Source organism: Cryptomeria japonica, chromosome 5 (genome assembly GCF_030272615.1).
Source record: "Cryptomeria japonica chromosome 5, Sugi_1.0, whole genome shotgun sequence".
Taxonomy (NCBI): Eukaryota; Viridiplantae; Streptophyta; class Pinopsida; order Cupressales; family Cupressaceae; genus Cryptomeria; species Cryptomeria japonica.
The window spans coordinates 702,297,636-702,441,814 of record NC_081409.1 but is presented as its reverse complement, the minus strand read 5'-3'; the positions used below and the strand labels follow the sequence as shown (position 1 = coordinate 702,441,814).

At 34.5% G+C, this 144,179-nt stretch overlaps 1 protein-coding gene across 2 annotated transcripts; it reads right to left on the bottom strand.

Annotated features, from left to right (window-relative positions):
- Positions 1 to 65,271: 65,271 nt before the first annotated feature.
- LOC131070649 (nuclear transport factor 2) lies at positions 65,272 to 67,986 on the bottom strand. 2 transcript variants are annotated; one of them, XM_058006231.2, is made up of 9 exons: positions 67,883 to 67,986; positions 67,647 to 67,784; positions 67,206 to 67,515; positions 66,595 to 66,830; positions 66,401 to 66,473; positions 66,157 to 66,278; positions 65,991 to 66,056; positions 65,739 to 65,805; positions 65,272 to 65,649 (listed from the first exon to the last, which is right to left on the bottom strand). In XM_058006231.2, exons 1-9 carry the CDS (start codon positions 67,913 to 67,915, stop codon positions 65,585 to 65,587), a joined length of 1,110 nt encoding a protein of 369 aa, XP_057862214.2. In that variant the 5' UTR covers positions 67,916 to 67,986; the 3' UTR covers positions 65,272 to 65,584. The 2 variants fall into 2 exon arrangements, with proteins under 2 accessions (XP_057862214.2, XP_057862215.2); XM_058006232.2 differs by having other exon boundaries at positions 65,272 to 65,637.
- Between the last annotated feature and the right edge of the window lie 76,193 nt (positions 67,987 to 144,179).

Genomic DNA, 144,179 nt, shown 5'->3' with positions numbered 1-144,179 from the left:
CCAGTTCTTCACTACAATCTTCACTGCAATCTTGTGTGGCTCTTCTCTGTGAGTTCAGTCACCACCGGTGTACTCCTCTATCAGACTTGATGGTAGGCTATCGGTTGTCTCACTCTTGCCAATTGAACTCTTCTAACTGGTTCCCTCTCACACTCTGTCTCTTCTCTGATTGTCATTTAGAACTTGACTGATTAGCCTTCTTCACTGGTCTCACTCTCTCATGTAGTAGCAGCATCAATCCACTTCACTCATAAATCGGCATACTTATACTTGACTTTTCCCGCCATGACTGACATTCAAACATCTGGCATGCTAGGGTTCCTTCATTGACCCCGAGGAAAACCAAATACAATCAAATCTCCTTCTAAAGATCGACCACCTACAATGAATCAATCAAACTCTACCAATCCCACTGCATCTAGAACACATTTGCCATATTTAGCAAACATGACACCTCTTTCGATCTTCACATGTCAAACACGTATGAAGCGATCACACAGATAGCCTCACCTACCCTGATCAACACCTAGATACTCGGCCTCGATCATGAAGCCACTAAATCATATTTTTATCCTCTGATCAGTCTCGAGCTGCACTCTTCTGCTCTCGACCTGTGAAACATGCTATTGACATTAATATTGACCAATCACTGCCTACCTCACGAAGAACCCTTCACTGACCACTATATGCATGACACTTCAACTCCACGTTGCCCCTTTGTCAGCATCCACCTTTTCTATGTCTTCTATGTCAGTCCAGACAAGATCACTTACCAACCACACAACCGGGTTCATCTACCATTTCACAAAATTTATCAGTTATACCCTAACCGGTCTGTCTTGACCCTTGCACTTTGCTTCTCTTCCAGTGGAACATCTAAACCGATCAGCACTCTTGCCAACTTTCCTCATGCACACCTTCAATAGATGGGATCCTTTTGCATTTGCACTTTGTTAGCTTACCGGTTGACATCTCTATCAGCAGTATCTTCTACATATATACAGGTAAGATACCAAGCACACCGGTGGCACCATACTTCATCTTCATTCTGGCAACATTCTCTATCTGAAGTTGTTCCAAATTTTCCTTCTTCATCATCATTTGATTGGTTCTCCTATTAACTAGTTTGTCAAAGTGACAAACATATCTTTCCTTCTCTGTACCGACAACATATCATGTCTACCCGACTGATCCGGTGCATATCTCTGATCTCATGCACCTAAGGCAACATGGTGTTTCACCGATTAATCCGATGTGAGGGTACAATTACCTACCTTCTACTCTTCTATCTTATCTCAGAGAACTATGATGCATTCCATGCATAATAGGAGATAAGCTCTGCTTACCTATAGGAGTGGATCCTTGTCATCTGCATCCAATATTGCACTAATATGGCTTCCCTGTTTGAGCAAGCATATCTTCAAATAGGCACATATAATCTGGTTGGGCACACTCACTGTCAGACTTCTCTTCACCCCATGAAATCTTCTTCATTTTGTGACTGTATCTTTATCCAGTGGGAGTCCTTTTGTTTCACAACAAAACGTCCAACAATATACTGGTCGCCTGCACATACTTGCCCTCTAGTGTTGTTGTGATTTTTATAACATTATGTCTCTTCATCACAATCAACATCCCAACATCTTTCTCTTCTGTTGGTTGGCAACAATGCATGGCCAACATGTCACTTACCAGTCTTATACCATATCGGTCTCCAGTCCATGTCTTCAACACAAGTCAACACTTAACTTCTGTACCGGTGACTCTAATGATCATTATGTTGAATGACACTCTCTTCCTTACTAGTGACTTGCTAAGCTAGGTGACATCAAATACATCACATTTGGTATGCATCAATGACAGTACTGCACATACATCTCCCATATTTGTTGCCATCGTATACCGGTTGACATCAATGAGAATACAATGCCAAAAAAAAATTTCTTTCTCAATTTAAAAATTGAGTTACCTGAGTTATAATGCAATATATGACCAAAAACAACTCTTTTACAGATTATAATATTTAGTCAATGATACAACAAATTGGAAAACTTCCCTAGGCATCCCCTATAAACTATTTCAACAACTTTTTGAATATTAACAACATGTTTTTAAGACATAAATGACATGTTCTTGTCTTAGTTTGTTGGGTCAAAGTTGTCCTTAGGTGACTAGCCAACTTGTGTCTTTTTGCTCCTTAGAATGCTTCATGATGTTGGTGATTGAAGAATCCTTGTGAACACTTGGATCTCATCAAATTATTCTCTTTGTAAGGCTCCTAGATGCTTGAAAATAACCCAAATCACTTTAAACTACCTCATATATTCTCTCAACTACTATCCAAGTCACCTAAGTGTCCCTATACACTTGGAGAGCGTTATGACTATCCATTTAACTTTCAAACTATTGCAAACTCTCTAAAACTAGTTTATAGGACATGAGGGAGAGAGTTTAAAATGGCTGGAGGCCTCTTAGGGAATATGAGAGATTTTAGGTATTTTGAAATGTTTCATTCATTGAGGCTTCCTTTCCTTCATGTTTTCACCATCTACAAGACTATAATATGTATTTACTTATATCATATTCTTTCTCATTATATTCTTTTAATCCACCACCAGGCCCTTGCTCCATCATAAGGTGTTATATGTTTTTTTTTTTATGTTTAGGTCTTTGTGTGATACATTTTATAGACTCCTTTTTATTCTTCTACAACCTTTCTCATATCTATTCTCATGCTTTCTGAACTTGTCTTTTATTTCATCTAGAATATCAATGTTATACTCTACTGGGCTTATCATATTATAAGATACTTTTTCTCATATGAATAACCCTTATGATATCAATGGTACCAATTTCATCTATGTATGTTAGGGACAACACATATTGATGTCCATAATCCTTATTCTCCATAAGGTCTTTCATATATCGATGACCTATCCCTTGAATCTTCCTTGCCATGCATTATTCCTCTCAACCTTAAGTTATGTCTTAGTTGTTTTGCCATCTTAACATGACTGTGTTTGTATGATTGACTCTTTACACTCATTTTGACTATGTCTTTAAACTTATAGAAGCCCTTAGGTCCTTAGTATAACCTTCCCCTTAAAACTTCCTTATTACTGTCTTATTGATTGTAACGTGTGAAACTTCAAGATTGATCCTTTTTTATATGAATCTTATTGTAATTATTAGGTCTTTGTTGTAGCTTTAATTAGCCTAAATAAAATAGGTCATGAAGTGTATATGGCCCCCACTGCACATGGCTCTAGATGCTTGTCTAATATCTTTGATATTAGGTAATCATCATTAAATTAATATGTCTAATGCTTGACTGAGAATATGGCCATCACTTAACAAGCTTGCAAAATGAGGAGACACAACTAGACTTCAAATAGATACATCAAGACAAGATAATCGAATTTCAATTATCAAAATTTAGTGAGTTCACTTCTTTGAATTTGGTTTAATGTTGCATGGATTCTCACGTCCACAAGCATAAATCTAAATTAAATAAACTATAAATAATTGTAGACTTTAAAAATTCTATGTAGAAAATATTTCTATTTTAAATACATTAGAGAATCAATTCATAACATTTTTAATCGTAAATTTCATCATCAATATTCAAACTAAACAAATTTTTTTTATAAATTATATTATTTTTTATTACTTTAGAAGGGAAGGAGCCTTGAACCCTTACAAAACAACAAAACTAGAGAACAATCAAATAGCCACCGACATTAGATAGCCAGACACCTAAAAAGCACAGAAACAACTCTCAAAAGTAGTAAAAAACAAGCATACCCACATAGCTAAACATAATAAACCTATCAAGTCTCCTTCTATTAAGATTAAAACTACTAGCATATAACTTTAAAGAGTCCATAATAGTATCAGAGTACTTAATCAAAAAATAAACACCCAAAATAAGGCATGCATGCCTAATTAAACATATGTCCCTAGTAATTGAGCAGAAAATAACACTTATATAAACTAGAACAAAAACTATCACTAACAACATTTAGAATTGAAATAATCTAAAAAGGCACCAACCCAACTACATCCTAGTCATCCTCAATAAGATTCCAATTCCGCACATGATGCTACATCTACACCTGGCATATCTTAGGCCACATCATGTCCTCTTTCTACTCCTCTTACAAGTTGTCATCCCCCTTCATTTTTTTTGCTTTTTTCTTCATCCTGCTTTGTCCTGAGATGAACCCCATGGTTGCTTTCCACATGACCCCATCAGTAATAGCACATAGGTAATTTATGGCTTCCCCCATTAGCTAATATCCCTTCCTATATTCCTCCACCTTTTATTCAAGGTTCATGACCTTAACCTAAAGGTCAATTATTTGATTTTGCTGCATTTTGGCACTAAAATTTTCCTTATTATTAGGAGAGTCTTGAGGACAAGGCACCATTTCGTCATCTTCAAAATAATTTTGAGGCAAGGATTTTTATTCTGAGTCAACCTTGTCCTCTTGAGAATGACTCGGGCTCTCTGATTCCTCTTTACTATCATCCCCTTTTCCCTCCCCTTCCACCTAAAATTCCTCATCCTTCAAACCCTAACTAGAGGAGCCATCATCTTCACTAGGGGTAAAAACCTCTATCACAATAGGGGACACCTCTTTGGTTTCAATTTTCTCTTTATTATCTTTGGGAAGAGGGTGAGCCAACTTTCTTTTCCCAAAGATTCCCTCATGCTTCTCCTTTTGATATAGGGGTGAGTGCACCAAGATGGGGGACCAAAAAGGAGCCAAAAATTTTTTTGGCCCCCATTAAGCCATTTGGCTCATGCCAAATAAGGTGTGCACCCTATTTGGCATGTGCCAAATAAGCTTGGGGTGCTGAACCTAAGGTTTGGGCATGCCAAATAGGGCGCACACCAAATGCATTTGCATTTTGACAAGTGCATTTTCAATTTGGAAATTACAATTTATCCTTCTCTTCCAGCTTAGTTCTCTCCGAATATATACATAAAATATAACATTTAAATTTAAGTCACATTTATATTTCTTATACTTTAAGTTATATTCTATGTATATATTATCATGATATTTGAGAGTGGTTCCAGATCTCTAGGAGTTATAATGAAGATTCTAGTTTTTAGAGTATTCAAATAAATTTCAGACAGTCAAATTTCAGTAATCAACATTCTCTCTCTCTTGTCTCTCCTTCTCTTTCCCTATATTCCCCTCATCTCTCTCTTCCTCAATCCCCCTCTCTCTCAGGTATCTACCTCTCTTTCTATCCCTCCCTCTCTTACACTTGGGATTTCTCTCCCTCTAGTCTCTCCCTCAACCTCTACCTTCCTTCCTCTCTCTCTTTCTCACTCTCCCCCTCTCATTGATTGATGTAAATAAAGGTAAATAATAGGGAGAGAGAGAGAGAGAGAGAGAGAGAGAGAGATGGAAAGAAAGGAAAATACCAAGGATAGAGAGAGAGAGTCGAAGTGAAAGAGAGAGGGAGGGAGGAAGGAATAGGTTGAGGGAGGGACCTAAGAGAGAGAGATATATAAATTTAGAGAGATGGAGGGAGGAAGCGAGTGGTTTATGGAAAGAGGGATATATCAGAGAGAGAGGGAGAGATCCAAGGGAGAGAGAGATTAACTGAGAGAGGGGGGAGGGGTTGAGGAAAACAAAGAGCCTAGGTGAGAGAGATGGAGGGAGGGAGGTAGGGGTTGATGTAAAGAGACAGAGAGACCTAAGAGAGAGAGTGAGGGAAAGAGAGAGAAAGGAAGGTGGTTTGATGAAAAGAGAGGGACATACCAAAGAGAGAGCCCAAGTAAGAGAGAGAGAGAGAGAGAGGGAGGAATGTGGGGGTTGTGAGAGAGAGAGAGAGAGCAAGACCAATTGAGAGAGATGGAGGTAGGAAGGGGGCCCAGATACATAAGAGAGATAGAGAGACATAGGGAGAGACTTGAGAGAGAAAGAGGGAAAGAGAGAGGGAAGGAGAGAGAGACTTTACAGAGAATGAGAGTTAGAGCCAAAGAGAGAGAGATGTGAGAGAGAAAGAGAAAGGGAAGGGGAGGGAGAGAATGGACAAAATGGGACAGAGAAACCTAAGAGAGAGAGAAGCAAAGGGATGGGGAAGGGGAGGAAGAGAGCGAAAGAGAGACATAGGGAGATACTTGAGAGGGAAAGAGAGAGGGAGACAGAGGCAAAGGGAGGGGTAATGGGAGGGAGAGAGAGATAGAGAGAGACTTGAGAGGGAAAGAGGGAAAGAGAGATGGTGAGGGAGAGAGGGAAAAATGGAAAGAGAGAGAGACTTGAGAGATAAAGAGAAAGGGATGGGGAGGGAGAGAGGGAAAGAATGGGATAAAGACACTTGAGAGAGGGAGTGGGGGATATATAGAGAGATCTGAGAGGTAGATGGAGGGATTTTGAGAGAGAGAGAGAGAGAGAGAGAGAGAGAGAGATGGATGGAGAGGGAGAGAGGGAAAGAATGGGATAGACATACTTGAGAGAGGGGGAGAGAGAAAGAGGGAGTGGGGGAGATATAGAGAGACTTGAGAGGTGGATGGAGGAATTGTGTGTGTGTATGTGAGAGAGAGAGAGAGGGGGGGGGAAGGGGAGGGAGAGAGAGAGGAGAGAAAGATAGACATAGGGACAGGATTGAGAGGGAAAGAGGGAAAGAGAGAGGGAGAGAGGAAAGGAGAGAGAGACTTTAAAGAGAAAGAGAGTTAGAGGCAAAGAGAGAGAGATGTGAGAGAGAGAGAGAGAAAGGGAGGGGGGGGAGAGAATAGAAAAAATAGGACAAAGACACCTAAGAGAGAGAGATGAAAAGGGAGGGGGAAGGGGAGGAAGAGAGGGAAAGTGAGAAAGAGAATGGGATAGACACACTTGAGAGAGGGGGAGAGAGAAAGAGGGAGTGGGGGAGATATAGAGAGACTTGAGAGGTGGATGGAGGAATTGTGTGTGAGAGAGAGACTTGCGCGCGCGCGAGAGAGAGAGAGAGAGAGAGAGAGAGAGAGAGAGAGAGAGAGAGAGAGAGAGAGAGAGAGAGAGAGATAGAGAGAGAGAGAGAGAGAGAGAGAGAGAGAGAGAGAGAGAGAGAGAGAGAGAGAGAGAGAGAGATAGACATACGGATATACTTGAGAGGGAAAGAGTGAAAGAGAGAGGGAGAGAGGAAAGGAGAGAGAGACTTTAGAGAGAAAGAGAGTCAGAGTCAAAGAGAGAGAGAGAGAGATGTGAGAGAGAAAGAGAAAGGGAGGGGGGGAGAGAATAGAAAAATGGGACAAAGACACCTAAGAGAGAGAGATGCAAAGGGAAGGGCAAGGGGAGGGAGAGAGGGAAAGAGAGAAAGAGAGGAATAGGGAGATATTTGAGAGGGAAAGAGAGAGGGAGAGAGGGGTAAAGCGAGGGGGACGGGGAGGGAGAGAAAAGGAGATAAAGAGAGAGATAGAGAGAGACTTGAGAGGTAAAGAGGGAAAGAGAGATGGTGAGAGGGGGAGAGGGAAAAAGGGAAAGATAGGGAGAGAGCAATGTGGAGAGAAAGAGAGAGAGAGACTTGAGAGATAAAGAGAAAGGGATGGGGAGGGAGAGAGGGGGACAGAGAGGGAGTGGGGGAGATATAATCTGAGAGGTGGATGTAGGGATTTTGAGAGAGAGAGAGAGAGAGGGGGGAGAGAATGGACAAAATGGGACAGAGACACTTGAGAGAGAGAGAGAGTGGGGGGGAAGGGGACGGAGATAGGGAAAGAGAGAAAGAGAGACATAGAGAGGGAAAGAGGGGGAGAGAGAGAGAGAGAGAGAGAGAGAGAGAGAGAGAGAGAGATATTCACACTTGAGAGAGGGGGGAGAGAAGGAGGGAGTGGGGGAGATATTGAAAGACTTGAGAGGTGGATGGAAGAATTGTGAGAGAGATAGAGACTTGAGAGAGAGAGAGAGGGGGGGACGGGAGGGAGAGAAAGAGGGGGGGATGGGAGGGAGAGAGAGAGGGGGGACAGGATGGAGAGAGAGAGGAGAGATAAACATAGGGAGAGACTTGAGAGGGAAAGAGAGAGGGAGAGAGGGAAGGAGAGAGAGACTTTAGAGAGAAAGAGAGTTAGATTCAAAGAGAGAGAGATGTGAGAGAAAAAGAGAAAGGGAAGGGGAGGGAGAGAATGGAGAAAATGGGACAAAGACACCTAAGAGAGAGAGATGCAAAGGGAGAGGGAAGGGGAGGGAGAGAGGGAAAGAGAGAAATAGATACATAGGGAGAGACTCGAGAGGGAAAGAGAGAGGGAGAGAGGGGTAAAGGGAGGGGGAAGGAGAGGGAGAGAGAAAAAGAGAGAAAGAGAGAGATAAAGAGATACTCGAGAAAGAAAGAGGGAAAGAGAGATGGTGGGAGGAAGCGAGGGAAAAGGGGAAAAAGGGGGAGTGAGAAATGTGGAGGGAAAGAGAGAGAGACTTGAGAAATAAAGAGAAAGGGATGGAGAGGGAGAGAGGGAAAGAATTGGATAAAGACACTTGAGAGAGGGAGTGGGGGATATATAGAGAGATCTAAGAGGTGGATGGAGAGAGAGAGAGAGAGAGAGAGAGGGGGGGGGGGGGTGGGGTGGAAGGGGAGGGAGAGAGGGAAAGAGAGAAATAGAGACAAAGGGAGAGACTTGAGATGCAAAGAGGAAAAGAGAGAGGGTGATAGGGAGAGAGGGAGAGAGGGAAAGAGAGAGAGAGACTTGTGAGACAAAGAGAGTTAGAGGCTAAGAGAGAGAGATGTGAGAGAGAAAGAGAAAGGGAGGGAGAGTAGAGAATGGACAAAATGGGACAAACAAACCTAAGAGAGAGAGAGAGAGATAGGGAGGAAGAGAGGGAAAGAATGTAATAAAGACACCTAAGAGAGGGCAAGAGAGAGGGAGTGGGAGATATATAGAGAGACCTAGGAGGTGGATGCAGGGATTGTGTGTGTGTGTGTGTGTGTGTGTGTGTGAGAGAGAGAGAGAGAGAGAAAGAGAGAGAGAGAGAGAGAGAGAGAGGTGGAGGGAGGGATGGTGAGAGAGAGAGAGAAAGAGAGAGTGATAGATAGAGAGAGCTTGAGTGAGAGGGAGGAAGGGATGGAAGGATAGCAAGAGACTAGAGAGAGAGGTGAAGAGGGGGGGAGAGGAAGAAAGAGAGATGATGATGAGAAAGGGAGAGGGAGAGGGGGAGGAGAGAGGGAGAGAATGGTAGAGAGATACACCTGAAAGAGGAGGAGAGTGAGATAGAGAGATAGAGGCTGAGAGGGAGAGATACAAGAGATAAAGAATGGGAGAGAAAGAGAGATAGACAGAGAGTCAGAGAGAGAGAATTGGACGGAGAGAGGGAAAGAGAGATGCTTAAAGAAAAAGAGAAAGTTAGGGGGAGGGAGAGAGGGAGGGAGAGGGAGAGGAGAGAATGAGAGAGATATATAGTTGAGAGAGGAGGAGGATGAGATAGAGAGATAGAGGCTGAGAGGGAGGGAGACTTAAAAGAGAAAGAATGGCGGAGAGAGAGAGAGAGAAAGAGAGTTAGAGAGAGAAATAGAGAGAGAGAGAGAGGGAATGAGATGAATAGAGGAAATTTAAAGTTAGAGGAAAAGAGAGAAAGAATGGAAGAGAGAGACACTTGAGAGAGGAGAGAGAAATAGAGAGATAAAGGTGAGGGAGAGAGACTTGAGAGAAAGAGAAAGGGAGTGAGAGGGGGAGTGAAAGAGAGATAGAGGGAAATAAAGAGAGACTTGAGAGAAGAAGAGAAGGGGAGGGGGAGGGAGAAGGAGACAATGGGAGAGAGAGAGGCCTAAGAGAGGGGGAGTGAGTGATAGATAGAGATACTTGAGAGAGGGAGAGAAAGAGAGATATCAAGTGAAAGAGGGAAAGAGAGGAATAGACCAAAGAGAGAGAGAGTGGGTGAGGCATATGGGAAAGAGAGGGAGAGATACCTGAGAGGGAAGGAAATAGAGAGGGAGATACCTAAGAGAGAGAAAGGAAAGGTTTAGGAAGAGAGAGAGGGGATGCAGGGAAGAGACTACATAGATAATGCTGATATGAGTATGCTGATTACTGAAATTTGACTATCTGAAATTTATATGAATACTTTAAAAATTAGAATCTGCATTATAGCTCCCAGAGATCTGGAAGCATTCTCAAATATCCTGACAATATATATATAAAATATAACTTAAAGTATAACTCACATTTCTATTTTTTATACTTAAATGTTATATTTTATGTATATATTTAGAGAGAGAAAACTTTGTGCTTTCAAAGATGAAAAAATTGCATGAAATACATTTGGCGTGCACCTTATATTGCGCATGCCAAATTTGGCGTGAATTTTTTTATTTGGCGCATGCCAAACGTGTTTCCCTGGAAAATACCAAGAGAAAGGCTTGGACACCCTTCTCAATCCTAAGACGTGTTTTCTAGCAAATATTGAGAATTTTCTTTTTTCTTCATGCTCTCCATCAAGTTTAAACGTGTTTCAATGCAATTAAAAAAAACACCATACAATCATCAAGCTCTCTTAGCTATCCAACCATATAATTATTTTCAAATTTCGATAATGTTAATGTCTTCATCCAAAATTCCTTATGTTAGTGTGTCCGATTTTTGTTAAAAACCAAAATGTCGTATTTTGGCCATAGATTTTTACTCATTTATCGAATTTTGAAAAAAATGCATTTTTAGAAACTAGACTCCATTCTACACAATTTTAAAAAAAAATCTGATTTTTAATTAGTTTTCACCAATTTTGGGGGGGAGCATGCTCAAATTTCTGTGTTTTAGGATGTGTCCACTTTAGAATTTCGTAAAAAAATCAAATATTCATAAAAACTTAATCGAAAAAATTTGGCATAAACTTCAATGTGTTAGCTACTTTCTCACAGGAGCGATTTGCAAAATTCTAAAAAAAATTGATGCTTTTGGGGCACCATGTTTCATGCTATGTTATTTTTTTCTAAAAAAACAAGACCAATAAATGTGGTACCCCCTTTTTTAAATCCTTAATCTACTCTATTTTTAAAAAAAATGGTAGTTTAGAAAGTAGATTTAGAGCACTTCAACTTTTTTTCTTGTTGCATCTTCAAATTTTGAGTGCACCTATCTTCAATTTCTTGTCGAATTTCAGACTTTGCTATTTTTAGAAAAAAGTGGCATCTTAAGACCCCTTTTTGGTCCCCCATCTTTGTGCACTTACCCATATGTCCTCTTCTTCTGCCTCATAATCATGTAGGTCTAAGTCAATTGTTATCTGCTTCTTGTTGGAATCCTTTTCAATCTTTCTAGCCTTTGGAGGCTATTTTTAGGAGTTGCAACTTTTCTTTTTTAAGGATTAGTTTTGAGCAAGGCAATTTTTCAAGGCTTCAGATTCTAACTCAACAATAGGACTTTTTCCTTTAGCCTTGGCAACATGGGTATTCTAATTTGAAGGAAAAGGGTTAGTTTTAGTGAGCTCAATTTTCACAAATGACCATTGGGCCTCATTTATTTTGCTCAAAATTCCTAGGGAGGGTTAGCAAATGACTTCTATTGTGGCAGCGATCAAACATATACTTATAAAGGGCATAAATAAGCCCTTGTGGAATGGCAGGGTAGCACCCTTCAAAATGCTAATAGGAATCAAATTAAATAGATAATATGGAAAATTAATTCCATCTCCATGCCTTATGTGAATAAGGATGGAGAAATGGTAGCCATGCATTGTAGTGTAACGACCCTCTTTGTCACACCCCATTGTGATATTACTATTTACTTTTACTTGTTTTAGTTAAAATGCTTTATCGCATGAATATGTTTTGAATATAAATGTATTTTTGATTATGAATCAATTGAATGATTATGAAATCAATATGATATTTTGATATGAAATATATGATTAATATATGTACGTATATTTTAATAACAACTGACTACTATTGTGATGTGCTAAGTTGGATGCAATAAATTAACAAGCCTCCAGATGGGACTAATAGTATCACTCAGGAGAGGAATTTGATTTGGTAATCTTAATATATGTGCTTTGTTGAGCTATCACACACTCACAAACTAGTTGTTCAAGTTGAGTTCGATTAGTTGGGTTAGTGGTAAGATACCTTTTGTATTTTGAGTAATGTTTAGTAGGGTTTGTTTATCCTTGCTTGAAATATTGGATTGAATCTCTTTGATAGGTTTTAATCCTTGTATGTTCATATCTATCTAGATATTAATCAATATATATATATATATATATATATATATATATATATATAAAATTAATATGTGTATACATATATATCAACCAACCAATAAATATATAACTACTATTTGATTATTAATTATATCAGCCTTCTTACAATCTATCCCTCATGAATAGTCAAACAACACATAGTGGTGAGGTGGTCGACATGTATAAGGGGGCGACCACCATAAAAGTGGCGCACCCTATTCTTAAGGAAGGGCATGAGTATGATACCGCCACCCCACCATGTGGGAAGTGGGATTAACCAAGCACAATTGTGTCAAAGGATAAAGCATTGGTTATTGTGAGGGGAGCGCTTAGAATATGGTAAGCGCTAAATATTAATATGCCAAGTGCTAGTTCCGACTCCCTTTAATAAGGGATGAATTTAGAATTATGGGGAGGTCGCTAGACCCATTCAAATGGGAAGTGAACCAAGTGTTAACGACACCCTATAATAAGGGAATGGTAATGTGAACTAGTCAACTAGGCATTGACCTAGTTATTAAGGAAAACACTTTTATTCCTAGTGGTTTTTAGAGAGAGAATCCTATTTATTTAGGTAAGTAATAAATATGGTTAATCATCATATTTTACTTAGTAAAGGATGATACATGATAATATTTGAAAGGACTGTTATGTGTCGACTTTGTGATTAGTAGGGAAGCCACATAGTCTTAGTGGTGGTGATAAGAGGGAGATTGGTGGCAATTCTTAGAACTTAATTATAGCATTAAGCCTCTCGTACTTATGTATAAATAGAGGAGTTCTCTTGTAGAATAAGAATTCCATCTCATTTCCTCACATCTCATCTTTTCCTTTCCATAATTATTTGTCATTTTTCTTATTGTTCTTATTTATATTGTTTTTCAATGAGAGAGGAAAATAGTTCATTGTTTTGACAGAATAGGATGGTTGCTATTATCGAAGGCTTGGGAATTTCTAAGCTAGTGAAATAGTGGTGAAGCTAGAATCATTGGAGGGAGGAATTGATAGTGCATAATATCTATATTACAACCATGAGGATTCTTCGTTTCTTTTATATTGATATGTTATTTATAGATTAATATGTTGCATAGGCTTAATTCAAGCAATGATAGAAATTGTGTTAGTTAAAGTGCATGTATTCTTGAATGATAGGAACTTATAATGAATAGATTCATGTATGTGATTGGTAAGTTAGAATTATTCTATGTTGTGATTCTTAGTTAATAGGAATGATTGAGTTGGTAAATCCTGGGGTCAAGACAATCCGGGGATGGGAATAACCTAGACCACCATTATATTATTAACTCATGGGGAAAATATGGGTTTAGTAAAATGGTCAGTTTACCAAATAGAAAAATGAAGTGGGTGGACATACGACTCTCACTCAAAGTAATACGTGATGAATTCTTTTCTTTGGCCAAAGTAATGTAGGTTGCCTCTATCTACATTGTTAGTTCATTGTGATCTAGGTTAACATACCAGGCATGGAAAACTGTACATGTAGCTTGTAGCCAATGTATGATATCTCTAGTTATGTAGGACACAACAATATGCTCATAAGGCTATATTATTGTAAGGTTACCAAAACAAACTCTTCGTTTAAGGGTTAGGTCGCTTCAGTTAGAAGAGGCACAAGGGGCTATAAAGTCTTGGTTGGGTGGAAAAGTGCTTGAGTTATGTTCTTCCTCATGTAGATGGTGGCTAATATTTGAGGATGAATGTCAAGAAGGACATCTGGACCACTTTGTTTGACTTATGTTTTCATTAAGCTCCTAGAAGCTTATATTTACATTCAAATATTTATAAAGTAAATGGAAGTTTGAAAAGGATAATGTAAATGCATCTATATGTTTATGAATATGATGTTGTATATGTTTCATGATGAAATAAAAATTGAAAAGAGATTTATTTCAAATCTGCATCTTGTTTTGAAAGGAAAAAGGAAATTTTTTACTTGTATTTTGGCAATGTATTTCTTTTACTTGTGGGTTAAAACTTACTAAATCGAAAGGGTGATATTTTGGGAATGTTACACTCTAAAGTAAAGTATTTTATAACAAAATAACTAGAAATAGCACAGGGTTTAGGGAGGACCGAGCAATTATACCCATTCTACACCACCATTGTCCTTTTGCCTTTCTTGAAAAATTTCTTCAAATAGTTCTTGTAGTCACTTGAGATCTTTTTCTCAACCTTCTTCCCCTTGTTCCTCAAGTCACCTTCACAATTAACTCTGGTGAGACAACAAAGGAGATGGTACCAATTGAAACTGCACCATTCTACTAGGAGTTGCAGAATCTCGACGAGAGCCCTTTGTTGTAGCCTTTCATGGTGAAGAAAAAGGACGTCATCCCAACTTTGGAGAAAAGGTCCTACACTTCATTTGTTTGGAGTTATTTGCAAATTTTTGGCTTTGATTTCTTCAATGGACCCCCCATGTCATAAAACAGAAACACAATAACTTGGTAAAAGATCTGAAAGCAACACAGACAATACTCACAATTTATATCATTAACCCCACCAAATAAAGAATAGTTGCCAAAAAAGAAATTTTTAAAATGACCTTCATTGCTTCACACATAAGTGAAAAGACATCTTACATCATGAAAAAACTTTCCAAGAAGCAAGATACAACCATCACCTTTCCATCTAATTATCTATCCATCCTTAGTAATTAATATGAAGTGGCAATAAGATTACTCTCTACCGTTGACAATGTCAATAAAATTAAATTCTTTCGTTCCACCATAATTCCTAATAGGACTCCAACATGACACCTACCTTAACAACCAAGTTAAAATCTAGCTCATCTTTCTAGTTTGAATTCAAAAATATTTGGCACCAATTCTTATAAAATTTAAAAATAAAACAACAAAATCACTTGTCATTAATACCTATACAGGAACTAGAGTTGGTCAACTATGACTTAATCCTTTCCTTAGCCAAATTTTTTTTTAGCTTGATTGGCCTTTGTAGGAAATTGAAAGCCAAATTTTTTTTAGCTTGATTGGCCTTTGTAGGAAATTGAAAAACTACATCCATTGTGATTTAATCCTTCATTGGCAACTTCATCAACCACACTATTCCCCTTTGAAAATATATTGGATTTTGATTTGGGGAAAGAAGCCCATCAAGTTTTTTCTTTCTTCCACAACATTTTTTATTTCCCAAGAGATATTTATCTTTCTGTTTAGGCAGTCCACAATAAGTTTAGAGTTCCCTTCCAAGATAACATTTCGATAATTTAAATGATAGTATGGTTGTTTCCTTCTTTGAAAATCATTTAAGGGTTTCCCTTAAAAAAACCATCAAAGTTGCATTTAATAAATATTTAATTTTATTACAATATCATTATACAATAAAAAATATATTAAAGAGATAAAAAACTCGACTAACTTTAATTTTTTTGGGGACACAGTAGGGGGCCCCATCCCCATTACATATCTTTGAATAATAATAATAATAATTATTATTATTATTATGTTTGATTAGATTGACCCCAAGACCTTCCCCATCCTATGGAAGGCCGAGAGTCACAGCTTAGAATTCCACTTTAGATATCCCTATTGGGAATTGAACTTGGGTCTCCACAGTGAGAACCCGGTGTTTTAACCAGTTAAGCTCAACCCCTTGGAGAACTCGACTACCTTTATTACTATGAATATCTATGTTGCATTATTCTAGGAGATTTATCTTCTTATAACATAACTTGTTCGTAGGGAATAGATCTCATAAATATAATTATTTTATCTTTACAACTTATTATACCTCCATATTTTAATTTGTGGCCATGAGAATATCAAAATTCCTTACATAATAGGTGAAGCTTAATATCCTTATTAAGGAAGTGGATCGCAGTAATTGATTTGACTTAATAATTATAAATGATTATGATCGACTACACTTAGTAGTTAGAGTATTGAATTTTATGTTAACATTTTAGAGTTTGAAATTTATTTGTATATTTAATTTCAATCTTTAATTAAATGATAAAGATGCATTTTTGAATTATTAACACACTTTAAAATTGAAAAGATCATTTTTATTTTAAAAAATATAAAATTTAAATTATATTAATATAAAATTTAGTATTGTAACTTATAAATAATATGTATATAAATTCAGTCAGACTTTCAACCAGCAGAGGCATTAAGCCCACGGTCAAATTTGGCACAATCCTTGTCTAATCTGAGACGGAGCCTCGCAGACCAAAAGACCCATTGACTATTCAATCAATTTGAATGGGAAAATTTCTTTTGATGAATTCTTCCTTAACATTTTCTAAGCGTTAAAATTTTATTGCCATTTCTTATGGTTGAAAGATTCAACGGGAACTCCATTGTTTATGAAAACAATTTCTGTGGGTATATTCAACAAACTTATATCCAAGGCATCGAAAAGCCTTCAAGCCGACATTGACAAAGAAAAAGTAAGCGAATCTGGTAAAATTTTATTAGCTGATGCTTCCTATTATGGAAAAATTGATGAACACAAACATGCTAAATATTTGAAGAAGATGGAAAATTATATACTCACATCTCCATCCACTAGTATGGAGAAGAACCCACCTTCAGAAATCTTGGTCTCCTCCACCAGCCCTTCACAAACATTTGGGGATGTTTTTCCACAGGTAGCTTCTATGGATTTTCATGGTTGTGACTTCCATTTCAATAGAGAATAGAATAGAATACTCTGACTCTCTGTGTTATGAAACAAATTGCAGGTCTTCCCAATCAAAGGGAGAAGAAAATCAAGGACAAGGAAAGGCTGAGGGGAAACAGAAACATTGGATGAATTATTTTCACAGGTACAGGTCTAGAAAACTTTTACTTGACTCTTTTATATTTCAAAATGCTAGGTGGACTGTCGGATCAATTCTTGAGCAATTTAAGTGATAAGAAATGATCAGCAGTTGGGTTCCATGGTTAATGATTCCTTCCCTTTCAGTTGTCTAAAGTTAATCTAAGACGTAAAAGGGAAGAAAAATGATGGCATATAATGAATCTAAATTAAGTTGAACAGGTCTTCTAAACAAGAGGAGGAGGGAGAAGAGGAAGAAGAGGAGGGAGGGGGGAGGGATGGGGGAGAGGGAGAGGAAGATGAAGAGGAAGAAGAGGGGGAAAGAAATCAGGTTTCGATTTTCTAGAAATATTGATGGAAAATATAAGAGACTAAAAAATTATTTAGTATTTGAATCTATTATTTCTTTTGTATCTATTATTTGTGTTCTTGAAAGAGGGGTCACAAGTTCAAATCCCAAGGAAGTAAGGTATGTATGTGTCATTTGTAGTAGAGTTAGGTGCCTCCCACAAGGAGTATAGGGTAGTCCCAAATTGCTATAAGTCATTTGTAGATGGCCTGACATTGTGGATTATAAAATAATTTTTCTTTCCTATTACAATGTAATTCTAATTTCAATGTTAAAGATGTTCTAACCAAATGTATTTATATTATTGAAGATGTTTGAACTAAATGTGTTTTTGCCAAGGTTTAAAGAGCATTTCATAAATTTTAATATAAATATTGTTGTATTTGAATTAGGAAAACTCTTAAACTTTTGTGTCATTATATGGTCTTAAATCAATCCAAGACCATGTGTATTTGAACAAGTTTGGCTCTTTTATAGAATTTTGTATAGAGGTGAAAATTATAGAATCTAAATTGCTCACAAGAAATGTCTTTAAGTATAGATCTTCAAGTCAAAATGGTTCTTAACCTTCAAAATATCAAAATAATCAATTTTCAAAAGATAATGAAAGGATACAACCACCTAAAGGGGCATATACTGTGACAAGCATTTCTATTTTGAGTTTTGTCAAGTATTGAAAAGTTCTATAGAGAATTATTGTGGTGGACACATCAAGTATTATAACATGACATATATTGCACACCTTGTGCCATGTTGTCTTATGAATATTCAACTAAATAAACCATTGTTATCTTTAGAATAAGTAGAATTTCCTAACTTCACTTATTTCTCATTGTTCTAATTTTTTTTGTAAAATTGATAATCCCCTATTTTGGAGCTACTTTTTGCTTGTCAAAGAAGCTACACATTTTATATTTTCCTCCACTTTGTATGTTTTAATGGAGAGTTCGTACTAAAGGATACACTTACATAATGACACCTTGTATGCACTTTAATTATGCACACCCTCTTTTATATTATTTGATGCTTAATTATTTACATAATTTACATTTTATGAGTGTTACATAATCTAAGATACATGATCATACTAGACTTCACATGTTACCCACAATGAATTCGAAATATAATGAAAGCAATTTATATGCAGATGTCAATTCCCCATTTAGTGTTTAATGCATTTCCTAAAGGGTTATTATATGTTGTATTATGCAAGGACATGCATATTGTGATTCTTTACATACTAGTGTTTCATCATCAAGGTTCCTTCGAGGTTACTAGTGCTTATTTTCTTTCTCACTAGAATGAAGGGAAAGTGAGAAAGAAGGGAAAGAAAAGGCCAAAAATTGGTCATCTAACTGTCACATCCCAAACACTAAATCCTAAAGAATTGTAGACTTGGATATTAAAGCCATGGGTATGGAATCCATGATAAGAAATGAGTATGCTAGACAATGTATTTAATGAGGAATGGACAACAATTGACGAAGATTGCATCGTGCCATTAATAAGGTATGGCACCTTCGCCCTCCCTCATATTGTTTGCAATTTCTATTTGAAAGGGAGGATGTAAGGTAAATTTTGGATAATTTAAGAAATAAAATTTTGGAGGAAAAGGCTTCAAAAAAATAAACTTTCAGAAAAAATGCAATGAGTAGGGTGCAACGATCTTCCACAACCATTGTCACCACCCACCTTCTCTGCATTAGAAAAGGAGCTAAATTTAAATAATCTCTTTGAAAGATAGTCAAGAGGATGGTAAAAGGTGTAGGGGCAAGAAAATTCAAGAGAAGTTGAGCAACAAAGATGTCTACAACTGAGGTTGTTCAAAGGAAGAAAACCTTTCAAAATGCAAACATTATAGGAGAATGGAGTGAGGGAGAAATGAAAGACGATGATGGTAACATAGGCATTTAGAAGAGACGCGAGGAGGAAAATGTGAGAAGGAAGGGAGCTCATCAAATGTTGTAGTTGCAACTACTCTGGCAAATATGCATACAAAATATGGAAGCATAGGCAACATGTGCAAACTACAATGTGTATACACCTAAAAATGGTTTGAATATAATTAATTAAATAAGCAATTATTTAATTAATCCCCCTTCCCAATTGAATTGAATACACTAGCAATTTGATTGAATTTTCCCCATTCATCTACTTATTACTAAATCTAAGGATTTATTTAATAAGTTCATTTCAATAGTCCCCTTTGATTAATTAATTAATCCTCCCCCCATTTAATTCATTTCTTATAAACCCCTAATTAATTAAAACAAATCAATTTATGAGTTGTTGAAAGTTAATTAACACTTTCCTATTATTTGAATTTTTAAATTCAAATTCCCCACATGCCTCCTAAATTCTAACCGCCTAACCTAAACACCCCCTAACCTAACCCATTCCACCTAATCCTGGGTTTAGCTAACCCTATCCTATCTTGCACATCCAAACTGCCCTATCCTAACCTCCTATGGATTGGATATTCTCCCCTTGAGACACATGGCACTTAGGCCACATGTCTCATCCCTTGGACACTTTCCCTCTCATGAGCAAGGCTCCTTGACACTTGTCACCACAGAGATGACAAGTGTCCTTCCCTCCAACCTCTTCTCCAATATCCTCCAATTTGATCCTTGATATCTTGAGAATCAATCTTGACCGTTGATTCCTACCACCTCACCCCTGCCCTTGGAAATCTTATAAATATCCCCTATTTTGCAGCACAAAGGATCCCATATTGCATATCATTTAAGCATTTTTATTATAGGCATATCATTTCTAGCATTCTAGTTTAGCATTGTTATTATAGGCAATTGCATCTTAGATCTAGCTTAATTTCATCATATTCTAGTATAATTGTTGAATCATATAGCATAATCAATCTCTTTTTCTAGCTTAATTGCATCATAACCTAGATTAATCATGCATATCATTAGCTTAATTAGCTTCTTAGATCAATCTAGCATAATCATACACTCATCTAGCTTGCATATCATATCCTTTTAAATTCTCCATCTAGGTGTAGTCAAGTCATTGGGATTGCTCATCCAGATCTGAGAGAAAATCCACACTCGCATCTCTTAGGAGGTGATAGGTCGCTTTGCCATGGTTTATATTTCATTTGATTTCAATTTGCTAACCATGCTTGTAAGGATCTATTGAGTGTTTGTGTTGCATCTACAGGTACCCTACTTCACACGCACGACATTTTGGTGCCTACTATGGGGCCAAAAATCTAATTTCTTGGCCTCTTTCATCATCAAGTATTCAATCTCATTGGTTTCTAACTGGGCCTGCTTCAGAATCTCATACAAGTACCTTAGAGTACCGTACAAGTTTCTTTGTGTACTCGTACGAGTATGTGAGATAACTTGTACTAGAAGGTGAGAAAACTTCTACAAGTTTCTGATTCTGTGTTTTCAAAATAGTTTGCATTTTAAGGGTTTTTGTTCTTGAAATTTTATATTACTAATGCTAACCCTTGCCCGATTTTGAGTTTTCTAGCAGCCTAACTGATTTTTGTAGGACGATTGTCAAAGATTACGCATGCCAAAGGAATTCAATTCATCAAAACAACATGATTACTAACATATTGGTTTTGCAGATTGCCTAAGGAACTCAACCAAACTTTGTGTCTTCTTAAAGTTTTCTAGGCACACTTAATTTGCTAATGGTAAATGAACATCTTGTTTTCTATGCTTGAGAAGTTGCCTAAAAGGTAGGAGAGTATGCTCTTGTCCATTTGGACAATCATAAATTCTGACACTTGAAGCGCTTCTATGCTTGAGATTTGAATACCTTTAGCGGACCTGTCATAGTGGGAAAAAGTAATCACCCCATGAGAACGACCCAAGTGAGTACAGCTAGACCTAAGCTTTCCAACTCACTCTAAAAAATAGGCCTCTCGGGATTAAAGTCTCGGAGGATGGGATTATTTGAGTTTTCTCTTTTGAGATCTCTCATATCTTACATTTAGTAGGGCCTCATGGTCTCAATCACGCTTGCATGAATACTTCTTGTTTCAGTACCTTGTTGGGCTATAGGCCTCAATCGTGCTTGAGCGACTGCAAGGGGTAATTCCAATCAGAAATCCTTACTACTAGCCTTAAGATAGAAGCTACTCAATTCACCTCCGAGAGGGGGATAATCTTTGTGCAAGAGAGATAGTAACTATACCAAGACACATGCCATATCGTGCCCCCATTAGCATTTGGAGTTGGATAATACGATGTTGAGAATCCATTGCGTGAGATTCAATGGTCGTATTCTGATTAGCTATTGGGTGTGTACCTAAATTTGTAAGAAAAGGTTTTCTCTATAAGCCAACTTCCTTAGGATTTTGCATGTTGTGCTTGAGGTCACTTATCATATCACATGTTTCTCATGTTTTCATTCCTGAAATAGAAACTCTGACATCTACAAACTGGAAAACAGAATCAAAACATCAAACTTCATTGATCAAAAATCTATCAAAGTCAAAATTGTGTCTCTACTCTGTCCTTAGTCGTATGAGCTCTCTAGTTGGTCGTACGAGAAAGCTATTTTATCCTCCTGTTCTGTGTTAATTTTCATATGAGGCAGATCACCAAAGGTTCTTTGTCATCAGTTTGTCATATGGTATTACCTAAATTGTCATACGAGAAAGCTAGTTTATTGTCCTGTTCAGGTTAAATTGTCACACAAGTCATATTAGTAGGAGATTTTTGTTATTATTTATTGTCTGGTTTTATGGGAAGTGTCATACAAGATTATGCCTTTGTCGTATGTGTCTATCTAAATTGTCATCTGGGACTGTGTAAACTGTCGTGCAAATTTGTGTCTCTGTCAGTCTAAAGTTGTCTTACTGCATGTCTTTTTTAGATCTGTCATCTTTGCTTGGTCAATTTACTGTGAGCATAAATACCTGATATTTGTCATTTTGTGCTTAGGTTGTCTTCTTGGTTTGCTTGATCAAGTTATCTTCTTGTCAAATCAGATTCTAGAACTAGACACCCCAAGATTTTCAAGTATTCATCCTCAATAAGTTCAAGATCTAACATCGCAAAGTACATCATCACCTCTTTGTTAAATTGATCACTCAAAACATAGTTTCTCATTAGGATCTATCATCTTTTATCATGAAACTACAACATTTGGTCAAGACAACCTTGTCCCACATGGTAGGATATATTGTTCCTATTGGACTTGGTTTTATCAAAATCATCATCATTGCACTTCAAAAATGAAGATCGAAAAAACTTACAAACTTCCAAATACCTGAATTATTTTTTCATGTCATAACACTCTATCATATCTATGTTGACAGTTGGTCACTTATCGAAATACATCTTAGACAATTGAATCATTCCATAATATTCAACACACGTGTATGCCCGTTTTAACTAGAGCGCAAAGACAAAAGACCGCAGAAACGGAAATAGAAACATTTGAAATGAAAGAAGATTATAGGGACATGGAAAAAAAAAGAGAAATACAAGAAGAAGACATAAAAGAACAACATATCAAAGAAATCAAACAAGATCCTAAATTCGATAAATTTATGGAGAAAATATTGGAGGGAGAAAAAGAAATATTTCCTAATGTTAGCAAAATTTGGTGCTACACTCCCCCAAGATTTTGATATGAGAAAATTAGGACAAAAGAGAAGTGACCCTTTCCATGATAACGAACAACATGAGGAGATTTCCGGTCACAAAAAGGACAATGCATCAATCCCTAATAACACAAGAACTAGTGAAGAAACTTCCGTTCCCAAAAGGGATGATGTAGAAATACTCAACAAGGCTAAATCTAATGAGGACACAAGAAAGAGTCAAGATGATATAAGAAGAGATCAAGATCATACTAGAACACAAACTCATGGTTATACAAGAACAAATCATGTTGATAATCCTATCACAACTATTACACAACAAATACAAATGCTACAAACACAGATTCAAGATATGCAGAGAGGAACTATTAGAAGATACTCACTTCAATAGATCTGTCCTTACCCCTTCAGTAGAAATATAAATATGATACCATTTCCTACAGGTTGTGAAACTCCTAGATATGATAAATATAATGGAAGCATTGATCCCTAGGATCATATATGAGAGTTTTGCACAATGAGTATGGAGTTTGCACATGAAGATACATACCTTATGAGATTATTTCCAAAGAGCTTAAGTGGACTAGCTATGGAATGGTTCTCCAAACTTCCACCGGGAATTAGATCATTCACAGAATTGGTGGATTTTGTTTGTTTCACAATACTCTTACAACATACAAAATGAGATCACAATGCTAGACCTATGTAATACTAAACAAAAGAGTGGAGAACCTTTCATGACGTTTCTACAGAGATGGAGACAGTTAGCTTCATGATATCCTCGTACGATGCCAAAATATGAGAAAATAGAAATATTCATCGACAACCTAAACGATCAAATGAGTTATAATTTGAAAAATACAATGTCATCAAAATTTTGAAAAAATGATTGATAACGGAATAAGAATGTAAGAAGCTATGGTAAAGAAGGGTGAATTGAAGCTATGCAAAGAAGGGGTTCATCCTCCTAACAACAATCCCAACAACAAGAATTACAAGCCAAAATTTTGGAATAGAAATCGAAATGTTGTTAATGATGGGATATTGGATAATAAAAATTTAAAACTAAAGCAATTTGTTTTCAATTTATCCAGTCACTCAACAGCAGCTCAACAAAAAACAACTTTCAGCAATTTCTTTCAAAGGAAATTTACAAACATTGGTGAATCACTTGGGTCTACATTAAAGACGCTTCTCAGAAACAAGTTGATTACTTTGCCAGAAGGAAGAAACTACAAACCTCAAGTGAAACCCTCTTGGTAGAACAACAAACATTATTGCGATTTTCATTGAAATAAGGGACACCACATGGATAATTGTCAGCGATTGAAACATGTCATCCAAGATTTGATTGATAATGGAGTGATAAATGTGGATGGACATATGACAAACGAATCTCATACAACTTTCAAAACTCTACTTCCAAACTATGAGAAGGGTGAATCATCAAAAACACATAATGGTAAAGGTAAAGAAAAGGTGAACTATACTCATGAATATGAAAATATGGTAAATGTGATTGTGGTTAAAGAAAAACAACATCAAGAACCTGCTCATGTTGTCACAAGAAGCAAAGATAAAGTTATTTTTTCAGCTCCTACAACATACATATCATCCGCTGCAAAATAATACAATCTAGTGGATCAACTACAGAAAACTCCTGCACAAATATCCATCTTAGAACTTTTAAAGCTTTCACCTGCACACAAATAAATTCTTGAAAGAGCATTAGTAGATACAACAATGTCCAAATATCTTGATATATATCAATTCCAAACCATGGTGGGAATCTCACAACCCCTCACTTCTTATCATTCACCAAAGAAGATGACATTTTCTTGCAACATCCCCATAATGCTCCCCTACATATTGAAGTCCTCATTCATAAGATGCATGTTAAATGTGTCCTAATTGATGGGGGATTTGGCTTAAACATTTTCTCATTTATTCTTGTCCATGCTTTAGGTTATTATGAAGAGGCAGTTGACCCCGAAAAAAAGATAACAATCAAATTATATGATAAAGAAGAGTGTTCCTGTAAAGGAATTGTGATATTACCCATCAGAGTGGGACCTTTGCAGAAAGATACAACATGCCAAGTCCTAGAATTGGATTTATCATACAACATACTCTTGGGAAGACCCTGGATACATGACATACAAGCTATTCCATCAACATATCATCAGTGCCTGAAATTTCCCTACAATGGGCAGGAAATCACGATCTCAACAAATTGAAATCCATTTCAGTACTGTAGTAATCTAAAACCATCTCAAGAGGTCATTGTTCCTTATAATAGGGAGGCATCATCTTCAAACACACAATCCAAAGATCATTCATTTGCTTCAAGTATGGAAAAAAATGCAGCTAAGAGATCAAGGGAACGAAGAATATTCACTATCACAAATACCACTTTCTCCTAAATTCTATGAAAAACCATCAAACTCTAAACAACAACCAACTGTGAAGCATCTTCCAAAATTTCATGGAACATTTGTTAGTGCTAGAACCTTATCAGAGGAAACAAAAGACAAAGATGTGCTACAATGGCTATACAAGGATGAAGAAGTCCAACAAAAGATCAACAATATCAGAATACCCACTAAAAAACATGGAAAAGGATTCAACATTCTTGAGAAAATGGGATACACTGGAACAAGTCCCGTCGGAAAAAGAAAAGAAGGTACCTCGGAACATATCCAACCTCATACTCAGCAAGCTACAAACAAATAAGGCTTAGGGTATGGACAAATTAATCCTCAAGACGACACATCTTCTATCTCACAACAAGATGAATATGAAAACAAATAAGAAGAACTTTCCATTGAAAGGGAAGAAACATTTCCCAGACAACAAGCACAAACAAACATGAAATGGAAAAAGAAGCAAGCTTCTAATCAACAGGAAAAACAAACTAAAGGCACCTCCCAAGCAACGTTAACTCCTAATCAAATCACACAAGAAGCTTGTACAAATCAAGGAGAGTTGATAGCAAGGTTGAAAAAACTCAATCTCAGTCCAGAGGAAGCTGAATATAAGAGAAGAAAAGATATAGCAAGAAAAATAGAAGAAACAAATCAAACGCTATATGAACAAATATGTAAATTGAAATCTGCAAGTGAGACAAATTCTAATGAATGAGAATGGGGATCTTATCATTCTGAAGACTCAGCTGAAGAAACTTGTTTTGAAGAAGATGTAGGAGTCGATGTAGTTCATGCGTATGCAGGGAAAATGTTAGGAACTAGCCCACTTGAATCAGGATCACATTCAGTTGACTTGGACTTAATTGGGGACGATCAGGAGCTACTTGCGAGATGTCATTCTAATGAGAGTATTGTTCTAGACATTGAAATACATATCAAAAACTTTGACACCTCTATCATGACCCTAAATACCTCTAAAGCATCTCAACCTGAGGACCCCTTACCTCTAATCCATCCTGAACTTATTGACTGGGAAAATGAAAGACATATTGTCATCGATAGCTTTCCTAATGACCATGTCACATCCTTATATCTTAATGCAATAGAACCCGCAACAACTTTCACCAGGAATTTCAACAACGCATCTTCCAGTCAAGTGGATGCCAAATCTCCCAGTCGCAAAAGTGAAAATAAAGAAAACAATATTAGGTCTAATGCTGAAAACCATTTAATGGCAACATTAGACCATGAAAAAATAAAAAGAAAGGACACATCTAACAGTGAAAACCTCCTTGAGGCACCAAAAGATGGGAGATTTGACACTTTACCTGAGTACTATCAAGAAAGGTCATCCATATTGATCGAACCAACAAAGGAAGTTAACATTGGGACAATGGAGAAACCAAAGATTCTACATCCAATGACTTTTCTATCAGAAATAGAAATGCAGTAATATATGGACTTCTTCAAACGACTATAAATCAATTTTGCTTGGTCATATGCAAACATGCCAAGGTTGGATTCAGAGCTTATTATGCATCACTTAAATGTCAGTCCAGGAGCCAAACCACTCAAACAAAAATTAAGGAAGATACATCCTCATATCGCCCTTCTTATCAAAGCAGAACTAAAAAAATTACAAGATGTAGGGTTTATCAGACCTGTAGCATATCCGCAATGGGTATCCAACATCATTCCTGTTTCCAAACCAGATAAAAGTATTAGAGTATCTAGAGACTTTAGAGATCTTAATAATGGATGTTCAAAGGATGACTTTCCTTTGCCTAACATTGACATCATTGTGGATTTAACTACTGGACACTCCATGTTTTCTCTAATGGCTGATTTCTTAGGATACAATCAGATTAAAATAGCACCTGAAGATCAAGAAAAGACAACTTTTACATGTCAATGGGGTACTTTCTGCTAGAACGTCATGCCTTTTGGATTAAAGAACGCAAGTGCTACATATCAGAGAGCCATGACAACGATATTCCATGACATGATGCCTAAATTCATGGAAGATTATGTGGATGACGTGTTGGCCAAATCATACAATAGAGAAGAACATATAGGAATACTGGACAAGATCTTTGACCGGTTAGAACAATATAAGCTACGACTCAATCCCAAGAAATGTGCCTTTGGCATCACTTTAGGAAAGCTATTGGGATAGATTGTTTTAGCTAGGGGTATCTAATTCGATCCAACTAAGGTCAAAGCAATCATGGAAATGGCATCTCCCAGGAATATCAGTCAACTCCGATCACTCCAAGGAAGACTGTAGTCAATTAAGAGATTTGTTGCTCAACTAGTAGATAAATGTCAACCATTTACTCATCTCTTGCATAAAAATGTTAATTTCAAGTGGGACCATCAATGTGAAGAAGAATTCAACAAGATCAAGGCCTATCTCATACAACCACCCATCCTAATGTCACCAATTCTAGGAAAGTCATTGTTACTATATGTATCAACCACAAAAGTATCAATAGGAGTTTTGCTTGCACAACAATATAATGAAAGAAAAGGACAAGTCATCTACTACATCAGCAGAACATTACTGGGATACAAGCTCAACTATTCATCAACTGAAAAATCATGCTTAGTGGTAGTGTTTGCTTCTCAAAAATTGAGAAACTATCTACTATCTCACTCCATCAAGCTAATTGTAAAAATGGATCCATTGAAGTATTTGCTCAGAAAGGCAACATTAACAAGAAGATTAACAAAATGGATCATGATCCTGAGTAAGTTTGATATTGAGTATGTGGATAGAAAAGCTATCAAGGGACAAGTCATTACAGACCAACTAGCAGAGGCACCGCTTCAAGATGATTGTCCTTTACACATTGAATTTCCAAATGCTGATATCCTAATGGTCACCACAAAGACATGATAATTATATTTTGATGGTTCATATACACAACATGGATCAGGAGTAGGCATTCTATTTATTACACCGCAAGGTCATAAAATTCCAAAGGCGTACAAATTAAGCTTTCCATGCACCAACAATATAGAAGAATATGAAGCCTTGGTCATAGGTATCAAGATGGCCATATAATGGAACATTACACAACTACAGGTCTTTGGAGACTCTCAATTCGTCATCAATCAAATCAATGACAATTATCAAACAAAGGATGAAAAGCTAATGCCTTATAAGAAGGTGGCTAATGATATCAAGAAATACTTTGTCGAAATAACATTTGAGCAGATTTCAAGGAATAACAACAAAGCAGCAGATGCCATGGAAACACTTGCTTCTCTATTTCAGACATAGGAAAATCAAGAGCATTACGAATTCTTGGTGGAAGAGTTGTTTTACCCTGCACATAATTATTCTAATTCCCAAACTATCTGTCACCTTATTGGACATGATTCCTCCCGCTATGGCCAAACTTATACATACCTAAAAGATAGCATCCTCCCTCCTGACCTGTCAAAGAACCAAAAGAGAAACTTTATTTGCCAATCCTCCCATTATACTCTTGTCGCGGATACCCTTTTTAAACGAGGTTTGGACGATACTCTTTTAAGATGTCTTGAGCAAGAAAAATTTGAGAAGGCCTTAAATGAAGTCCATAACGGCGTTTGTGGCACTCATTCAAGTGGTCTTACCCTTTCGAAAAAAATCATACGCTTGAGCTATTATTGGCCAACTATGGAACGAGATTCTTTTTAGATAGATAAAACATGCAAACAATACCATATCCATGGAAATTTAAATAATGCACCAACACAAGAGCTTCATGCTTTGGCAACATCTTGGCCTTTCTTCCAATGGGGTCTTGATCTAGTAGGAAAGATACATCCTCCTTCATCCAATGGTCACAAATTCATCCTTGTAGCTACAAAATATTTCGCAAAATGGATTGAGGCAGTCCCTCTAATAAATATGATAGGAAAACAAATTGCTGCATTTATCTTGAACTACATCATGTCGTTGTGGCATACTCATGACCTTTATCACTGATAATGGGTGACCATTCAAGAATCAAGATGTCCAAGAGCTATGTTAAAAATTAAAGATCCAACATAAATTTTCCACACCCTACTATCCACAAGGGAATGGGCAAGAAGAAGCAGCAAACAAAACTATTCTAAAAATCATCAAAAAGACAGTGAATGATGCTGGTAGAGATTGGCATATTCAATTGAACCCTGCTCTATGGGCCTACCGTACCTGTATCCACACACCAACAGGAGCCACACCTTTCTCTCTTGTCTATGGATCTGAAGCAATACTGCCAATAGAAGTAGAGATACCTTCTCTATGAGTATCATTAAAAGGTCTTATCCCAAATCAAGAACAAAGAGTATCTAGACTACAAGAATTAGAATTGATCCATGAACAAAGACAAAATGTCTTTGATCATTTAAAGATATATCATCAAAGAATGTGTTGAAGTTATAATCACAAGGTCAAATCAAGAGCCTTTCAAGTTGGAGAACTAGTACTAAAGGAAAATTCACGAAACCAGGCAGATCGAGAAAAGAAAGGGAAGTTTGAACCAAACTAGTTGGGTCTGTTTGTGGTCACAACAGTCTTTGGGTCAGGAGCATATCAACTATCAACATAGGATAGAGATCAACTCAAGGAACCCATCAATAGCATGCATAGATAAAGAAGTTTTATGTCTGAAAAAGAGAAAAAATCCAAAAAAAGTGAAAAAAAAGGTGAAAAAGCAAAAAGTCCAAAAAGAAAAGTGAAAATGCTGAAAATAAAAAATAGTGGAAAAGAAGAAAAATTAAAAACAGTGTAAAATCAAAAAATACAAAAACAACGAAAAAAAAAAAAAAGAGAGAGAAAAAGGTGCAATAAAAATAGATGGTGAAAACCTGGCAATAGGCGTTATTTGTCAACTAGCTCTCCCATATATTGGTTCATGCATCCTTCTGCTTGTATTCGTTTCCCATCAATGTTGTTCATATCCATAATAAAGCCTTTGTATATACACAGACATCGCAGCTGATCTCTCACCATGGTTTGGATAATTGGGTATATCATAATAAGTTTGATTCTCTGCTTGGGGCAAAAATCTTGCACCTAGCTGGGGCAAAAAAAATTATCATTTTGAGCTTAATCAAACAAGTAGAATAATAGTTAGACAACTCTTGTCAAGCAAAACTAAGACACATCCAACGTTGAACACACGATCAAAATTATCAACGATCAACCTATCACATGTCAGTCTAAGCACGACACACACTTTTCAATGGATGATATCTTTTGACTACTGATTTTAACACTTTGGCTCAACTTATCTATCTTGATGTTTGCTATCATGATTTCTGAGTGACTCCAAGATATCTTTGACTAGAGGAACAAGGAAGGAACATGATATTTTTCTTGTTTGTTGTCTATAAATTAATCATTTATATATGCAAATTTGTCTCATGACATGATCATTGGAGTATCATTGAAGATATTTCTAATTTGTGTATAGCACTATTTAATATTGCCTGTTTTACACAAGCAACACTCAGGTCATCTTGGTTTAATTATACCTCGATGCTTGTGCTAACTTGTAATATCAAAATCTAGCAAAGTAGTGCTCAGGTCATCATGGCTCAATTATACCATCAATGTTTGCACTCATTTCCCACATTTAAAAAAGCTCAATGATGACAAAAACAAAGGAATAACCCAGTGACTGGTCAGATCGTTGCACTTCATTTGCATTTGCATTTAGCTTGCATTTGATTCTTGCATAGGATCACAAGCTCCTCTCATCCAAGGCCAAATCTATCGCAGTAATCATCAATGTATCATCATAAGTGTATACATGATCAGATTGATGACTCATCTCTCTCCAGATTTTGTCGACCCAAAAAAAAACTTATGCTATTCCCTTGAATGCACTAACATCAACACATTTGAATCTTTCTGCAACATGATATCAATAAAATGTCATCTCTTTATCCAATCAATCTTATCAATTCTATCAATTCATCTCATCTGATCCATTCTACAATGTCTTATACAAGATGTATCTTTCCTGGAACTAGAGACATTCTGATCAAGTCTTATATAGGATATATCATTCTTGAAACTAGGTGCTTTGATCATCTATGTCTTATATAGGAGGTGTCATTCCTGAAACGACTTGATCTCAATCTCATTGATCTAATCAATCTTATCAATTCAATCAAGCTCTATCAATCATCGAATCAAGACCGCATCATAGTGATCAGAGAACTCTCACTTTCATCAATCAATGTTGCAGTAGTCAAATCATTTGTATTTAGGAAATCAATTTCACAAAGATCCAACCACTCCATAGGTCAATTATGTCATTGATTTCCTTAGGGGGCATCATCGTATCGTAATTTATCAAGCAATGTCTGGGGCATCCTATCAAACCAATACCACATCAACATCATCAAATTGAGATTATTATTTGAATCAACACATCATCACAACTCGCTTCAAAGACCTGGGAAAAATGTATACGCCTAAAAATGATTTGAAGATAATTAATTAAATAAGCAATTATTTAATTAATCCCCCTTCCCAATTTAATTGAATACACTAGCAATTTGATTGAATTTTCCCATTCATATACTTATTACTAAATCTAAGAATTTATTTAATAAGTTCATTTCAATAGTCCCCTTTGATTAATTAATTTGAATTAATTAATCCTCCCCCCATTTAATTCATTTCTTCTAATCCCCTAATTAATTAAAACAAATCAATTTACGAGTTGTTGAAAGTTAATTAATATTTTCCTATTATTTGTATTGTTAAATTCAAATGCCCCACACGCCTCCTAACTTCTAACCACCTAACCTAACCACCCCCTAACCTAACCCATTCCACCTAATCCTAGGTTTAGCTAACCCTATCCTAACTTGTACATCCTAACCTCCTTATCCTAACCTCCTATGGGTTGGATATTCTCTCCTTGAGAAACATGGCACTTAGGCCACATGTCTCCTCCCATAGACACTCTCCCTCTCATGAGAAAGGATCCTTGACACTTGTCACCATAGAGATGACAAGTGTCCCTCCCTCCAACCTCTTCTCCAACCTCCTCCAATTTGACCCTTGATATCTTCAGACTCAATCTTAACCGTTGATTCCTACCACCTCACCCCTGGCCTTGGAAATCCTATAAATATCCCCCATTTTGGAGCACAAAGGATCCCATCTTGCATATCATTTGGAGTCCTTGAAAATGCTTTGGAAACTTTTGAGAAAATGTAGTTAGTAGGTAAAAATCCAAGCTCTATAACAATTTCCAATATACTCCTTGCTTGAGACCAAATGAGAGCTAGTTGTCACCAGGTTTGTTGCTAAGCCACACTATTGTTATTTTCTATGTTAAACAATAATGGATTGTTAATTCACTTATACATTGTCAAAATAGTCAACTATGCAATGGGTGTTGAGTAAGGTATTTATCCTTTTGTTTAATATTATATTGTAATAAATTTATTAAAGACATGTGCTTATGACCATTTTTTAATGACATTATTAAGCTACTAAATATTGATCTTGATTATATGAACAATAATTGTAATATTTCTATTGAGATCATGCATAGAGATCGGTTAGGATGGTGCCTAATTAAGGTCATAATCATCATAAAATAGTTAAGCACTAATATGGCAATGTCAATTTAAAGATCTATTGGAGAGACAATATTAATATTAGACATGTAGCACACTAGTGTTGTAATTCATGGTTTAGGTTCCCTATTGCTAATGTATAAATATAGAAGTGATAAAGTGATTATGCATCATTGTAGAACTTTGACTCAAGTTTTGGATTTTGGACTTGTGAATATTTATAAACTATCAAGAAGAAATTATAAAGTGTATACCAAATCATGATCATAACATTAATATAAACTTGATAACCTTGCCTTCATCACACATCCTTGGGAATGGGTTTTGATGGAAGAATGCCATGTTGTAAATGATACCTTCCAAGGTATTAGTGATATGCTTAATTAGAGTAGCAAAGTACCTCAATCATATAATATCATGCCTAAGAGGTATTGTTTATCCTTGTGTGCTAACCAAATAAAATGTTACATGACTTTGCATCATAATATAGCTTTTGAATGTGGTCATTATGACTAAAATAATGAAACTTCATGTTTATATGTTGACTATGTGGTATAGTGCCCTAGACCAATGATTATGTATAGTTGTGCAAACTAAAAGAATTATTGTTAAGTATTCAATCTAACTTAGGTGTCATGGAGATGATCCTATAAGATATTTTGAGGAAAATTCATTAACGAAGAAGTTATGATAATAAAGGGATAATAATTTGAATAACATCATGTTTGAATATTAAGAGAAATATAATGGCAAAGAGTTCTAGATGAAATCTTTAGGTAAAAGATAACCTTTTAGTATGTACCGAGCATACATTACAATAATAGGAGCCTTGGCTCTCGGTTCTAAAATATTGTGAGGGTGACTTTGTTTAGTGCCACTATAACCTCACTTTACTAAATATATCTCTAATGCTAAAACTTTATACCTTGATAATTTGTTGATACCATGGTATAGGATTTATATGATTGAAAGCTCTATCAACGTCTTAAAGACACAAATGTAGCTATAAGAATTATCATGTGAAGTAAAGGAAGGGTACTATAGCTAAATTAGATTTATGGTCTATTAACTATGCTATTATACCTAATTTATGTGTAGAGATTTGATTTGGACAAGTTGTCCATATAAGTGCGCATTGTATAGGGTGTGTTGTTTAAGTTGGGTGATGGTTCAATACTTAGTTAATTACAAGATGTTTGAAAATTCTGACCATTGAATCCAAAGAAGCTTGGAGATACTCATATTATTAATGCACATTCTAGGACATTGAAATAATTCATTATGGTAAGTCATATATGTTCTTATCATTTCCTTGGTCTTCATTCATTAAGACCACCTTCGGTTTCTCAAGGGTAACTATATGTCAAGGTTGGGAAACATTGAGGTATGTATCACTTACTCATGTATGAGACAAATTCTTGTCTAATATCTATATAGATTATCTTAACTTGGGAATAGGGTTAACTTTCCCTGCATATTGTTAGACACTAATCATAGTTGAGAATTAGTAAATAGAATCCTAATAGGTAGTTGACTATTTTTATTTGATAAGATTGTATATGATGTATGGATATTAATATAAATCAAGAGCTATATGCATATATCTATATATCAACTTCTATCTTATTAAGCCTCAACATAAGTTGATACAAAAATTGTAATATGTGACATGATATTAATAAATATAGCATTGTATTCCTTGTGGGGAACTCCAAATGCTTGTGTACACCTACATGGGGGTATATATGACTAATAAACTAATCTAGTTGGAAAATTATTAGAAATAACCATATTGGTCAACTAAGCATTGGAAAATCTATCATAGTGGCAATAAATTATCATACAATATATACACTTTATGAGTGCCACATAATTTAAGATATATGATCATACTAGGCCTCACATGTAACCCACAATAAATTTAAAATATAATGAGAACAATTTATATACCCATGCCAATTTTCAATTTAGTGTTATTTATTAAAGGGGTATTATATATTGTGTCTTCTTCTAGGACATGCATATTATGATTCTTCACATACTATTGTTTCATCATGAAATTTCATTGGAGGTTACTAGTGCTTATTTTTTTGCTCACTATAATGAAGGAAAAATGAAGAGGGCCAAAATTGTTCAGCTAATTCAATTTGTATGATCACGTGGATCTATCACAAGGTACAATGTGAAATAGAAATAGGTGGTGATGTCAACAAAAGGGTGGTTACTAAACTAAATATATAGGCTGATAAATTTGTCCCTTATTTTACCTAGCATATCAATGTTATACTCTACTAGGCTTATCATATTCTAAGCTACTTTTACTCATCTGAATAACCCTTATGATCCCAATTCTACTGGTTCCATCTAGGTTTGTTAGGGACAACATATATTAATGTTCATAATACCTATTCTCCTTAAGGTCTTTCATATATTGATGACCTATCTGTTGAATCTTCCGTGTCATGCATTATTCATCTCTACCTTAATTCATGTCTTAGTTGTTTTTCCATCTTAACATGACTATGTTTGTATGATTGACTCTTTACAATTTATCTCATGAAACTTATCGCATCCCTTAGGTCTTTAGTATGACCTTCCCCATAAAAATTCCTTATAACTATCTTAAGGAATGTCAATTGTGAAACTTCATGCCTGATCCTTTTTCATATGAAGCTCATTGTGCTAAAAAAAAAGGTCATGAAGTGTATATGGCCTTACATGCTTGCCTAATATCTTTGATCTTAGGTAATTGTCATTAAACTAACATGTCTAAGGCTTTCACTAAGAACATGACCATCACTTAATAAGCTTGCAACATGTGCAAAAAGAACTAGACTTCAAATAGATACATCAAGACAAGATAATCAAATTTTAATTATAAAAAATAAGTGAGTTGACTTATTTGGGTTAGGTTTATTGTTGAATGCGTTCTCACATTTGCATACACAAATCTAAATTAAAATAGACTACAAATAGTTTGTAGATTGTAAAATGTCTATGTAGAAAATATTTTTATTTTAAATACATTAGACAATCAATCCCTAACACTTTTAATAGTATATTTCATCATCGAAATTCAAACTAGCAGTTTATTTATTTTTTAAAATATATTATTATACAATATTTATTACATTATTTTTGTTCAACCCTATACTCTAACTCTTAATATAAATATTTGATTTTATTACAATACCATTATACAATAAAATTATATATTAAAAAGATAAAAACCTTGACTATCTTGACTACTATTTATATTCTAGGAAATTTTTCTTGTTGGTTCTTGTGATAGGTAGGATTCTATTGCTGTCTTTGCATCCAGCTTTTTAATTAGTTCAACCAGTCATTGTATAAAATTAAAAAAAATTGTGTAACAATTCTATAGTCTATAATTATTTTTTTCATTTAATAATAAAAAAAATGTAATTTATCTTTCTTTCTATTGGTTCAAGTTGGGGATAATCATTGCAAAAATCAATTTTTATTTTTTTTAAATTTTTGTCAATTCAATTAATGACTTGAGTGACATAAAATATTTTATACATTGAATCATAAAACTAAATTGTTGACTTTAACATCATGTTATCTCATATCTATCCAATTAAATAGACAATTTTTAAAAAATATCAAACACTATGAGTATATCAAAATATTTTAAGTAGTTGGTGAATCTTTATATGTCTATTAAAGAAGGGGGTCACAATAATTGATTTAATTTAATAATTATAATTGATTATGATCAACTTAACTTAATAGTGAGAGTATTGAATTTTATATTAAAAATTTAGATTTTGATCTTTCATTGATAAAGATGATTTTTTGAAAGATTCAAACATTTATTAAAAAAATGAAAGAATCTTATATATAAAATTCAACTTACTTCAATATAAAAATCAATATTATAACTATTAAATAATTATATATAAATTAAGTCACTTTGAGTGACAAGGAATTCTTTTGACGAATTCTTTCGTAAGTGTTAAAAACAATTATTGCCCTTGCTTATGGTTGAAAGATTCAACGGGCTCTCCACTATTTATAAAAACAATATGTGGCTAAATCGCATACTTGCATCTTTCTTATTCCCTCTGCATTTCTCCCCAAAATTCTATCCTTTATCATCTGCAATCGATTGGCACATGGATTTATCCAAGGCAAATCGAGGATACACCATGGAAAAGCCTTCAAGCCGCCATGTTTTAAGCAGTACCCGAATTATCTTCAAAGCTGCCAAGGCAAAACGCTAAGGAAAAGCCGACACCATTGACAAAGAGAAAGTGAGCGAATCTGGCAAAAATCTGTTGGCTGCTGCTTCCTATTATGGAAAACTTGATGAAGAAAAACATGCCAAATATCTGAAGAAGCTGGAAAATTATGTCCTCACATCTCCATCCACCACTATGGAGAAGAACCCACCTTCGAAAATCTTGGTCTCCTCCACTGCCCCTTCAGAAATCTCGAGATCAGTTTTTTCAAAGAATTTTAAAGAGAAAAAGGAGGAGGAGCACAGACATTTGGGGACGTTTTTTCACAGGTAGCTTCTAAGGATTTTTGTGGTTGTGACTTTCATTTCAATAGAGAATAGAATAGAATACTCTGATTCACTGTGTTATGAAACAAATTGCAGGTCTTCCCAATCAAAAAGAGAAGAAAATCAAAGGCAAGGAAAAACTGAGAGGAAACAGAAACATTGGATGAGTAATTTTCACAGGTAGGTAACTCTAGAAAACTTTAACTTTGACTCTTTTATATTTCAAAATGGAAGGTGGGCTGTCAGATGAATTCTTGAGCAATTTAAGTGATATGAAATGATCAGCAGCTGGGGTTCCATGATTAATGATTCCTTTCCAAAGTTAGTCTAAGACATAAAAGGGAAAAAATGTGATGGCATATAATGAATCTAAATTAAATTGAACAGGTCTTCTAAACAAAAGGGAAAGGGAGAGGAGGAGGAGGAGGAGGAAGAGGAAGAAGAGGAGGAAGACGAGGAAGAAGAGGAAGAAGAAGAAGAGGAGGAGGAGGAAGAGGGGAAGAATCAAGTTTTGACATTTTAGGAATATTGATGGAAATTATAGGAGAGTAAAAAATTATTTAGTTTTTTGAGTCTATTATTTCATCTCAAAAGAAAGGTCACAAGTTCAAATCCCATTGGATAAAGTATGTATGCGTTGTTTGTAGCATAGTTAGGTGCCTCCTCCAAGGAGTATAGGGTAGTCTCATATTGTTATAAGTGATTTGTAGACTCATATATAGACCATCCGACATGGTGGATTGTAAAATAATCTTTCTTTCTTTCTTTCTTGGTAGAATGTAACTCTAATTTCATTGTTGAAGATATTTGAACTATATGTATTTTCATGATTGAAGATGTTTGAACTAAATGTATTTTGGCAAGGTTTAAAGAACATTTCATAAATTTAAATATAGATATTGTTGTATATTGCTGTATTTTAATTAGGACAACTCTTAAACTTTTATATAAGTTGATATTTTTTTATTTTTTTCTATGTATATAAGTTGATGTTTTTAGTAAGGTTGTACACTTCATTTAAAAAATATAAATTGAATGAAAAATATTGTTTGGATATAATATTTGTCACATCAGAAGTAGTAGTTTACATGAACATCTCTTTCATGAGCATGAATGTGTTACTTAGCACTCATATCATATTTATCAAGAGATACTGAAATCAATCCAAGACAATGTGTATTTGAACAAGAGTTTGCCTCTTTTATAGATTTCTCTATCAAGGTGAAAATTGTTAGCAGTAAATTCCTTTGAAGATGGATTTTCAAGTCAAAATTCTTCTTAACCTTCAAAATATCAAAACAATCAATTTTTAAAGATTAATGAAAGGATACAACCAACTAAAGGGGCATATATTGTGACGAGTGTTCCTATTTTGAGTTTTGAAGGACTGAGAAGTATTATTATAGAGAATTATTGTGTTGGATAGGTTTAAGTAAATTACCACATGACATACGTTGCATACCATGTGCCATGTCATTTTATGGGTATTGATCTAAATAAATCATATAATCATCAAAAACTACACATTTTATATCTCCTCCACTTTATAGATTTCAATGGAGAGTTCATACTAAAAGACACACTTACATAATGACACCTTATATGCACTCTATTAATTATGTATACCTTCCTTTATATTATTTAATTTTCAATACACCTCATAAATGCTACATAATTTAAGATACATGATCATACAAGATTTCACATGTAATCCACAACGAATTCAAAATATAATGGGAGCAATTTATATGGCCATGCTGATTACCCATATAGTATGTATTATTCACGGACATGATCAAGGTTCTTGGAGGTTACTAGTGCTTATTTTCTCGCTCACTAGAATGAAGATATGCAGGGAAAAGAAAAGGGCCAAAATTGGTTATCTAATTTAATTTAGGTGAAGGTTTCAGCAAAAGGGTGGTTACTAAACTAGTTTTATAGGTTGATAAATAATGCTGCTCTAGTTTTAGGAGTTGAAAAATCCTATCAAAGTTTTCATGAATTTAGTGTTGATTAGAATTTTGTTGTTGGAATTATGTTTTGAACTTTTTATTTGGTTTTGATTTTATTTTAATAAGTTAATATTTTTTATTTTATTTTTTTAATTTTTTATCTTTTATTTTATTTTTTAAATTTTTTTAAACTTTGTACATTTTATATCTAATTAAGATCTTACAATAAAATTAAAAAAATAATAAGTATAAATATAAATTCATCAATATTAAAATTAAAACATATATCAAAAATAAAATAAAAATTCTGAAAACCAATCTTTTAATATGATTTCTCTTATATAACTAAGGTTCACTATGGTAATATTGCGCAAACAAGATTTCATATTTTCAAACAAAAATAATTAATTCATATCTCAATCATAAATATTTTTAATCATTAATATTGTCTAAACAAGATTATATATTCTCTAACAAAATCAGTTAAAGCATATTTGAATTGTAAACTTTTCAAAAGTACTAGTGTGAAAAAAAATTCTCATTCTCTAACAAAATTAGTTAAAACCTATGTCATTTAAATTCTTCTCAAACACAATAATACATGAAGAGAATCCATATTTTCTAACATAATTAGTTAAAGCGTATCTCTCAATCAAATTTTATTAATTTTAAACTTTTGTAAATAATTTTCATATCAGAATAAGATTGACATGCATCATTAACACCACCATCATTAAAAAAAATTATCAAACCAAAGACTTTAGGAGACTCTTTTTGTTTATATTGATATTATGGGAATGCTTTGGTATATGGATTTCTCTTTATAAGTATGATTGCACAATGAAAGATAGATACTTGATTGATGATAGCTCTTGATTGAGAATTCTTGATACTTTGATTGTAGCATAGGTGCTCCAAAAGGCTAGATAGAAAATAAGGAGGTGAAGGTCTTATTTATACATTTCACATACATTGGATTAATAGTAGAGATTAAGAGCCAAAGTCAACAGTTGAGAAATGTCCAGGGGGGTATGATCTATATTGCGCATGGATTGATAAGGAGGAGGGATAATGTGAGGTCTAAATGCATAGAAAAATAAAGTAAAATATTAATTTTGTTTATTTGAGGTGGGAAATTAAATAAATTATTTGAATCTATTAAATTTGAGAGGGAAATGTTAAATTTAATGGAGATGGGATCTAAAATGAACATGAATTGTTGAGGTGTAAATGCATGGAGAAAATTAATTTTATTTATTTGATGTGAAAAATTAAATACTTAATTGAATTTATTCAATTTGAGAGAAAATGTTATATTTTATGGAGAGTGGAATCCATCTAATGTCAGAATTCGGATTTGAGCTTAGGAGGGTGATTTTGAGATTATTAAATATTAGTTTTATTATAATTTATGTGAAATTGAACCCCTATAGTGATAACCTATGAGTGGGACTCATATTTTAAATATTAAAATGCATTATAGAAGTATCTAGAGGCTTGAAATGTGAACTTTCTTTTCACAATTTTTCACTAAAATGAGCCAAATTCACAATAAGGGAAAAAATGTCAATTCCTCAAAATCCATATAATATGGGATCCAAAACAAACTAATTTCAAAATTTTATAATAAATTTCATTACTCCACAATATAATTTAACATAAAATATCCAAGAACTTACTTTTAAAACACCGTTCAAATTTGCTAACTTATGGTAACATCAACCATTAAAGGAGCTTGAAGGACACCAAATTTTGGAAGTTCAAAAATTAGAAAAGTAAGAATACCCTTTTGATTTTACAATTTATCCATTCACTTCAAATTTTAACATTGTAAAATTTCAACAACAGGGTTTTCTCAAATTTTCTCACAAAAGATTAAATATGTAATGAAATTAATTGGTTTGAAAAGGGAAAATGGTTGAATCATCCATTGATTCATTTGCAAGCAACTAAAATTGAAAACATAAATAATATAAGTGTTATGAGGTTCTTGCCTCCATTTTGCACCAAAATTTAAAAGGTAAAAATTTTAAAAACTCACAAAGAAAGATTGAATCCATGTACTAGCTTGAATAATTTTTAATTTATAATCTAATGAAAGACTACCCATAAAATTTCTTCAGAAATCTACTTCAAAATCTCCAATCCAAAAATCAAGTTTAGGGAGGGTTTGAGAGCTCCAAAAATCTCAAAATAAAAACTATTTTTAGTTTTAAAATTCTATACTTATAAAATATTTATTGCATTATATTTTTCAATCTTTATCATTTCAAATCAATTTGACTAAATGAATATTTCTCAATCGTTAACTCTTTATCAAAAAAAAATAAAAAATAAAATAAATAAAATACAACTCTACATTTTAATTACTATTCCATACCATCTTTAAAAAAAATTAGAAAACCTTGACTTGATTTCTATTCCGTACAATCATTGAGTGAATACGTACGATGCATAATTCTAGGAAGTTTATCTTATGTAATATAACTTTATTGTAGGGAAGTGGCCTTATAAATAGTATTATTTAATATTATACCTGGATATTTTAATTTGGGGCCATGACTATCCTTTTTTTTTAATTGATTTGATTTAATAAGTATAAATATGAAATGAATGATAAAATGAATTTTTGAAAGATTCAACATTTTTCTTTTAAATTGAAAGGTCTTGTTTTTTCAATGATCATAATTGACTTAACTTAATAATTGGAATATCTAAATATAGGTTAAAATTTTAGATTTTGAAATATAATTTTATATTTTAAATTAATTTTATATTTTAAATTAATTTTTTAAATAATAAATATGATTTTTTTTAAAGATTCAACATTTTATAAAATTGATACTCTTTCAGAAATATATAAAATTTAAATTATTTTAATATAAAATTTAATAATTATAATCATTAAATAAATATATATAAATTCAGTCAATTTGAATCACAGAAGAATTCATTTGTGAAATCTTCCTTGCCATATTTTAATTGTTAAATTTTTATTGCGATTGCTTATAGTTGAAAGATTCAACGGGCACTCCATTGTTTATAAAAACAATCTCTGTGGGTAAATCGAGCATTACACAGTTTTATTATTCCCAAACTTATATCCTCTGCAATCGATCGGTACATGGATTTATCCAAGGCAAAAGGTTACGCCATGGAAAAGCCTTCAAGCCGCCATGTTTTAAGCAGTACCCGAATTATCTTCAAGGCCGCCAAGACAAAACGACAGGGAAAAACCGACGCCATTGACAATGAGAAAGTGAGCGAATCTGCTAAAATTCTGTTGTCTGCTGTTTCCTATTATGGAAAACTTGATGAACACAAACATGTCAAATATCTGAAGAAGCTGGAAAATTATGTACTCACATCTCCATCCACCACAATGGAGAAGAATCCATTTTCACAATCTTGATCTCCTCCACCAGCCCTTCAGAAATCTCTCGATCTTTTTTTTCAAAGAAATCTAAAGAGAAAAAGAGGAGAAGGAGCACAGACATTTGGGGATGTTTTTTCACAGGTAGCTTCTAGGGATTTTCATGGTTGTGACTTTCATTTCAATAGAGAATAGAATAGAATACTCTGACTCACTGTGTTATGAAACAAATTGCAGGTCTTCCCAATCAAAAGGAGAAGAAAATCAAGGACAAGGAAAGACTGAGAGGAAACAGAAACATTGGATGAATTATTTTCACAGGTAGGTACCTCTAGAAACTTTTACTTTGACTCTTTTATTTTTCACGATGGATGGTGGGTTGTCAGATCAATTCTTGAGCATTTTAAGTGATATGAAATGATCAACAGTTGTAGTTGGGGTTGCATGATTAATGTTTCCTTTCTAAAGTAGATCTAAGACCTAAACAGGAGAAAATGTGATGGCATATAATGAATCTAAATTAAATTGAACAGGTCTTCTAAACAAGAGGACGAAGAGGAGGAGGAAGAGGAAGAGGGGGAAGAGGGGGAGGAATCAAGTTTTGAATTTTTAGGAATAGTGATGGAAATTATAGGAGAGTAAAAAATTATTAGTTTTTTTGAGTCTATTATTTCTTTCATATTTATTTTTTGTGATCTTAAAAGAGAGGTCACAAGTTCAAATCTCATAGGGTAAAATATGTATGTCTTATTTGGAGCACAATTAGGTGCCTCGTGCAAAGAATACATGGTAGTCCCATATTGTTATAAGTCATTTGTAGACCCATATACAAACCCGATAGCATAAAGGACTATAAAAGAATCTTTCTTTCTTATTACACTGTAATTTTAATTTCATTATTGAAGATGTTTGAACTAAATGTATGTTCATGGTTGAAAATGTCTAAACGAAATGTGTTTTGGCAAGGTTTAAAGAACATTTCATAAATTTAAATATAAATATTGTTGTATTTTAATTAGGAAAATTGGTGCAATCGGCACCACCCAAAAATAATTTTTATTTGTTTTGGTTTTGTGGTCTTGTCATCTCTCTTTTGACTTGCAGACGCTGACTTAATCCACACAACTTTTATCTCTCAGTATTGCCATTGTTTGGCGACTTTGTTTATCTCTTTCTCACAAGCTTGGGAGCTTTTGTATATGGTATTAGGGGAAAGGACCCAGTTGTTGTGTATGTGAGATTTTGCCAAGATCAAGAGGCAATGGAAAGCACAAATAAGAGAGAACAAAATAGATGATAGAAATAAACTGTATTCTATCAAGATGAAAAATATGATCAACTGGATCATTAAGAATTCGTTACAATGAATATAAGTCTGCTTATATAGGCAAGGCTATATGGATATGTGAGCACACAAACATGACATGTGGCTCAATAAGAAACAAGGGTAGGTAGGAAATAGGTGTGGGTAGGTAGGATAAACAATATAATAGTTTACATGAGGTGGATCACCCATTGAATGTGGAGTGTAACAACAAGATCAACACCATAAAAGGTGGAAATTCTCCTACACACACTATCCCAATGTGGCACAAACACCCAAGTGTCTCATACCCAGACTACTATGAAATGCATTTCCTAAGTAAACTTAAGTAAGTGTAATAATATTCAAGATGAATAATTATTTACACCAATAGTGTACCCTAACTTCACGCTTCTCAAAATCTTAAATGGAAATTTCAAATCACTCCAATTTGCTTACAACAGCTTACTTGGCAAGTCCCCTGCTTATAACTAAGGTTTCAAGGCCACATCAACATGCATTTTGCCAAGGTGTCGAAAACAACCCCCCCAAAAGTGAGACCAATAGGTGTGCAAAAGGGCCCCAATACTTGTGCAGCTGATGTGGCATCACATGATTGGTTACTTTTCACAACAAATAATATATTTAATTCAATTATTGGTACTTATCATACAACTATTGGTGCAATGTTGTATAAATGTTGGATATTAAATAAGCAAGTATGGGGGTATTAAATCAACAACTTCTATCACAAGAATTGGAACATGCTCAACTACTGGGTCTTGTCCCCTAACATTCTTCAATAAAGGAGCAAGGCTTTTAGTCGATATTGTAATTGCAACTACCCTGTTGACATGTGTGTAAAATATGGAAGCAAATATATGATATGTAGGTTGTTCACATAATAACTTCAAAGAAATAAATTTCAAGATTGTAGGATATGCACAAGATGGAATGATAATTGGTAGATGTAAAAGCCAAAATTCACGACCTTTGCTAATATCCTTTCTACTCATGCCAAAATGTGATCTTTGTAATAGGATTTGACATCCATCAAAGCATAATAGAGAGGACATTTCTAACAAGATCGCAGATCGAGCAATGTAGGAAAGTATCGATTCAAAATAACAACAAGATAGTAGTTTATAGAGTTTAGTAAAAGAGGCAATGAACAAACATAATGCTACTTTCGAAGGTTGTAGAGGGGGTGTGTCACACAATGTAATATCTCCTTTTGTAAACTCCCTTAGTTTGTCCAAGATTACAATTCTTAGTCAATAAGGGGGTCAAAGAGGGAATACCTTTATCTTTCTAATAGAAAAATTCAGAATATCACCTTGTCTTAATTATAATTGTAGATTCGATCTTTTCTTTTATGCTTTCTTTCTTCAAGGATTGTTCGACATCCATTACCAATTCATATATATAGATATAGAGCCATTTACACAATCATTATGAATATCTAAACTTATCAAAACATAAACCTGTTCATTTTGTATTTGTCTTTATTATATTATGGGTATGTAAATTTTGTATATTGTTCTATTTTGTATTGATATTCATCATAAAAATATATATAGATGTTTGCATATTAAAACTGTTACATTCATTTCATGTGCACAAAACTTCATTAAATATTCATACCACTTGTTGTAGCTACTTACTGAATAACATGCCTATAATTCTTGTGTACTCCTTGCAGTCTCTTCAATAATCGAATTCCCATGCATACCACCAAGAACAAGGATATTACTAGCTATAACTTAATGATAGATGTCACTAATTGCTTTTGATTTCTTTTCTTTATATCTCTTAATATTAGGGAGAGGTCACACCTTTTCATCATATATATGCCCTTTGACAAGAGACACGCCCTTTCACCATTAGCACCCTTTCAAAGAGTGAAACTCTTCATTATTTCTAATTTTTGAAAGAGACACAACCTTTCACAATCACATGTGCACTTCTAATTTAAATCAGATCTACACTTCTGATTCCCAAATTATTCCCCTCAAATGAAGTTCTTTTTTCCCTTTTTATATCTCATGTTTTTGGAAGTCACAACTTTTTCATTTCATGTCTTTTGATCATTCATTGACTTAATTAAAATTTAATTATATATTTTAATATTTTAATTTTAATTTTATTATTATTATTTACCATTAAATTCTATTTCAAAAGGAGGACATTACACACAATATAGAGACAAGATATGGAAGAAACAAGAATAGAAAAGTTGCAAGGTTGAGCCATAGAGTATGGTATGATATTAATTGAAGTGTAAAGGCTTTTGAAAATCTACCATAAATATAATTGTCATGTGTTCGATCAAATCAATAATTGTTTGGAAAATTGAAATGGCTGAGGAGAGAGATCAAATGTGAAGATAGAGACCAATTCAAAAGGCATTGAAGGTGAAATGGACTGCCATAGGAATTATTGTAATTAAGAACATGAAAGGGCATCGAATTGGAGAAGATACAATATAAGAAGTATTGGACAAGGATGTGGATGTGTGTGGGCATCAACAAAGATTGGCCAAGAGAGATAGAGGTATTGTAGATAGGATTAATGTGCTGAGAGATATCATTGTGAGGACATCTTTGTAATTGTTAATTTCATATTTGAATAAATATTTTATTGCAATGTTTATATCAATTAAGTTTGTGTGCATAGAGTCTCTACATTTGTGTTAGGTTCTATTTATTTTTTGAGTTAGGCAAAGGAGTTTTTTTCTTCTTGCATCAAAAACTCTTAAAATTTTGTATAAGTTGATTTTTTTTTTTTGGCTAAGAATATAAGTTGATATTCTTGGTTAAGGTTGTACACTTTATTTTCAAAATATAAATTGAAGGTCATGTTGGAATCAATGAACACTGAGAGGGTGGGGGTGGGGGTGAATTAGTGTTCCACAATTTATAACTTTCTTTAATAGATTCTTAAACCACTAGATGCAAATGCATAAAAGTAAAGTGCATAGACTCAACACACACAAGCATAAAACCATAACACCAAATTTTTTACGTGAAAACCCAGAAAGGGAAAAACCATGGTGGGATTGAGACCCACAATATTATAATACGGTGATAAGGAGTATAATAATATTACAAGCGAATGCACACGCATTTAGTCACACTGCCTAGAACTCACAACTCAATTACAAAAGAGAGGGTTGCAACCCCTGGAGGATTTAATGTCCTACAAATTATAACTGATTGATTGAACTAATGAATAGCATCTACAAATGCCAAAATGTAGTTCTGGTTAAGTATAAATAGTCTTCTTCCACTATTCTAACACTGTGTAGCGTCCTAAAATTACGACACTTGCAATTGCGACTGCATTTGGGTCTTCACGATGGCGGTGCAATGTTGAACCTGAATGGAGACCCCGAAACCTGCTTGTAACACCAAAAACTGCATTTTTCTGCACCTTGGCATGCTCCCTCCTTGCACCCTGCTGTCTCGGGAGGTGGGACCATGGCGCCCAATGCCTTGGTCCTTCTGGACTAGGGTGCCCAGTGCCCTGGTCCCCCAAGACCATGGCACCCAGTGCCCTGGTCCCTGGCCCTATTTTGGGCCCGGTCTCTTTTGGGCATCGGGTCTTTAAGTTTACAATTCGGGAAATAATGTTTCCTGGTCGGCCTAAGGTCGGAAAATCAGTCTATCAGCCCTAACTGACAAGTATATAAACTACATTTCCTCTTCCAAAAGAGGGAGGAAGACATATGTGAGCAAGATGCGGAAGCAATATTCAAATATTCAAACATTCAAGCATTCAAGCATTCCTTCAAACAATTGAGCATTCTAAGTCTCCATTCAAGGCTAGGTGTTGCATTCAAGACAAGGATTCAACCATTGAAGAGGAGATCACTTACAACATACAACATACAACATACATTACACCTTCGCATGTAAGAATACAAACATTCTTACAACAAGGTATCAGTACTTGTTTAAATTACAAACATTTACATTTACAACATTCTCATTTCTTGGTTAATTCCAAAACCGGGGTTTGACCTAAAGGCAAACCCCTAATCCCTAACCCCCCAATCGTCCTCTCTTTTCTGTGTGTAGGTTGCAGGTACGCGGCTGTAATTGAAGATCTGGAATCCTTGTGCAGAGACGAACAAATCCACCTTCATTTTGCGGATTTTTCGGAGGACTGTGTGCACACCGAGCGCCATCGTCCCGTCAACTTTAACTCAAATTTGTAGAACAGCACCGTCTCGACATTTTACTGCTAATTCCAGGTCCGCAGCTTCATCCCGTATCCCTATCTCTGTTTATAAGCGAATCTTTCCTACTTTACATGCATTCTTAGTTCAATCATTCTATCTACATTCTTTACAAAAGAGGGTATCCATGATGTCTTGACCCTTGAAACTCATTTAGAATCCAATCCTGCATTGTGTGAGATTGGATCTTGTGGGTTTCAACCCCTCTTTTGAATGTAAAGTCTCTCCTAAGTGAAAACCATCAACCCTAGTGACTCTCCCTTCTCTCTCCTTGGAGTTGGGGAGGGGAGGACAACTAGGGTTCGATTTTTCCGCTTTACACACTGCTCTCTTCTTCTATGCTCTGTCATATACCAAAACACAAATCTAAGGATAGTGCACATGAAACTATGCTCATATGCTCATACAATCTTTGCACATCACCATCGAATGCAAAATGCTCATATAGATCAGTCTTATATATCCGCAACACTTAATTTTGTCACCAACATGTCAGCTTCAAACATATTCACAAAGTATGAAATGTGTAACAAGAAGTCAACACAATCCAATTACCAATGCTCATGTGGACCAAAAAAAATTGATTATGCTTCAAACAAGTTGGTACAACAACCTCGAATATGACACCAATCAACAAAATCATCCCAAATATTTCACATAACACACTACACCAAAATAACCATGTTCTTCTTGAAATATCGGATACAAGATCACCAAACTTGCATGAGAATCAACAACTAGGATTTTGAACAAAGCAATCCCAACCAACAAATCAACTATCTCTTCCACTGCAAACAAAAATGTGTACCCAAAATCGAGTTCTCAATGTACCTCATACTCTTTCGAACACTATGTTCCACCTTCCAGACTTAAGCAAAACTTTTGACAGAATGGATTTGCATATACCAGATGACTTATCTGATCTGAGTTCCCATCAATGACAACCCCTAAAAAATCTTTAAAAGAAAAAATCTCTTCTGGAAAAGTGTCTCTTGCCAATAATTTCCCCTTTGGCATTGATGTCAACATTTAGTGAAAAATGACGAAGTGTCAAACCAAAAATGTCAAACATTGCAAAATCTCAAAACTTTGATTCTAACAAGCTCCCCTTGAGAATATACATCATTTTCCACTCTTCTCTCTCCCCCTTTGACATCAATGGCAAAGGCAGGTATTCACTCAAAATTGTATGTACAAGGGTATACACAACAACTTACAAAAAATTGAAAATGTTTGCAAAAATGGTCCTCAATGACTGCAAATGATCATCCCAACCTTTCTTTAGCTTCTCCAAAATGTTTATTAGGGCACTAAAAAGGTATGCATGCATTTTTTATGCTTGGAGATCTGAAGGAACATTCTTATTTAGTGCATTCAAGGCATCCTTCTAACTCCTCTGAAGAGTATCTAATCAGGGAGTGATCAAGTTCCTCAACTCTTCCACTCTACCAATTATCCTATCCTTTTCTTGATTGAAGCTCTTCATTTCATCTAGTAAAGACATCACTTGAGCTTCATAGTTACTTGTAAAAACAACCTGGGGTTAGTATGACTGGGATATACTGGCTAGTTTCCCTTCGCACTCTTTGATCTTCTTATCAAGTTCTATAGTGAAGTTCAACAATAGAAGACATGAATTGTAGATTTTACTACCTTTTTCAATGCCTCCTTAATTCTCTTTACACCAGTTATTAGACTAACCCTATCACCCTCAACCATTCTCAAAATTGTCCTTAACCTCATACCATTAAAATGATTCAAAATATTTACATCCATCTCTTTCTCAAGAGATTCAAACAAGAATCTATTGCCTTAAGCATACTTCTTAACTTATTAGAGGGAAAATCATGAGTGTCTTGCTTGAAAGTTGGCAAAATTTTCTCAAGAACACCTATAGACAAAGATATAAGCTCTTTGTCTTTTACAGTGAGACTTCAACAAGTCTTCACTAGCTTTTGCTTGAGTTTAGGCTACAAATTTCAATGCTTTCACAAGAGATAATGAATTCAGATTGATAGGCCCTTGAATGAGATCAGTGTCACTTATAATTTGATTTCCCTTGTCATATTTCATAGTGTCTCTTGCCACCAAAACCTATTCAATCTTTCCTTCGTCCTTCTCCTTCTCTCCCATATCTTCATCCTCTGCCTTCTCATCACTAGTCTCCTCAACAATCTTCTCTAAATCAACATTCATCACCAAAGGATCCTGATCTGCTTCATTGAAGTCTACAATTTGTTGCCTGTTGTCAATATCATTTGCTGTAGCAACAAGTTTAGTTGTCTGTACATTCGGTTTTGCAAGTTTTGGCATCCCAAGGACTTATAGAATAGACTTATGAACACTTTCTCAAGATCTTTCAGAAAATACATCATACTCATAATTCTAGATAATTTCTTACAAAATTTATCAAGTCCCATTATGAACCTCTTCATTCTTGCCAATCATTCTTTTATTTACATAGGTTTTGCTTCTAAATATTTCTTTATTTTCCTTAAGTATTCTATCAACTTTTGTCTTAGAAATCACCAAACAAAGTTGCACTAAATCATACTCCCTAATTGTCTCCTCTTCTACTCTTGTTGCTTCTTTTCTCATATCCAAAATATCATATAGACTCTTAGGGACTTCAGAAGCAATCTCAATAAGTGCTTAGCTATACTTATTCAAATATACAATAGTAGCTTCTTCTAGAGACCTCTTCCCTTTTTCATCCAAATGGTCATAAAATTGGGAAAGCAATTTGAGATTACCTTGTTTTGTTATTGCTTCCTTGACTTTCTTAAGAGTTATGTTGGATGCATCAACTTCATCTCTTGGATTCTTGCTCGTCTGACTTCCACCAGAGGATTGTGTCTTGACAACCCTAGCAACAGTAACACTCTTCTTTACTTCCCTCATTGCTTCATCTGATTTAATTGCCTCTTCCAGAGTGGTTGTTGCATAAAATATTTTAGGTTTTCCTTTATTCCTCTTCTCAACTACACCAGTTGGTTTGGATTGAGGCTTAGGTAGAGGGAGAGGATTTTGAGCACCGGAGGAATGTGTTGGCTTCCTTGTTTTCCTTGTCTTCAGGGAGGGAGCTTCTGGTTTGGTCTTCTTAGGTTTCACCATGTCCTCTTCCTTCAGGATATTCTACTCCCAATCTCTCCGAACTACCTCCTTTATGATTCCCATGTCCTCTGCAAGCTTCTCCACTTCCTTCCTCACTCTCCTTTGCATTCTAGGTTTGGTGAACTGAGAGTGCAAGCTCAAACTTTTCTCCTTATATGTTTGAAACCTTTCCTCTATTGTGTCTATTGACTTGCTCAAAAGGTGTTGAGTATATGCATCAATAATGTCCCCACTAACCCCATACCCTATGGGCATGATCCAAACTATCTTGGGATCGACAACCTCCATCAAGCATTGATTGGTGTCCACCATGAAGCATATGGAGTCTTCATACTATCCTTTCTCTGGTCTGCATCATGCCTAAGAAAGTATTAAAGTAACCCCACCAAATAGATCTCTGAGATTGTGCATCACCCAATCCACTTAGATTTTCCTTTATCTATACTGTCATTGGCCTGTCATAGGCATATTGAACTTTTCCTATACCGAGGACCTCATTCATGAAGTAGAAATACAAATAGATAATCAGGCTACTGAATTTGAATACATGTTTCTAATCCCACTTTATCTTCTTTAGATGATTTAAAAGCTCACTCTGGAGCATCTCACATAGATCATATAGCTTATCTTCCTTAAGAATTTGAAAAGAAACATAAATGATCGTACCTAATACTGATTTTTCTCTGCTGGATTGATAAACTTTGTAATCCATCACCATGGATGCAATTCTAACATCATATCATGGATCACTGATTATCATGGATCTTCCATCATGTTCTGGTTGCCTTCGTCATGGTCATGTTCTTCACATTCCTTAGGCCAGGTACATCACCAATTGCATTCAAGCAGGTTACGACTTTAATTGATTTATTTGTGATATTGTGTGGCCTATTAAGCCACATGAACTTTCCTTAAACTCTGCTCAGTATGAATCTAACCCATTCGGGTTCATCAAAGATCAAAAAATTCACAAATTGGATGAAAGCCTTGTCCTAGAGTGATTTGAATTCGGGTTTAAGATTTCCCATACCATCTACCATGTGCTCTATGTAAAGCTTCAACATTTCAATGTTTCCAAGCTCTTATAAATTGTAATGAATGTAAGATCTAATGTCTTCAATATGTAGAACACCATATGAAACATATGAAAATTCCCTTTGCAAATCATCTTCCATCAGTTTATATGGGGGTTTTTAGAACTTAGGTCTTTCCCTATCAGCTATTTCAACAACCAATAGATTCACTACACCAAATGATACAATTATTGAATTTTAGGTTATGAATCAAGAAGGTTATCGAACTTTCAAAAATACCTTTTATCCTTCAACAAGATGCAATAAATATTTTCCGAATCTCTTCAGTGCTCTAGGTTTTCTTCACAATCTCTTCACCAAGCTCTCCTGCTCCTTTGATTTAAACACAATGTGAGAAATGAAAGTTAAATCGCCTTTTTATCCGACACATACCTAACATTTTATATATAATAAATGCTCAACCCTAACTCTATCAGATGCTCTATATCTCATGAATATTATTCTAGAGTCACAAATAGACATGAAGTCTTTCGGAGATCCTTCAGGATCAACTGTATAATAATTCGCATCCATTTGCAACCTACCGTAGCAAGTTACAAATCTTAGACAAGGGGTTTTCAAGATCTACATGAAAAGCTTCCCCCTAAGGCCAAGTGCCTTAGCTACTAGATGAGGTTCCAGCATAGGAGTCAGGTGCAAACCCATTCACTGCATCTCAATTACCCTTCTTAACCCATTTCTTCTTGTATTTCTCTCTGATATCTTCAACTTTCACTTTTCCCTTATCATTTGACTTTCTTTTGTCTACTAGAACATTATGGTTCATATTCATTCTTTTGCAGAATTTTGCAATATGACCGGATTTGTTGCAAGCATAGCAAACAATGTTGTTTCTCTGATTAGGCCTAGAATTACCTTGATTTCCCCTTGATATGCACTGATTAGCAATATGTCCAAATCTTCCACAAGCATGGCATCTTATATTTCTCCTATTTACCATACCCTCGCATTCAATTGACGTATGACGATATTTATTGCAATTGAAACATTGTCCAAAGAATGATGAATTATTTTGATTTTCCCTATTTCTCTAATGACTTGTCATATGACCAAATTTATTGCAAACAAAGAATTTACCATTAAATTTATAAGAATTAGGTTGCCTTACCAGATATCTCGTGTTCTTCTGAGGTTTAGAATTGCTTTGACTAGATCTATCCTTGAGTGATTGAGTCAAGCTTTCCTCATTCTTCTTCCTATCTTCAATCTCATTTGTTAGCTTCATCGCAATCGATTATATTTCATTCTTCAAGACTGCATTATCTCTAACAAGTTTTTCACATTCTTTAGTCTTATCTTTTAAGGCTTGGTCATTAATGCTTTGGTCTTCTTTCTCCTTGAGTTTTTCAATAAGATCCTTTCTCTTTCTCTAGATGTGTTCACTTTTTCCTTCAAGGATTCAATGAAGTCTTCAACACTGCTCAAATTTCTTCTCAGGCTATTTGGTTCTTTTCTTGCTATATCTAAATCTTTAAGTGCCACAATGAGTTGTTTGTGCAAACTAAATTTCATCTGGATATTTTATCAGTGGTTTTTGAACATTTAGAAAAATACAAAGTTAGGCTAAATCCAAAGAAATGTGTCTTCGACGTGACCTTTGGGAAGCTCCATGGATACATTATCTCACAAAGAGGAATTGAAGAAGATCCATCCAAAGTCAGAGCCATATTAGAGATGCCACCACCAAAGAATATTAGTTAACTTCGATCTCTACAAACAAGACTTCAATCGATATGCAGATTCATTGCACAACTTGTAGATAAATTTCATCCTTTTCAGCATCTCCTTCATAAGAATATCAAATTTAGATGGGATGATAAGTGTCAATAGGCTTTTAAAACTCTCAAGGACTATATTTTGAATCCACCAGTATCGATGCCACTTATTCTAGGAAAACCCCTACTATTATACATATCAGCTACATGAACAACACTGGAGGCACCCTTGGCACAGCAAGATGATGAAAGTAAGGAAAGAGCAGTATACTATATCAGTCGCACATTGGTTAGTTATGAGCTTAACTACACACCGATTGAGCATGCATGTCTTGTTGTGGATTTTACCTCACAAAAATTATGACATTACATGCTAACTCATAAAACAAAGCTTGTTGCAAGGATAGATCCACTAAAATATCTTCTAAATAAAGAAACACTCATTAATAGATTAGTGAAATCGATTATTATTATGAGCAAGTTTGACATTGAATATATGGATAGAAAAGAAATTAAAGAAAAAGCTATTGCAAATCAACTGGCAGATGCACCCATGATTGATGACACTCCTATTGTCTTAGAATTCCCAAATGAATCCATTCTTACAATGACAAATGCAAATCCTTGGAAATTATACTTTGATGGTTCATATACACAGCATGGCGTAGGATATGGTATCCTCTTCATCATACCTTAAGGGGACTCAATTCCTAATCCATATCTATTGTCATTCCCTTGAGCCAATAGCATAGCAGAATATGAAGCATTAACAACAAGTCTACGAATTGGAATTCAATTGAAGATCTAGGAACTTCATTGTTTTGGGGACTCTCGACTTATAATTCGCCAAGAAAATGATGATTATCAGACTAAATATGAAAAGTCAATTCCATACAAGAAAATGGTGGACAATTTCAAGCAATATTTCAGATAGATAGTCTTTGAGAAAATTTAAAGGGATAAAAATCGAGTTGTAGATGCCATGGCTACCTTTGCTTCATTGATTGATATGCCTAAAAATAAGACCCTCTATGAGTTCTTGGTGGATAATATTTTGGTTCCCTAATATGAAATTACTCCTACTGAGATGATATGTGTTCTTGCTCCCAATTCCCCTTGGTACAATGCCATTTTCACTTACCTCTATGACAATATCCTTCCACCCGATCTTTCCAATTATTAATGTCGTACATTCATTCACCAATCCTCTCGATATGCCATCTTAGTTGATACCCTTTATCGTTGAGGTCTAGATGGTACTCTTCTTAGATGCTTAGAAAGTGACAAAGCTCAAATTGTTTTGCATGAGGTTCACGAAGGTATATGTGGTGCTCATTCTAGTGGTCCAACCTTAGTGAAGAAATTGATGAGGATTGGATATTGTCGGTCTAGTATGGAAAAAGACTCATATCAGTTTGTTAGAAAGTGTAAAAAATGTCAGATTCATGGAGACCTTATTCATGTGCTAGCACAAGAACTTCAACCAATTGCCACTCCATGGCCCTTTTGCCAGTAGGGACTTGACCTCGTAGGTAAGATTCACCCTCCTTCCAATAGCCATAAATTCATTATCATAGCTGCAAAATATTTTACAAAATAGATTGAAGTCTTACTCTCACCCAAGTCACTAGAAAGAAGATTTCAACTTTTATCCTTAATTATATCATTTGTTGCTATGGTTTTTCCCTTTCCATTGCCACAGATAATGGGCGTCATTTCAAGAACTAGGATGTTCATGAGCTTTGTGATCATTTCTATATCCATCATCGCTTTTCCACCCCATACTACCCCCAAGATAATGGTCAAGCTAAGGAATCTAATAAAATCATTCTCAAAATCCTTAAAAAGAGTCAATGACGCTAGCTGAAACCGACATATCCAACTTAGCCCCGCATTTTGGGCATACCGCACAAGTGTTCACACACCTACTGGAGCTAAACCTTATTCACTTGTCTATGGTATTGAAGCAATCTTGCCTATTAAGGTCAAGCTACCATCCCTAAGAGTTTCCTTGCACAATCTAATCAATCATGAAGATTATAGGTTCTCTTGCTTACAAGGTCTAGAATTGTTGGATGAGTGTAGACAAACTACTTTTAATCATCTCAAATAATATCAAAAAAGAATGAGATGGATACAATCATAAGGTAAAGCCTCTCACATTTGAGGTGGGTGACTTAGTTCTCAAAGATAATCCTAAAAATCAGCAAGATAGAGAAAAGAAGGGCAAGTTCGAACCAAATTGGATGGGTCCTTACGCCATCAAAGTAGTCTATGGATAAGGTGCATATCATCTCAACACCAAATGGAGAACCTTTGGAAGATCCTATAAACAACATGCACCTTTGTAGGTTTTATTCATAGCTTTTCAGAATATCCCAATATAAAAAATATAAAAAAAAATAACAATTTTTTTTTCAAAAATTAGAAAAAGTAAAGAGAAATAAATTTTTCCAATGGTGGAAACCACTTTGGTGGCACCCTGGACAAGTACCATGGTGAAAAATAGGTTACCGATGCCATGTGTAGAGAAATTTCTCCTCCCTCCTTTAGGATTCAATCTCATCCTTTCACTTTCCACAATCTCACAGCCTATCCATCCATATAAAATTTACCCATTCCCATCATGGCTTGTTATTGATCTACCTAAGATTGGTTATCCATTCATAATAAACCCTCCCTTTTCGCCCTTTCCTTCCATAATAAATCAAGTCAAATCCATAAGTGGGGCAAAATCCTAAATATAGTGATGGAAGTGTTACCCTAAGCATTGTATGTTTTGAGGAGAATTATCTTTTTCTTCCTCTTTTTCGCTCATGATCCATAATAAAAGATCATTTGCATCACCAATCCACAATAAATTTTCATTTTTCTTCACAATAAAAGTATCAATTTCATGGATTTAGTCAATTTCAGATGAGACACAAGCATCAATGGGCTTTCAGCAAATCAGATCTTTCAACAGACTTTGGCAACAACACAATTTTTAGCATAATCCATCCTTTATCAGGATAACAACATTGTACCCAAATCAAACATGTTAACATATGTGGCAAGAAATAAAAATAACTTGAAGATTTCATTGTGTGTCAAGGTTTCAAGTCTTGGTTTTCTTTTAATTTTATCTTTTGGTGACATGTCTTTTATCTTTTCTGAGATGTCTCTGACTAGAGATTCTATCTCTAGGATCTCTTTACTAGAAAGGCGAGGATGGGGTATGTTCACCTTTTTTTTTTCTTCTGTATGTGGATTGTCTCTTAGTAATTCTATGGCTTGTCCAAGGATATGAGGACGCTGTGAGTCTAGTGTACACTAGGGAATTTCATGTTTGTGACTGTCTAATCTCCATGAAAATGGGTACAATGAATTTCTGGGTCAAACCTATACCTAGATTGTCATAACCTATTTTACATAATAAAGCTCAATGATGATAATAGCATAAGAAGCTCTTTCACTTCCATATCTTCTATCTTTTGTCTTCTATCTTCCATAGCATAAGAAGCTCTTTCATTACATGACTGAGTATGTTGACATGCCAAAAGATCTGCATTTCATATAGCTTCCACCTACATCAATACATGTTAGAACATCATACACATGCATATGCATATAGATATCAAGATTGCATTACATCCTACACACATCACTACTTAGCATTTGAATTCTCATATATAACATAAAATGACAAAAAAAATAACACATTATGCACTCCATCCTGTTAATAATTATAGCACACCTCCATTTAGTACATTCACATTTGCATCATGAAAAACATAAAAAGGGACAAAACATAATATGGAATTTCACCATGTACATATTTGCATCATAAAAATTACAACATCATAATAAATATATAGCATGCATCATCATATAGAATCATAGAATCGCATCACATAAAGCATATAGAACATCACATAGAACACATGCATATATCTGCCGCAAGGATGGATCATATCATATATATCAAAAATAATAATGTGTCATAATACAATGATGTCAATATCATATATGGCTACAAAATCACCCGTAGGTGTCTATATCATCATACAAAAAACTGATACAAAATGGGATCCAAGAGAGCTATGATGAAGACCCTCCCTTGGAGCCGATAGGTCTTGATGGAATCTGAGCTCTTGAAGGATCAACCCCTAGATTATCTCATTTGTCCCCTCCTGTAGACCCTGCAGGACCATCTTTTCACCAAAGCAGTTAGCAGTCTTGTATTTTCCCAAATCTCAGGCATATATATAATGTGTTTCAATCCCATCGCCTTGATCATGGTGTGATCGTCAACAATCAAATCTATTTGTAACCGTTGTATCATAGGGAATCGCTCTCTAGACTCAATCTGGGTTAAGTCCTCTTGCATCCAAGAAAATCAATCATGTCTATTCTAGTGGTACTCATGTTCATCACGTAGTGTTGCTTATGTTATCCTATCCTATCCTAGTGGTACCTATGTCCATCACATGGTGCTGCTCATTAGGCTACATCTTAGTGTATATGTTTGTCACATTGCACTATATCCTATCTTGCTAGAGAACTTGCCGTATTTTATCTATTCGATGATTTATCCTATACTCGGCTTAGGAAACCTACTTGTTTTAGGGCACCTATTTGAGTGAATCCTCTCAATAGCTTATCCAATTGGTAACGTATGTTTATCACAAAATTGTCAATTCTAGCCTTGTTTTTAGTTGTCTTCCTTAGGGCACTTGTTTGAGTGAATCCTCTCAGCAGCTTATACATTTGATAGCATATGTTCATCACAAAACTATTAATTTTGGCCTTTTAAAATGTAGACACGATTCTATTGATTCCTCTTAAGTCAGTCTTTTTCCTCCCTGACCTTGTCATCCTATCTTGTTAGTCCTTTCTATCCTTTGTTTCTTATCAAGAGATTGTTTGCAATCTTTTCAAATATTTTTATGCAATCTCTCGAGGGGGCATATCATTCTTGTCATGGGCCAACTTTTTATTAGTTTATCTTATATTCTTTGAGCCAACACAACAAGCTACATTGTCTCAAAGGGGGGCAAACTGTAGACACCTAAAATATTCCTATCTAATTAAATAAATATTTTTATTTATTTAATTATTTTACCCTAAGTCTTCTATTAATTAGATAAATCTTTATTTATTTAATTAATTCATTTATCTTCCTCTAAGCCTTTTTTAATTTAAATAAATACTTTTATATATTTAAATTATCTTGCTCCTAAATTAAATAAATATTTTATTTATTTATTTGATCCCACTTCTTCTATTAGTTAAATGAATCTTTATTTATTTAATTATTTCATTAGCTTTTCCTCTATGACACATGTCACTTATCTCTTAATTCTTCTCTCTTTTTTTTTTAAATGTCTGGTAAACTTTTTAACGTGACTGGCGATGCTGGTATGACACGCCCTCTAACTCCATGTTAAACAATTTTGACCTGAAGCTATGAATTGGCGAGGCCACAACGTGGGGACCTCATCCCCACACTTCACCTATTCAAACCCATGAGCATAATGGCCCAACGAAGACACAATGCCTGTGAGAACAATGGCCCAACAGGGGTTTGAACCTTGGTGGACACTTCACCAATAAAGTGTTTTAATTGCAACACTACATGTCCGAAGATGATCTCTTAATTCTTCTCTTACCCACCCCTTTATCATTTAATTATTTCTTTTACCCACCCTTTAATCTTAGCTGACCATTTAACCTCTTCACCTTTTAATCTTATCCCCCCATTTTCCTATAGTGTTATCTATATAAGAGGATACTATCCTTCATTATAAACCCTAATCAATCTTATGCAATCAAGCCTTCTTGCAATCAAGTTATCAACCACACTCCATTCTTTATTCATCTCTTGTGCACACATAAAATTTGAGAGCAAATATATCAAACAAGATCAATGGAGATAAGAGACAATGGAGATTTAAACCCTACTTGACATGTGAATGGTAATATTGCTTTATTTTGATGATTTGCATGATCTTATGTATCTCTATTGGTGTATGGTATATGTTTCATTGTAGTACTTATATTGTTTGTGGTTGGATCTTTATGGTTTTACAATAGGTTGTCATCATCGTATTTTTCACCATATACAATAGACAACCAAGAATGACAAGGTTCCACTTCCAAGAAGTTCATCTTTTGATTCATTGGCCACTATTTATACTCCACCAAAACATGGGAGCCGGGGTTGTCCCCTAAAGTGATCAGTTCTCTAGGTAGACCTCGTAAAAATAAAAAGCTAGTTCACTTATTTCTAATGCACTCAAGTTTGTGACTAGGATGTAAGAGGCGAGCATAAAAAAATAGATCTTGGGTATTTAAAATACAAGGGGTGTTTATTTTAAGCCCAAATCAAAATATTTATGATTAATTTTTAGCCAAATCTCAATATGTGGAAGACACATCAATCAAGTTGATATACAACAAGAAATGATTCTATAATATATAGAAAGACTCTAATCACCTTTGAAATGTAAACGAGAGGGTTTAGAACAAGTCCACCTAAATTTATCACTTCCTAATTATGTTTGAATCTCCTTGATCCAATATGATAAGATCTAAGCTAGCTTGTGTGAAATCATGACAAACATGATAGTTCAAAGAAAATAAATGTATTGTGTAGATTCTTTGACTACTACTAGATCAAGTCTGGATTCGATCTAGTAAATATATAGTCCAACAACCTTAAACTTTTAAGAGGCATGTGAAATATTTGTAAAGGTTCCTATTTTTGGAGGCATCTCATGTGTAAACGTCATAAAGAACTAGAAATGAGAGGGAAAACCCTTAAGGTTTCTTTTCACAATGTGTTGCATGTCAAAAAGAAAGAAAAGAGAAAAAGTATCCCTTTCATTCTCTCCAAGACCTTCCTTCTCGAAAGAAAAGAGTTTTGTGAAAATAAGACACATGTACACCACATGGAGAAAAGAAACAAAAATAGAGGTAAGGTCCCCACAAATCTTTGTCATCATGTAATATGTTGAGGGAGCCCTTATATTATGATAGTACTATAGAATTAAGACACATGGAGGCCCTATAGAGATTCATGATCAAACCTACAATTATCACCATAAGGAACTTCAAAGACTCTCCACCAAAGAATTGTGAGGTGTTTAGAGAATGTCTAGGAGCGTCAATGAATCTAGATGCCCAATGGAGTAAAGACATAATCAATTTTTGGAATGAGTTTCAAAAAGATCCTAAAAGATATCACATACCAAAATCTCTTTCTTTTGACTAATAAAGGCTTGGGTGACATCTATGTTTCAAGTAGAGAAGAGTAAATAATGCAAAGAGTTTGAACACATGGGGGGTAGTTACAATAGTCGTCATGATTGATAAAGGACACAAAACATGTATGTAGAAAGGAATTGAATTTTAAAAAGCTTTCCCTCTTGGTGAAAGAAATCCTATAAAATCCTACGAGCACACTTATAATCAAGCTTCAACAAATTTGAAGGAGAAAATCTTTGTAATTTCCTTTCTTTCAAAAAATTAAAAGATTGTTTTGGAGTTCAGTAATAAGAATTTATGATCTAACCTTGGAATGTTTGTTCTTAAGTCAAGCATTAAAATGTGCCTTTATTTCCCTTTTGTCTACTTTATTTAAGTTAATACACTCTGCATTGCTTTTGTTTAAAATCAATTGTTGTATATTGAATTCAACTTATTTATTTCCTGGTAATCCAAAATAATGGACCATGTAATAGAATATACTCTATCAATGTTCTCAAATTAGGACATGAATTATGCCATTAAGAGAGAGAATCTTTTAAGAATGGTTAATTATTGTGAAGGTCAAAAGAACCACTCTATTTTCCTCCCAAGCCTTGATAGATTCTCTCTGTGAGGGGATTTCAAAGTTATGTCATATGATTGAGTCACTTTGTGCATTGTGCTCTCCTTTCAACTATGAAGGATTGTGGTGTGATATGCTCATCTTAGGAATCAACATTTCTTTGTTGTTTCACAAGAAAGGAAGCTTAAAGTGTTGTAAGAGCTTTTTGTTTAACATTTCACCTCTATTTAGTTTTAAGTCCCTTCCTCCTTCTCTTTCCAACCCCCTACAAAATGAAGAGACAACTTATAACATCTTGGAGGTTGTTTCATAGACTGCATACATGTCGCACATCTCTAAAACTTTCAGACTACTCTTATTTAAGGTGCAGACCTTCTTACGGATCAACATATTGCACAAAATGATTCCTCATGATTTTAGAACTAATAATAGAACCCTTTCAAGGATTATAAATTAATCTTATGATGCAATAAAATAAATGAAAATATAAGCTCACCACAAGATTAAAATTTTAATTTTTTGTTTTTGACCAAGTCAAACAAGATCTGATTTTTTTGTAATATTTTCTACTCCAAAAATATAAATATAAAGAAGATAAAAGAATGTTTAACGAAATTTAATAATTTGAGCTCTGAAGAGAATATTTACAAGAAAACAATATTTTTCAGAGATATAATTTCACATTAATTATCTTATATCCAAATTAAGAATGTAAAGAATACGAACCCCCTTAGAATTCTGAGACATTTCCAAAAATATAATTTTTTTTGGAAAAATCACTGATTTGCAACCATAAATTCAGATATATGAAAAAACTTAAAATCATCACAACTCACTCAAAATTTATGGTCTAAACTTGATTTTTGGACTATAGGCTCCTAGTAAAGTCATCAACATATAGTAAAACAATTGTACAAAAATTTATAGTTGTTTGAGAGAGATGGAAAAATACTTACAAACCCTAGGGTTATGCCTTCAACTCTATTTGTACAAGGTTAGTCTTCAAATTTTTGAACAAAATAGCAATATATGGTTAGAGAAACATCCAAAAAATAAAGATCCAGTAGGGATGTTGGTCCATAGGGTGTGCAAAAATCTGAGCAATCTGAAAATGCCAAGCAAAATAATGGAAACAATACAACCAAGATCCAAACTCATAATCCACACAAACATGAAATGAAGTCTAAGATTTATGCATAAAATCAAATGATAAACAATAGTTCCATCATCCTCATTTGTTGTTCTTGAAGGTGTTTTTCATGAGAACTTACCAACTCTTGTTGCTATTGGCATTGGTCTTTTTAATCTCATTACACCTCCTCCTCTTTGTGTTCAAATCCCTAACCTGAACAGTCCCCTATCTTCTTATTCTAATGTTGGTGAATTTGATGAGCAACAAGGTGAAAATGGCATTCAGGTACATGTGATGGAGGAATTCTCATATCTCCGCTTCATTTTTTGGTTAGCTTTTACTATCATGAAGGATCTATGTTGAAGTTACTTCCTCATACTTTGTTTAAAGCTCCCCTTCCAAGGTTTTGGTAGTTTTTGGAGTTCAAACTCTCTTAATGTACTCTTTCAAGTGCATTTGTTTGGTTTTCTAGAGCCTCTCTCTGTTCTTCAATTTATGCAGTTTCCTAGCTCTCTAGATCCTTTCTCAGTTATTTTATGCTTTTTGTAACCCTTTTAAATATCAATATATAGGTTATTTGCCTTTTCGCAAAAAAAAAAATAGTTCCATCATGAAGACCTTAGGAGACTCTATTTGTTGCTTGATACTTGTTTGAATGATTTTATATATGGGTTGCTCCTCAAAAAAGCATAACTATGACTATACAATGAAAACTCCAAAAACTCACGAAAAAAGATCGAATCAATGAAGTATAAGAAGCCTTTGAGAACTCTAAAATAAAAATTATTTTTATTTTTAAAATTATACATTTATACATTATTTATTATATTATATTATTAAGTCCTTATCCTATTTGAAAACAAATATTCTTCAAACTCTTAACTCTTTATCAAAGAAATTCAATTCAACTAAAATAAAATACGGCTTACCTATATATCTTCATTGAGATATCTAATTTTATTACGGTACTGTTCCATGCCATCGTTAAAAAGATTAGAAAACTTTGACGGACTTGATTTTTATTCCGTACCATCATTCAGTAAGGAAGTTTATCCCTATGATGCATAATTGTAGGAAGTTTATCTTCATGTGTAATATAACTTGATTGTAAGGAATAGATCTTATAAATAGTATTATTTTATTATTATATCTAGATATTTTAATTTAAGCTCATGAATTTAATATGTTTATTAAGGAAAAGGGCAAAAAGATTTGATTTAATAATTATAAAGATGAATTAAATAATATAGGTAAATTTTGAAATATTCAACATTTTAAAAAAAATTAAAAAGTTTTTTCTTTTTCAATGATCATAATCGATTTGACTAATAATTAGTATATGCAAATTTTTTTTTAAATTTTAGACTTTAAAATATATTTATATAATCAATTTAATCTTTATTTAAATGGTAAAGATGAAATTTTCTAAAAATTCAACATTTTAAGAGAATTGAAAGAATTATAATTGTTTTCAATGATCATAACTGATTTGACTTAATAGTTAAAATATAGAATTTTATGTTAAAATTTTAGATTTAAAAATACTTATATATTTTAATTCAATCTTTATTTAAATGATAAAGATGAATTTTTTGAAATATCTAAAATTTTAAGAAATGAAAAAGGTCTTGTTTTTTTTTTTTAATATATAACATTTAAATTACTTTATTATAAAATTCAATATTATAATTATTAAATAATTATATATAAATTCAGTCATTTTGAGTGAGAAAAATTCTTTTGACGAATTCTCTCTTTCCGTTTTTTAAGTGTTAAAATTTTGGTACTCCATTGTTTATAAAAACAATCTCTGTGACTAAATCGATTCCTACACATCTTAATAGATCTAATAGAGTACTCTGAGTGACTATGTTATGAATCAAAAGGAGAAGAAAATAAAGGACAAGGAAAGGCTGAGAGGAAACAGAAACATTGGAAGAATTATTTCATTTATAATCTTCTCAAACACAATAATACATGAAGAAAATCCATATTGTCTAGCAAAATTAGTTAAAGCCTATCTCTCAATCAAATTTTAATTAATATTGAATCATTTTTGTAATAAAATTTCAAGTTATAATAATATATTTTTGCACCATTAACACCACCATCATTTAAAAAGTTGATTTGCAACTTTATTATAATCCTTACAAATTCCATATTCTAAAGAAAACTAGGTAAACCCAATCTTAATTAATATAACTTTCTTCTAGGGATTCGAAATTATGAACATTTAACTCGTTGGAAAGGTCTCCAAGAGTTGAAAGCGAAGTCCTGAAAAAACGTGCCTACGACAACGTTCTAAAGGACAGACAAAATGCCAATTACTAACATATAGAAAAACTTTTAAAAATATAAAAAATATTTTGTTTTCAATATTTCAAATTTGCTTCTGATCACCTATGAACACCGAAGTTTATTGAATCCCCTTTTCTTTAGCCATCTTGCTTGGAAAGTTGGACATTATGGCTGCAATTTGAACTATAAAAATATTGAATTAATATTTTTTATTGGATCATCTTAATTGAAGAGCTTTTATATAAATCTCAAAAAAGTGCAAGGTAACATACCACTATATTGGGAAGGCCTCTTCTTCGCAATATATACCTGGTGTCCATTGATTGTAATAGGTGATTCTTGTTAATAAAATGTGTATGAAAGCATTAGAGTATAGTAAAACAAACAATTAAACACAAAGACAAAATCAACAATTGTAAATATATTCATTCATTTATAAATAGCTTAGAAAGTATATACTTTCATTAGAATATTACTTATAAGGTAGGAACAAATTCAAAGAAAGAAAAAAAAAATCCCAATACCTTTATGGCACTCTGAGTAGAAGTTGATGACTCAAATTGTATAAAACCATGAGAGAATTGTCTTTCCTGTATTAAAAATTCAAAGAATGAGGAAAGCATAATCTAAATATAAAGGAAAACTTATATAATGGAAAACTTAGTTAACAAAAATAATAATCAATAATACCTGGTTTCTTGTAATTTGAATGCCATCTTTTTTAATAGGACCAAATCTTTTGAACTCTTTTTCAACAAGGGCAGTTGTAGCATTCAGAGGCAAGTTTTTGACATAGATTGAGAGCTCTTCAACTGCATTAATATCATGTATATTGGTAATATTAGTGACAAATCAAAATTTAATGTTATTTGGCACAATCATACATGAAAATAAGAAAGCATTCAAACCAGTAATGAAGGAAAATGATAATAACCTTGAACAGCATTTATTGGAAACTTCCTCACAACAGTCGACACTTCAACAGGTTTTGAATTCTGTTTCATAAGCTGAAAATGTAGAATTTAAAGAACATTTATTAATAACTAAGATTAAAAAATCATGATTAATTGTAAATTTAAGATGAAAATAACAATAAAATATTTCAAATTTTTTAAATCTTAAACTTACAACTGATAGAAAAGTTGCTTTTTTTCTAGACACCTCTTCTGGTCTTTGTTCTTTTGGTACTCCAAGAGTAGCTGCCTCTTTCTCAAGAACTTTACTAATTTTCTCTTTAGAGATGGATAGTTTTTGTGCAATATCTAACTCTTCTGGTGCTTCAAAAGTAACCACCTTCTTTTTTTTAACATCAGCTTTAATAATTTGTTCTCGAGATACTGGTAGTTCTTGTGCAATATCCAACCCTTTTTTTTATAAAAAGAGGAGATCAAAAAAATTATTAAAAAAAAAAAAAAAATGAATTTCTATGAAATTATTATTGATTTTCTTTTCTATTTTGATTGTGTGTAAATTTTTTTATCAACTTTTCATATTGGTCCATCATCATAGCGCTAAGTTCAAGAAATAGAAAGATATACTCTTGTACGTAAATTTATGAAGACTATTGTTCTACTTCTTGATCTTTCTATCACCCTGATCATAAAATGCAATCTTGAACATTGATTAAAAAAAAGAGAAAAGTTACGCACAATCAAAATAAAAAACAACAATAATAATTGTGAAAAATCAATACATTCTATAAAAAAATTTAATGCAATTTTTAAAAAAAACTTACTTACCTCTCTCAAGAAGCTCATCAGGAACATAGTTAACCACCTCTGTATCTTGAACACCATTAACCACTACACCTGTTTGTAAATCTTGAGGGTCCTCTAAATAGAGAAATAGATCATTTAAAACAAAATGGCCCTTCTCCTGTGGTGCCAATATGAACACCTGTGTAAATTTTCTCTTCATATTGTTTTTTCTTACTAAAACCCCAGATACCGTGATAATATAATACTGATTAATAGATTCCTGAGAGTGCATAGCCATAATTTCTGCTTTATATTTCCCATTATGTAGAGATGCAAGCTTATCAGTTATAGCCTGTAAAAACCATCAAAGTTTGGTAAGAAAAATAGACATGTAATTTATCCAAGTGCAAAATCTTTTGAAAAAACCAACATTAATTAAAAACTAATTGCTTATAGTTAAGAAAACACCAATATTTGACTGACTTCTATTGATTTTATGCAGGTTATTTGACCATTAGGATCAGGGCGGCTAATTGTACTGGAATCCTTGTAGAACATATATAGCATCTCTGGATGGTTGTTAAATACATTGTAATATTGATCCACAAAGGCTTTTCCAATCTGTCAATGAAACCAGAAGAAATCATAATTTTTATTATTTAAAATTGAAACAAACCAAATCATTTCATTTTTAAAATATTAAGATGGTGGGCACTTACCTCTAACGCATTCACTGATTGCTCAGACTCCATCTTTCTGCAATTTGAAGAAAAAACCAGAGAATAAAAAACTATTGAAATCCAAATCAGAGAATTAAAAACTATTAAAATCCAATAGAAATAGTTTGTATCGATCTAAAACATGTTGAAAATTTATAGTATTTAGTTGCCTCAAATAGTTTAGTTTGTTTTTTTCTTTATTTACTTTAATAAAAAAGATATACTATAGTTTTATTTGTTTTTTTTGTTTTGTTTTTAAAGCTAAAATGTGTAACATTACTAGCATGATATAAACAGTGACATAAAGTAAAGAAACAGGAAAATCAAGAAAAAAATTCTTATCTTTAATTTTTTTTAAAAATAAACTGTTAAATTTAGATTCCCATGCATTTTTACGATCTGAACCGAGCTGGCTGTCTTCCCCAATCAACGGTCAAAAATGCATTAGGCTGATCCAAGAATGTTGGAGAAATAATCTTCATTCGTTCCGACTTCGTAGGGGTTTTTGAAGACAGCGGTAAATAATTGTTTATGCATTGCAAATACTTTTTTAAAATATAATGAAGAATGCTTCTTTTTTTTTTAAATAGGACGGTGCTTCTATTTTTTTTAATCATTTTTAATGTAAATTTGCAATTTTTGATAAATTAATATTTTAATTTATAGTAAAATATTATTATATTTAGTCTTTATTTTGGACAATAAGTTTAATTATTTATTTAATTTAAAAACAAGTTAGCATACTTATTTAATATTACTTTTTTCATATTTATTTTTATTCATTTAAAATATGAAATATGAAATATTAAATATAAAATGTAATTTAAAATGTATAATTTGATATAAAATATAAAATATTCAATTCAATTTAATTTAATTTGTATAATAAAATATATAATATTAAATATGATGTTGATATAAAATGTTAAAAATATTAAATATAAAATATAAATAAAAAATAAAAAAATTGAAACAAATAAAATATAAAATATTAATTTTTATGTAAACTAAAAAATAAAAAATAAAAAATTTTAATGTAAAAGAAAAAACATTAAAAAAATCATTTAAAGAAATGCTTAACAATAGTATCTTGACATTTTAATGTTAACTTTTACTAAAACTTAAATTTGTCAACATTCACATCTCAAAATTTACCATTTCATAACTAAAATATATAACATTTATTCTTTTTAAAAGTATTAGTCCAAAATAACTAGTTTTATTAAAACATCTATTTTATAATTTTTTATTTTAATGATATTTAATATATAATTTTAAAAAAATATAAAATAAATAAAATATTTGAAATTTCTTTAAATAGATGTATTTAAGATGTTAATTTACATATAGATTAAAAAATACATATAATTTTAAAATATATATTTATATATAATTTTAAAAAAATATAAAATAATATAAAATAAATAAAATATTTGAAATTTCTTTAAATAGATGTATTTAAGATATTAATTTACATATAGATTAAAAAATACATATAATTTTAAAATATATATGACTATATATTATGAGATATAGATATTGTTAAAATATATGTATATACATGCATGCACATAAATTTATATATACATGCATGAATGCATTGTGTTTGTCTAATTTTAACATAAGATATAAACATTTAAAAAAAGAAAAAAAATTATAAATATTTTATATTTTATATTTTACTTTAAAATTTATATTTTATACTTTATATTGTATAGTTTTATATTTTATGTTAACATCATGTTTAATATTTTATATTAAATTATATATTTTAAATTATATTTTATAATTTATATTTCATATTTTACATGGATAAACATAAATATGAAAAACAAAAATGTTAACTTATTGTTTACAATAAAAATTAAATATAATAATATTTTAATATCAATTTAAAATTAATTAAAAATATTAATTTATAAAAAATTAAAAATATTAATTTATAAAAAATTATAAATATACATCATACGAAAAAAATTAATACAATCTTATTTAAAATTAAAAGAAACATTCTTTAATATATTTTAAAAAGGTTTGTATAGTGGATAAAAAATCATTTCGTCCGGATTTAATTGCAGTTAAGTCAACTCATTTCAGTTAAGTCTGCAAGAGAATGCAATGGTCTATAGTAGCGTAGCATCCAGTTACATAAAATCTTTTATATTTATATATTTTTATCAATTTTATTAATGTTAAGAAAATGATAAATTAGTAATATATATAAAAATCTTAAATTCACTAAATTTTTATATTAACATCAGAAAATATTCAATATAATATTGTTTTGAGTTATAAGTTCTATATTGAGAAGATTTTAAATTAATATATATTAAAGTAAATAAAATAATTGAAATTTCTTTAAATAGATGTATTTAAGATGTTAATTTACATATAATTTAAAATATATATATAAAAAAAATTTATATTAGATATCGAGAGTCCAAAAAAAAGTTAGACCAAACGTTTATACAAGACTAGGGGGCGGGGGGCAAGGCCTCAACTGCCAAAATGAGGAGCCAAAGAGAGGGTTATATACAATTATCTCTTATAACAAAAAAAGGAGACATATCAGAGTAAATCCCTATTGGAGAACCTCATCCAGTTCCTCCATCCATGTGGTCTAGCCTTTTTCTCCTTCCATCTAGACCACCTTCTTTCTTGCTATGATCTGGGAGCACAACTCAATCTTGTTGAAGGGAGGGGGCCTGCTGTCCTGTAGATCCTTTATCAATTTCTTCATAGCCTTGTCAAAGGAGACTTGGTTCTTGAAAAGCCTAGCCCATTCGTAGCCGTCTTGCATCTCGTAGACAAACATGGTTGCTCTGCCATCCTTCAGAAATCGCAGTAGCTTGTTTCTCTCGAGGTTCATCAAAAAAAGACCTGCACACCAATTTTGTAATGTGTGAGTTTTTTAAAAAACTCAGTACGTTCCCTTATAATACCTTGGAACTTCTCCTCATTTCTAAGTTTCCAAATAAACCAGAGAATGTAAAAAGATAAAATTTGCCACACTAGATTAGTATCCTTTCTCAGTCCATGAATAAAACTAGTAACTATATCATAAGTGAAAACAGATTCTGTGATAGCAATTCCAAACAGAAGCCACACTTCTCTAGCAAAGGGACAGTCAAAGAAGATGTGACGTGTAGTCTCAAGTTTTTTGCAAACAGAACACCGGTCATATGCAGCTGATTTATTCCTAATTAGTAATCTATCTAGCATAAATTGTCATCTGAAACATTTGATCTTAGGGGGGGTGGGGGACCACCAGAGCTTCTCAAATGTTTTCTGCCAAGTATGCGGGGTATGATTTACATACCACAGAGTGTTGATATGTTCAATTATTGCGGTGTCACTATTGAGCAGGGTATAGATAGATTTGGCTTTGATCTGAAGGAGGGTGGAGCCATCCTTCCAAAGGAATGTTAGGTACCTATGGGCATCTACTTGGGTGTTCTTTGGGAGATCAAGGGGAGCGCAAGCAGTTTTAATCATATTGTATGTCTTCTTATGCAAAGTAGGGAGACCATATTTAGTACTAAGAGCCTCCCAGCTGATAAGATTATCATGTTCTAGAATGTCCATAATGTTCTTGATTTCTTTATTATGCCAAAGCTTAGCAGAGCAACCTTGGGTTAAGGCAAGGGGTTTGGAGTTATGATGCAGGTTCCACAATATTGACCTTTCACCGTGGAGGGTATTGTCATAATTGAAGCTCAAATTGTTAATGAGACCACACACATGTTCCCAGGCTTTCCAGATGGATTTAAACACCCAAGTACCTTGGACAGACACAGGGAAACCGTCTACAATTAAGTCACCGAAGGGGAGGGCTTTCCAAGTTTTGGCTTTTTTAGGAACACCATTTTGTATGTTGTTACTAATGAGGATTTTCCAAGGTTATTGACCTTCCAATGAGTGAAAAATCCATTTGGTAGCAAGGGAGATACCTTGCAGCCTAAGATCCTTGAGGCCCAACCCACCCAGCTTTTTGTCCAAGTGGCACCATGACCACTTGACTACGTGAGCTTTCCTTTTACCCTTCCCTTCAGACCATAGGAACCGTCTGATGGCCTTTTGGATTTCAAAGACTTGGTAATTGTTGAACATCCATACCGAGGAGTAGTATATGTTGTATGAGAATAGGATCTTTTGGCAGACTTGAATCCTGCCAGCAAGGGAGAGGACCCTATTGTCCCACTTGTTGAGTTTACTGTCTATCGTACCCTTGACCCAACCCCACATGTCCTTAAGAGAGGGAGATATAGAGAAGGGTATGCCTCCCCATGCATAGCCAAACTGGTGAAGCCAGTCCAAAGGATTATCTTTCCATCCAAGTAGAATGGATTTGGTGTTAGATATCCAGGCTCTTGAAGCTCTACCGAAAATGTCAAGTTTTTGATTAAGGGAATCAATGTTGTGCTTTGAGAGTTTCAGGAAGAGAAAGGTGTCATCAACAAACTGGATGTTGATCAGTTCAGAGTTGTCAGGCATAGTAATGCCTTGGACACAGGGGGATAGGGTGTTATCTCTAAGGAGATAATACAGGGCATCGGAAGCAATGACAAACAGAGCAGGGGCAAGGGGGCAGCCCTGCCTAATTGATCTGGATAGGGGAATAGGCTGGGAAAGGGTCCCATTGACTTCAATCAGGGCAGAAAAATCCTTGAGGAGGATTCGAACATAGTTACAAAATTCTCTAGGAAAGCCAAAGGCTGAGAGCATCATGAGGATGAAGTCCCACTCCACCCTGTCATACGCTTTCTCAAAATTGTCAAGGAACATGGCGGCGTCTTGGTTCGAGGTTATGGCCCACTCCATGGACTCCCAACTCATTACAAGATTCTCCAAGATGTATCTGCCTCTAATGAAGCCTGTTTGGGTGAAGCAAATGTATTTGGGGAGGATCTTCTCAAGGCGAGAGGCTAAGGCTTTGGCTAGGATTTTGTAGGAGATGTTGAGGAGGGTAATTGGTCTCCAATTTTTATTTAGGGCTTTGTCCCCTTCCTTTGGTACAAGCTTAATAATACCCCTATTTATGAATTCCCCCAGGGTGCTAGTGGCAAGGGCTTCATCATAGATGTCCAATAGGTCATTGGAGATCTAGTCAATGTTAGTTTTGTAGAATTCAACAGGAAGTCCATCAAGGGCTGGGGCCTTGCTATCCTTAAGAGACTTAATGGCATCCTTGATTTCTTGCAAGGTTATCTTAGCTTTGAGGAGGCTGGCTTCATCCCCAGAGATTCTATTAGGAATAATTGTTCTACATTTGGTACGGGCCTCTGTTGAGGACTCATTATCCTCAGAGGTAAAAAAGGTTTTGTAAATTAGTTCAAAGGCTTCTTTGATGTCATTTATATCCAGGAGTTCCTTATCATCAACAGTTATTCTATCTATTTTCTCCCTGGTCTGGTTTTGTTTAAGCATTTTAAAGAATATTTTGGAGCCCTTATCACCAAACTAGAGCTAGTGGTTGCAGGCTCGGATGAAGGCACCTCTAATTTTAACCTGTTGGTGCTTCCTAAGAATATCTCTAGCCTCGGAGACCTTCTTGGCCAGGATAGGGGAAGAAGGCTGGAGTTGAATTTCATGTTCTAGGGAGTGAAGCCAATGGGTAAGAGTTTTTTCTAAGAATCTAAAATCCTTTGCTTTTTTTGCCCAATGGTTTGGAGAAGACTCTGCTAGGAGGAAATGTTCTTCTACCATCTAAGCATGTGGGATTGGGGGAAATGTGGCTGCAAGTTGAAGAGTCTAATTAGTTTGATGGCATTTAGGACATCCTCATCTTGCAGCAAGGAGGTGCTAAGCAAGAATTTCTTATAACGAGGATGGCTAGGGGTGATGGAGTTCCTAATGTTAATGATGGCTAGAATAGGGAAGTGGTCAGATAGGGTAGTTGGTAAGGCTGCAACTGCGTTCCCAAACTGATTGGGGGAAAAGGAGAAAAAGTCCTTATTAGCATAGAATCTATCTAGCCTAGAGTAGATCCTATTAGTGTTTTGTTGAAAGTTGCATTAGGTGTGCCATAGGTTAGGGGTGTTAGTTTTAGTGCCTTCAAGGGGGTCAAACAATTGAAAGTGTTGCTTCAATCCGTCCCAATGAGGTCTTTCTGAGTTTTTCCATTCAAATGGAAGACCCCCAGCCTTGTCATTCTGAGATTCAATCATATTAAAATCCCCCACCATGATCCAGGGGATATTTGGGAGGGAGGTTAGCCAGTTCCAGAGGGAAGTTATTTCCTTATAATCATTGGATGCATAAATGGAACATATGCCAAAGCAAGAACCCTTAATATCTAGGGTAACCCAAGCTACTCTATTACAGGGGGAGGTCCCTTTATCTTTGAGGTATGTTGTCCATTTAGGGGGGATAAGAAGACCAACTCCTCCTTTTCCTCTCAGGTGGTTGGTATAGACTTTGATTGCATCTCTCCAGATGAAGTCAAGTGTGGTGTCGAGGGAGAATCCAACAGATTTAAGTTCTTGTAACATCAGAAAATCTAATTTTTTATGATGATCCAAAAATCTTTTAATCACAAATTTCCTGTCAGGCAACTCAAGGCCTCAAATGTTCCAAGATATGTATTTCATCAAAGTGGGGGATTTGGGGGGGGCTGGTAGGGAGACCGTTGTTGGTCCCCAGATTTCTTCTTGTTTTTGGAGCCCACGGGCCTACCTTTTTTTTATTTAGGGAGTTCCCTTTCATAAGGTCCTCATCATCTTCACTGGTTTCGGGACATTCAGATCTACTATCTGTATTTCCTACTATGTCGGACCCAGACAACTGGGAGCCTAGAAAGCCAAGGAGCATAGTGCTAGTTCTAATTTCCTCTAGACCCTTATTAGCATAGATAACTTCTATAATATGATTGTCCTCTAGTTCTTTGAGTGTAGATGTAGTTGAGGGAATGATGGTGTTAGTGTCAGGAATAAGCCCTGCAAGTGAAGAGGAGACTGATTGAATGGGGGTATCGGAACTAAGCATCATTGCAGGGTTATTACTAATGCTAGCACCATCCTCCCCACGATTGGGGTTTTCCAAGTTTTTTACCATATTTCTAACCACAGAATTAACAGGTGATGGATCAGGGTCTTGGGGTTTAAGAGCAGAGGCCAAATGGTTATTGGAGGAGCGACTAAGACTCAAGGCATTAGGAGGGGTAACTTTACATCTTCTTTTCCTTGAAGAAACAAGTTGAAAACCATCCGAGACGGTTTCTACGAGATTTTGAGAGGGGTCGAAAATAGGGATGAGGAGTTCATGTGCTGCAGGTGCAAACTCGGGCTTGAGAGGGTTAACCTTATTAGGAGTGGGATCAGGATCTACAGACCTCTCATTAGCAAAGCGGGGAGGGGGAGATTGTAGATCATTAACAGTTTTAGGGTTTTCAGTAGTTTCTCCTGAGTTATGTTTTTGCTTCCTACGATTAATAATTGGGAAATTTTTACGAATATGCCCTTCTTTCTTGTAGAGAAAACATGCATTCAACCCTCCAAGCATTTCAATCGGGCAGACGAATGTGTCTCCATTGATATCTAAATTTAAGGATGGTGGAATGTTGATTATGGGCTTGATTGAGACAAGCATTCTTGCATCTAGATTGGGCACCAAATGAGCAGTTTCATCTATCTGAATAACTTTTCCAAATGGTTCCAATAATTGGGGAAGGAAGCACCACAAAAAAGGGGGGACATCCTTGAGGGTGACCCATCTAGGTGAGGATAATGCGGGGACTTCCTCATTAACCGCCTCTAGAGACCAGGCTAGGGCTCGAAAGGAGGTATTCCCAACTGTCTAGTACTGGCATTTAAGTGCTTCCAATTGGGCATTATGTGAATTAAAGAAAATGAGAAAGAGACCTCTCTATATTTGTCTACAGAATGTGATTTTAAGCCCTAGTTTGAGATTCCATAGGTTGTGAAACTAGTCATCTATGAATTTCCTCGGTGGGCATTTTTGAGCATCAACACATGCAAAAAAGATGCCAGTGTCGCATAACCTATGCTTTTCTAAAGAAATTTCATTCAACATTTCAATATTTGGTGAAATGCAGAAAGGATCCGAGGTATTGCAAGGGGACTTACCATCCTTACTATGTCCTTCATCTGCAGGAGTCATAAGGAAGTGCGCCGACGACCGAACTCCATTTGCAGGTAGGGCAATGGTCTCAACGAATGACTTTGCTAGGGCTGGTAATGTCTGTGGGATGGTTTTAGGGTTATTAACACTAAGTCCGTCTGACTCCTGCTCCATGGTGACCCAGGGTTAAGATCGCGCGAGGTGGGTGGAAGGGTGGAGTTAGATGTAATAAATTTTGCAGAGCAAAATAAATGAAAGACAAAGTAAAAACGAAGCAAGTGGGAGAAAAGCAAACCAAGTGGAGGAGATTAACTCCTCCACGTAGACGCCAAGGTACTCCGACGGTGCCTGAAAGCCTCAGTTCTGCTTCCTGCTTCAAGTCGCAAATGTAGGCACCGAAAAAATTCAGATCGACATCGCCTCCAAAATCATTTTTCCGCTCAATGATTATAAGTTTCTATATATATAATTTAAAATAATAATGCCTATATATATATGATAACTATGAAATATAGATATAATTAAAATGTATATACATACATGCATGGATGCATTATGTTTGTCTAATTTCAACATAAGATATAAACATTAAAAAAAATTAAATTAAATTAAATTAAATTAAAAAAATTATAAATGTTTCTTTTTTATATTAAATTTTTCATTTTATATTTTACTTTAAAATTTATATTTTATAGTTTATATTGTATAGTTTTATATTTCATATTAACATCATGTTTAGCATTTTATATTAAATTATATATTTTAAATTATATTTTATAATTTATATTTCATATTTTACATGAATAAACATAAAAATGAAAAAAAAATGTTAACTAATGTTCGTTAACAGATTTGTCTCCTTGAAATTTTAATTATTATCTTCTTAAGCAAAATGTGACTCCGTTTTACCCTTTTAGAAAGAAACAAAAAATACCAACTATTGGAAGAATTAATGATAATTCAACCTCTGCATTAGAGGGCAGCTCCTCATATGATTTACAATGAATTAACTATACAATTGATTTCTTTTTATAACACTTTTAACCGGAAAGTATTGAAAAGGATTTAGCATTTATCCATCCGCATAAATAAAGGCCTAAATTTTTCTGAGAAATTGCTCAAAGAAGAGTTCACAGACTCTGATTAACATACATTTACTGCATACATTCAAAACAAAAAGGGAACTCAACATGAGAAACTAGCAGCTTAATCGAGACTCTCTCATGCCTCATAGGGCAAGGGGGATCAAGTTGATTAACAACATGCGAGTCATCCAACAATCTAAAATATGAATCAAAAGGAAATGCAGAGATAACTAATTATCAGATTAAATTATTCCCACATAACAACCTAAGAAGAATTAAGAATCTCAGAATGCACAGATCCAAAGATGTCCCATCATTCCATTAATAATAAGTCATTACGTCATTTTTCACAATTCGTATCAAAAACTCTTCTATTGTTTCAAAAATACCAGTTTCAGAATCTATTCAAAAGCAAGTTTTTCAGCTTAAATAGCCACTAGGCCATAGTTTTTGCATAATTAACAAATAACATTTACTTTCACCTCAGTGAAAGAAACCATCCAAATAAAACAAAAGAAAGCTAAACTAATAGCCGCTGAAAGGCTGGCATTTCATTGTAGTATAACTAAGCAACATCCTTGGCAACTGAGGAAGTTACAGGCTTGTCTTGTTTTGTCACAGATCCTCACCATTCAAGGTGTGCAGTCGAAAAGTTCAGGATAACTTGGAAACAGGGCAGGCCAATGTGTTGATCCTCTGCTTCCACGCTTCCTTGTCCATATTCACCTACGTGACCCTTGCCTTGTGAACCTCCAAGTGATCTAAACAGACAATGAGCATTGATTCAATCCTTGCTTCTTTCAAAAAATCGTCAATAGTCAAAGATTTAGTGGTTTGAATGGAATGAACTCTATCTTGAAAGACTTTGATCACGTCTGCAACTTCCTCAATCACGTTAGCTCCCTCCTTCATGAGTTGGATATCAATACATTTAAGGTCCTTCTGTATAGTGTCAATCAAATCAGTCAGTCCCCTAAGTAGCTTAGTGGATTCTTCATGACCCTGCCCGACGATTGAATTGTGCCATTCCACATTTTTCTTTGACACATATAGCACATTATCATCTAGGTTCTCTACTGGTTTCTCAACTAAGAACTTTACCAATCCATACTTCTGAACATCATTCATTTGTGCGAGAACCACTACCCACTTGACCCTTTCCTTTTCCCAGGCGACTGTCTCCAGCTCAAGTTCTTTACTCACAGTTTCTGCATCTTTATAAACCTTGACCAAATTAGTAATATATTTCGATCCTTGTTGAATTATTAGATCCAGCCATTTGTTGAACATCTTCGTCACTACCCTGCTCCTTTGAACTTGATCGACCATCTTCTAGTTTGTTGGGGACTTAGGATCAAACAACATGTGTATCTATGATAATGGCTAAGGATTTGGATTATGAATAGCATTGATGTACTCTGCCATTTGTGCAACCATTTGTTTCATTGCTCTCTTGTTCTTTTCATCTTTCCAAGTCCTGGAGATTATCCTCTTTGTAGAAGATTCCAAATGTTTTACATCCACGACCCTTGATGTGACACCCTAATCTATTTTCTCCACAATAAAATCTTCCTCTGTGGCTTTATCTGCATCTCTCCCAGGAATGGGCTTGGCCACTTCATCTGTCCAGTGTCTTGTTGTGTCATCCACATCGAGCATCACCTGTGTTTTGACATTTTTGGGCTTTAATGCTTTTCATAAGCATTTACTGACCATGTCCTCCAATGGGATGGTGACCGGCACCACACTCCTTTTCTTTCCAATGGTAGCTTCTAGCCATCTTGGAGCATTGGTAGATCCTTTAGGTGGCGAGATGACTTGTGTATCTGGGGAGGTAACGATTACCAATGCATTCATGGGATTGTATTGAGTTCCTACCCCTTCATTTGTATCCATTTCTGGTATCCTAGGTTCACTTTGATCCTATAAGTCCATTATTTGTTCAAGCTCTTCACTGGGATCTAAATCCACTATGACCTATTCCTAAACAGACTCCCTACTCTTCTTCTTGCTTTTTGACCAGGTTACTCAGGCAGCTGTAAGACTAGATGGCAACCTTCCCGACCTTCTTGGCTGTATTTTCTCTACAATGGGCTTTGAGACACCTGCAATATTAGTAATTTTATTAGTGGTAAAAATAGGAGATTGAACCAGGATGTGTGAATCACTTCCTGATTCGTGTGGTGACATGGGAGGACCCTCCTTGAATTTTAGTTTCTTCAGCCATCTATCCATTCTCCTGACAACATTGAAGGTCCTTATTTGAATGCTATCATCTTCTTTTTTGTTCCAATCAATTTCTGGAATCTGTTTCCCTTCAATCCCAGTACCAAACTCAGGGTCCAGGACATCTTCCTCTATATCTTCCAATACACCTGATGTATTAATTGGGAGCCTCAAGACAATTATCTGCTGCAAAGTGAATCTTGACCAAAACCTCTTTCTCACTTCATGCTCATCCTTGCAATTTTCCCAATAATCTTCTATCTGAGGTTCATGGCAGAAATGACTGTCTATGTTAAGGTTCTCCCTTGCATAACCTTTGTTGTCAAATCTTCGCCTAGCTACATATGGCTACAGATTCATCCTTATGAACTCCAGGTCTAGATTCAAAGCATCTGATACTGATTTGTAGCTGTAATACCCAATCTCATCAGGAAAAACCACCCTAGATTCTTCCTTTGCCTCTATTCTTTTATCTATATGGGCTAGTTGCCTGCTCACCTCTATAAGTACGAAGCTATCAAAGGCGTATCTGGACAATTTGAATGGTTGGCCTTCAAAACCACCTACCTGTATGTAAGTTAACCGTGGAAACTAGATAAAGAAGCTTCCATAAATACTCACTAGCTCCATAGCCTTTGCGAACATCCTCTTGTTGGCATCACCCTGGAGTTCAAAGGTCAGTCTTCCCGCAAAGACTCCATTCCATTTGTCAATATGTTCAGCATATCTCTTTTGTTGCAACAAAGGGTAAAAATCACAAACCCTCATTCCATCAATCCAGGCTTAATTGGGTAATGTAGGCCAATCCTTTGTGGAGGCTAAAATATAAAATAGGTAAGAAGAAATGTAAAACCCACTCATACCCACAAAGTTGCTTAGCCCCCTTCGTGCAGTCTCTCCACAATTACTTGAGACCAATCAAGAAATCTATCACCAGATAGAACCACTTGGATGAAAAAGTACATCCAATCTTCCCAATAGAAGGAATGTGAATTCCCTTTTACTCTGTTTAAAAGCACAACAATGTCTCACACCTCAGCAATGAGGTGTTCTCTAGTTAAGGGTTTGGGTAGTCAAGATCCTCCTTTCTAAACCCTCAAGAGCCAATTTCTTGCAATTACACTTTTTTACTTTCTCTTTAGGCGTATGAATTTCCAATGGTCCAATCCTCATACTCCTCTTTATGCAGAATACCCATTGTTGCCATCACCATTTCCCTATTAATATGGACTAACACTTCCCAATCACTAGTTCTGATACATCTGTTCTCAGAATCATATATGTTCATGCAAGCCAACACTAATCTAGACACGACACAGCTAATGGAAATGCAACAGCTTCCTCAAGACCACTCTTAACTATCTTCTCCATTAGTGACCCAACCTGAGGATTCTTAGCCCTTTCAAGGAAATTTCCCAAATCTGCATGAACTAATGAGGTGTCATCCATTTCCGGCAAGATACTCACTAAACATGAGGTTCAGTCAAGCTTTGGCAGCACAGGCCTCATTCTAACTATCTATTTCCTTAACCAAGAAATTGTAACAACAATACAATATGCTACCCAAACAATTTTCAAACCTTCCCTTTTTCAATACTGATAAAACTTTAGTGCACAAAGAAACAAAAAATAGGGGAAGACAACTAAACTTACCCGATAACACCATGAAAAATGGAAACTCTTCTGGAGAACAGAGCTGGATTTACCTTCGGCACCTCCAACTAATTGAAATCAGGCAACTGTGACCTTCCTAAATACGAAAATAAACTCATACATCTTCCTTTAATCAGACGGGCAAATATCAATAGGGTTGCACATGCTTCATCATGATTTACTTCAGGCGTGCAAAGTGATGGTGAAATGACAAACCTGACACATTCTTAATTAGCCATCACTTCCACACAGGAAATTTGATATTTTCATGATTAGTTTCCACATTTAGAATATTTCTAGTGTGGAAGTGATTTATCGACACATCTTAGAAAGGTCCCATCTAGTCCCCTTTTATATAGTACATCATTAAATATGATGTACTTAGCATCTTTCAATCTTAGGTTCCTCTTTTCTTTCGCAGAAAGGTGTTCTCGATAATCTCCATATGTCAAGAAATAAGCTACATCCGCAAACTAGTAATCTTGTAGGGCGACAAATAAAACTAAAGGTAATTCCTTTGTCACTTCTTGCTTACTTTCAGCAATCAGCCTGCACAAAACTTTCCCCCTCACCAACTTTGTGGGTCGAATGTCTAAATCGAACTCCTGAATTTTTGATACCCAAGAAGCTCTTTCATTCATTCCTATGTCCTACTGTGTTAGAATGCTCTTGATAGCTGAATGAGGTACATAAACCACAGAGTGAGAATGGAGAATATAATAACTAAATTGTTTTATTGCCTTTATAACCGCATATGCTTTCCTTTCCATTCTTGAGTATTTAAGTTCATGCTTTTTCAAAGGTATGCTCATGAATGCTATTGGAACCTCATCATTATTATCATTCTTTTGTAGCAAAACTCCTGACATAGTGTACTCTGATGCGTAGCAATAGATGATAAAATCTTTATTGAAATCAGGATTAACCAAGAAAGGTGCCTAACCAATTGCATCTTTTATTGAGGCAAATGCCTTCTTCCCCTCCTCACTCCATTTGAAAGATTGTTTCTCACTCATCAAGTTCATGATATATCTGGTAGTCTCAGAAAATTCTGGAATAAACATCCGAAGAAAGAAGGATCTGATAGCATTCTTGTTTGACGACAAAGTTAACTATTGAATTTCTCTTACCCCTTTAGGATCTATTTTCACCCCTTCTTTGGAGACAATATGACCGAGCAACTTACCCTCTGTGACTCCAAAGACTGATTTATTGGGGTTCAAAGATACACCATGCTCGCAACATCGCTATAACACTCATTTCAGGTCCCGAATGTGATGTTTTCTATGTTTTGAGAACACTGTCAAATCATCCAAATATACAACAATGATCTTATCCTTTAAGTGGCCAAAAGACAAATCAATGGCCCGTTGAATTGCTCCTGTGTTGATCAAACAAAAAGGTATCCGGTTATATGCGAATGTACCCCAGGGAGTAATAAAGGCAATTTTGTGTTGATCATTTTCCTGGACATGGATCTGGTTATATTAGGAAAATCCATCTAACATGGACATCATCTCCAACCTTGAGACGGTTTGCAAAATGTGGTCCATAGCCGGCAAGGGATAATTGTCTTTTAAGCTGGCTTGGTTTAGATTTCTAAAGTCGACGCAAATCCTTATTTCCCCATTTTTCTTTCTGACTGGTATAATATTTTCTATCCATGTAGAATGATGGATGGGACATATAATTCTAGCTTTTAGCATCTTATCTACTTCCTATAATATAGCCTGTGCCACTTTCAGATTAAAGCTTCTAAGCTTTTGCCTGAATGGGCTTGCTCCGGGCTTCAAGGGAATTTGATGCTAGAATTCTCCCTCTCTAAAGTTCTTAAGGTTGTCATAACACCAAGCGAACACATCCTTAAACTCCATCAAGAGCTTAGTGAACCTCTCCTTTTCTTCTGGTGTACAACACTTTCCCAGATTGATACATTAGGTTCATTCTCAGTACCAATGTTGACCTTTTCATAGCCTCAACTATCCTGAGCCTCTCAAGACTTCTCACCTTTGTTATTTTTGTTGGCATCATTACGATCGAACAAATGCTACAAAGAAACCAGTCCTCTAGGAATCTTATTTCCTTTCAATTGCATGATTCCATCAGGTAATTCCTTGGCTCATTCAGGCAAAAATTCTTTGCATTCTGCATCAGAGCCTTCAAAATACATGGCTAAAAACATATCCAAACCCTACATAAAATTATTTATCTATTTATCATTCTCAAATACCTACCATGAGTCGGAGTTTTCTGGAACACTGGGTCGATATATCAACTCTATCCTGTAAGTTTCTTCAGCAAATTTAGGGTGTGGGACAAGCAATGAAGCTGAGACTGCCAATGAATCGACTTTTGAGTTCAATTCCCTGGATGTTGCCTCAATGGAGAATGCATTGAAACCTTCAATTTCATCCCAAACTCTGTTTCGATAGTGCTTCAACCTTTCATTCTTAATGCTAAACACTTAACAATGAGTTCAGCATCTCCTTTAACCCACGGGATCTTAACTCCCAACCTTTTAGCTTCAACTAAGCCTAACAACAAGGCCTCATACTCCACTGTATTATTGGTGTTTTTGAACTCTAGTTTAAAGGAAAAAGGAATAGGATCACCAGAAGGTGGTATCAACACAACACCTGCACCAGATCCTGGCGCTGCACAATTGCCATCGAACTCCATTAGCCACAGGCTTTCTTTTTCCCCATTTTGGGATGAATACCCCTCCACTTCACTGTCAGATAGAATCATGTAGTTTCCAAATTGACAATCATGATACAAAATCTAGGCCCTAGTGTCATTAGATGGGAAAACAGTAAATTTGGACTTTGGTTCAGGCTGCAGGATGACTCGCTATTTTCCAATAGGGATTGTGGCTTGGGACCAATCCATTTTGATTTCTCCACCTAAGTCTCTATAGAAAGTATGAGTTAAAAGCATGTCGTAACTGGCTGGGATATTAGCTATTAGAATCGTCAACTTGATCATTTTATCTGTGTGAGAGGCAAGAACTACCTGAGCATCCTTAATTTGGCCTAGCAGAGGAATTTGATTTGAGTCAATGGAATAGCATCTGCCAAAGGTTTTAGTCAAGGATAACCCCAATGCTTTGGCTACAGTGGAGGGCATTATGTTATCAGATGCACCTGAGTCTATAATATAATTATTCAACCTATGACCATTAATGAATAATGATATATAAAAGGGCTTTGGTTTCAACTCAAGAAGGGGAACAGAACCATCAGTTTGAAGAGAAGTAATTACAGGCATCTTTTCACAAACCGGGGAATGAACCGGCTCATTGCTATGTGAGGGAAAAAAGGCATTTACTAGCTGCTGCATATCATTAATCTGTTGTGTATTATTTCCTTTCACAAATTGCACTAGTCTATCTAATTATTTAGGATTTAGTTTTAGGTACTCAGCATGTGTGATTTGAATTTGTGAGGACTTGCAAAATTCTACTATATCAAAGGAACTTTCTTTTTTAGCAATCTTTAAAATATAAAGGTTCTTGCAATTCTTGATCATTATGATGCAACCTTGAATCAGTTCTTTTACCTTTGAAGGCCATTGTAGATGAAGAAGAAGACATCTGGGGTTTCTCATTTTGCTAATTTCTCATGAGCACCACACATGAAGGATCCTCCAAAGTAACCAAAATGTCACTGCCTCTTTCTGAATCAGACTCGTACTCAAGAAAATGGATTTCAGAGTCGCCAGGTTGCTTTGGAGATCCCTCCTCACCCCACTCATTCAAGGTATCTTTAAAATTCATCAATTACGCATACCGTACCATCTCAGGGAAGGAACTACCATCATGTTCATCAGGTAACACACATATTTCCTTTCGAAGGAGGTGCTTCAATTGCTAGTCTTTGCTAAGCAGGGGGTAACTACATGGTCTTATTCCCATAGCCCAAAAACTAGTTCACATTCCTTCAAGGTATATCTTGGTAAGGAGGTGGATACAAGGTACTAGCTTTGGGAAATTGTCTTTTTAGGGTGATCACGTCATTAATTAACCTCTGGATAATAGGATCAGAAGAAGAAGAAGTAGAAGAAGAAGTTGAAGGCTGAGCATTAGGTGTCTATACTTCCCTTTCCCATTTACCTGTTGTGATTAGATCATCTTCCAATTCAACTGCAAGTGTTTTGGCAACATTTAGATTTGCAACTCTTTGCCTACTGATCAGGAAACCTATTTCAGAAGGCATTGAATTAATTAAAAAACACTTAAGATTATCATCTAAGGGCTTTTGATTAGATGGAATCTTGTGCAAGATCTTGTCAAAGTTTGCTACGAAATCCCTCATTGATTTAGGAATTTCTTTCTTTAACTAGGCTAATTGGGCTAAAGAGGGAATGTTCATCCTCTGCTACTTTGAACCTTGCTTCAAATCACATTTTTAGATCCTGCCAGGTCGTTATCACACTATTTGGTAAGTGATAAAACCAGTCTATTGCTACCCCAATTAGAGTCTAGACGAACAATCTCACTGCAACATCCTCATGTTGAACTGCTATTATTCCACAGGCTACATTAAAGGCATTCAGGTGTTCATCAATAGTAATCTTTCCATCGCCACTAAATTTTGGCAAATGATCCCTAGCGCCCTTTGGTAAGGGGTTAAGATTCAGACCCAGGTTCAACAGGCCTATAGCTGCCCCCCAAGGATTATTTTCTGCCATTGGAAATATGATATTGAGGGGAGTAGGGTTTATTATATTAGGTAGAATAACACTGTGCAAGATGAGAGCTTGACAAACCGAGGACACAAGTGGTGATGGTGATGAGGAAGGAGGCCTACTTTTTGCCCTTCTCTGAGGTGAAAAGGTGGGTTGAAAGTCTAGGTTCTCTAACTCCTCAAAGACAGAATCAAAAACCCCTTCCCTTCTCTGGGATCTAGTATATCTCCTTGACTCTAGACTTGCAACTAGGCAACCAGTTTAATAATTTGACTCGCCAGCAGATTCGCCAAAAATTTGTTGGTTAACAGATTTGTCTCCTTCTTGAAATTTTAATTATTATCTTCTTAAGCAAAATGTGACTCCGATTTACCCTTTTAGAAAGAAACAAAAAATACCAACAGTCAGAAGAATTAATGATAATTCAACCTCTACATTAGAGGGCAGTTCCTCATATGATTTACAATGAATTAACTGTACAATTGATTTCTTTTTATAACACTTTTTACTAGAAAGTATTGAAAAGGCTTTAGCATTTATCCATCCGCACAAATAAACGCCTAAATTTTTCTGAGAAATCGCTCAAAGAAGATTTCACTGACTCTAATTAACATACATTTACTGCATACATTCAAAACAAAAAGGGAACTTAACACGAGAAACTAGCTGCTTAATCGAGACTCTCTCATGCCTCATAGGGCAAGGGGGATCAAGTTGATTAACAACATGCGAGTCATCCAACAATCTAAAATATGAATCAAAAGGAAATGCAGAGATAACTGATTATCAGATTAAATTATGCCCACATAACAACCTAAGAAGAATTAAGAATCTCAGAATGCACAGATCCAAAGATGTCCCATCATTCCATTAATAATCAGTCATTACTTCATTTTCCACAATTCGTATCAAAAACTCTTCTATTGTTTCCAAAATCACAGTTTCATAACCTATTCAAAAGCAAGCCTTTTAGCTTAAATAGCCACCAGGCCATAGTTTTTACATAATTAACAAATAACATTTACTTTCACCTCAGTGAAAGAAACCGTTCAGATAAAACAAAAGATATCTAAACTAATAGTTGCTGAAAGGCCAGCATTTCATTGTAGTATAACTAAGCAGAAAAACAAAATAAATCTAAACTAATATTCACTGAAAGGTCAGCATTTCATTGTAGTATAACTAAGCAGCATCTTCGCAACTGAGGAAGTTATAGGCTTGTCCCGTTTTGTCGCAGATCCTCGCCATTCAAGCTGTGTAGTCAAAAAGTTCAGGATAACTTGGAAATAGTGCAGGCCAATGTGTATGATCATCTACTTCCACACTTCCTTGTCCATGTTCACCTACTTGACCCTTTCCTTGTGAACCTCCAAGTGATCTGAACAAACAATGAGCATTGATTCAATCCTTGCTGCGCTCAAAAAATCATCGGTAGTCAAAGATTTAGTGGTCTAAACGGAATGAACTCTATCTTGAAAGACTTTGATCATGTCTACAACTTCCTCAATCACCTTAGCTCCCTCCTTCATGAGTTGGATATCAATACATTTAAGGTCCTTCTATATAGTGTCAATCGAATCAGTCAGTCCCCTAAGTAGCTTAGTGGACTCATCATGACCCTACCCGATGATTGAGTTGTGCCATTGCACATTTTTCTTTGACACATATAGCACATTATCATCTGGGTTTTCTACTGGTTTCTCAACTAAGAACTTCACCAATCCATACTTCTGAACATCATTCATTTGTACGAGAACCGCTACCCACTTGACCCTTTCCTTTTCCCAGGCGACTGTCTCCAGCTCAAGTTCTTTACTCATAGTTTATGCATCTTTATAAACCTTGACCAGATTAGTAATATATTTCGATCCTTGTTAAATTATTAGATCCAGCCATTTGTTGAACGTCTCCTTCACTACCCTATTCCTTTCAACTTGATCAAGCATCTTCTGGTTTAATGGGGACTTAGGATCAAACGATACTAGTATCTGTGATAATGTCTGAGGATTTGGATTATGAATAGCATTGATGCACTCTACCATTTGTGTGACCATTTATTTCATTTCTCTCTTGTCTTTTTCATCTTTCCAAGTCCTAGAGATTATCCTCTTTGTAGAAGATTCCAAATTTTTTACATCCACGACCCTTGACGTGACACCCAAATCTATTTTCTCCATAGTAAAATCTTCCTTTGTGGGTTTATTTGCATCTCTCCCAGGAATGGGCTTGGCCACTTCAACTGTCCAGTATCCTGTTGTGTCATCCACATTGAGCATCACCTGTGTTTTGAGATTTTTGGGCTTTAATGCTTTTCCTAAGCATTTACTAACCATGTCCTCCAATGGGATGGTGACTGGCATGAAACTCCTTTTCTTTCTAGTGGTGGCTTCTAGCCATCTTGGAGCATTGGTAGATCCTTTAGGTGGTGGAGTGACTTGTGTATCTGGGGAGGTAACGATTACCAGGGCATTCATGGGATCCTTTTGAGTTCCTACCCCTTCATTTGTATCCATTTTTGGTATCCCAGGTTCACTTTGATCTTGTAAGTCCATTATTTGTTCAAGATCTTCAATGGGGTCTAAATCCACTATGACATGTTGCAGAACAGGCTCGCTACTCTTCTTCTTGCTTCTTGATCGGGTTTCTCGGGCAGTTGTAAAACTGGACGGCGACCTTCCTGACCTTCTTGGCTGTATTTTCTCTACAACGTGCTTTGAGTCACCTGCAATATTAGCAATTTTATTAGTGGTAAAAATAGGAGATTGAACCAGGATGTGTGAATCACTTCCTGATTTGTGTGGTGACATGGATGGACCCTCCTTGAATTTTAGTTTCCTCGGCCATCTCTCCATTCTCCTGACAACATTGAAGGTCCTTGTTTGAATGCTATCATCTTCTTTTTTGTTCCAGTCAATTTCTAGAATCTGTTTCCCTTCAATCTCAGTACCAAACTCAGGGTCCAGGACATCTTCCTCTATATCTTCCAATACACCTGATGTATTAATTGGGAGCCTCAAGACAACTATCTGCTGCAAAGTGAATCTTGACCACAGCCTCTTTCTCACTTCATGCTCATCCTTGCAATTTTCCCAATAATATTCTATCTGAGGTTCATGGCAGAAATGAATGTCTATGTTAAGGTTCTCCCTTGCATAACCTTTGATGTCAAATCTTCGTCTGGCTACATATGGCTGCAGATTCATCCTTTTGAACTCCAGTTCTATATTCAAAGCACCTGATACCGATTTGTAGGTGTAATACCCAAGCTCAACGGGAAAACCACCCCAGTTTCTCCCTTTGCCCCTAGTCTTTTATCTATATGGGCTAGCTGCCTTCTCACCTCTGTAAGTACGAAGCTATCAAAGGCATACCTAGGCAATTTGAATGGTTGGTCTTCAAAACCACCTACCCCTATGTAAGTGACCCTTGGAAACTAGATAAAGAAGCTTCCATAAATACTTGCTAGCTCCATAGCCTCTGTGGACATCCTCTTGTTGGCATCACCCTGAAGTTCAAAGGTCAGTCTTCCTGCAAAGACTCCATTCCATTTGTCAATTTGTTTAGCATATCTTTGTTGTTCCAACAAAGGGTAAAAATCATAAACCCTCATTCCATCAATCCAGAGTTCATTGCGTAATCCAGGCCAATCCTTTGCACAGGATAAAATATAAAACAGGTAAGAAGACATGTAAAACCCACTCATACCCACAAAGTTGCGTAGCCCTTCGTGCAGCCTCTCTATAATTACCTGAGACCAATCCAGAAACCTATCACCAGATAGAACCACTTGGACGAAAAAGTACATCCAATCTTCCCAATAGAAGGAATGTGAATTCTCTTTTACTCTGTTTAAAAGAACAACAATGTCACACACCTTAGTGATGAGGTGTTCACTGGTTAAGGGTTTGGGTAGTCGGGATCCTCCTTTCTGAACCCTCAAGAGCTAATTTCTTGCAATTACACTTCTGTACTTGCTCTTATTCTTCTTCGAGAAATAGGCGTATGAATTTCCAATGGTCCAATCCTCATACTCCTCTTTATGTGGAATACCCATTGTTGCCATCACCATTTCCCTATTAATATGGACTAACACTTCCCCATCACTATTTCTGATACATCTGTTCTCAGAATCATATCTATTCATCCAAGCCAACACTAAATCTGGACACAGCACAACTAATGGAAATGCAGCAGCTTCCACAAGACCACTCTTAACTATCTTCTCCATTAGCAACCTAGCCTGAGGATTCTTAGCCCTTTCAAGAAAATTTCTCAAATCTACATGAACTAATGAGGTGTCTTCCATTTTTGGCAAGATACTCACTAAACATGAGGTTCGGTCAAGCTTTGGCAGCACGGGCCTCATTCTAACTATCTATTTCCTTAACCAATAAATTCTAACAACAATACAATACGCTACCCCAACACTTTTTAGACCTTCCCTTTTTCAATACTGATAAAACTTCAGTGCACAAAGAAACACAACATAGGGGAAGACAACTGAACTTACGCAATAACACCATGAAATTGGAAACTCTTCCAGAAAACAGAGTTGGATTTACCTTTGGTGCCTCCAATTAATTCAAATTAGGCAACTGTGACCTTCCTAAATACGGAAATAAACTCATACATCTTCCTTTAATCATACAAGCAAATATCTATAGGGTTGCACACGCTTCATCATGATTTACTTTAGGCATGCAAAGTGATGTTGAAATGACAAACCTGACACCTTCTTAATTAGCCATCACTTCCACACAAGAAATTTGATATTTTCATGATTACTTTCCACATTTAGAATTTCAAAAAGCCAAATAAGGGAATATTCCTTCTTGTCGGGCCGCTTTTACTTCCACCAAAAAGCTTTTCGGATTAGTTTGAAAAGAACTTATGAACCTTGAACCACTTGAACATGAGGTTCAATGGTTCAAGTTCATTTAAGCAATCAAATAGTAACGGTTGGCACATAAACAACACCGGGAACGAGCGACAAAGAAAAAGGAATAATTGAAGTGAACCTTGAACCACTTGAACCGCTTGAAATTTGGTTCAAGGTTCAAGTCCACATATCAACTTAACATAAAAAGAAATACTTGCACTCATCATATAACAATACATTGCCATGACCCGTTAAAAAGGCATTATTGAACCTTGAACCCTTGAACCACTTGAACACGAGGTTCAATAGGTTCAAAACTTCAATGATCGAAGACCAAGTGAACGCATTTGAAATTTTGGTGACGAAGACCGGAACGACTGACTTTTTCTTCTTTAACACTACGCTTTGAACCTTGAACCTTTGAACCTTTTGAAAAAGAGTTCAACGGTTCAAGTACGAAGAGAACAAATGACCTGATAGAACAAAAGGCACAAAAAGACAACCCACAAATTGGAAAAAAATATATATTTTTTATTTAAAAGGGAAAACTCACGGGTGAACTAACAACTAATTATTTACAATAAAAATTAAATATAATAATATTTTAATATAAATTTAAAATTAATAAAACATATTAATTTATGAAAATTATAAATATACATTGCAAGAAAAAAATTAATACAATCTTGTTTAAAAATTAAAAGAAACATTCTTTAATATATTTAAAAAAGGTTTGTATAGTGCATAAAAAATCATTTCATCTGGAGTTAATTGTAGTTAACTCAACCCATTTCAGGTAAGTCTGCAAGAGAAAAACATATTAAAGTACATATTCAAAAAATTAAGTTAGTCATAAAAAAACTTCATCAAGCAGCCAAAGTAGAGGCAGCCAAGGGAGGAGGATCTGGATCATATTTCTTTCCCCATGCATCAACAGTGTCAGGAGTCGGGTTTGACACAGAGCACCCATATTCAGGGGCTTTGTCTTCTTCTCCTTCCTCCCGCATGGGAGGCAAATTCGCTAGAGCTAGGCAGGGAAACTTGGAGGTGGTGACAAAAGGCCACCTAAAGCCACCACTAGTAGGAGGAGCCAAAGTCACAGGAGCAGCAGAAGGCCACCCTGAGGTAGAGCTACAATGTGGAGGAGAAGCCAAGTGGCACCTCCACACATCATATCTCCTGCTAGAGGAGTGGCTAGGATCCTGGGATAGTAGGCTTGACAAAGATAGAATCCAGCAGCACTCTGGCAACCACGCAAGGGGCATTGCCCCAATGCTAGAGAAGCTCCTATAAGTGGCCCACCTCTAGAGCCACTTAGTCAGCTTGTACTCGAATCTACATAAGTGCATTATTACAAATGCAAGCTTTAGCATAAAGTGAGACATTAATATCCAAAGAGATGTGAGTAAAAAGAACTGTATTTCTATCCTTCAAAAGGGTAAATAAGATCTCCATTATGAAAGAATGTCATATCTAGGAAACATTGAAGGGGATTCTAGGCAAATCGCCTAGAAGACCCATATGGCAAGAAAAGGGCTCACGCCAAAAAGGCCGAAAGAAATCATGCATCCAGCTCCAATACTATTGATCTCTTCTACAAACCAAAAAATATGCATAAAAGTTTATGGGTGACCACAAAAAAGGCACCGTTATTAATGTTAAAAAAATGATAAATTAGTAATATATATAAAAATCTTAAATTCATTAAGTTTTTATATTTATGTCAGAAAATATCCAATATAATATTGTTTATAGTTATAAGTTCTATATTGAAAATATTTTAAATTAATATATATTACACATTAATATTAAATGATAACAAATTAATGTATTGAGGCAATCTTAAAAAAATATAAGAATAAATAATTAGTAATAATAAATGTCAAAAACTAGAATTTAATCTATTGTGACAAGTTTTCATGTTCATATAGGAAAATAGAAATCAATCTTAAAATTCATATCAAAATATTTTAAAAATTAGAAACAATTATATCTAATATTTTCAAAATATTCTAAATTAATTTGTATTTTCATAATAAATATTATAAAGAATATATATTGATATTATAAATTAGAATTACTATATTAAGTTTTGATAAATAAAAGAGGGATAGGCCCGTACCATAATTACTATTTTATCTTTACCTATAATATTTTTTATAGTTTTTAAATATCTTAAAGTGTCATATACGACCTAAAAGTGGCAAAAAAGCCATATGGACCATCAAATTTTAGCCTTGCCTGCAAGGGTGAGCTCCAAAACAGAATAACTAAGATCATATGAACAAAGTAAAGGGTGGACTCCAAGATGTAGTGCATGAAAAATTAAGATCCTACTGCCTCTACCTCTTAATGGTGGTTTTTGTCAATGTGTGGGTTTCTTTTGTGCTTTTTTCAAAATGCTTCAAACTCTAAAATAAAAATGCAAAATAGAAACTTGGTAATAGTAGAACAAATTCTTGCAATCTAGATTGTGGGTTTTCTTATGATAACACTAAACCCAAAACTAGTGAAGCTACAATCAAATAGTTTGGATGAAAGCATCAAAGTGTTGAAGATGGGTTTATCAATGGATCTCTCAAAATACAAAGAGGAGGTAGGGGTTGTCTGGTTGGAAGAAATTGGGGAAACTAATGAGAGGGGGAGCAAAAGGAAATAGGAAATTATATCTCAGATGAACATGTTAATACAATATACTCCAACTACAAGGAATAAGGAACATCACACCTACACACAAGTCAGAGAAAGATTAATATTTGAATGCCAAGCAATATAAAAGGATCCTACAACAAAGGCAAGCCAAAATAGCCAGAAGATTAAGATTGCTAGGGGATAGTAAATTTATTGCAATCTTCCCAATGGTAATAAACTTCAACCAAACAATAGTAATTCATGAAACACAATAAGAGAAATTTAAAACAATGAGGAATTACAGGGAAATCATGAAATCTTTGAAAATCAAGCTAAAAGAATATGTTTGCAAAATCACTAGCTTAATTGCATGGAGGAAATGAAGATGCATGAGGTGGAAACAAGGGGAGAGGTGAAAGGTGAAGGCAATTTGGACCAATACAACCCTATATCAACCCCTTTAACTTGGTTTTTAGACTTGTATATTATTGAACTAAGGGGACTATAGACGAGACTTGAAGGTCTAGAAGCATTGGAATAGAGGAATTATAATAAATGGTAAGAGATCAAGTATACCAAACATAAACTCACTAAAGAAAATAAGTCATTTAAAGAGGAAATAGTCAAACTGCATATTTGAAAACAAGCCAACAAGAAATATCGCTCATGAAGCAAGAACTAAAGCAGATTCAATATGGAAATTCTCACAAAAAAGTGGAGGAAAGAAGCACTTCACCTCTATAGGAGTTCCAATCAGAAATAGAAAATATAGAGATCAAGAAAGACAAGTTGAAGAAAAAAATAGAAGGGGCAAAATTGTAGGCACAAGTAATGAAAGATTAAAGTAGGGAGTCAAAGAAAAATCATTGAGAAATAGATTAAGGTGAAATTAGGGGAAGAAAAGCATTGGAATGACAGAGCAACAAACATAATAATAAAAGAATTGAATGATTATAGATAAGGTGAGCATGTCAATACATTAATTAAAGACTTTTTAGAGGACAAATTGGAGTGGTTAGGGCATATTCATGAAGCAAGAATAATTGGTAGAGTGTTACAAGGTGGCAGGAATAGGAATATAAGGATAACATTGAAAAACATAGAGGACAAAAACAAAACTATTAGGAACAAAAAGTTTATTAAGGGAACACGACTCTACACAGATGAAGATTTAATCCCATTACAATTGGAAGAGTGAAGAAAGGAATGGGAAAATTTGGTCACAATAAAAAACATAGATAGTGAGGCATGGATGCATAGAGGGAAATCTTGATTCAATAACAAAACAAAACCTAACAAATATGAAGGCAGGGGCCTTCTGGCACACCTCTCATTGGTAAGTTCAAATTGCAGGGGTTATCCTTGGTTTAAGACCCATAGCTAAGGGAATGGACATAATTGTCCTCCTTGAATCACATGAGCATGAGGGAAAAAAGGTTCGGAGTTTTCAGGGTTACACAAATATGTTAGTATGGAATGAGCTAACCAAAAGTGGAAAACTCTATTAAGGGGTAACAATTTTAGTATGAGAATCTTGGGAAAAATTCATACAAGTGGAAAAGGAAGACCCACATAAGTAGTACATATGGATAAAAAAGTTGGTTAAGGAGCTAACAAGTTATCTTCTGGCATGTTACTTTGCTTTCCATGGCTCAAAATCCTATAAGAAGAATAAACTAGACAAATAGAGCCCATATGCAACCTTGAAAAATGATATATCAACACACAACCACAAAGGGTAAATCATCTTAGTTGGAGATTTTTATCTAGAACTACAAATAACTAGCATATTAACCTCAATAATAAAGAGGGAATGAGAGAGAACCCTTTTATGGTTGGAAGAGGAAGGGAACCAAAAGTGGGAAAGAGTATCTCAAGATTAAAAAGGAGCTATCACACAATATGGGTCAAAATTGTTGGGAGTTTGCAGCTTGTATGATTTGAATATATGCAATGGTTTAAAAGCTTGGCCAAGATTGAGGAATGTTACGTGTCACACCTAATGTGGTCAAAGGGTGATGGACTATGTTATACACTCAAAAAATCTTATAACAAGTTTAATGGACATAGAGGTGAAGGATTGTCCCACAGAAATGAAATGAAATCACAATCCAATACATGTAAAAATAAGCATACAAAAAGATAATGATCATCAAAAGGAGATGGAACAAAATAAAAAGAGGCTAATAAAAGTACAATCCTTTTGATGCATGAAAACCAAGAAACCTTTTGAACAACACTAAAAAAATAGCTGCACAAAATGGAAACAAATGGAATGGTCAATTCAAATGACAAAATAATAGGAAGCATTATTTTGACCTCTATGATCCTTAAGGATCTCAACTCTTGCAAAAGGTCTAGGCCTAAAATAAGATACAAAAAATAAGTTTCCATTGAACACATGGTATGATGAGCACTATAAGGTAGCAAAGAAAATAGTCAAAATATGGGGTAATAACAAGGAATATGCAAAGATGGTCAGACTAAAATAAGAAGACTACATAAAAACAAGAAGAAAGGAGTTGATTTCTCTTGGGGGACACAATCCAAGAAGTGTTCAGAAATAATTGCAAAAAATAGACATTGATTAAAGAGAAAAAAATCACAAACCTTGAATGGTTAGAGTGTGCAAAGTAGCTATATGAGAGAGAGAAAGATAAAGACAACCCTTCATTAATCAATTCAAGATATGAACTCTTCTCTTCGAAAAAATATTAAAGAAGGAATAAACAAGCTTGAAATGGGTAAATATTGAGACATATATGGTCTACCAATAGAATATTTAAAATGGGGCTTGGAGACCCTCATGCCGCACATTAAAAGAATATTCAATGAGGTCATTCAAAATGGGTTTCTGATAAATTCAACTATTACTATTTCAATCCTCTTGCTGAAAAGTGGTGACATCAGCAACCCTTGAAATTAACACACTATAATGATCAATCCTCCTTTTGGTAAACTTTTTGGGAGCATGATATAAAAATGGTTAGTGTTTGGGCTAAAAAGGTGGGAAAGAGGGTGAAAGGCCAAGCAGGATTTAGGCCAAAGCATTCTACAATCGACTATTGGATTATGCTTAGACACTTGATTGAGAAGACTTGGGATAAACAAGGAATGAAGGTCTTTTTCTAATTTATTGACTTCAAGAAATATTTTAATACGGTACCTAGAAGAAAATTGTAAAGTAGAACTGAAGAATTCAAAATTTCAAAGCAATATAGGGTTGTTGTTCATAGGCTATATGACCAAGTTTGGTAAAAAAAATCAAACCAAACAAGGGAAATAGAATCTTTTGGAAGTGGCTAGACAAGTTTGGTGGTGGTGGTGGGGAGGGGGGGGGTTTACTTGACCAATTATGTTATAAGTTTCTTCTTTATGTTGGTGATCCCATTTTAATGGCAAAAACAACACAAGATTTAAGGGAAGACCTAAAAGCTCTAGAGCTATTTTTCCATGAGGTGGGGATGTAGGTGAACATTAGGAAAACTATGCTCGCAATTTTTACCTTGAAGAGAAATAAGTTTCATAGGGAATTTTTTGTTTGAAGGAAGCCCCTTATAGGTGATCAATGAATATAAATACCTTGTCATTAGTTTCTACAACAAATTCAGCTGGGAAACATTTAGAACAAAAAGGATACAAGGGGGATAGAAATAATTATATTCATTTCAAAATAGTTGTAGAAGAGTCAAATGTATGGAACTAGAAGACTAGGAAAACTCTTTTTGGGATTCTAGTGGTTTTTTACAAATGTGAAGTATGGGGTAGCAACACTTAAAAAAGAAAGTAGAGACAAATAGAGAGATTACAAAAACATTTAATCACAAATAGCCTAAAGATTAAATCAACTATTCCATATGATATTGTCTTGGAAAAGGTTGAGGACTTTTGCATTGAAGCATTAACTATTTATAGTTTTTAAGTTACCTAAGAAGATTAGATAATATGGAGACCCATTGCTTGCCAAAAGTGGGAGCTAGATAGAAATTAGATAGAATGAAGAGAACGTGGATGAAACAACACATAAAATGGATGAATAAGTTTGGTATTATCATAAGTGAATGTCCAAATATTAATGGAGAAATAAAAAAGTATCTGCAAGGAAAAATCAAAGAAAGAATGTGGAAAGGGATACTTGGGAGGTAAAAGGAATATTATGTCAAACATTTCAATCCTAGATACATGACCATACACAAAAGAGCTACATAGCGATGGAAATAAAATAGAAAGAAAAAATATTAATTGCTCAAATAAGAACTAGTTTGTACCAACTTAGATGTGAAACCGGAAGATGGGTGATACCTAAAGAGGAGTAGGAAAACAAGAAGTATAGTTACTAAATGCAAGAAGTGGTGGAGATAGAATAGAATTACATCAGGGAGTGTTCAAATCACAAGGATATCCAGATTAATTATATTGAGACACTAAAAGTGAACTTGAGTAATCTATTTGAAGAAGAGAAGATAATAAGAGTTGTCGACTTCTTGGTCAAGATACATAGTAGAAGATCCAAGATGCATAAGGAAAAGGAGATTCAAGAATGGTATTTTGGGTTGTGCATGCTTCTCTTTTTTGGTTATCTATGGGTCCCATAGGCTACTTGTCCATGTGGACGTGATTAAAACATTCATTCATATGCCCCCATCATTTTTCACCTCTAGTTTTTTCTTTTGCCATAAAAGTAGACAAAAAAAACTTTCTCTACCATCATTTGTTGCCTGACCTCCACATGTCACAATGAATTTTTTTCTAATTGTTTTCAAATAAAAAAAATTGAATCTCAATGTTGACATTATTGTGAGGGCTTGGCAAAATCTTTTAAAATAAAAAACTTATGTATTATTCAAGGTTGGCTTTATTAAAAAGAATAATATTATTGTAAAAAATAAAACCCTTTTCCATGTTCTCATTTTTAATTAAATATTTTTTATATCAATTATATATTAAAATGGAATTATTATGAACTCTAAATAAATTATATTAATAAATAATATTTTATATTTTATACTCTACTAGTTATATCAATAAAATATTATATTATAGATTTAATATTATAGTTATTATTATTATTAGTTTAAAATCATAGTTACAACAATAATATAATATAATATAATATGATATTTAATATTTTATTGAATCACATGTGTTTATAAACCGTATATAATTGAATGTATATAGTTATTTTTTATTTTTAATAAATATATATTTAATAGAAATTTGTTATTAATAGTTTATTTAAAATAAGTATATATTATTCATTTAGAATATAATATGTACTTAAATGTCAATATATTATATATTATAATAAAATATATACAATAATAAAATCAATATAATTTTACAGTATATCATATTTTATTTATATTAAATATATATTTTTTAATTTAAAGAAAAGTACTGATAGTATATATATGAATTTACAATTATTATTTTAATAATATAAGTCAAATTTTATGATTTAATATTTGAATTGTTTAACATAATTTTTTAATAGTTCTAAAGTAATTAGTTATATATCCCACTATCATCACAACTTATGACCACTATCTTGAAGTCTAAAATTGGATGTTAGAAACACGTGTTAAATATAAAATGAACAAAAGTTTGAAACTAAACTTATTTTATAATAAAAAGGTAGGGGAAGGGCCCTAATCTCATGAACAACAAAAGACAAACCTTGCAATCATTCTCAACTAGAGAACCAAAGTCTAAAGAGTCATCAATTAAGCAAGAAGATACTATAAGAGTTAATGAACAACATAAGGCACATAGGCTTACCATAAAAGAAACATAATTGTAAAAATAGAAAGATATAGTAGCTAACCAGAACAACAACACACATGAGAATCATCATTTTATGAGTTTTTAATTTGCCTTGAGGGAGTCCAAAGAATCCCCCAAGCCTCTCCATCAGTTGTTGTTGTGTGATTATCCTTCTTATCTTCAACTACCTCAATACCCTATTTTTTACTCTATTATTTGATATTGGGGCTCCTTGAAAATAGTCCCATGATAGCTCTATTCATTAAACCATTGGTAACCTCAATAATAGTTTTGAGGTCATTTTGAATCTTGCTAAAATTTTCATTACTTTTAGCTCCAACTTCTCCTCTAGCTCAACCACCTTCTTTTGAAGCATCTTCACTTGATTCTTCAAGGAGAGAACCTTAGATTTTTTTCTATTGCCTTCACCACCAATTCAGTGGTGCCCAATGTCTTGAATATCTCTCATCTCCATGTCCTAATTCATAACCTTGTTACCATCTTCCTCCTACTCCTCTTCAATTATATAATGTAGTAGAAATGAGCTTCATTGGTACAAACATGCAAACTAGGAATCAAACCCAATCCCACCAATTATATTGGAGAACAACTAATAGGATGAGATATAAACTCTTTAGAGAGATAGGCACAATGGATTGATTATTCTCCTTTCGGTTTTGATTGATTGGATAAGAAGTGATGCAAAGAGATAGGCTAAATCATGTAATATTAGAAATACATATATTTGGAAATCAACTTACATATACAAAACTGGAAAGGGGATGCAGAGAGGAACATGTGTATGAAACTTGAGCTGAAACTAACTAGACACAGTAGCTAGGTGCCTTAGTCCAAATAATTGTCCGAGTACATAATAAAAATCCATCTAGTCTTGGGAGCCTCCAAGCCACCCTCTGGTCAAAGCACAAGCTACAATACCTAGACCAGAGTGCTAGGTAGCATTTTCCATGTGAACAAAGGTGTAATGCCCTTCTATGACACACTCCTTTTGGAACACTTGATTACTTGTTTAGAATCTTTGATGTTGAGATATTTATGGTGATTTCAGATACATTATATTTTTTATGTTAAATGATGATATACTCAAGACTATGATGATAGTAAGTCTTATGATTGGTTATTTATGTTTACTCATTATCATATGATGTGGTTTATATTTATTTATGGTGAATATTTTTTATGTGCTAACCCTTACTTTATGTTTTCACTAGATATGCTGATTTTATTGATGATTCTATGTTTCACCATGATGTCAGATTACTTTGGATGTGAAAGGGATTATGTCACATAACTCATTTATGAGTAGGGTGTGATGTTGTGGTTCTCTTTCACCTATTTGTCTATCTTATATACATATGTTGTATACATATATTTGGTATTATGCAGGAAGCAGGTACTGGGCATCGAATCCACCTACTCACATAGGTCTTAGTGTGCCTCTAATCCCAATGACAGCTGATCAAGGATGATATAAGGTTGTATCACATTCTTAACCTAGTCAATGTCTAGTCAATTAAATGTATAGCTTGAGTCATCTTGTGGGTTTATGTGGTTCAAGTATGTGGTATTTTATTTAATCCTTATGTAATATGGTGAAAAGTGAATGATGGGGAGATCAAGAGGAAATATTTTCTTCCCTCCGAGGAGAGAAAAAAGTTTCACTATGGATTTCCCTTCAAACACTTCATGCACATTACGTCAAAAGAGGGGGCAAAATTCACTAGATCCAATCTCTTGGGAAAGAGATTGAATGCTAAATGAATTGATAATGGTATGAAAATGACAAGATAACCCCTCTTTTAAAATGGAAAGATTATTTGTGTTAAGTGTTTCAAGACTAAGTGTAAAAGTAGCAAAGAAAAATTTATAACTTGAGATACAAGAATGGGATGAAGCTATGCACCTAGATCTAGTTATAATATGTCGAGATGAAGCTACCCTGTGAATTTGAAGAAAAGTTGTCAGGATCATGTTGAAAGTGCACATGGTCCTCTGAAAAATCCATGTAACAAAAAAGGTTTTTCCACCTCTCTGAATGGAGTCCAAATATGCAAGAACAATTGCGTACTTGCAACCTACACACAAAAAAGAGAGGAAAAGGGGTTGGGATTGGGGGTTTGCCTTTAGGTCAAATGCCAGTTTTGGAATTAACCAAATGATGAAAGAATGTACTTACAAGTAAATATAAATCACCTCAAGGGAGGATGGAATAGGAATGTATATATAATTTCTTGTGTGGAATTGAATGATGAAAGAGATTTCCTCTTCAATTGTTGAATCCTTGACTTGAATGCAACACCTCGCCTTGAAGGGAGATTTAAGAATGGTCAAATATTAGAAGGAATGTTTGAATGCTTGAATGTGGTTGATTTCTTGAACTTATGCTAAATTTTCACGTTATCCCCCTTATGAAAATGGGAGGGAAAATATGACATATATATTCATCAATTAGGGTTAATAGAGTGATTTTTTATCATAGGCCAACATAGGGATAGTTTTTTCCTGCTGCAAATTGAAAGGCCCAATGCAAAGATGGGATAGAGGAGGCCCAAAATAAGGCAAGGATAGGGGTGCCAGACCCCTGTCCTTAGGGGGACAGGGTTGCCACACCCTTGTTCTACCCTTATCTAGGACAAAAAGTAGGGCTTGGGTAGTGCAGAATGCAAGAAGGTGCAGTTTTCAGGGATTGAGCAAGTCTCGGGTCTCCGATCAGGCTTGGGGGTTTGATTCACCAACATGAAGACCCTAATGTGGTAAAAAATTATAAGGGTCATAATTTTATTACACTACATTTATCCCCCACTTTAGCCGGAGTATAAGCATACACCAATACTACCAATAAAGTACAAGGAAACAAGATTGAAAGACTGCTACCACATCAAGGATGCAAGGTACACCAAACTGCCAGTAAACTTAGGATCTTACGATATTGATTAACAAATTAAAAGGGAAGATCAAGAGAGAGAACCATGACTACAAATAGTAAGATTCCCCTCACTATGAGTCATTAAAAGCAAGGATACCAAAAATTAAAAAGAAAATCCTGTAGCGTCCTAAAATTGTGACACTCGCAATTTCGACTGCATTTGGGTCTTCACGATGGTGGCGCAACGTTGAACCTGAATGGAGAGCCCGAAACCTGCTTGTGACACCAAAAACTGCATTTTTCTGCACCTTGGCATGATCCCTCCTTGTACCCTGCTGTCCCGGGAGGTGGGACCATGGCACCCAGCGCCTTGGTCCCTGGCCCTATTTTGGGCCCAGTCTCTTTTGGGCATCGGGTCTCTAAGCTTGCAATTCGGGAAATAATGTTTCTAGGTCAGCCTAAGGTCGGGAAAATCAGTCTATCAGCCCTAATTGACAAGTATATAAACTACATTTCATCTCTCAAAAAGGGAGGAGGACATATGTGAGCAAGGCGTGAAAGCGATATTCAAACATTCAAGCATTCAAGCATTCCTTCAAGCAATTGAGCATTCTAAGTCTCCATTCAAGGCTAGGTGTTGCATTCAAGATAAGGATTCAACCATTGAAGAGGAGATCACATACAACATACAACATACTACATACATTACACCTTTGCATGTAGGAATACAAACATTCTTACAACAAGGTATCAGTACTTGTTTACATTACAAACATTTACATTTACAGCATTCTCATTTCTTGGTTAATTCCCAGATCGGGGTTTGACCTAAAGGCAAACCCCTCATCCCTAACCCCCCAATCGTCCTCTCTTTTCTGTGTGTAGGTTGCAAGTACGCGGCTGTAATTGAAGATCTAGAATCCTTGTGCAGAGACGAACAGATCCCCCTTCATTTCGCGGATTTATCGGAGGACCGTGTGCACGTCGGGCACCATCGTCCCGTCAACTTTCGCTCAAACTTGTAGAACAGCACCGTCTCGACATTTTACTACTAATTCCAGGTCTGCAGCTTCATCCCATATCCCTATCTCTGTTTATAAACGAATCTTTCCTACTTTACATGCATTCCTAGTTCAATCATCCTATCTATATTCTTTAGAAAAGAGGGTATCCTTGATGTCACAACCCTTGAAACTCATTTAGAATCCAATCTTGCATTGCGTGGGATTGGATCTTGTGGGTTTCAACCCCTCTTTTGAATGTAAAGTCTCTCCTAAGTGAAAACTATCAACCCTAGTGACTCTCCCTTCTCTCTCCTTGGAGTTGGGGAGGGGAGAACGACTAGGGTTCAATTTTTCCGCTTTACATCTTGGTGAACCTGACGTGAACATCCTCATTCTGATTATTCATGGTTAGATCTGAAAAATTTGCTTCCTTAATTACATTTCCATGTTTGATCTTTTGCAAAATTTTAGAGGCTAATTGCATAAAAAAACCCTAAAATTTTCTTTTTAGTAATTGAGCTTGTGAAAGGTTTAATTGTTAATGCTTGTTTCAGATATACCCTTCTATTGCAAATTGCCAATTCATATTTGTGCTTTAATTCTGAAAATTAAGTGGTTAAGTGTCAAAACCCTAATTTTTAAAACCTTCTTGATTCAACCTTTGACTAATAATTTGACCGATCAAAACACCTCCAAATCGGCTGTAACTTTGGATTCCGCAATAAAATCACAATATCTTTCATCCCTGGATATTTGGAAAAAAGTTGCGAGGACCGTGTGCACCCCGAGCGCCATCGTCCCCGACATTTTTTTCGAAATTTTGGGAGCTAGATCTTACTGTATTTTTCTGCTAAAATCCAGAATTTTGGCTGATTTTATCAATTTTAACACTTTCAAAATTAAAGTCAAAGTTGGTCTAGCGATTGCTTGGATTGAGGCTTCTAATCATTCAAAAATTGTTGAAATTAAAATTCATATCAAAATTGTGTTTCTTACAGTCCTAAATTTGAAAAGTGTGTTGACATTCATTCAAAATTTCAGTGCTTTATTCAAATTTTTACAATTTGTGACTTCTGAAATTAAGTGTTTAATTGCAACAACTCTGATTTCCGCTTTCAAATTTGAATTTTGCATGAAATCGAGTCAACTTTTAAATTTCAAAGCTTGCATTGCTTTCAGTATTCCCTCTAAAATCATAAAATTCAAAATTTCAGTTTCCCTCTCTTTTTCAAAATTCAAATTTTGCATTTTTCAACAATCTTGGTAGGGTTCAATTTTGAGATTGCAACTTTAATTTGGCCTATCTACAGATCGTAAAATTACTCAATTTTTTCAAATTAGCTTTAAAATCATCATAACTTTCATCCCTGAAAATTTTGAAAAAAGTTGCCAAGACCGTGTGCACTCCGTTCGCCACGGTCTCGGACATTTTTTCTGAAATTTCGAGAGATTGTCCTGATTGTATTTAACAGCTTAAATCTAGGAGATTGGCTGATTTTATTGAAATTTGCTACCTCTAAAATTCAAAATCTTCTCTCTCTCTTTAGTGCATGAGTTTTACAACAATAAGCCCTACTTACACTATTCCCGTTAGACGAAGCCTTAGAATTAAGTCCTTCCAAGGTTTAATTACTGAGGAGAAGGAACCTAATTTGAATAGCCTTTTTAACGAGGACACGAGTAATTCCTCTAATCCTCTTAATGATGAAGAAGCTCTCCATGAGGTTTCTCTAGAACAACTTTTGAAATTGGATAACCAATTTGATGATTTTCGACAATGGATGTCTCAAGAATACCCTAATAGAGAAGCTCTTTCATTAATTGAGGGTCTAAAATGTATGGTTCAAAGTGATAAGAATGGAATTGATATTTTGCGTGGTATTGCACACATTGTGGATTCGAATGTGATGCCTATGAAAAGTTGTGCCGAAACCTTAGGTTATACACAACCTCCTACTCAAGTCAATCATTCTATTCCTTTGACGACTCATATTGCTAGTATACCTAATTTTACATCAAACATAATGACTACTTCAATACAAGACATTCCTCCTATGATCACTAATCATGAGGGCAATCCCTCTTCTTCAATCAACCCTCTGCCTTCACTCAATCCAACTTCTTCATTCATTCCTTCAATGAGTGTTCCTATTATATCTCCACAAATGAACATGACGCAAGGGGGCAATTCAGTTAACCATTCCATTCCTCCTTGTAGTGTTCCTCCTTTCCAATCATCTCCTATGACTAACTATCATAGTGTCCCACCACCTTACTCTCTACCTTCTTTCAATAACATAACACCTCCATCACAATCTAACACGTCTAATATGAACTCTTCGACTGAAGCGACCATTAACAATCTTGCACAAACTGTCTCTTCTTTACAGCAACAAATTGCCTCTATGAATCAATTTAAGTTTAGTGTGCCCACATTTGATGTTGTGAGCCCACTTTCTCTTGACATTGTTCGAGCTATCCCCCCTAGACATGTTGAAATCCCGCATTTGGAGCTTTATAATGGTAAGGGTGATCCTCTAACACATGTTAAGACCTTTCAAACAATATGTACCGATTTTGCTTATGACCAAAGGTTGCTTGCAAAACTGTTTACTAGAACATTAAGAGATAAAGCCCTACAATGGTATTGCTTGTTGCCTTCTTATTCTATTTCTTCTTTCGAACAACTTGCAAATGCTTTTATTCAACAATTTCAAAACAATATAAGTCCTAAAGTTACTTTAATTGATTTAATGCATTGTAAACAAGGTGTTAAAGAAAAAGTGACTGATTTCATTGGTAGATATAAGCATTTGTATGCTCAGATTTCTTTTCCAGTACCTGACAATGATATTCAAAGAATCTTTATTTCTAATTTACAAAAAGATATTAGAGAAAAACTTCTGTTTTCTGAGTTTACTTCTTTCCAACAGTTGTGCGCAACTCTTCACAATTATCAACTGACTGTGAGTCAAATGGAACAAGCAAATCCTATGGCTCTGAGTGATAAGGGTGATAGTAGTCAACAACCATTTGGGAAGTTTAAACCGAACAGAGAGTCCATTAAATTCAATGAAAACATCATCAACAACAATGTGAATGCAACATCAGGTGTGCCTCCTATTTCTAAGTTTTTCAAGAAAGAAAGAAAGTTTACTCCTTTGAATGAATCATTGCATAGTATTATGAATAAGTTATTGGAACAAAATGTGCTTACTCTCCCTCCTATAAGGCAAATAGATCCTACAAAGATTAACTCACCCTATTTTGATAACAAATCTTTTTGTCAATTTCATCGTCATCCTAGGCATGATACTGAAAAATGTTTTTCTTTAAAGGGTAAAATTCAAGATTTGATTGATAATAACACTATCTCTGTTTCTGGTGTGAATGATAAAGGCAACACATCTGTAGCTCCTCCTAACCAAAATCTTCAGATTTTTACTAATCCATTGCCTTCTCATACCTCTAATGCGATTGATACTACTGATTCCTCTATCTCACCTGATGATCTTGTGTCTATGACTCCTAATGTGATTAACTTTGTGGAGCAGCAGAAAATCCCTAAAGAACCTTCCATCACATTTGATTCCAGTGAAACTATCAGGGCACCTGATGGTCCTTTATATATAGTTGCAAAAGTAAAGAATACACCTTGTCGTGGAGTGTTTATTGATCCTTCTTGTATGGTTAATGTCATTACTGAAGAATTTCTTTTTACTTTGCAATTGAATCAAGTGATCTATGACGAAACAAATGTGGTTGTGAAACTATTTGATGCATTTTCTTCTCCTGCAGTTGGTTCTATTACATTACCTATTGAGGTCCATAACAAATCCCTTGATGTGGACTTTGCTATTATTCCATCATCCGAACAATTTCGTGTGAAGCTAGGCTATCCTTGGCTATCTTCCATGAAAGCTATTGCTTCTCCTATTCACAAGTGCTTGAAATTTCCCCATAATGGTGAAGTTGTTACTGTCAATCATAGTCTCTTTAAACCTGCTGAAAGAACTTTTAGCGTTCCTATTGATTACTTTTGGCCTAAACAATTCCAATCTCTTCCACCGCGAAGTGATCATCTTTTCAAATCTTATCAAAAGTGGAAAAAAGATATGATCCTATCTCTAAGTGAACCTAGAACACCCAAACTTGACATTCCTATCGTTCTTGAGAAGGAAGTTCTTCCCTTGAAAGATAAAACTAATGTCTTTCCTCAAGAAGATTCCCAACCCATCCCTATGAATGTGACTATGGCTATATCTAATAAACTTCCCAAAAGTAGACCTATACCTCCTCATCATGATGGGCTTGGTCTCCTTCCTAAACCAAATATTCCTCCCTTATATGGAGCAGTTCCTCCTCCTTCCTCTTATAGAGAGAAGAGACCTTCCTCTTCTCCTATTATTCAACCTAAGAGACCACAACCTAAACACCCAAGTGATAAGGATGAGAACATTCCTCCTCCTCAATCTCCTAATCTTCCTACTAAGACTAGATGAAATCGTTCTGCACGTGAACGCCGATGAAAGCGTCGTCTTAGAGCTCAGGCAGCTGCTTCTCAAACTTTGCAATCCCCAAAAACACCTTCAGCAAGTATTATTCCATTTTCTCCTCAGCCAAAAATTGAGCCAAAATCTCCTAAACATAAGATGTATGATGGTCTTGATCCTGTGCGAGTCAAAGATCCTATTTTTATAAATCTTGATGATGATATAGATGAAAATGTTATGCATGATGAAAGTGTTACTCCTACTCATTCTGATAGTGAATATGAATATGTTGATGTTGATAACCATTTATCTAACGAATTTTCTAAAGCACTTATCCTAGCTCCTAGACAAGAACAACGTGGCTTGGAACATGAACATAGCCCTTGTTTGGATCTTGTGATAGCTCCATTTGCTGTGTTGGATGTTCCTCCTCTAGCGTGTTTCCTACCTTCCTGAAATATTGATCAGCAAGATCGGGGGGTAGATGACGTGCTAGACTAGTTCATTAGCATAGCAGACTCTCTCCTCCTCTCTTGATCTCTTTTGTTACTTCTTCTATGTGCTATTCTCATTCTTCTATTTGTTGTCCTTAGTGTTGTCTACTTGAGGACGATGCAAAGCATTGAGATCTCTTTTGGTCTCTCTCATGTTGACTCAAAAGACACATGTGTTCCCTTCTTCTAGGTGACCTTCCTTGATTGGGGAATGAAGAACAATTATGCATACATACATATGATACACATGAATTATCATACAGCATACTGACCTCGAGGAAAGTGAAGTCACCTTGTGCTTTGTACTTTGTGTTTTGTGTCTATTATCCTTGGGCTTATCTCACACTTGGGGGCTAAATCCTTGTGATAACGTGCTCCTTTCCCTTCTCATTCCTTATATGTATCACTACCTTAAAGCAATCACCCCCGGTGAGGCATGTGCAATCGCTTTAATGTAGGGGGGCATACATCCTGTTCATATCTTTTCAAGATACTTGTCCTATTCATATCTTTTCAAGATACTTGAAAATTTCTTGACAAATTTAGCTTTGCCTTGAAAATTTTTGATATCTTTCTTACATGACTCATAGTGAGGGAACCTTACTACTGACAGTCATGGTTCTCCCTCGTGATCTTCCCTTTTACTTTGTCAATCGAAGTCGTAAGATCGTTTGTCCACTGGGGGATTGGTGTATCTTGCCTCCTTGACGTGGTGAAAGTTTTTCAATGTTGTTTCCTTGTACTTTACCAGAAGTATTGGCGTATGCTTATACTCCCACTAAAGTGGGGGCTAAATGTAGCATCCTAAAATTGTGACACTTGCAATTTCAACTGTATTTGGGTCTTCACGATGTCGGTGCAACGTTGAACCTGAATGGAGACCCCGAAACCTGCTTGTGACACCAAAAACTGCATTTTTCTGCACCTTGGCATGATCCCTCCTTGTACCCTGCTGTCCCGGGAGGTGGGACCATGGCGCCCAGCGCCTTGGTCCCTGGCCCTATTTTTGGCCCGGTCTCTTTTGGGCATCGGGTCTCTAAGTTTGCAATTCGGGAAATAATGTTTCTAGGTCGGCCTAAGGTCGGGAAAATCAGTCTATCAGCCCTAATTGACAAGTATATAAACTACATTTCATCTCTCAAAAAGGGAGGAGGACATATGTGAGCAAGGCGCGAAAGCGATATTCAAACATTCAAGCATTCAAGCATTCCTTCAAGCAATTGAGCATTCTAAGTCTCCATTCAAGGCTAGGTGTTGCATTCAAGACAAGGATTCAAACATTGAAGAGGAGATCACATACAACATACAACATACTACATACATTACACCTTCGCATGTAGGAATACAAACATTCTTACAACAAGGTATTAGTACTTGTTTACATTACAAACATTTACATTTACAGCATTCTCATTTCTTGGTTAATTCCAAAACCGGGGTTTGACCTAAAGGCAAACCCCTCATCCCTAACCCCCCAATTGTCCTCTCTTTTCTATGTGTAGGTTGCAGGTACGTGGCTGTAATTGAAGATTTGGAATCCTTGTGCAGAGACGAACAGATCCCCCTTCATTTCGCGGATTTATCGGAGGACCGTGTGCACGTCGGGTGCCATCGTCCCGTCAACTTTCGCTCAAACTTGCAGAACAGCACCGTCTCGACATTTTACTGCTAATTCCAGGTCCGCAACTTCATCCCATATCCCTATCTCTGTTTATAAATGAATCTTTCCTACTTTACATGCATTCCTAGTTCAATCATCCTATCTATATTCTTTACAAAAGAGGGTATCCTTGATGTCACAACCCTTGAAACTCATTTAGAATCCAATCTTGCATTGCGTGGGATTGGATCTTGTGGGTTTCAACCCCTCTTTTGAATGTAAAGTCTCTCCTAAGTGAAAACTATCAACCCTAGTGACTCTCCCTTCTCTCTCCTTGGAGTTGGGGAGGGGAGAATGACTAGGGTTCGATTTTTCCGCTTTACAAATCCCTATTTACTAACTTTAAGTATCACAAAGGAAAATATGAGTGGAGTGTAAGCCCCCACCTTAAAGAAATCATGCATGCCTTATCAGAAGCAATTTATTTAAGGTAGGATACACGAGAGAGAGAGAGAGAGAGAGAGAGAGAATGTTATCGCAAGGATTTAGTCCCCAGTTGAGGAATAAACCCAAGGATAATGAACACAAAACACAAAGTAGTTTTTCTTTCCTCAAGGTCAGTATGTTGTATGATAACTCATGTATATCATATGTATATATGCATAGAATAGTCGTCATTCCTCAAGGAAAGGAAACTACCTTTGAAGAAAGGGAATAGAATATGTTTTTTCAGTCAACATGAAAGAGACCAAATGAGATCTCATTGCTTTGCATAATCCTCAAGTAGACATTAAGGGAAAAATAGAAGAATACTCACAAAGAGCAATAAAGGAGAGAGAGAGAAGATCTACAGTGCCAATGTTGCTAATCTAGCATGACATCCACCTCCCAATCTTGCTAATCACTATTTCGGGAAGGCGGCAATATCAAGCACAAGATCCAAAGATGGACTATTCTCATGTGTTAAGTTAGTTTGTTTTATTCTAGGAGCTAGGATTAGGAATTTTGAAAATTCAATTTTTAAATGCTTGTCAATATCAACATGTTCATAGTCACTATCAAAAGCATTAGGAGTTGTATTGCCATCGTGAATAATATTTTCATCTATGTCTTCATCAAGATTTATAGAAAGAGGAGTACAAACACAAATAGGAGTAAAACCATCACATGTTTTTTGCAATTTACAATTTGGAGATGTAGGTTCAAGACCTTTCTTAGAAGAAAAGAGAATCATATAAACTATTGGAATGTTTTGAGGAACAACTTCACGAGCTCAAGCATGACATCTTCATCGGCGGTCTCTCACACAATGATTTCATTGAGTCTTAGCAAAAGGCTAAGAAGAAGGAGAACATTTGTTGAAGGAGGAATATTCTCATCTTTAGTAGTTGGAGTTTTAGTTTGAGGTCTTTTATTTTTAACAAGAGGGGAGGTAGGACTCTTCTCTCTATAAGGTGGAACTGCACCATATAAAGAAAGAATATTAAGTGTAGGAAGGAGACCAGGCCCATCATGAGGAGGTGGTATAGGTCGAACCTTAGAAGGAATATTGTTGTTCATCTTAGGAGAAGACATAGTTACATCCATAGGAATAGGTTGAGGATCTTCCTTAGGAGGAAGATTAGTTCTACCCGTTAGGGGAAGAACTTCATCTTCAAGAGTGATAGGAATGTCAATTGTTGGGGATCTAGGTTAACTTAAGGATAAGATCATACCTTTCTTTTATTTTTTATAAGATTAGAAAAGAGCATCACTCCTTTGTTGAAGAGATTGAAATTTCTTAGGCCAAAAGAAATCAATAGGAACACCCGGGCTTCTTTCAGATGGTAAAAATAATCTATGGTTAAAAGTTATGATTTCTCCGTTGTGGGGAAATTTTAAACACTTATGAATTGGAGAAGAAATAGCCTTCATGGAAGATAGCCAAGGGTAGCCCAACTTCACATATAATTTCTCAGAAGAGGGTTGATAACAAGTTGACATCCATAGATTTAATGTGAACTTCAACATGAAGGGTGATAGAACTAATGGTAGGACAAGAGAATCCATCAAATAACTTCAGAACCACATTAGTGTCATCATAAATTGGTTTATGTACCCGTAAAGTGAAATGATGCTCCTCAATGATGATATTAACCATGTAAGAGGGATCAACAAGAGCACCACAACAAGGTATGTCCTTAACCTTCACAACTATGTATAAAGGACCATCGGGTGCCCTAATCATCTCACTAGGGTCAAATGTAAAACAAGGATCCTTAGCTATCTCTTGTTTCTCTACCATATTCACTAACTTTAGAGCTTTGGTAGTGAGATTAGAAGGAGAGAAAGAGGTATGTTCAGTCTCAATCACGTTAGAGGTATGAGAAGGCAACAGATCAGTAAAAATATTAAGATTTTGATTAGGAGGAGCTACTGATTTGTTTCCCTTATCATTCACACCTGCCATAGATATAGTATTATTATTAATCAAATCTTGAATCTTACTTTTCAATACAAAAAATTTCTTAGTATCATAACCATGCTAACGATGAAATTGACAAAAGGAATTATTATCAAAATAAGGGGATGCTATCTTAGATGGATAAACTAGTTTTATAGGAGGAAGTTTGATAACATTTATTTGTAACAACTGAGACATAAGACTATCCAAAGATTCATTCAAAGGAGTAAATTGTCTTTCTCTTTTGAAAAATTTAGAAATAGGAGGCACACCTATTGTAGAATTCACATTGTTGTTGTTGATTGTATCATTAAACTTGATGAAGCCTTTTGTTTGTTTGAACTCCACATACGGTTTTTGAAAACTCGGTCCCTTATCACTTGGAGAAATAGGAGTAGATTGCTCCATTTGACTCACAACCAGTTGATAATTGTGGAGTAATGTGCACAACTGCAGAAAGGAAGTAAAATCAAATAAAAGAATCTTTTCCCTAATATATTTTTGCAAATTAGAAATAAAAATTCTTTGAATATCATTATCAGGTATAGGAAAATAAATTTGAGCACACAAATGCTTATATCTACCAATCAAATCAATTTTTATTTAACACCTTGTTTACAATGCATTAAATCAGTCAAAGTGATTTTAGGACCAATGTTGTTTTGAAATTATTGAATGAAATCATTTGCTAATTGTTGAAAATAAGTGATAGAATAAGAAGGCAAAGAGAAATACCTTTGTAAATCCTTATCTCTTAGTGTTCTTGTAAACAGTTTTGCAACCAGACTTTGATCATAAGAAAAGACAGTACACAAGGTTTGAAATATTTTGACATGCAATAGAGGATCACCTTTTCCATTAGAGAGTTCCAATTGAAGGACCTCAACATGCTTAGGTGGCATAAATTTAATAATATCAAGAGAAAGTGGTCTTGCAACATCAAATGTGGGCACACTAAACTTGGATTAACTTATGGAACCAATTTGTTGTTGTAAGCAAGACACAGTTTGAGCAAGATTGTTAATGGTTGCTTCAGTAGAAGAATTGATGTTAGACATGGTTGATTAAGAAGGAAATGTGACACTTAAAGGAGGAATAAAATTGTTGAATGAATTTCCCCCTTGTATCACATTGATTGGTTGAGGGATAATAGGAATTCTTATTGAAGACATAGATAAAGATGGAGGATTAAATGAAGAAGAGGGATTCCCCCCATAACTAATTGTTGTAGGAATCACATTTTGAGTTGAAGTAGCCATTATGTTTCAAGTAAAAGTAGGAACACTAGTCATAGGTGTATTCAAAGGAATAGAAGGATTGACTTGTGTAGGAGGTTGTGACTAACCTAGGGTTTTGACACAACTCTTTATAGGCATGAAAATGGAATCAACAATATGAGCAATGCCATGAAATATATCAATTCCACTATTATCACTTTGAATCATGCATTTAAGGCCTTCAATTAATGGAAGAGATTCACTATTAGGGTATTCTTGGGACATCCATTGTTGTAAGTTATCAAATTGATTGTTCAATTGTGAAAGTTGATATGTGGAAACTCTAGTCAAAGCTTCTTCTTCATCATAGGATTTGTCAATTGGATAGATAGGGACATGATTAGGATGGGAAGAATTAACATTATTCTCATTAAAGAAGTCACCCAAATTATGCTTCATGTCTTTGGTAATTTTACCTTGGGAAGCCTTAATTCTAATGCTTCATCTAATAGGGATAGTATAGGTGGGACTAATAGTGGTTAAACTCATGCACTAGAGGGAACATTTGAAATTTTGAATTTGAATTTTGGATTATAAGAACAAAGTGTATAATGCAAAATTTTGAGAAAATAATGATTAAACAATTTGAACTTTGTTGAAAGGGGAAAAATGTCAAAATTTCCAAAAATAATTTTATGATGAGTAAAAGAAAATTGGAATTTAAAATTAGGGCCATTGGAATTTAAAATTAGGGTTTTAGGATGTAACCACTTAATATTTGGAATATTGAATTTTGAAAAAGAAGGGAAATTAAAAATTTGAATTTTAGGAAAGAGGATAAGTCTGAAAACAATCACAAATCTGAAAATTAAATGGAAATTCAATTTTTGCACAATTTCAAGATGATTTTTGAAATTAGGGCTTTGATAATTAACCTCTTAATTTTGTGGATTTGATTTGTAAATTGAACAAGACAATGAAGAAATTGAATTTGACAAACAAAGCAATTTTTAGATCTACGACAATAGCAAGTAATTTTTACAAAACACAAGGTCAATGTGAATTTTATAAACTAGGGTTTTGAATGAATTAACCACAAAGTTTGCAGAAAAATTAAACTTGTAAATGAAAAATATGCAATCATTTTCAAAGGAAATAATGCAAGACGTTGGGTTCACCAAGATGTAATGTGGTGAAAACTGAATGATGGGGAGATCAAGAGGAAATATTTTCTTCCCTCTGAGGAGAGATGAAAGTTTCATTGCAGATTTGCCTTCCATAACCTCATGCACATTACATTAAAAGAGGGGGGAAATTCACTAGATCCAATCTCTTAGGAAATAGATTGAATTCTAAATGAATTGATAATGGCATGAAAATGATAAGTTAAACCCTCTTCTAAAATGGAAAGATTGTTTGTGTTAAGTGTTTTAAGACTAAGTGTAAAAGTAGCAAAGAACTGGTTATAAGTTAAGATATAAGCATGGGATGAAGTTGTGCACCACGATGTGATTATAATATGTCGAGACAAAGGTGCCCTATGAATTTGAGGAAAAGTTGTCAAGATCATGTTCAAAGTGGACACAGTCCTTCGAAAAAATTCATGAAATGAAAGGGGTTTTTTCGCCTCTATGAATAGACTCCAAATCTATAAGAACAACTGTGTACCTACAATGTACATACAAAAAAGAGAGGAGAAGGGGTTGGGATTAGGGGTTTGCTTTCAGTTCAAACCCTACTTTTGGAATTAACCAAGTGATGAAAGCAAGTACTTGCAAGTAAATGTAAATGAAAGACTGAAATATAAATCACCTCAAGGGGGGATGAAATAGGAATGTAGATAGAATTTCTTGTATGGAATTGAATGATGAAAGAGATCTCATCTTCAATGGTTGAATCCTTGATTTGAATGCAACACCTAGCCTTGAAGGGAGATTTGAGAATGCTCAATGCTTAGAAGGAATTCTTGAATGCTTGAATGTGCTTGAATGCTTGAACTTATTATAACTTCTCACCTTATCCCCCTTATGCAAATGGGAGGGGAAATGTGACATATATATTCATCAATTAGGGTTAATAGATTGATTTTTCATCATAGGCTGACATAGGGAGAATTTTTTCCCAATATAAATTGAAAGGTCCAATGCAAAGGTGAGACAAAGGAGGCCAAAAATAGGGCAGTGATAGGGGTTCCATGCCCCTATCCTAGGAAGACAAGGCGCCACGCCCCTGTTCTAGGAGGATAGGGGCGCTACGCCCCTATCCTACCCTTATCCAGGATAGAAAGAAGGTCTTGGGTAGTGCAAAGTTTAGAAAGGTGTAATTTCCTGGGATTGAGCAAGTCTCGGGTCTTTGATTAGGCTTGGGGATTCGATTCACCAACATGAAGACCCTAATGTGGTCAAAAATTGCAAGGGTCGCAATTTTATGACACTACACCTTATGCTTGGGTTATATTATTTTTAAGTTCAGATGATTAATTAATATATTATTAGTAAATTATACTTAGTCTTTGTGTCAGTAATAAATAATGTAGTGAATATATATTTGTTCATATACTAAATACAAGTTTTATTATATTTTAATTATTATTTATAGGATTATGTTATTCATTTATTTATGTGGATTTATGATTTAGTTTCTTAATTGTTTGTATATTTTATCTGTGATTTTTTTTTATTCAAATTTTTGGGTGGTTTGTTATTGGTGTCTTTTCTTTCGAAGGTTTATGGTGAGTGTTGTGGTGTTTGCATGGGGAGTTGTCATTTAATTCCTTAGTGAGAATGGAAAGGGTGGTTTTGGTATTTTGAATGGTAGAAGTTTACTGAGGGTGGTTTTGGGTTTTGGGAGTTATCATTTTTTTTAGAAATTCTAAGGAACAAAGTCTGCAACTTTTGGGTTTGGAATTATTGAATATTGTCTTAAATTTTTGAGGGAGTTTTATGGTGCATTTTTTTATGGTATTTTTGGTATCTCTTGAGTTATTCTTTTGTTGTGCATCTGAGGAAAGCTTTAATGTGTTGTGTGTTGATTGATCATGCATAATCACACTTTTCCTTTCAATTTTTTTGTCTACTTCTTACTTCCAAGTTGGCGATCTTATTTACCCTTGTTCTTTTATTTGCTTTGTTTTCAAAGAAAATATTTCCTTTTAAATATATACGTGTTGCCTTTGTAATTCTAAAAATTAATTTGAGTCTTTTCCTTGGTATTTCATTGTTTGGATAAGAAAGAATTTTTTTATGTTTTAATCTCTTGAGGTTGGTATTGTTGTAGAGGTTTAGTGATATCAATTTTTGGATTGATAATGTTGTTGAGTGTTTACTTGAAGTTTGTATGTTCTAGGGAAAATCCTTGCTTTTGTTTCGACTAATTTTCACATAGATTCTTTAAAAAAATTGAATTTTCTTGTTGAAAAGGTTGTCCTTTTTATATTTATGCATTGATAGAGTGAGATTTAGTTCTTCAATTATTTAATCCTTGAGCATTGTTTCATCTTGATGATGGATCACAGAGTGTGATCATAAATATTGAGGTAAAAAATAACACACACTCAAACCTAGAGGCAAGAATAACAATTCATGTCCTTTCAAGTTTTTGTTTTATTTTGTGTCATATTCACACCTTAATTATGAATGTGCTAGAACAGAGGGTAAATGTGTCATAGATTTTAGTAAAGGCACTAGTCTATGTAATGAATGCATCATTCAGTATAATGAATGCACCATTCTGGCTAATGAATACACTATAGTATCATGTGTATGTGCTAAAATATATGGTAAAAGTGCTAAAAAAATTAGTAAAACTGCTAATAGAATTAAGAAATACACCAATAGAATTAACAAATGTGCTATTCTATTGTTTTTCAATTTTTGGCTTAGTTTTGGGAGTTTGTGTCAAACTAGGTCAGACTAGATGCTTGGCTAGGGTCTTTTGAATTTTTGTTATGTCTCTTTTTAGTGATTATTGTCTAAATTTTATATACTTATATGATTTTCCTCTCTCTTTGTGTGTTATTTCTTGAGGCTTGATAGTTTGTTATCCATGATTATGTTTGAGAATATTTGGTATTGAAATGTTAATTTAGACTTAATGCTAATATGGTTCATATTTTCATTATGGAACTTATAAGGTGTTGTAACTTGTGTATTTCATGAGTTCTCTATATTTTGATCACATCCCTAGGGTTTAGGAGCATAGTAGGAGTAGTGGCTTCCAAGTGGGTGTTGGGTCCCTTAAGTGGCTACCAGGAGATCTCATTGGAAGTTGTTTTAATTAAGTGATAATCTTAATGAATTAAATTAGGGGTTAGGTAGTTTTCATGTTAACAAGATAAACTTGGTGCTCCACTCATGTCCTTGAGTACTAATTTAGCCTCAGGATGAGATTGGGAAGGTCTTGTTTGAATGATTATACTCCCTTGTATTTGCAAAAGGTCAAGTTGGTTCCGCATGGGTGTAACTTGGGTGTCAGGGTCTAGTGAGAGACTGTCAAGATAACTTTTGATTATAGCATCGGATGAGACTTTCACGTATGTGTGTCCTAGGACCTTAGGCTTTTTGTTTTGTGGAATTCTCTAGTAAGTCTTTTCTTTGTGATTAATCCTATGTCTTATGTTGTTATCCTTCATTTTTTTCCTCTCTTATCTAATTTTTATGTTCCTTGGAGCTTAGGTGTTAGCCTAGGTCTAGAGTGTGTGGGGGGCCTTATGTCATTCTCTGGAGCATGGGGGGTGGACCTTTTTGGTTCCACATGGTCAAGTGGTTTGATGCATTCTTCCATTGTGATTTCTTCATTAGATGTTCGTGTGTGTATGTTGATTCTAATTCTCTTCATTCAAGTGCTATAGATACTTGGAGCAACTATGATCTATTTTATATGATCATGAAATATTATTGGATTATGTAATTTGGATTCGCCGATGTAATTAGTTTATCAAGATATTCTTTTTTTAATGGATAATGTATATTTGTAATGTAACATTGTAGGAGATGTATTATATAATGAAATGATGACTTATGTGATTCTTTCTATGTGAAATGTTACCTGCTATATTTTAGGGATGTATAGATTAGTTGTAAGATATTAACATTTAATTAGGAACATTTGTTAGTGGTCAATTAAAATGGATTTAATAAGTATATGTGATAGTTGAGTTGTAAATCATACAAGCTAGAAATGAAGAGAAAGGGCATCTTAGACAAAGACAAGCTAGGGATAGGATGACACTAATTTTTAGGGATGCACAAGTCCTCAAGCATATGATCCTATCAATCCATCTAAATAACCTTCAAATATACATAAAAATAACAATGTTAATGCTAAAATAATAAAGAATTCCAAGTCAACCAGTTGAAGGGACCTCAACGTCAAAAATATCTCAACCACAAATATCATTCTAGGTATGTTTTTGATAGATCACAAGTGCACTTATACAAATAACATGTACACCAATTGAGAAGAGGAGAAACGATATGGCGTCTAGGTCTAGTATGGAACTACTTAGTATAAGCCATATTGTCTAGTAACGAGTTACTTACTATGAGTCATGTTAGCACAAAGAGAGATTACAAAGGGAAACCTTAGTCTACTAGATAATCCAACAAAAAATAACTAAAATATGGTTGTTACAACATGCACCAACACAACTATTACCAAAAAACTCCTCTATTCTCAAGGCAATTTGAAAAATTGATTTCAAAATAGGTGTTCTAGTGACACCAAGAATAAGAAATATTGTCATCAATACTTTTTTGCACAAATTTCAAAATATGTCCATTATATGCATGTTTAGAAATGATTTTGAAACCAATTCCATAATGTTTTCCCAAATCAATTACAAGAATTTTAGTGGATTTTGAATTGTTTGGATGAAAGAGCTCACTCTTAGTTTTAATCTAGGTTGAAATATAAAGATCCCCAATCATCATCAAGACATGTGTGAGAAGATGAAGAGATTTAAATGAACTTAGAAGAAGCTTGGACAAATTATGCACTAAGCTCTTTTGAGGCTTGAGAATTAAACTTAGAAACTTCACACTCCCCACCAAAGGATGGTGTATAGCTTAAAGGAGCTGAAATTCTCTCTAAGAAATAATTATCAATAGAAGATTTTTTTGTAGAGGGAACTATTGTGTTAAGGGAAAATGTAGATTCTACCAATTTTTAAGCATTACTAGGTAATTTTTAATCACCTTGTAGGGTGTACATCTTATTTTTGTTAACGGATTTGAGTAAGAGATGAAGGGTAGAAGCAATCACTTGCATAGCATGGACCCATGGTCTACCCAAGTGAAGATTATAATTGAGAGTATTAGGAATGACATGAATAGATGTGTGTAAAATCTTAGGAGATAATTTAATAGGCAATATAATTGTACCTAATAATTATCTACCAACATTTTCAAAGCCACAAATACAAAGGGAAGTTAGTTTAATTATAGAGGTATCCACTTTGATCTAATGTAATAAACAAATGCTATAATGTAAAGACGTAAATTACTCTATATGGCATAATCTACTCTTTATTCATAAATAAACTCATAGATCAATTAAGAAGTCTATTCAATACATAATATAAAACAAGTTTAATAAATTGATAACGCATTCATAGATATCAAGGAGTAAAATAAAAAAATTATATACAATGGAAGGTACAAATTTCTCGTTATATATCATTATACCATACTTAGGCTTTCTAATGCCTTAAGTACTAAACAAATATAAAGAAAGTGAGATACATTCATCGATCTCCAATCCGATTCGCTTCCTTTCAGACCATCGAATGAAGATGAGAACAAGATTCAGGCGCTTTTTCCGCCCAACCTTGAAGCTTACGCTTCCCCAGAATTCTTGGTCAATCAAGAATACCCGACCCTACACAAATTGTTTTAACAAAATAATTCGAAAGACAAGAGGGAATTTGGTGTGTGCCTAGATGATACAAGCATTTTTATTTATCTAATTCTTTTAAGAAACAAGCATTATCAATCAGGGATATGGTAGAAAGCATAAATAAAATAATTCCATCTATTTCAATGGATAATTCAATTTGTTACTCAGATGAGTATAATGCCATGCATAGCAAAAATAAATAATTTGGAAAAATCAAGTATTCTCTCTAAGATTCCATATTCGGCACCAATCCCGGAAGGTAACTTTCCATACACAAGCCTATCTAGCTTGGTTCTCATAAAACAAGAATACATTTCCATAAAGAATACAATCTTTTGACTAATAGAACTAACATCTTTCCTATCACTTTCATAAATTAAACACTATTTCATTACTTTCACCTAATTGAAAACAATCTTTCGTAGAATAAAAATTTCACAATTTTGATAAGGAAACATATTTTAATCAAATAAATCAAATAAGTACAAAGTAAGAAGAAGGAGTAATGAATATCTATCCTAACTCTTAGCATTATTTACCATTCTTAAACAATATAATTGCATTTCTTATTTATTTCAATATATGTACCACCTAATGATTTTCTTCTATGTCTATTCAAGAAATAATAAAACAAAATCATTAAAGACATGGAATATCATAAATAAAATCTTATTCTACAACCAAAATAGCTATATTTCACTATCATTTCTTAGTGCAAAATAACCAAAATGAAATGAAGATCCTACCTCCTTACACTTTGACACTGGCTTGGAATGAACTCTTCCGTGCCTCCTCTAAATCAGCCTACTTGTTCCTTGATGGTTCAAGAGTTCTCTATCAGATCTTCCTCTAACCACCTATCTATTTTCCTTCTATCTTTGCTCTAATTTGCTCTCTCTAATCTCTCTTCTAACTTTACTATCTTTCTCTCTGTTCCACTTGCTATTTTCTATCTTTTTCCTCCCCCTAACTATCGAGCCTATGCCTCTATTTATACTATTTTTCCCTATGAAATCTTCTACGTCTAAGGCTCAGTTATTGATATCAATTTGTAATATTGACTACATTATAGATAGGTTTTATGCTTAACTATTCCACAGCTTCTCCTTCCCCAAAGTATTACGAGTTTAGCGGTCTCTCTAGTCTACACGTCTTCGAGTGGTGGGAGGCCAAGTAATGTCTTCTGAAGTGATCAATCTTGGATCGTGGAGAGATGGTTGGTCTTCTCCACCATCATTGTGGAGTCTGCAATCTTCCAACTGCCTCTGTGGATCATGGAAAATCTTCATTTACTTAACTCCATGGCACTATGTGCCCATTTACTCCTTCCTCCTACTGGTCACAAACCATTAACAATGGTCAATCTGTAGTCTAAGCAGAGTGATCTATAGTACGTGGGGTATGACTATCATTTGGTGGGGAAGTTGACATTGTCGACTTCTACTAGTCGACCAATAACCCGCCACCGCCATCTTTTTTGGAACAAAGATCCGCCACTGCCACCTTTGTTAAAATAACATATTTATAATAAAAAATTGCATTTTAAATCATTAGTAATTAAATTCTAATATGATCTTCTATGATTAATAAACTAATAATGTGTGTATATATATATATATATCAATTTCATTAAACTAATTATGAAATTTATACTCATAAACAATTACTTAAATTGACGAGACCATTATTCTCATTTTCAAACGAACAATAACTTATAAAGATAATAATCAACTTCATACGATTGAAATCATGTCAATGTAAAGTTTGCATTCTAAATCATATCTAATAGAAATATTAAGTCGCTAATTAATTAACTCTAATTTTTTAACTAATAGTCATTTTTATATAAGAAATCAAAGTAGCGACTAATCTTACTCAAATCATTTCAATTTAAAATAATGCATCGACGATATCATAATACAAACAATTTTTCTATTATGGTGTGTGAGATTCCTCTAGTCTACCGAAGTCATAAGCTAAAACAACTCTACCCGAGTCATTTTCTCGCCTTCATCTCCGTTCACCTGTCCCTGCATCACTTGCGCTCAGTAATTCATCAGCATTGGCGATCCCCAATTAAGATAATACTATCCATCTAATTACATATTGCATGATTAAAATGCATACATCATTTCCTATTATTTGTATACAACTACATTATCATCAAAATGAATGTTCATATTTATTTTAATTTCAATTCATAAATAAAAACCTACATTATTTCTCCTAATAACACACTATCAAAAATACAGTTAGTGACATACAAACATTAAGACCTGAGCCATTATCAACTAGAGACATCTTATTGAAATACCATTGGTGAGCACAACAATTATGAGGGGATTATACTAATTTTAAATTTTGAAAGAAAATAACTCATGTTGGAGAGCACAACATTAGTCTTTTCTCCAGTCATACGATCAAGAAGGGTTTCTAAATTATTTGGTCTAGTAGAAGGCAAGACAACTATCTTCTATAAGGCTTCACAGAACATTCCATGCTATGAAGATTAAGTTTGAATCAAAGACTAAAGGGAGATCTTGGCTGGACTAGTGTGAATTTTTTCAACATGATCATGCTCCTTGCCAACATGTTGTCAAGGATGAAGGGTTGAATGAATAAAAGGTTGGGAAAAGGTGGGGAAGTGGGAAGAACATTTGGATCTTGCTTGTTTATTTAAGTATTATATATGTTAGTTTATACATGATAATCGGGTTATTGATTCACCCTACCTTTAACAATAATCATTGGGTTTTTTTGAGGTTTAGGGACATCTTGGTGAAGGTGGACAACAATTTTAGGCTTCACATGACAAATAACATAGATTGGATTGACTTGATTGGGTTATTTATTCTCCAAGGATTCATCTCTAAAAGTGAGAGCATCAAGTAAAGTGCTGATGGTGTCATCCTCTTGCTCCAAGGTATCTTTATGAGTATGACCAACTTTGGGAGAGGGATTAGGAATATACGTCAATGGTTCATCTCTAGAAGATATATCATTTAGGTTTATGAAAGGTAAAATAAAATTAAGAATTCTATTTATGATATCATCCTCTTGCACTAGTATATCCTCATGGAAGAGGTAAATATTAGGAAAAGGATCAACATCATTCCTCAAAATTTCATCCCTAGAAGGGATATTTTACAAAGAATTGTTAATAATTTCATCTTGCACTACTATGAGATTTTTGAGTTTTTTTTTTCTAAATAGCAAAATAGTTATATAACCCTGATGTTAGTATCTTCCTCACAAAAAAGATTGAATGGGTCACTCTGCATATGGTAGATGATCTTGGGAGGGAAAAAATTTCAAAATCCTTTGAATAAACAACGTCAAGTATTCTATGGCAAGGTCAGGTTTAGGCATGGAGCTAACAAATCTTGCATCACCTTTCCCAACAACACCCTTCTAAATGAATCAAAAGGAATTTTGTGGGAAAGATGATTTTTCCAAGGGGGTGGACAAGGCTTTGGTCACACTCCCAAACAAAATTCCCTTATATACTCCCTATTTTTCTTCATTTCCTAATAATGTTCCTATTAATCAAGATCCTTTTCAGGATAGATTTTTTGGTTCTTGAGCTCCCTTCAAACCAAATAGATCATCTATTCCTTCAAGACATTTTAAGAGAGTTGATGCATCCTTGAGGTCCCAATTCAAAGGATCTCCATCTCATCACAAACAAGAAAATATTAAGGTTTGGGTTCATAAGAAATCAGTAATGGCGTTTGTCACTAAGCCATCATCGATTCTTTAAAATACTGGTATAGGAGATAAGGCAAGGTGCTTCAAGATTAGCCTTCTAGATGCTACTTTGAGCTTGAAGATATCCCTCTTGAGAGACAGAGCTCTGATTCCAGAAATTTCTCTAACAAGCTCTTTCAAATCTCCTTTCTATGAAATTGGGCTTTTGAATGTTGGAGAGGGGTTAATGATATTTTTTAGATAGACAATGGGGTCAGTTTCTTTATTGCTAATTTCTCCTCTAAGTTAGCTCGTGATAGGTTTCATGAACGAAAGGACTAGTTCTGTGAAGGGGTTGGGTTAGGGTAAAAGCACAAAATTGTGTCACATTTCAGGCTAACTTATCAACACAAGTGAATTTAAATAATTCTAAGTAAAAAAAATTTAATCAAACATATGGTCTATAGAGATTCATTATAGCTATCTTATATATAGGCCACAACTTTTCCAATTGGAATTGTCTACTAAATGTATATTTTATACAACTTTGGGTCTAACTACCAATTTTTTTATCTTTATTTTTTGAAAAACTCAATGTTTCATCAACTCCTACTCCAAAAAGTGGATTTTCCAAAATATATATCTTTTAATATTTTAATTAGTCTTTATATTTTCTTGGAGTGCCTAGAACAAAACTAGTTTGTTCCTCTGAAATGATTTTTGGAAGGACCCACTTTAATCTGTTTGTTAAGATTTTTTAGAAGATCTTATACAAAGAGTTACATAATGAGACAGGCCTAAAGTCATTAAATTATAAAGTCTTATATTTTGGGGGGATCAAAGCTATAAAGGTGTTATTGATTTCCTTCAAAAATCTACCTAAATTTCTTGTTTCCTCTAAAGCCTCTATCAACTCATTACCTATAATCAACCACCATATTTAAAAAAAGAAAGATGGCAAACCATTTGGACCAGGAGACTTGTCTAGGGGAAGATGATTAAGGGCTAATTCCATTTATTGTGAAGTGATTTTCTACTTCAAATTTGCATTCTCTGCATCTGATACTATTTTTGGAATGTTTCTCAAAAGTTCATTCTGAGGATCTAGAGTTGATCCCTCCCAATTGTTTAGGATATTTGGAAAGAAAGAGACATATTTATTTGAGATTTCCTCAAAGTTATCAATCATAATGCCTTTATCATCTTTGATTTTTAATATTTTATTTATAGCCCTCTTATGTTTGGTTCTATTGTGAAAGAATTTAGAATTTCTATCTACTTCTGTAAGCCAGGCATCTCTTAATTTTTGTCTCCAAATGGTTTCTTCTTTAATTAGAATTTCTTCATATGCTAGGACCAGTTCCTTCTCTTTAAAAAATTTGTTTTGAGCCATACCTTGAACTAAAACCTCTGAATTCAAGAGCTCTATTTATTTTTCCACTCTAATTTTTCCTTGAAAGATATTTAAAAATTTCTCCCTATTGTAGACAATGAGGTTTTGTTTTATCTTCTTCGGTTTTGAGACAAACCTAAAGATCTTGGAACCTTCAAATCTCTCTTTGTTCAACCACTTTTCCATAAAAGAGTCAAAAGATTAATCTCTTATCCATATTTTTCAAATTTGAAGGGACATTTGATTGGTTTCTTATCACCTGTCACAAATAACTAAATCGGATAATGTTTTGACCCTGAAGCTGGAATAATAGCAGATTTCAATATCAAAGAAGAATTTGAGAGATCCCCTTTAAAGAAAAATTTATCCAGTTTCTCTACAATGTAACTCAAGCCTTTCCTTTTGTTGTTCTAGATAAAAACTCCATTCCAAGTTACTATATCAAACAAGTTATTTCAAACTACCCAATCTCTGAAATCTAAAAGTGACTTGGATTCCTTATCAGACCCTCCATGCTTTTATAACAAGTGAAGAACCACATTAAAGTCTCCTCCTAAGACTATATTTTGCTTAGGTTTGTTGAGCATTATAACTTCTAAGTCTGTCCATAAAGCTAGTTTCAAATTATTTTGAATAGGGCCATAAATATTAAAGATACTAATTATGATCTTTTCCTGAAAGTTTGAAATTGAACCAAATATCTAGTTTTTGTTCAATGAATGATGAAAATAATTTATCTTCCTAGGGCTCCACAAAATTGTCAAGCCCCCTGCAACTCCTATTGCTTCTATTAAAAAAATTCCCGAAAACCCAACTTTTTTGTAAATGATGAAATCTGCTCTTTGTCTAACTTTATTTCTTGAAGTAAAACCACCTCTGGTTTCTACTTTTTTATGTAGCACCTCACAAGGAGTTTTACTTAAGTGGAATTCAATCCCCTTACATTCCATGATATTATTTTCATGACTACTGAGAAAGGGATAACCCTTTACCTTTGCTCCAAGGATCTTTTATTCTAGACTGATTCTAATCATCCCCTTCCAAAGCTCATATGTCTCCCATAGATTTCCTTCCTCTCATGCCCTCTATGGATTATTCAGATTTTGATTTTGATTTAAGGGGATTTTGTTCGATAATTCCAAATGATTCCAATTTTCTCAACCCTGATTTTTCTTCTAGATTATCCTCCAAAAGGTCTAAAAAAGCTAATGAAGAGTCAAATTTCGACTCTTTTGTCTCTTCCTTATCTAATAATATTTTAATTAGATCTTTTTTGTTAGTGTATCAAATGAAATATGATATATACATGTTAACTAAACTAATATTGTCACAAAAGTTCCTGTGTATGGAAATAGATTTTTAAATTCATCCAATGCTTGTGACAAAAAGTGTATTAAAAGTAATATTTTAAGGTATAGAAAAACATTTGGCTTTCTACATTTTGTATGGAAGTTGAAGTTCTCACCACTATTGTCACTTTGAAACATTCTATGTTGATGATAGATATCCTATAAAAATAAATTCGTTTTTACATTGCATTCATCTGGTAAATATTATTATTTACATCTTGAAAAAAAAATTATGATAGATATCATGTATGGAAAAAAAAAATCCATTACATTTATCAGTAAATATTATTAAGTAATAGAGGGTAAAAATATTTATTCAATCACAAGAAAAAATAAAAAGCAAGACCATTACACAACCCTATCACTCTCCACTAATTGGCCTAACTTAAGAGATAAATCATCGGGTAATTATCTCCTATCCATAATATTCTAATTATGCATATGATCAGAAGCCCATTTAACCAAACAATCTGCAAAACCATTCCATTCCCTCAAAATATGATAGAAATAAACAAATTCCAAGGAACCACACAATTGAAGAATCTGATTAATAATCAAAACCAAATGCCAACTAACACTTTGTAATTATTTCTTATTCAACAAAATCACCACCACCTAAGAATGTAACTCACAAATGATCCTTCTCCACCCTAGTTCACAACAACACTCCACAACATATAAAATGGTAAGATCCTCCATGAAATTATTTGTATGTAGTGTTAACTAGGGCACTAACCCTTAACATAGTCGAAGACTATAAACAACACATTAACCACACCAAAACATCACAACAAGGATGTTGAACCTTAATACAACATCTTGAAGGTAGTAAGAAACAACAAAACAGGGAGGAAAAGCCCCCAAAAAAATAGTCGAACAGGGCAAAGAAAAGCCTATCAAACTAGAAAATATCCAAAACACCAATCAAGGAAGGGGAGAGACACCCAAACCCAAACAAGGAGGGTTTTTGGGGAGGGGAGAAGACTTCCCCTTCCACCTATGAGAAACCACTATCCAAATGATACTATCATTAGGACCATCAAGATAGAGATCAATCGAGAGGGACCCCGCAAGGATCAGATGGTGCAGTGATAGTTCCACCAATATAGTGAGTTAATCCTTTTTACATTAGCTTACTCCATACATCAATTTTTCATGAAGCATAGTTACATGGAGTTAAAAGTGTAAATTTAGGGGAACCCATACCAAAAAAATGATAGAGCACTAAGATAAGAGAGTAATAATCACACAAGACACCCCCCCCCCCGCGCAAAATTTACTCAATCAAAGAACACCCCTCCCCCCAAAAATAAATAAATAAATTGATGATTTGGCATTTTATACTTAGTGTGATTACAATGGGCCACTTGCAAATAAGGGAAAATTGGACTTCTGATTTAAACTTTACAACTACCTAAAACAAGCTATAAGTGACTCCAACAAATACTGCAAGTGATGTAAACAAATATCTAAGCAAAATACAAGTACCAGATATGCCAGAAATGACCAAATACTAAAAAAATATTTATTCAATTCAAAATGGTAAAAATCTAATAGCACCACGTAAAAGTAGATGAAAAATTATGCACTTTAAAAAAAATGGCACTTGAAAAGAACCTGTTGTATGAGCCCAAATGAAGCCTTTGAAGTTGCAAAATTGAGGATTGGATAGGTACAGCCATGAAAAAAAAATTATGAAAACTTTGTCAATCAAAATAAGAAAAATCCACCACCACTATCAATAACATGAAAAAGTATCCCAAATAAAAAAAATTGCACCAAAAAAAGAGCTAAAATGAGTAAGTTATGGGCCTCCAAAGTCGGCCCTGAAGACCAAAAAGCTCAATGAGAGGGGGCTGAAAATTTTTCAAAAATGTTGACATCATCATTTCATGAGGTTAAATTTGATGGTTGTATGCTCATCGAAAAAACTTCACAATCTTGTCAAACCGTACGGAATTGGTGCATGGCCCATTCTAACTATTTTGTATGATGCCCTGTCTGTACAAAAATTCTATGTGGTAGGTGGCGTGGTGATGTGATGTGTTCATCCGTATGATTACTGTGTTTTATGGTTGATTATGTGTCAACCTGCATGGCTAGTGATTCAACAGCTAATGAGGAGGTGACGTGTGCAGGCCGTATGTGGCACTGACTGTATTGTCCATATAAAAGAGATGGTTGATGATTGTGCATGTGACGTGTTAGTATGAAATTTGACATGGCTAGTGAGTGTGTCTTCCATACACCTATGTGGTGTCATGTCGCTGATTGGATAGAGTTTCTCTACATGGACTGGGCTTTGTCTATCATTGATGTGGCTCTGAAGTGGTGCTAAGTGTGCAGAGGCTTGGTGAATGAAATTGCATAGCATGGCATTGTCTTGACCAATTAGTGATCGTCAAGTGTGGCTGACTGGGATCATCATCGACAGCAAAAATCGGGAAGCCAGAGAATGGAGGGTGGTAAATAGTTACGGGCAGCCGCAGAACCAACGCGGTGCGGAGGAGGAGGGGTGCCTAGAGAAAGTGGCAGTAATAATGATGACCGAAGGACAAGGGGCAGACCGGATGGTGTTGTTGCTAAAAAATAGAAGGGCTATGGTGGTGATTTCCGAAACGGTCGGAGCAGAGTATGTTGGGTATGATCTGGCCAAAAAAACCTACTGAACATGCAAGTCTAGTATGAACATGGGCGGAAACAAAGGGTCCCCCCCTAATAATGCATATATATAGTTTTTGAAAAATATTTTAAATAAAATTTACAATGCCCAAACAATCTGTGAATTTTACATAATAAATATTGAAGTAAAATTATATTTTTTTAAATGATCCATATAGTACAACCTAATAGGCTGATTTTTTTTCTGCAAAGCCCAAAATTCACTTTACACCAAATATAAGTAAATTTATACTCAAAATTCATAGAAACGACATCCCAGATGCAACAGTGAGGTTGAAATTGTTGTAGGATGCCCCCAAAATGCGAAACTCCACTGATTCAAAAATCAAATGTTCCAAAATGTCTACAAATAGACTACTCAATGAAGCCCTAATGGCTCTAATACCATGTAAGAATTTGTTGAAAATAGCCAAGATCAAGAGTACATTGAATAGCACAAAAGAGAGACAAATAGATTTGATGAGAATAAACTGTATTCTAACCAAGATACAAAATATTGATGAACTGGATCATCAAAAATTACATACAATGTAGATGAGTGTGCCGATAAAGGAAAGGCCATATGGATATGTGAGCACACAATCATGACATGTGGCTCAATGAGAAACAAGGGTAGGTGAGGGTAGGTAGGAGAAATAATAAAATATTCCACAAGAGGTGGATCACCCACTAAAGGTGAAATGTAACAACAAGATAAGACCACAAAAGGTGGAATTTTTTCTACATACATCATCCCTATGTGCACACTTCCCTAATTGTCTCATATCCAAACTACTATGAAATGCATTATCCTAAATCGACTTCTTTTTTATAGTTTTCCAAAATATCTTGTTCATACATTAAATATTCATTTTCTTTCTTCATTCCACTATCACTCTTTCTCATTAAAAAAATAGTTCATTTACTCAATTGAATTTTAATCACACACTAAAAAACCACTTAAATGATATCTTATAAATATTTTAATGAGAATCCTAACAATAAATATTTTAAAATAGAACTAAAACTATTAAAAAAAGCACCTTAAAAATCCAAATAATCAAACAAAGAAAGAATTCAAACATCTAAACCATCAGAGCCTCTACACAACAACCACCCTAATAGAAGAAATTTTGAGCTTCAATTTTTCATATAACCCATAACTCCTTGGGCCTATCTATATCTTCACTGATATAAAATTTGTCAGATTCAGAACTCAATTTTTGACACTGGAATTATTCCTTGAGGCTATCCATTTCTCCACTAGCATTCAGATTCATAGTTCATATTTTTTCTTTAATGAAAGATTTTTCATTCATAATGTCATTTTTAGCTACGTGATCTCATTGCAAATTATTCATATCCCATAACTTCTTGAACTTTCCGTCCCCCACTGACATAAAACTTATCAGATTCATAATTCATATTTTCCACATGTAAAATTTTTCATAACCCATAATTCATATTTTCCATATGTGACATTGAGTGATAGTATTGGCTTTATTCTGTACTCGCCAAACCAAAAATTAATTTATTCTCACAACTGTTCTAAGAAGAAGTGTACTTATAGCAGATCTATTCTCTATTCTCCGCCAAATTTTTAAGTTGGGGACATATGTGAAGGTGTGTACTTATAATAACTTACTCTACAATCTTCATGTGGCTCAACTGCGCTCTCAAAACCTTTTCTAACTTAGCCTTCATCCCCTGCCTTGTTTCCCCTAATCCCTCCTCCTCTTGTTTACTTTTATAGGTCTCATGTTTTAGCTTAGGACAAAACAATCTTGCATCACCTATACGTTTTGTTTTGCAAGTTCAGAAGCTTGTAGCAAAGGTATTTTCTTAACCATTATCCATTGCAATGCATTTCAATTCCCTGATCAACATCTCACCATGACACCATCATTCAAACTCTACAATAGGATTTGGCAACATTTCTAACCTAATTTGTCTGAAAAGGGTCTACAGTTAGAACCACATCAAGTTTTAATACATTAATCTTATCATACACAACACCCACCCTATAAAAGTCCTCTTGATTAGAAAAGTATAACATGTAACGCCCCTTTAGGGTTACATGCCAAGTTTAAATATTGTGCTCACTCGAATACATTTAGCTACTCATAGGAAATAGTTTGAAAAAGGTTTCATGACCCTTTAGTTAGTGGTACTTTATCATTAAAAAGGTATTGTTATCATTCTTGTGTCTTAGTTGATAAGCATTGAAACATCTTGACGTTTTTCGATTGTTTATAAATCAAGATGAATCTCCAAAGAGGGTTTGGGTTGGTTCTCTTGGTCTCTCACGTAAACTAACTTAAATCATTGATGTTTGCTGAGAAAAAAGATAAAGAATGACATAAAATGAATCTAAAACTTAAACTTGATTGCACAGAGGTGAAACTAAAAGGTATTAAGTTGACATAAAATTTGTAATTGGAATTCAATTTGATTATGTTTTTGGTACTAATCATCTGACTCCTCTTTGTCTTGTGATAACACTAATCAATTGTGAAACCAACATCAAAGATCGATGATTTACAAAATCCAATGCAATTTCTTGCAGGATTGTGGCCAACGATTTGTCCTTTTTATTACTCAATTAGGAATACTTCATTTTTGTAAAGTTTCAATTAACATTGTTTGGCATGTTTGGTATTTGCATGATTGACATATACTCTCCTCTTGGATTGAAAGCTAAGCCTAGGGATTAGAAATCATACTTATTCAATTCTTGTTGTGTTAAATACTAGGAGTGTTAGCACGCATGTATGATCTCTCCTTGCACTTCATTTCAGCTTGGAGATCAAAAAATCCTAGCATATCCTTCCCTTTATGAGGCATAGTTGGGAATTTCATCCCTCCAAGGGGCAACTTTAACCACATGAATTGGAAGGGTATACAAAAGGGGGGAACAAAATTTTTACCCCAATTTAACCACATCATGTCTAATAAAATTTGGATGCCTGGGTGATGCCAAAATAGGGGTGCAAGGTTGTTCTAAATGGCTTAACTAACATTCTTAATCCATGCTCCTAACTAGCTAGTGTTCATGAATGTGCCTCACATACCATCTTGGTGTGCTCTAGATCATTTTTTATCTTAGCATAAGACCTTTTAATTGTTATTTGAAGCCACTCTCCTTATAATTCATTGAGTAGAGATAGGAATCTCTGTGTAAGGTGTGAATAGCCTCTAGACAGAGGGAAAAGGTGATTCCTTGGATCATTGGATCCTTACCTATCGACTCTTGAAAGAGAGGTGTCTTACATAGATCTTGCGGTATTAATAGGTGTACTTCTCTAATGGGTTTGTCGAGGACATCAAAACTCATCATCACATTTAGCTTGTGTAAATAAAATGTCACTTGTTGTGTTAGGATATTCTACCAAATTGGGATTGTAAATATAAGGAGTAGGGAGATATGTATCATTAAGAGAAACAGGAATAACCTCCTCATCAATAAGATATTTGAATTTCATTTTTAAAGTGTAAAACTAGTTGCTAGAATTATCCATCATTTTACACAAGTAGAAAGAAATAAGAAATAAATAACTACTTCTAAGAGGTTTTTTTTATACAAGAGGGGGTGGAGTAATCTACTTATCTTATGTAAGAAGTGATAAGATTTATTCTACAAGATGAAGAAAAGGTATGAAAAGATTTCTTGTGAAATAGGATGAGAAAAATATAAAAGAGCATTTGATAAAATGAATTAATGCCCACAATGGAAGGAGATCAGGTAGTACATGTGTAAGAAGGCCTAGTAGTAAGATGATCAACAGAGGGAGGAATCTCATGTGAAATAGATAACTTATATGGAGTAGAAAGAAATGACTCACTGGGTGGTGATGGTAAAGGATTGGAAGAGGATAAATGTATCTTGGAAGGGAAATGATTCCTCTGTGTGAAATAAAATAAACCTACATGTAAATGATATGGTTTATGTATAGGTAGGGAAAGAGTGGAAAAAGGTTAAAAAAGGAAGAATGTTATAATAAGCATAATAAATCAAGTTTATGTTAGGTCCCAGAGACAACTGAGAGGGGGGTGAATCAGTTGTTCAATAAATATAAACCAAAACAAACTTAACCAAACTTAATGCTTAATATCAGTAAACCAAACTTTATGCCAATAGACAATTTTATCAATTAATTGTAGTATTGGAAAAACTATCATGGGAAACCTTACCCACAATCAAATGATACTACTACAGATAGTATGCGTGTACAATATGGTGTTTGCACATGCAGAAAGGCCAACTGCCTAGAGCTCACTACTCAATCACAAAAATGGAAGTCACACTGACTACAATTAGATGGTTAAATCCAATGATAATGTACTGCTTAGAATAACATCTTCGTATGCTAGAGTCAGTACTGGTTTATCTTTGATATGCTTTCTTCAAACCTTCCTTCGATCTTGAATGATGTCTGCATGTATAGCTCTACTTATATTCACATATACCTTATTACAATCCTTTTTCACACTTTCCAAACAATCTCATAAATGAGATCTTACATTTATACCATAACCTAAGACCAAATGAGTAGGTTGGCTCACTAAGAGATATTACAATAAAATCAATTACAAATGAATCAATATCCAATGCATCATATTGGCTCAATGCATTTACAACAATAACAAATTATCTTCATGACATGTTGTGCTGATCTGGAATAGATATACTTGCTGGTGCATAACCTGGACCTATTTGCTGGTAACAACAAATATACAAACTCGAACAAACCAATAAACAAATCACCAAAACCAAGTGTCCAAACGATGTCTTCGACATAACCAAGTAATATCCAAGGCATTCCAAGTGTCGGTGAACCAAATACTAGTGATTGTGCATAAGTCATTGACATGTCGATGAACATAAACAAGAATCTCCAAGTGCTGATAAGTGTTGACAAGTGTTAACAAGTGTTGACATCAATGACAAAACCATATCAACTTATCCAAAATACCAATAATCTCCTCCTTTGGCATTGATGGCAACACAAGATGGAAAAACCATCAAAGTGTCAAAACAAAAATGCCAAAAACCAAAAACCAACAATCTCCCAAAGAGATCATCAAAATACAGATACAAAGAGTAACAATCTCTCCCCCAATGAGTAATCTCTCCCAAAAGGATAAAACATTTTTTCATTGATATCTCTCCCCTTTTGACATCAAATGCCAAAGCAATACCAAAACCAGATTCTCATACTAAATACTAACTGATTACAAAATACCAACTACTCCTGCTGAGAAGTAGCTCTCCACATCAAAGTCAGAGTAAAGATTTCTCTGTTAATTTTGTCGATTGATGACAAACATCAATTGTCTGTCTCTACCGCTGGGAGTATAACCCCAAGCTACTCTCTGAGATATTCAAAAGTCTTCTTAGGCAAAGGCTTAGTAAAAATATCTGCAATCTTCTCTTTAGTATTCACATAAACCAACTTCACTTCTTTTGCTTCAACATTTTCTTTAAGAAAATTGAATTTGATAGAAACATGTTTAGTCTTTGAGTGAAATACCAGGTTCTTAGATATATCAATTGTTGCCATATTATCACAGTAAACTGTTATAGGTTCCTTGCATTTTATCTTTATATCCTTCAACATTTTCTTTATCCATAATACCCATGTACAATTGCTAATGCAACATATTCTGATTCTGCTATTGATAAAGATGTGCAACTTTGTTTTTTTCTCAACCAAGAAATTAATCTGCTTCTAAGAAAAAATGCTCCACCGGCGGTACTTTTTATGTCATCTACATCTCCTTCCCAATTTGCATCTGTGTATGCACATAAATCAAAGTTTTCATCTCTTGGATACCATAATCCAAGATTTGTAGTGCCTTGTAGGTACCAAAAAATCCTATTCACTATTGATTCATGATTTTCTTTAGGATTACTCTGAAATCTTGAAACAATACATACTGCATTCATAATATCAAGTCTTGTTTGTGTTAAATACAATAAACCTCCTATCATAGACCTGTATCTAGTCAGATTAACAAGTGTTGATTCATCCTTCAAAGATAATTTATCATTTGTAGTCATAGGTGTGCTTACCGGTTTAGAGTTTTCCATGCCAAATTTCTTTAATAATTTCTTCAAGTATTTAGATTGACATAAGAATATACCTTTATCAGTCTGTAAAATCTACAATCCTAAGAAGAATTTTATCTCCCCAATCACAGACATTTAAAATTCTTCTTGCATCTTAATAGAAAAGTCTTTACATAATCCATCTTCTCCTCCAAAGATTATATTATCAACAAAAACTTCAATAACCAAGATATAATCATTAGTCACTTTATAGTATAGATTGTTGTCAGCATTACCTTTAGTGAAACCAATCTTGAAAAGATATTTATCCAATGTAGTATACCAAGCTCTAGGAGCTTGCTTTAGTCCATACAAAGCTTTCCTTAACCTACAAACCATATCTTTGTCATCTAACATTGAAAATCCATCAGGTTGTTCAATATAAAATTCTTCTTCAAGATCACCATTCAAAAATGTACACTTAACATCCATTTGATATACTTTATAGTTCTTGTGTGTTGCAAAAGCTAAGAATAATCCGACTGCCTCAATTCTAGCTATTGGTGCAAAGGTTTCATTATAATCAATTCCTTCTTTCTGTGAATATCCCTTACACACTAATATTTCCTTATTTCTGATTACCTTACCATCATCATTAAGTTTATTTCTGAATACCCATTTAGTTCCAATTACATTTTTGTCTTTAGGTTGGGGAACTAATGTCCATGTGTTATTCTTTTCAATTTGTTCCAATTCATCTTCCATAGCTTTAATTCAGTGTTTATCTTCACATGCTTCATTAATTGATCCTGGTTCAATTTGAGAATAAGACATACCTCTTCATTTTCTAATCTTCCTCGTCATAACTCCTTGATACTTGTTCCCAATTATTTGATCTTCAGAGTGATTCAATCTTACATACCGGGGTGTTTTTACTTGTTCTTGTTCCTCAGTCACTGTGGAATTCTCAGATGATGCCGGTGTGAAGGGATCAACATTCTATACCAGTGTACTAATTGTAGGTTCATTTGTGATTATCTCTATTGTCGGTTCAGAGTCTATGGACCTTCTAAATTGTTCATCAATCTTCACATTTGCACTCTCAACAATTTTCTGCAATCTCTTATTAAAACATCTATATGCCTTTCTCTTAGATGAATAGCCAAGAAATATTACTTCATCACTTCTAGGATAAAATTTTCCAATATAATCATCTCTTCTAAGTAGCATTTACTTCTAAATATTCTGAAATATTTAAGAGTAGGAGTATTACCAAACCATAGTTCATGAGGGGTCTTACCAGTTTCACCTTTGATGTGAACTTTGTTGAATGTGTAAACTATTGTATTCACTACTTCTCTCCAATACACATGAGGTAGGTTTGCTTCTGATATCATGCTTCTAGTTGCATCCAAGATAGTTTTGTTCTTTCTTTCCACAACTCCATTCTGCTGGGGTATCTGGGGTGCTAATAATTGTCTTATGATCCCATTCACTTCATAGAATTGATTAAATTCCTTAGATGCGAATTCACCTCCTTGATTTGGTCTCAAGCATTTGATTTTCTTACCGGTTTCATTCTCTACCATTACCTTGAATAATTTGAATTTCCCAAAATCTTCTGATTTCTCCCTTAGAAAAGTAACCCAACACATTCTAGAATAGTCATCAATGATTAGCATAAAATATCTATCTCCTTGTAAGTTTCTAGTTCTTGCTGGACCACATAAATCAGTATGAATTAAGTCAAGATAATTATTGGATTTATCTTGTATACTTTTAAAAGATGCTCTAACTTGCTTTCCAATTTGACATTCCTTACATACCAGATTGTAAGGTTTAACAATCTTAGGTAAATCTCTTACTGCTTTAGTTGTACTGATTTTCACAATGCAATCAAAATTTACATGACAAAGTCTCTTATGTCATAACCATCTTTCATCAATATGTGCAATCAAGCATGTTTTCTCATAGTTATTCAAATGAAAAATATTACCTTTATTCTGATTATCGGTTGTAATTTCCAAACTAGTTCTGTTCATGATCTTGCATTTACCATTCTTGAATTGTAACTAAAAACCTTTTTCAACTAATTGACCAACACTCAAAAGATTATGCTTCAAACCTTCAACATAGTAAACATTATCAGTATTGTGCTTACCATCAAAAGATATACTCCCTTTTCCTCTAATCAAACAAGCTTTATCATCTTCAAATCTTACTAGACCTCCATTGTATTCCTGAAAAGTTAAGAATTTACTCTTATCACCAGTCATATGATGTGAACTTCCTAAATCAATGATCCATTCATCCTTATCTTCAATTTTAGCTACCAGGGCCTGCTCTACTGGTTGAACAGTAGGTACTGATTGATCTTCTATTATAGCAAAAAAATCTCATCCATTGTCTATCGGTTCCTCATCAGAATCATCAGTAACTCCTTCATCAGCATAGTAACAAGATTTGTCTCTATTCTTCTTAAATCTATATCTCTGATATTCAGGGTTAGGCTTATATGTCCTTTTAGCTTCTTCTTTCAATCTTGCATGTCTATCAGGACACCTAGATTCCATATGACCAATCTTATTGTAGTGAAAACATTTAAAGGGTGCTTTACCTTCATACTTACTTCCAATTGGACCTTTAGGCATTTTTCTTGCAAATAGTGCTTCAAGTTCTTCCAATTCTTCATTCTCCTTCCTGCTTTCTTCAAGTTCTCTTGCATAAAAGGATTTCCAATCAGATTTATCAAATAATGATGATGATAATGCAGATGATGTTGATTCCTTGAAAGCTAAATCTGTCTATCAGGACACCTAGATTCCATATGACCAATCTTATTGCAGTGAAAACATTTAAAGGGTGCTTTACCTTCATACTTACTTCCAATTGGACCTTTAGGCATTTTTCTTGCAAATAGTGCTTCAAGTTCTTCCAATTCTTCATTCTCCTTCCTGCTTTCTTCAAGTTCTCTTGCATAAAAGGATTTCCAATCAGATTTATCAAATAATGATGATGATAATGCAGATGATGTTGATTCCTTGAAAGCTAAATCTGTATTTATAGTAGCAATAGGACCAAATCCCTCAAGTTCAAAAGCTGAAAGTTTTCCAACCAAAGTGTCTCTAGATACTAATGTATTAGGCATTGTTATTAATTCATTTATAGCAGTTACTTTCATTTTTTATGCCAGTGGAAAAGCTCTTAAAACTTTAGAAACAATTTCATCTTCACTTAAGGTTCCTCCACAATATTGCATACCCAAAACAATTTCATTTACTCTTTCCATAAAAGCATAAATCCTTTCATCTCCTTCCATTTTCAGATTTTCATACCTGACCCGGAAGCATTCAAGTTTTTCAATTTTGACTGTGGAATCTCCTTCATTCAATGTTTCCAATTTCTCCCAAATAGCTTTAGTAGTAGATCTATCTGATAATCCCATGATTTGTTGATCTGATAATGTGCTCAAAAGCGCTTCTCTTGCTTTGCAATCATTTTCCTCATCTTTACCTAAGGTTGGTGGATTAGGTTGACCTTGAGTAGGAGCAACATAACCATTCTTTGTAAATTCTCATATTTCCTTTCCAATGCAATTCAAATGTGTCTCCATCCTGATCTTCCATATGCCATAGTTAGTTCCATCAAGTTTAGGACTATCCTTCCTGAAATAGTTAGAAGACATTAGATCTCCTCAAGCTGTTAAACTTCTACAAAAAGAGAACTACGCTCTGACACGAATTGTTAGGTCCCAGAGATAACTGAGAGGGGGGGTGAATCAGTTGTCCAATAAATATAAACCAAAACAAATTTAACCAAACATAATGCTTAATACCGATAAATGAAACTTTATGTCAGTAGACAGTTTTATCAGTTAATTGTAGTATCGGTAAAGATTAATGCATGAAACAGAAATACAATAGCATCCACAACACATAACACTAGTACTTGTACGTGGAAACCCTATAAGGGGAAAAACTACGGTGGGAAACCTTGCCCACAATTAGATGATACTACTGCAGATAGTATGTATGTACAATATGGTGTCTGCACATGCAGAAAGGCCAACTACCTAGATCTCACTACTCAAACACAAAATGGGAGTCACACTGACTGCAATTGGATGGTTAAATCCAATCATAATGTACTACTTAGAATAGCATCTTTGTATGTTGGATTTAGTACCAGTTTAGCTCTGATATGATTTCTTCAAACCTTCCTTCAATCTTGAATGATGTCTGAGTGTATATCTCTTCTTATATTCACATATACCTTATTACAATCCTTTTTCACACTTTCCACACAATCTCATAAATGAGATCTTACATTTATACTATAACCTAAGACCAAATGAGTAGGTCGGCTCACTAAGAGATATTATAATAAAATCAATTATAAATGAATCAACATCTGATGCATCATGTCGACTCAATGCATTTACAACAATAACAAATCATTGTCATGACGTGTCGTGCTAATCTGGAATAGATATGCTTGCCGGTGCATAACTTGGACCTATTTGCTAGTAACGGCAAATATGAAAACTCGAACAAACCAATAAACAAATCACCAAAACCAAGTGTCCAAACGATGTCTTCGACATAACCAAGTAATCTCCAAGTCATTCCAAGTGTCGATGAACAATATATCCTGCCAGTGAACCAAATACCGGTGATTGTGCATAAGTCACTGACATGCCGTTGAACATAAATAAGAATCTCCAAGTGTTGATAAGTGTTGACAAGTGTTGACATCAACGATAAAACCATATCAACATATCTAAAATACCAACAAAATGATATGGTTTATGTATAGGTAGGGAAAGAGTGGAAAAGGTTAAACAAGGGAGAATGATATAATAAGCATAATAAATTAGGTTTATGTCTAGAGGATAGGTCTCAAATATAAGAGTAGAAGGATAAGTAAATTAAACAAATTAATATAAAAAAATTTAGGCACAAAGTGGATTCATGTCTATAAGGGAAGGGTTGGATACCAAAGGAACAAGGAAAGAGGCAAAAATATAGGTATAAACATTAGTATTATAATTTTCATTTTCATTCAAGACAATATATGACAAGCATTTATTAGAATGGTAATGTGGAATAATTTTGTCAGAAATAAGACAATTTAGAGAAGGGAGAGAGGTTCCAAAAGAATTTTGAAAGGGTGTGGAGAGAGAGAGAGAGAGAGAGAGATCAAAAGTGGAATAATAATCATAAGAAAAGCATGATACATTAGTAGATAAGGTATATTCAATTAGAGGTATAAAATTACATCAATAAGAGAGTAATGAAAATATTTGAGTGATGGGGCATAAAATATGGAGGAAAAATGATAGTAGTAAAATAAAGGGAAAAATCAAGTGAACTTCATTTATTAGTGTCTCTAGGATGTACATAGTAATAGACTTGGGTAAGTAGGGTGAAATGGATCACTATCAATGCATATAAGACAAAGGATTAGCATAAGAGAAAAATAAGGGGGTTCACAAATTAAGCATCAACCTCTTGATTAATAGGGATTATAGTAGGTTAAAGAGAGGTGGGAGGTGGAGAAGTGATAGTGGTAGAGAAAGAAACAGGGGTGGATATATGAGTGTCTAAATAAATGAGATATGACCTAAAGAAAAATGTAAAAAATACATAAAGAAAAGGGTATTCAAAATACGATCAATAGAAATGGAGAAAAACTTAGAAGTTTACAAGATTGTGAAGGAAAAGGCGGTCAGCATATAGAAAAACTTGTCAAAAGAAGTGTGATCAAGAAGAGAAGCATAAAGAGAGTCTAGAGGCATAGAAGGGACCATGAGATAAGATAAGGATAGATAAGAATGGTTATGGTATATAGGTAATCAAAGGATATAATGGATTAATAGGAGATTCTATGTCTAAGAGAAAGTGGGTATTAAGGGGAGAGTTGAGGCATGGATTAAGATTATAATAAAAGCAAAGCTAGAATAGGGTGTCTCCATTACAAATTTTTGTAAGGTTATAATAAAATGTACAGTAGTCATTATAAATCTAAGGTACCATAGAAGGTGTACTTTGATAGATTATAATTGAAGATTTGTTATAATATGTGTGGATTCCATTATGCAAAAGATGTGTAGAGAGATGAACAAATTAGTTGAGACATGTAATCAGTGAAGAGGACATTGTGTTATATTTGTTGCTACTAGATAACCTTCAAGCAATTTTAATTTAAGAAATTGATGATCTAGTTTAGGATTTTCTAAATTATTTCTCATTCATGTCCACTTATGGAGGTGCATAAAATCTATCATTTCACAAGTAAGAGATATTTTGAGTAGTTTCTTCATTGCATAGGCCAAGACTAATGACAAAAGTAGGATGAGGCATTAGTAATGTTGATCGTCATTGATGTGTGTGCCACCAATGTGTATGATGATTTTTTTAGAGATAAATAAAACCATAATTATGAACAACAGTAGTAGGGATGAGTGATGTAGGAAATAAAGTTTTATGAAAAAAATAAAACTAGATCTTGGAAAACTAGGATGGGGTGTTATATAGAAATATTATAGTGTTACTAAAAGGATATAGGAGGTGCTCTAGTGTACCTTAGGCCATGGAAAGTTTATTACAAGAACCAAAAGTCGTGATAATATTCTTAGTGTTAGTACAAGAATAATTATTCATAGATCTTCATAAATAAATATAACTCTAATAATGATTTACCAAATACACATTTAGCTAATAGTTTAAGTTGTGAGGCAACCTAAATCATCAATTTTTGACAGAAAATTATTTGTCATATTTAAACCACTATAGTGTTTGTTTTATTAAACTTTTTAACTCAAAAAATCATTACAATATTTGATACACGTTTAGATCATATTCATCTAAATTTTTTAAGTTATTTGAGAAATCTAAACTAATTCATAAATAATATAGATCATAATAATTAGTTACTTTAGGTCCTACACAGGTAGGTGAGTTGGCTTAGGTCCTACACAGGTAGGTCATATTCATCTAAATTTTTTAGGTCCTAAACTAAGGGATCATGAGGTCCAAAATTGTTGAAAACAATGAGGATCATTAGATTATATTTTAAATCAATGATAGCAACTAAATATTATTGAGTCTACCCTTTCAACCCATCAATGATTTTATATATTTTTTGACATTTTATTTAGAAATCTTAATCATAAATACACTTTGATTCATTTCAAATAAATTCACTACCTTGGCTAATATAATCTATAATAATTAAATTTATATATTAATAATTTAATTTTTAACAATCTCTCTAATATATAGACCTCTTTCAATTAGTCAGAATATTACTATATATCTAATGATGCATCTCATAACAATTAATCCGTTCTCTAAATCCCACTTATTTTATAATGATATAGCCTTTTTTATAAGGAACTCAATGTAATTTGCTTAATTAATGAACATAATTTACCTTCCCCATTCGCACATCTAGACTAACAAATTTCCTATAGACATAACTATTTCTCTCCAAAAATGGTTTGGCAGGCAATCATAAAAATAAAAACTATAACAGATATCATACCAGCCATGACAGTTGTGGCCCTCCTCTACGACCGCATTGTTTAGAATGACTTTTCTTTACTCCATTCAAATTTAAGCCAATAATCTTAAACGGCACAACAACTATTTTGCCATTTTGCCTATCTATCTGACTGTCACTGTTCTTCCAGTTTTCCTTTATTTATAAGTGCACCCATAAAGCCTTCTCCATTCATTCACTCTCATTTTCTCTCATTTTTATTAGAATTTCACCATACATCCATCTTCTAAGCTAATACGTAGATATGGCTTGTTTCACTCCTTTCCACTGTATTGTATATCTGCTCATGTTTACTGCAACTCCCATGGTTTACAGCAACTTCTACTCCGATGTAGACGTCAACTGGGGCAAAGAACATGTTAAAATACTCAACAATGGCCAGGAATTGCAGCTTATTCTCGAAAAGCCCAGTGGTATAGTTTATGCAATTTAATTTAATACATCAAGATATGTTTATGATTTCAGATAAGTCACTTAGATATATCAAATTTTCGAATGTACTGTGTAATTCAAAGTGTTCATCGCAGGCTCTTTAATCCAATCAAAACAAGAATTTTTGTTTGGAAAATTTGACATACAAAAGTGCCCGGAAATACAATTACTACATTTTATGTGAGTAAACGAAACTTTTATTTATTTTTATATTAGATATCAAGAGTCCAAAATGGGAGAGTTTATACAAAAAGAGAAAGCGGAAGGCAGAGCCTCAACGACCAAACTGTGAAACCAGAGAGAGTAATATATACATTTATCTCCTAATCATATCAAAATATGGGGACGCAACAAAGTATAGCACTATTGGAGAACCTCATCCCATGAAGGGAGGAGGCCTGCTGTCCTGTAGATCCTTTATCAGCTTCTTTACTACCTTATCAAAGGAGGTTTGATTCTCTGCAAGCCTGGACCATTCGTACCCATCTTGCATCTCATAAACAAACATGGTCGCTCTACCATCTTTGAAGAATCGCAAGAGTTTGTTTCTCTCGATTTTCATCAGAAAGAAGACCTGCATAGCAATTTTGTAATGTGTGAGTTTTTTAAAAAACTCAGTACGTTCCCTTGTAATATCTTTAAACTTCTCCTCATTCCTAAGTTTCCAAATAAATCAGAGAATGTAAGAAGATAGAATTTGCCAAACTAGATTAGTATCCTTCCTCAATCCTTGAATAAAACCAGTAACTATATCAAGAGTGTAAACATATTCTGTAATAAAAATTCCAAACAGTAGCCAAATTTCTCAAGCAAAAGGGCAGTCAAAGAAAATGTGGCGCGCGGTCTAAGGTTTCCTGCAGACAGAACATCGATCATATGCAGACGATTTATTCCTAATAGGTAGTCTGTCCAATATAAGTTACCATCTGAAGCATTTGACCTTAGGGGGGATTGGGGACCGCCAAAGCTTCTCAAAGGTTTTCTGCCAAGTGTGGGGGGTATGGTTGACGTACCACAGAGTGTTGATATGTTCGATCACCGAGGTATCACTATTGAGCAGGGTATAGATAGACTTGGCTTTGATCTTGGGGAGGGTGGATCCATCCTTCCATAGGAATGTAAGGTACCT

Excerpts from the sequence above, each read along its gene's own strand:
- LOC131070649 (XM_058006231.2), bottom strand. The coding sequence starts at position 67,915 with ATGGAGTCTGAGCAATCAGTGAATGCGTTAGAG. Across the intron at positions 65,806-65,990 it reads CTACTCAGAGTGCCATAAAG|GAATCACCTATTACAATCAA; the intron begins GTATTGGGATTT and ends TTTTATTAACAA. Across the intron at positions 65,650-65,738 it reads GAGGCCTTCCCAATATAGTG|TTCAAATTGCAGCCATAATG; the intron begins GTATGTTACCTT and ends ATATTTTTATAG.